The sequence below is a fragment of the Canis aureus genome, chromosome 3 (genome assembly GCF_053574225.1).
Source record: "Canis aureus isolate CA01 chromosome 3, VMU_Caureus_v.1.0, whole genome shotgun sequence".
In the NCBI taxonomy this organism is placed as follows: domain Eukaryota; kingdom Metazoa; phylum Chordata; class Mammalia; order Carnivora; family Canidae; genus Canis; species Canis aureus.
This window is the reverse complement of record NC_135613.1, coordinates 58,147,241-58,262,500: the sequence shown is the minus strand read 5'-3', so window position 1 is coordinate 58,262,500 and position 115,260 is coordinate 58,147,241. Positions and strand designations below refer to the sequence as shown.

Below are 115,260 nucleotides of genomic sequence, written 5' to 3'. Positions count from 1 at the left end.
CGGATTAACTATTGAATGAGTTCTGGGGTCCATACGTAAAGATCTCACCGTGTCCTCGTTAATGGGTTTCCTCCCTGGGAATTGCAAGTGCTGCTCACACCCGTTACTCTGCAGCCGCCCCTGGAATTGCAGGGAAGGGCTCATTATGCCTACACGTTGCACGCTTCATCTTCTACGGAAAACGCTCCACAGGAGCTAATTGCCGATGTGCTGTGGGGGTCACGGCTGTCCTGCGTGCGCCCTGCCCGGGAGTGACTCGGGCTGCGGGCTGCAGGGGGACGCGGCAGGGGCAGGCAGCAGGCATACACGCCGCGGGGGGGCAACAGGTGCAGGTGCAGGACGGGGACCCGGGGCGCCCCCAGCACCCTGTCCCTGGCTCCAGGCATCCGCTTGGGAGGGCTGCCGTCCCCCAGGGCCGCACCTGAGTCCGCAGCACCTGTGCAGCCTTCGACCACCGCCTGACGCCTCTCGGAGGCCCGTCTGTCCAGGTGGGCGGAGCATGTGACCCAGGCTGGCCAATCCGAGTACTCCGTGCCAGGTGCCTCAGTGATTGGGCAGCTGGAGACACGTGACCCGAGCCCGCCAATCCGAGTGCTCCGTGCCCCGTGCCTCAGAGACCAGAGAAGTGTGGACGCCTGACGTGGCCGGCACGCGCGAGGCCTGTCCTGGGCTTTTGTGGACTCTGGAGCGGGCGGTGGTCCGGAGTGTCCGTGTCTTTTGTCTCTGGGAGGAGGTGAGCCTGGCGCAGGAGGTGTCCGGAGGCGCCTCCACGCGGGCGCACCTGGACCGTGGCCGCTGCGCCGGGAGGTTCGTGAGGGCCGCTCGCTCCCGGCCCTGGTTCCCGACGCGGCCCGGGGGGCGCCCGGTGGTGGGGCCCGGCCCTGACGGGGGGTCTCCGTGGCGAGGATCCCCGGTCACGGCGGGCGCTCGCTGTGCGGATGGCCGGGGGCGGCGGGGTGGAGCCGTCCAGCGGGCGGGGTTCTGGGCCGCGGAGCTGTCCTGGGTTGGGGCTCAGCCCGCTGGAGCGTGGAGGGGCTGCACCCGCCCCCCGCGGCCCCCTCAGGCTGGGGTTCCGGCTGCCCGGGGGCCTCGCCCCTCTGTGGGGGGTGGGGGGTGGGGTGCGCTGCCGCCGCTCGCTCCCCCGGGACCCCCGCACTGGGGCGCGTCTGGAAGGCACGTGGGGGGCGAGGGGCAGCCGGGCTCAGCGTGGTCTGAGGTCGCTGCTCATGAGGTCAGGCGCGGGCCACTGGGAACTCGTGTTGCGGGAGGGGGTGGCCGTGGCTGGGGCACGGAGGGGAGGCAGCCAGTTAGGGGCGTGGCTGCCACTTGCGGAGCAGCGCAAACCTGCGCGAGTCTGACAGGAGGCTGCCCTTGGGTGCGGCACCTCCAGGCCCAGCCTGCCCCACGGCCCCACCTCGTGGGCCTCAGGCTGTCCCTGCCACCCGTCCCTTCAGAGCTGGGGCAGCAGAGTGGACACTGAACCCGCCCGCCTCCCACCGCCTGCTGCACCGTAGGTGGCGTTACTACCTGCTCCTTCCTGGCTCTGTGCCCACCTTGCCAGTTAGGGCTTGTGCTGTGTTACTTTTGGCTTTGCTGAGCTGGTCTGTTCATGGGTGTGCAGGCGTGAAGGTCATGAGGCCGGCACGTGGGTTCAGGCCTTTTCGCGAAGACCTCGAGTGCCCTTCCGTTTCTGTGGCTGTTATCTGGAGCGGTGGTCTGCCCCGTGGCGCTGAGGGTCCCCTAGGATCCATACTCCCCTGCCCCAGGCACTGGCTGGGCAGGTGGCCCCCCGCTAGAAACCACCCTTCCCGGCCTTCCTGTGGCCCGGGAAGCGAGGAGCCCCCGGACTAGATTGGAGACAGTAGGGTGTGAGTGGAAGTGCCGTGTGCCCCTCTAGGGGCAGAGCGGTGGCTCCACATTGGGGATGGCAGCACTGGCCACCCTGCCTGGGTCCCTGATGGCCTTGGCCGGTGGGGCCGTCTGTCCTTCCCAGACTCCTGCTGCTTTTGTGAGAGGACACATTATTTTATTTAAGTCTCTGAGTCCCTTTAGCTAACACCTCAACCCCCACCCCGGCCCGTGTCTCTCTTGGGGGCCGTCCTCACATCTGATCTTAATGGTGGCTTCTTGAGTCGGGGGGCTCGTGGCAGCTGCCACACTTTGCAGATAAGGAAACGGAGACCCAGAGAGGGCTGGGTTTTGTCCAAGGTCACAGATGCAGGGAGGACACAAGGACCCAGGTCCCTTGCCTCCCAGTGTGGTGCTCATTCATTGCGCCGGGCTATTGCCTGTAACACTCTGAATCAAGACCATAATGTTGTTATTAAAATATTTACTTGCATGAAAAATTTCTATTACCTGAAACTCATGTATTATAGATGGAATCAGTAGCTTAGGAGGAAATAAACAAGAAGAATCACTTTAATAACAAAAGCTATGCAGATAAATTCCTCATTTCAGCAAGCTCTTGGCGGTCCCAAATAAATATATCATTTTTATCAGGCAAGTGCTCTAGAAATAGCGTCTTCAGGAAATATGTCAAAATAATCTCTCTGGCTGTGCTGCTTTCTGGAGGGAAGAAATACGGTGGTGGCTTCGGCACGGGCTGTCAGAACTGAGGGTAATGAGGGGCTGGACAGGCTGGTCTCTGGGCTTCTTTCCAGCCCGCCAGGCACAGATGAGGGGCGCAGGCCACACTCTCACCTCTTGGCTGCGTGGCATTAGCCAAGTTGCTTGCCGTCTCTCGAGCTTCCATGGGCTAATACCTACCGCTCTCTGGGTATGGAAATTTTTCACCCAGCACAGAGCGCTGCTCACAAATACTTGGAACCTCATTGAATGTTGTTACTACTGTTATTGTTCAAGTTATGGGCAGGGTATAAAGGGTGGACCAGAGAATGGGGCCTGGTGTCCACTGGCTGAGGAGCGCGTGTGCCTATGTGCACGCACTCACACACCCCATCTGCGCCCCTCTCCTGGAAATGCACCGCTATCGCCCAGGGCCTCAGTGGTCCAAGTCCGGAGCCATCTCAGCCCCATGCTCTTCTTTGAGAAGAACCAAGTCACCCATGAGCCCTGGAGCATCAACGTCCTGTTCCTTGAGTCCCCCACCTCCTCTTGTCTCCACTCTCGCTGTTACTGCCTCAGGTCAGGACACCATTGCTTCTGACCTCTGCCCCAGTGTTCCCATGTTTGCCACCAGTTCGAGCTTCCCCCAAGATGAAAGCTGTTCCTCTGCTCGATAACCTCCCATTGCCTGGAGGGTGAAGTCTGATTCCTCACCTGACAACAGAGGCCCTCACTTCTCTGGCCCAGCAACCCTGACACATTCCCTCTTCTGTGCTCCCACACCTGCTTGTACTCTGGTCTTTCTGCAGTGGCCTCTCTTTTCTGTGGGATGTTGGCTCACCCTGCAGGGTGCAGCTCCAGGGTGTCCTTCCAGATGTCATGGACATAGCAATGATTCTCTGCTAAGTCCCTCTCACAGTGTCCTATGCTTACGTCTGTGGCTCCCCACAGGTCCTGCAAGGCACAGTTACCCTCCTGTTAGTCCTATAGTCTGGGGGGGAAGGGGGCCATGGAGCCTATAGCCCTGCTCTCATGGTGCAGCAGCCCTGTTGTCTAGTGAAACCCGGGCTCTGACCAGCTAGGCCAACACCTCCACTTGGGGACAGCTTGGAGTGGGCACACGGAGGAAAGAATCTGGGGAAAGGACATGGAATGCCCCTCTTCCTTATCAGTGGTCTCATACTTCAACCCCAAGGCAAGAAGCAAACTTTCCGTTTTCTCTCCCATTGCATACCCTCACCCTATCCACCTGATTTAGCCAGAGCCCATCCCTGTAGCGACCCCATTCCTGCAGAGCTCTGAGGGTCTGTCTCAGGAAAGGAAGGAAAAGAAAGGTTGCTTTCTGTCTGGTGCTCCTCCATTCTGGTAGGCTTCTGGCATTTTGGAGGTTTAACATCTGACAATTAGCTAAGAATGTGTCCTTTGCATGGTGCCCTTTGTGTACCACTTGCTGTGTGTGTGTGCGTGCATGCATGTGAGCGAGAGATGCAGGTGCATGCACATGAATGTGCACATGCCCACATGCAGGCATGCATGCGTGCACATGTGTATGTATACATGCATGTGTGAGTGCGTGTGTGTGGACTTGTGTTGAAGCGTAGAGTTAGTCATTTTAGCCAAGGGTCCAGGCAATCGCAGAGAGAGCTGATTTCCCTTGATAACAGCAGTGCATCTTGCAAACCAGCCTGCTGGTCTGCTCGCCCCTCACGTCCTCGACGAAGGGAGTTGGCAGCCGACTTCACTTCCTCTATGGGACATGCCCAGCAAAACTGCCCGAGCGCAATGACTGTGCTGTGCCTAACACGCCAGTAATTAACCTTGTAAACTCACTTTTTGAACAGCCCTCATCTATATTTTAAATTAATTAGGGGACCCACAAGGGACTGACTCTGAAGGAGATAATTATGCCTTTTCGTGGGGTTACAGGGAGCTTCACTAGTCAAGAAGCATCTTATTTTCCCCGGAAAATTAAACCAGCGCGCCATTATCACATCATTTCTAAATGAATAAAGGATCGGATCTTAACATCATGGTCTCATTTCAGCAAGAAAGAGGCAAACTGACAAGCTGTTTTGTCACATGCTTGTTTGAGCAGAACATTTTGAGAAATGTCTCTGGGTCCGTTTGGGAAGGGGAGCTCCCGGGTAGGAAAAATGTCTGAGATGACCAAATGTGACAGGGCTGTTTGCCAAGTAATCACCCCACGCCTGAGCCTGGGGAAGAAGCAAATGTGTTTCCATTTTCTGCTCTGGAGCCAGAGGGGCCTTGCTCAGGGTGGGGAAGCAAAGTCTATCTAGCGAAAGATCAAGACAATTCCGCTTGGCCTTTCGTTGCTGCTAGTGAACACAGTGATATGAAATCAGTCGGTTCTGTCTCATGAAATTGTATCCCTCTCAGGATGGCCTTCTGTGTCATGCACCGCTGTCGCCCCAGGATCTGGCCCCCAACTCAGTGGCACCCTGCAGCCTCTGCTGTCCCTGGACCAAGAACTGCTTGGTCCACGAAGGCACAGTTGACCTGAGCCAGGCCAGTCACATTCTTTCCACCAGCAGCTGGGACTTGGGAACCATGCGGAAGCTGAGAGTCTTGACTCACTTGGTGGACACAGTGCTGGTAACCGGCCCCTCCTCCCTGGAAAAGAAGGGGGAGAAGCAGAAACTTGGAGCCAGGCTTTGAAGCTGGGTTCCGATCCTGGCTCTGTGTCTTGGGTCTGATCCCAGTCTCATAACCTTGAGCATGTGACTTTACCTCTTTGACTTCAGTTTCCTCATCTGAAAATGGAAATTTGATAAAGAGAGAGAAAATTGTTATTTGAAACAACTGTCACAAAGCCTCTCTTGCTGGTTGTGAAATTTCTCTCTAGGGTGAATGGACCTTGGCTACCAAATGTTGACGGAGCCTTAGGTTTGAAAACAGTCTTGAGGATGTGGCTGGACATTGGCCAACTAAAGAGGGAGATGGAATGGTAGATTTTCCAGAAGGAGCAGGCTCAGGGGAGGAGGCTGCTGGTGGGTGGGTGAGGAGGAGTTCCAGAACTCGGGGCAACCTGGGCTTCTCCAGTGCTGCTTTTACAGAATATCCAGAAAACTGGAGGCCAGCGGCCTCTGCACAAGGATGATGTGCAGACTCATGAGGCATTCCAAATTAAAAACATCTTTATTTATAAAAACGGATGGATTGCCAACTTGTGCTTTAGGTTAAAGGGCATTCTTTTTATCCTTGACGGTTTGAGATTTCCCCATGGACTGTTGATAGAATGGTCTTGTTTTCATCCTTGAGACTCTGTTTTCAAAACCTTCAAGCCTGGTGAGCTTCTTGGTACTGATAGTTGTGTCTTCCAAATCCATTAAATTCCCTAGTTTTCCTAGGAGGTATTTTCTCCCTCCATCTTCTAGGAGCCCCACTAGTTATCCCATATCTGGTGGGCATCCCAGACTTTTAGTTTGCCTCTTCTTTTTTTCCCTCTCATCTATTCTGTCTCTTTTCATTATGTTTTTTGGGCTATTGAGTTTGACTTTTTAAAAACAGTCTTTTTACATGTTTTAAGAATACTTTTGGCCATATATTTTTAATCTCTAAGAGTTCCTTTGTGTTCTCTGAGTGTTTAAATTTTGTAAAAATCATTTTATTTTATAATAAATGTAATGTCTTCTGGATTCTCCCTGAAGATACCACAATTAGGGTTGTGGTTTTTCTTTTTTTTTTTTTATTTATTTATTTATTTTTTTTTATTGGTGTTCAATTTACTAACATACAGAATAACACCCAGTGCCCGTAACCCATTCACTCCCACCCCCCGCCCTCCTCCCCTTCTACCACCCCTAGTTCGTTTCCCAGAGTTAGCAGTCTTTATGTTCTGTCTCCCTTTCTGATATTTCCCACACATTTCTTCTCCCTTCCCTTATTTTCCCTTTCACTATTATTTATATTCCCCAAATGAATGAGAACATATAATGTTTGTCCTTCTCCGACTGACTTACTTCACTCAGCATAATACCCTCCAGTTCCATCCACGTTGAAGCAAATGGTGGGTATTTGTCATTTCTAATAGCTGAGTAATATTCCATTGTATACATAAACCACATCTTCTTTATCCATTCATCTTTCGTTGGACACCGAGGCTCCTTCCACAGTTTGGCTATCGTGGCCATTGCTGCTAGAAACATCGGGGTGCAGGTGTCCCGGCGTTTCATTGCATTTGTATCTTTGGGGTAAATCCCCAACAGTGCAATTGCTGGGTCGTAGGGCAGGTATATTTTTAACTGTTTGAGGAACCTCCACACAGTTTTCCAGAGTGGCTGCACCAGTTCACATTCCCACCAACAGTGTAAGAGGGTTCCCTTTTCTCCACATCCTCTCCAACATTTGTTGTTTCCTGCCTTGTTAATTTTTCCCATTCTCACTGGTGTGAGGTGGTATCTCATTGTGGTTTTGATTTGTATTTCCCTGATGGCAAGTGATGCAGAGCATTTTCTCATGTGCATGTTGGCCATGTCTATGTCTTCTTCTGTGAGATTTCTGTTCATGTCTTTTGCCCATTTCATGATTGGATTGTTTGTTTCTTTGGTGTTGAGTTTAATAAGTTCTTTATAGATCTTGGAAACTAGCCCTTTATCTGATATGTCATTTGCAAATATCTTCTCCCATTCTGTAGGTTGTCTTTGAGTTTTGTTGACTGTATCCTTTGCTGTGCAAAAGCTTCTTATCTTGATGAAGTCCCAATAGTTCATTTTTGCTTTTGTTTCTTTTGCCTTCGTGGATGTATCTTGCAAGAAGTTACTATGGCCGAGTTCAAAAAGGGTGTTGCCTGTGTTCTTCTCTAGGATTTTGATGGAATCTTGTCTCACATTTAGATCTTTCATCCATTTTGAGTTTATCTTTGTGTATGGTGAAAGAGAGTGGTCTAGTTTCATTCTTCTGCATGTGGATGTCCAATTTTCCCAGCACCATTTATTGAAGAGACTGTCTTTCTTCCAATGGATAGTCTTTCCTCCTTTATCGAATATTAGTTGCCCATAAAGTTCAGGGTCCACTTCTGGATTCTCTATTCTGTTCCACTGATCTATGTGTCTGTTTTTGTGCCAGTACCACATTGTCTTGATGAGCACAGCTTTGTAGTACAACCTGAAATCTGGCATTGTGATGCCCCCAGATATGGTTTTCTTTTTTAAAATTCCCCTGGCTATTCGGGGTCTTTTCTGATTCCACACAAATCTTAAAATAATTTGTTCTAACTCTCTGAAGAAAGTCCATGGTATTTTGATAGGGATTGCATTAAACGTGTATATTGCCCTGGGTAACATTGACATTTTCACAATATTAATTCTGCCAATCCATGAGCATGGAATATTTTTCCATCTCTTTGTGTCTTCCTCAATTTCTTTCAGAAGTGTTCTATAGTTTTGAGGGTATAGATCCTTTACATCTTTGGTGAGGTTTATTCCTAGGTATCTTATGCTTTTGGGTGCCATTGTAAATGGGATTGACTCCTTAATTTCTCTTTCTTCAGTCTCATTGTTAGTGGATAGAAATGCCACTGACTTCTGGGCATTGATTTTGTATCCTGCCACGCTACCGAATTGCTGTATGAGTTCTAGCAATCTTGGGGTGGAGACTTTTGGGTTTTCTATGTAGAGTATCATGTCATCGGCGAAGAGGGAGAGTTTGACTTCTTCTTTGCCAATTTGAATGCCTTTAATGTCTTTTTGTTGTCTGATTGCTGAGGCTAGGACTTCCAGTACTATGTTGAATAGCAGTGGTGAGAGTGGACATCCCTGTCTTGTTCCTGATCTTAGGGGAAAGGCTCCCAGTGCTTCCCCATTGAGAATGATATTTGCTGTGGGCTTTTCATAGATGGCTTTTAAGATGTCGAGGAATGTTCCCTCTATCCCTACACTCTGAAGAGTTTTGATCAGGAATGGATGCTGTATTTTGTCAAATGCTTTCTCTGCATCCAATGAGAGGATCATATGGTTCTTGGTTTTTCTCTTGCTGATATGATGAATCACATTGATTGTTTTACGGGTGTTGAACCAGCCTTGTGTCCCAGGGATAAATCCTACTTGGTCATGGTGAATAATTTTCTTAATGTACTGTTGGATCCTATTGGCCAGTATCTTGTTGAGAATTTTTGCATCCATGTTCATCAGGGATATTGGTCTGTAATTCTCCTTTTTGGCGGGGTCTTTGTCTGGCTTTGGAATTAAGGTGATGCTGGCTTCATAGAACGAATTTGGAAGTACTCCATCTCTTTCTATCTTTCCAAACAGCTTTAGGAGAATAGGTATGGTTTCTTCTTTAAACGTTTGATAAAATTCTCCTGGGAAGCCATCTGGCCCTGGACTCTTGTGTCTTGGGAGGTTTTTGATGACTGCTTCAATTTCCTCCCTGGTTATTGGCCTGTTCAGGTTTTCTATTTCTTCCTGTTCCAGTTTTGGTAGTTTGTGGCTTTCCAGGAATGCGTCCATTTCTTCTAGATTGCCTAATTTATTGGCGTATAGCTGTTCATAATAGGTTTTTAAAATCGTTTGTATTTCCTTGGTGTTGGTAGTGATCTCTCCTTTCTCATTCATGATTTTATTAATTTGAGTCTTCTCTCTCTTCTTTTTAATAAGGCTGGCTAATGGTTTATCTATCTTATTAATTCTTTCAAAGAGCCAACTCCTGGTTCTGTTGATCTGTTCCACAGTTCTTCTGGTCTCGATTTCGTTGAGTTCTGCTCGAATCTTTATTAGCTCCCTTCTTCTCTTGGGTGTAGGATCTATTTGCTGTTTTTTCTCTAGCTCCTTTATGTGTAAGGTTAGCTTTTGTATTTGAGTTCTTTCCAGTTTTTGAATGGATGCTTGTATTGCGATGTATTTCCCCCTTAGGACTGCTTTTGCTGCATCCCAAAGATTTTGAACGGTTGTATCTTCATTCTCATTAGTTTCCATGAATCTTTTTAATTCTTCCTTAATTTCCTGGTTGACCCTTTTATCTTTTAGCAGGATGGTCCTTAACCTCCATGTGTTTGAGGTCCTTCCAAACTTCTTGTTGTGATTTAGTTCTAATTTCAAGGCATTATGGTCCGAGAATATGCAGGGGACAATCCCAATCTTTTGGTATCGGTTCAGACCCGATTTGTGACCCAATATGTGGTCTATTCTGGAGAAAGTTCCATGTGCGCTTGAGAAGAATGTGTATTCAGTTGAGTTTGGATGTAAAGTTCTGTAGATATCTGTGAAATCCATCTGGTCCAGTGTATCATTTAAAGCTCTCGTTTCTTTGGAGATGTTTTGCTTAGAAGACCTATCGAGTATAGAAAGAGCTAGATTGAAGTCACCAAGTATAAGTGTATTATTATCTAAGTATTTCTTCACTTTGGTTAATAATTGATTTATATATTTGGCAGCTCCCACATTTGGAGCATATATATTGAGGATTGTTAAGTCCTCTTGTTGAATAGATCCTTTAAGTATGATATAGTGTCCCTCTTCATCTCTCACTACAGTCTTTGGGGTAAATTTTAGTTTATCTGATATAAGGATGGCTACCCCTGCTTTCTTTTGAGGACCATTCGAATGGTAAATGGTTCTCCAACCTTTTATTTTCAGGCTGTAGGTGTCCTTCTGTCTAAAATGAGTCTCTTGTAGACAGCAAATAGATGGGTCCTGCTTTTTTATCCAGTCTGAAACCCTGCGCCTTTTGATGGGGTCATTAAGCCCGTTCACATTCAGAGTTACTATTGAGAGATATGAGTTTAGTGTCATCATGATATCTATTCAGTCTTTGTTTTTGTGGACTGTTCCACTGAACTTCTTCTTAAAGGGGAATTTTAAGAGTCCCCCTTAAAATTTCTTGCAGAGCTGGTTTGGAGGTCACATATTCTTTTAGTTGCTGCCTCTCTTGGAAGCTCTTTATCTCTCCTTCCATTTTGAATGAGAGCCTTGCTGGATAAAGTATTCTTGGTTGCATGTTCTTTTCATTTAGGACCCTGAATATATCCTGCCAGCCCTTTCTGGCCTGCCAGGTCTCTGTGGAGAGGTCTGCTGTTACCCTAATACTCCTCCCCATAAAAGTCAGGGATTTCTTGTCTCTTGCTGCTTTAAGGATCTTCTCTTTATCTTTGGAATTTGCAAGCTTCACAATTAAATGTCGAGGTGTTGAACGGTTTTTATTGATTTTAGGGGGGGATCTCTCTATTTCCTGGATCTGAATGCCTGTTTCCCTTCCCAGATTAGGAAAGTTTTCAGCTAGAATTTGTTCAAATACATATTTTGGCCCTCTGTCCCTTTCGGCGCCCTCGGGAACCCCAATTAAACGTAGGTTTTTCTTCCTCAGGCTGTCGTTTATTTCCCTTAATCTATCTTCATGGTCTTTTAATTGTTTGTCTCTTTTTTCCTCAGTTTCCCTCTTTGCTGTCAACTTGTCTTCTAGGTCACTCACTCGTTCTTCCACCTTGTTAACCCTCGTCGTTAGGACTTCTAGTTTGGATTGCATCTCATTCAATTGATTTTTAATTTCTGCCTGATTAGCTCTAAATTCTGCAGTCATGAAGTCTCTTGATTCCTTTATACTTTTTTCTAGAGCCACCAGTAGCTGTATAATAGTGCTTCTGAATTGGCTTTCTGACATTGAATTGTAATCCAGATTTTGTAACTCTGTGGGAGAGAGGACTGTTTCTGATTCTTTCTTTTGAGGTGAGGTTTTCCTTCTAGTCATTTTGCTCAGTGCAGAGTGGCCAAAAGCAAGTTGTATTGGGAAAAAGAGAAAAAGAGAGGAGAGAAAGAAGGAAAGAAAAGAGAAAGAGAAAAAAAAAGGGAAGAAAAAGAAAAAAAACGAAAAAAAAAAAAAGAAGAAAAAGAGAAAGAAAAAGAAAGGAGAAAAAAAGGGGTGGGGGAAGGAAACAAATCAAAAAGCAAAACAAAACAAAAACAAAAACAAAAACAAAAACAAACAAACAAAAAAAGAACCACCGGGGAGTATCTTCTGATTCTGTGTTCTTTAAGTCCCTTGGCTTCTCCTGGAAGTTGTCAGTCTAGCTGGTGTTCTGGGGGAGGGGCCTGTTGTGCTGATTTTCAGGTGTTAGCAGTTGGGGGAGCTGCTGTGCCCCTGCCTGGTGCAGGGCTCAGTAGGGGTTGTTTACCCCGTGAGGCCGCAGGAGGAACAGCCCCAGTGGCGGGGCAGCTCTGGAAACCTGGATTCAGCTCCGGCAGGAACTCCGTCTGCAGGGCCTGGAGGCTCCGGGGCGGGGCCGCTGATCTGCTCAGCTGGGGCAGGAGCGTCCTTGCTGTCCTGGGCCCTCCCGGCCTCTGCCTGTCCCGGGGGAGGCGGGATCCTGGGCTGTGTCCCGGCGCCCTGTGCTCCGGGGCCTGCGCTGTTGGATTCGCGCTCCCGGGCCGCGCAGCCCCCTCCGCGGAGCTGCCGCCCGAGCCCCTCCGAGCTGCTCCTGGAACCGCGCAGCCCCCTCTGCACGGAGCCTCTTCCTCTGCCCGAGCCCGGCCGAGCTGCTCCCGGGGCCGCGCAGCCCCCTCCGCGGAGCCGCCGCCCGAGCCCCTCCAGCTGCTCCGGGTCCCGCCGGGTCCCCTGTGCGCGCTGCAGCCCTTAGGGAGCTCGGCGCACTCTCCTGGGCGCGCAGTTGCTGTTACTGTCCCCGGGAGCCCGAGGGCATCCTCGCCCTCCTGGGTCCTGCTCCAACTCCCCGCGAGCCCCTTTCCGCCCGGGAAGGTCGGTGCAGCTCCTGCGTCTCCGGGACGGGGCTCTCCTGTCCTGGGGACACTCGCCCCGGCCTCAGCCCGGCTCCTCGCGGGGCCCCTCCCCCTTGGAGGCCTTTGTTCCTTTATTTCTTTTTCCCCCCGTCTTCCTACCTTGATAGATGCGCGAACTCTTCTCACTGTAGCATTCCAGCTGGTCTCTCTTTAAATCTCAGGCCGAATTCATAGATTTTCAGGATAATTTGAAGGTTTTCTAGGTAGTTTGGTGGAGACAGGTGATTTGGAGACCCTACTCTTCCGCCATCTTGCTCCTCCCCCGGTTGTGGTTTTTCATCTCCCGTCTTCAGAATTATTTCTGATCTCTTAGGGGTCAGCTTTTCTCTTTTATAGTTTGATTCCTTGTATGTTACAATCCCCACCCCCACTTAAGTATCCAGGATTCTGGTTGGCAATTATATTTAGATAATTTGTATTTGTATTTAGAATAAGCTACACACAAGTGCATAGGTGCTTCATGAATATGAGGGGGCTTATTAAATGGTGGGATGGGCTTTAGAATGGTCAGAAGAAGTTGTCTTTAGAGCTGGAGGACCCCTGAACCCCATGTGTGGAGGTCTGTTTTTCTGGGATGGTGTGGCTTTTTCAGTTTGCTACAGATTTTTGGGTATGCCATCTTGTACGAGGTAGAGCTTAAGTCTACTTCCCTGATTGAGCATCAGGTTTAGTGACTTTATTCTAACAAATAGAATATGGCAAACATGACCATGTGCGACTTCCACTGTTAGGTCCAAGAGGCACTGCAGTTTCCTCTCTGTTCTCACTGTTTGGGGAGATCAGCTGCCATGTCATGCAGATGCCCAGGCGGCCTCTGGAGAGTCCAGGTGGTGAGGGAGCCATCCTGGACGCAGACCGCCCGGCCCCAGACAAGTCTTCAGATGACTTAGCTCTGGGTTGTGTCTTGACTGTGCCTTGAGGAGAGCTAAGCCTGAACCACCTGGCTCACCTACTCTTGAATTCCTGATCTGGAGAGGCAGAAAGATAATACATGTTTGTTGTTGTGAGTGGCTCAGCTTTGGGGTAACGTGTACCCATGTAACTAATAGGCTATCTATCCTCCTTGAGATTGACTCTCTGATGTCTGACCTAGATATAGGTACCTGACTGCTAAGTTGTGGTCCAGCAGAGGTGTTCTGTATATGATCACCTTAGCCACCCTGCTTCCAGCTCCATATCTCATTTCCATTTCTGTGTGAAATGCCTTAGTCCCAGCCTTAGAGCTGCGAAGGGCTCACTGCTTCCTGGACCACATCTGTCTCCAGGTTAGCCTCAGGTGCAGTGACCTCCAGATGGCCTCCCCCCACCCCCACATCCACCCATGCCCACAGATTGATTTGCTCCTCTGTTCTGCTGATGACTCTCCTCCTCCGGTCTTGGTGGATATGCATTTGTACCTGGCACGGGCCGTCCACTTTCATCACAGTGGGGTCTCAGTGAGAGAGGACATTATTTCCTGTGATTGATCAACAATTTTTTGCTCCTGTTTTTCTAGAAGAGCCAAAGGTCTATGACTGGAAGCATATCAGGAAGATCTATGCAAAAGTCAAGATGATAAAGTTTCTGGCTCACTTTTATAGCATGGGGAGCTGAGAAGCACACCATGAATCAGGTATGTTTTCATTGCTTCCCCCAAGTTCACAGGTCTCAGTAAGAGTTTGTCCTGATGACCCCAGAGCCCAAGTGGCTCATGATTGTGAGGCCTGATTTCTTTTGCTAAACCTTCTATTTCATACTCATAATTCAGGTGCCTCAGCTGTTGCCATGTGACAAAACCTTTGATGAAGGCTGGGAGTCTTAATGAACCAATAATTAGTTTTAAGAACATAAGTCGACACAAAAGCACAACTATTGCCTTTTTAATTGCTTTTGCTCTCATGTTTTAGCAAACGCATACCCTGTGTCTCATGGAATCATAGTAATTCTGACACCCCTCTGGGGACCCAGAGACCCCAGTCTTGGATGGGGATACTGCAGGGCAGGGACCCTAGGCTTTGCCTGGTCCTCTTGCTAGCCCTGGGCCATGGACAGGAAAACTGATCCACAGACTCATAAGATACTTACAGACACAGGGTCTTCTGGATGAGAACTCTAAAAAGCCAAGGACACACAAGATCCAGAGCTTTCAAGGAGCTGACTTGAGAGAGGAAGCTGGGAAGATGGACTCAATGAGGGAGAACTAGAAGTATCTTTTATTACTCCTTGGAAGAATTCTGTATCTCAGTCTCCAGACTTAGCTGTTAGCTCTGTGGATGGAAGCTCCTTTTCTGTAGTCTTCAGCTTATGTGTGAAGGTTCTGTCCTTGGTGTGGATGACACAGTCAGTGAGCAGTAATCAGATAAAAATAAAGCAGTTCTATTTTTGATAAGCATGTAAAGTGAACAGGTTAGGTACTGTGGCAGAGTGATCAGGGAGACCTTTCTGAGAGGGGACATGGTTGGGAATCTGAAAAGAGCTTGAGAAGGGGATCAGAATTCATTCTTAGAAGTGAGGCTGTGGTAGGGGGAGTTTCACCATTGATATTTCTAAATTGCTTCAGTTTTTCTTTCAAGAATGTTACTTTTGTCATAAGAATTTATTTTTTTATTTTTTAAATATTTTATTTATTTATTCATGAGAGACATACAGAGAGAGGCAGACACACAAGGCAGAGGGAGAAGCAGGCTCCCTGTAGGGAGCCCGATGTGGGACTCTCGACCCCTGGACTGGGACCATGCCCCGAGCCAAAGGCAGATGCCCAACCCCTGAGCCCCCCAGGTGTCCCTGACATAAGAATTTAAAGGAATAATTCTATTTTAGGGGAAAAGGAAGGATCTTATTCCAAAGCCTTGTCTTCATATTTTCTTGTGCTCATTCATTGGGTTTGGCAGATTTCAGGGTTTCTGAGGGATGGCCTCTGCATCTGCCCTGGGCCGGACTGTGACCCAGGAGACTAGAAGATCCAGGCCTGTGCCTTGTGAGCCTGGCAGGCCAGAGGGAGGCCCTGGAGATGCCCTGCAAAGAGTGGCTGCTTAGTAACTGTTGGTTGAATGGATGAATAGATCACATTATACAGAACAATGCTGCAACTGAGCCTGCTCATCCGCTTGTCCTGCGGTCCTTCCTCCCAGGTGTGTACAGACTGCTGTGGCACCTGAATGACAAAAGCTTTTGTCTATTTTAATCAGTGATGTGTTCTCAGCATCTGGAACAGTGCCTGGCACATAGGAGAAACTCAGCAGATACTCGTTGCTTTTAAGCATGTCTACAGTAGGTTGTTGTAGGGTCATATTCTGTCCAGAAAATAGGTTTATGGTCATGCAGCTATGCTTCGACCATGCTGTGGAGAGGCCCCGAGTTTTCATGTCTTCCTCTCTGCAGTAGGAACCATAAGGCACATCCCATACAGGGGCCCTATCTTCGTTTGGTACTCCGTGCATGTGGGTACATGATCCTGATGGCCATTTAGCTTGTTTTCAGCATTTCACCTTCTGGTAAATATATGTGCAAGCTTTTCCAATTATTTCCTTCAATAAATGTGTGCGCATGGAAGTGCTGAATCAGAGAGCATGTGCAATTTAAATCTTGACAGAAAGTGCAGGTTGCACTGTGGAAAGTCAGTGCCTCTTTCCATCCTACCAACACTGGTATTATTACTTTTTCCAGGCTGGCAGGTTCCAGTGACTCTGCATGGTCACGTTATTCTGCATCCATCTGATTTCCAGGGAGGTTACACATCTCTTCATCTGCATGACCCCATGAAAGCCCAGGCCCTGGCTCAGCACGGGAGCTTAATCAAAGAAGCAGACAAGCTACCCAAAGTAATTAAAAAGGAATCAGGCCTTCCTTTTGTCTCTCCAAGAATATTAAAGGGCCCTAATTCATAACTTACAAAAAGGCTCTTCTCAGAAGCTATTTCTCTTCATCCCTCATCCTCCCTACCCCCTTGCAGACAGAAGAGGCTCTAGAGTGCTGGGGTGGTTGCATCCTCAAGTTAATAAGCTGTGTCCTTGTCACATTTTTCCTTTTTCTGTGAATTGCCACTTCATGCCTTCGGCCCTTTTTCCCATTGTGACATTTGTATTTTTCTCTTTGATTTGCACAAAGCTCTCACGTATCTGCTGGGAGCAGATGAAGTAGGGGCATCCCTTGTGGCAGATGAATGACAGAGCCCCATGTCTTGAGCCTGCATCCTCTCCTCAGGGATGCCAGCAATTCTTAGGGCTCTGAAAGAGTCCCTGAAACCTAGAAATTGTCCTCTTTCTGACAATTCTGTGCCTCCACCTCCTCTCCCATCCTCTTTGGGGTACCTTAGGGGCACCTGTTTGTGGTGAGTGGTGGAGTTACCATGGAGACCTAAGCTGCATTGAATCATGTTAGTGGGTTGTGGCCAGCATCTTTTTCTTTTTTCTTTTTTTTTTTTAATGAAACCAACTACACCAGAACAGAAAACATCAGAATGCAACACTAGTAGTAAGTATTATTTCAGTGAGAGATGGATCTACGCATATGCTGAGTCCTGCTGTAAATGTATCTGACTTTGGGTTCTAGACAAATGCTTGCAGTCCAGTGAGTTAGGGCACTGGCATTGGGCTAAGGGTTTGGGGTCTCATTCATGCTTGTTGGGGTGACCTGCAGTTGGCCCTCCTCTCTGTGGCCTTATGGCCATGTCTTTAGCGTGTTACAATGCATCTGTGTCCACTTACCCAGACGGGACCATGTGGAGGCCAGTCCTGCCCACAGCTCATGGGCATGCTGGCATGCCACCTCCTGCGCAGGCCCCTCCCTCTCTTGCTCCAGGTCCCCATTGCCTTGAGCTTGGAGACCTTTCTACCTATTTCCCAGGTGGATCCATCATTTCCTTGTATAGATCACAAGCCTGTTTTACATATGTATGTATGTATGTATGCATTCATTCATTCATTCCTTCATTTTGCTGACCACGTTCCCTCCATCTGTTCCAAGAGGAGGCTTTACACACGTCTTTGCTGTAGAGCCTTGTTACGGACTGAAGGTTTGTGCCCCCACTGGCTTCCTCTGCTCAGGTCTGACCCCCAGTATTAGAGGCAGGACCTTTGAGAGGTGATTAGTTCACGAAGGTGGAGGCCCCGTGATGGGACTGTGCCCGTATGAAAGAGACTCCAGAGAGCTCCCTCCTGCCTCCTGCCATGAGAGGACATAGCGGCTTGACCAACTGTGAGACTGCAAACCTGCGACCTTGATCGTGGTCTTGTAGCCTCCAGAGCTGAGAGGTGAATTTCTGCCATTGGTGAGCTCCCAGTGCAGGCATGTCACAGCAGCCAGGCCGGGACACGTGCTCAGCTCCCTGTTGCTTTGGTCATCTCAGTGCAGTTTTGGGAGGATGAAGGTAAATTCTTGGGTTGAAAGTGGAGACTAGACTTTTAAAAATTAAGTTAAAAGTCACATTACGTAAAATTAACCATTTTAAAGTGAATAATTCAGTGGCATTTAGTGAATTTACAGTGTTGTGCAACCATCACCTCTCTCTGGCTTCAAAACTTTTTCATCCCACTGGACGGAGATCCTGGACCCATTAGGCAGTTCTTCCCTCCTCCAGCTTCCAGCCACCATGAATCTGCTTTTTGTGTCTAGGAATCTAGCTATTACGAATATTTCATGGAAATGGAATCATACAATGTGTGACTTCCTGTGTCTGGCTTCCTTCACTTAGCATGCTTTTTGTTTGTGTGTGTGTGTTTTTAAGATTTTATTTATTTATTTGAGAGAGAGCACACACACGAGCAGGGAAAGGAGTAGAAGGAGAAGAAGACTCCCTGCTGAGCAGGAAGCCCGACACAGGACTTGATTCCAGGACCCTGAGATCATGACCTGAGCCAAAGGCAGATGCTTCATTTACTGAGACACCCAGATGCCCCCACTTTTTAAATCAATGGTGGAGATACTTTAAAAATCATGTGCAGGGCAGCCCAGGTGGCTCAGCAGTTTAGTGCCACCTTCAGCCCAGGGTGTGATCCTGGAGTCCCGGGATCGAGTCCCACATTGGGCTCCCTGTGTGGAGCCTGCTTCTCTCTCTGCCTATGTCTCTGCCTCTCTCTCTCTCTCTGTGTCTCTCATGAATAAATAAATAAAATCTTAAAAAAATAAAAAATAAATATGTCATGAAAAAAATAAATAAAAATCATGTGCAAATATGACTTTTGCATGATTAAATTCAGAGGAACTTTTATATTTATTCCAGTATATTTAAATAAAGTGTAATACTAGTTTCAGCTGTATAGCATAGTGATTCAGTACTTTCACAGATCACTTGACACTCATCACAAATGCCCTCCTTAATCCCCATCACCTGTTCCCCTGTCCTGCCACCACCTCCCTTCTGTGACCATCAGTTTCTTCCCTAGAGTCTGGAGTCTGGTTCTTGGTTTGTCTCTCTCTTTCCCTTTACTCATTTGTTTCTTAAATTCCACATATGATTGAAATCATAGGATATTTGTCTTTCTCCAACTGACTTATTTCACTCAGAATAATCTCTAGCTCTATCCATGTCCTTGCAAATGGCAAGATCTTGTTCTTTTTTTGTGGCTGAATAGTATTCTTTTATATACCCCCTCCCACACACACATCTTTACCCATTCATCAGTCCATGGACACTTGAGCTGTTTCCATAATTTGGCTATTGTTGATAATGCTGCAATAAACATAGGAGTGCATGTATATTTTCAAATTAGTGTTTTCATTTTTTGGGAGGTGTAAATCCATAGTAGTACAGTTGCTGGTTCTGGAGTAGCTCTATTTGTAACTTTTTGAGGACCCTCCATACTGTTCTCTAGATTGGCTGCACCAGCTTCCATTCCCACTAGCAGTGTATGAGGGCTCCCCTTCTCCACATCGTTACCAACACCGTTGCTTCCTATGTTGTTGATTTTAGCTATCCTGACAGATGTGAGGGGATACCTCGTGGTGGTTTTGATCTGCATTTCCCTGATGCCGAGTGAGGTTGAGCATCTTTTCATGTGTCTGTTGGCCATCTGGACGTCTCCTTTGGAGAAATGTTTACTGAAGTGCTCAGCCCATTTAAAAAAAAAAGAGTCATCTTTTTGTTGTTGAGTTGTAAGAGTTCTTTATATAGAATTGGTTATATACTCTGTCTTGGTCTAGGTCCCTGCCCAGCTGTATATGGGAAGGATGAGCTTATCCTGGGCTTATCTGGAGCCCAATGGTCAGGCTGAACTGGGGTGAAGCCAGACGAAGGTTTGCAGTGTGTCCTCCAGCTCTCTGCCTTTGGCTGTTTCACTGAGTATCTTTATTAATTCACTGAGGGTGATTACAGCTACATGTCTGCTTCTCAGCTGGGGAATAGGTGGGAGCCTATGAAGAAATTAGCAGAGAGGGTTTGTTCTTACTCAACAGAACCTCATGACTTAAGGCTTTCATGGTCCAGGGGACGTGGACGTGTGCTGCCCTCCAGGTAGTGGGGAGACCCCTGCTCTTCTGCAAGGGGGCACGTGTGTGGGAGCATCGGAAGTGGGGGGTCTATGAAGCCTGTCTTCAGGGAATAAAGTCAAGGAGACATCTGTGGGCATCTTGTGATGGTCCTGGGGGCCCTGCCTCTGGACAGGGGCCCATACAGCATGAATCTGTGCAGTTCTGGGACCACTTTAATGTTCTCAAATTGATTAGATTGCTACTCCCTCTGCATTTTTTCTCAGTTGTCCTTAGAAAAACCTCCAGTTTTTGTCCTTGGGCTGTGCTTCTCTCTGGGGGATCAGGAAAGGGATAGCTGTGGGCATAGGCCATGGCTCCAGCCTCTGCAGGCCAGGGGCAGGGCAGATTCTGAAAGGGTGCAGCAGGTGTGGAGCCCTGCAGGGGAGCGCGCTCTGGTTCCTTATCACTGGAAGTCAGACTCCCAGGTGACTTAGCTGGGTTGGAACAATGGGTCAGAATTAGGAAGAAAACTAAGTTTAAGGGGTGAGCAGAAGAAATATAGACTCATACATTTGATTTGAAAAGAGTGCACATGCAGGACATAGGGAACAGGCTGAAATGTCTCACAGGAAGGGGACTTGTGTATGGCTGTCAGTCTGACAAGGGCCATCTCAACATAAACAGGATGGAGATAAGGGCTGTTTAGATCAAGGGCTGTCTCAAATGGAGTCGCATGTCCATCGTGTGGGGCCACCACGTGATGAGGTACATAGTCGTGGGCACTAGAGTTTACTGAGCAGGGTGACAGGGACCCTGAAGGCCTAGAGATCAGTTTTGTGAGAGGTGGCTGAAAAAACTGGGAGGCAGGGCTGTGGTCTTTGACTTCACTATGTCAAGGGCCGCCATGAAGATGGACCACTAATTTCCTATTGCTGCTGTAACAGGTGACTGAAAATCTAGTGGGTTGTAACCACATAAACTTGTCTTATATTTCTAGAGGTCAGAGTGTCACTAGGGCAAAATCAGGGTGTCAGCAGAGCTGTGTTGCTTCTGAGGCCTCAGGGGTGAGTTCTGTTCCTTGTCTTTTCTGGCTTCCAGGGGCTTTCATCGGCTTCTGGTCCTATTCTGTCTGGAAAGCAGCATCCTTAACCCTCTGACCTCTGCCTGCATGTTCACATCTCCTCTCACTTACTAGCTTCCCTCTGCCCTTGTAAGGTCCCTTGTGATGACACGGACCCTCCTGGACAATCCAGAACAATATCCCCACCTCAAGGCCCTTAATTTAATCACACCTGCAAAGTCCCTTTTGCTATTGAGGGCAACACTCCCAAGTTCTGAGGGATTAGGCCTTGGGCATCTTTGGGGGTCATTGTTCTGTCTCCCACAAACAACAGAGTGTCTGGTTTGGTTTTGTTTTCCTGTTTGTGGCTACAGAGATACCCTTGGTTATATACTCTGTCTTTGAGCAAGTGCTGGTCTAATAGGTGTAAATCACAGGGAGAGATGTTTTGAAGTGAGATGAAGCCCTGTGTCTCACAGTCTGGACTTTGTACAGCAGGGGAGGTGGGCTCAGGAAGAGAAAAGGTCCTGCTGTCCTGGGGTCACTCAAGTGCAGATGACTTTGCTCAGAATGCTGGTTCAGCAGGATTTTCTGCATTGGGTGGGATGTCAAAGCCAATGGTAGAGATGTTCCCAATTTTAAGACGGTTACTTCTCTACAGAGTGGGTGTATCATTTTACTTGGTTCATGATTGAGATTAGATAAGGCTTGTCTCATGACAGGATGAGACACAATAATGCCCAGAGTAGCATCTCTGTGCGTCCTGCACCCCCTGCAAACACCAGCCAGGCTCGGCGCCCCCAGGTGCAGGCTCAGCACCCCAAGGTGCAGGCCAGGCTGCAGTGCCCTGATGTTAAGCGCCTCCAGGAGCAGCCCTTGGCCAACGACAAAGGGAAGTGGGTGAATAAGGAACCCAGTTTCCTGGCTCTGGTAGTAGCGATGGGGAGCGCTCCAGACCTACTGCCCACAGTGACATCCTGCTGGTGAAAGCACCTGGCACTGGCCCCCTTCCTTTCCCACTTCCTACAGAGCTCCTGATGATAACCACCCAGTAAACCACCTGCTCTCAAACCTTAATCTCAAAATGTGCTTCTAGGGGACTCAGACTATGATAGAACAGGGGACTTGGGGGAAATAAACCCTCTTATGACAAGCAAGAATATGAACTAAGTTAAGTTTCCCTGCAGGCAGTCCTACCACTTCCAACTCAGAAATCTCCACCTGACAGCCCCATGCTTCTGCCCATTCTAGAGTCGGCAGCTGTCTTTCCCAGCAGAGGTCGAGTGCTGCGCTCGGTGCTCCACGGAGAAGAACCTCCCGAGGAGCCACACACCTGGCATTTGTCTGTGTCCTGGGAATGGAATTTTAGTGGTCACAAAGTTGGTTGGGGGGAAAGTGTGATGATCTTGATTTCTGAAGCTGGCTTTATTTCCTGACTCCCAAGTGCCCAGTGAGTGACTTCATTTCTTCCAGGGCAAGTTTCCTTTACCAGTCTGCTTACTGGGACTGCTGGCCTGATCTCAGCCCTTCTCTGAGTCCCCGTCTTGGAGATCCTGAGGTGTTCACCCCCATCATCTGTACCCCTGAGAAGCTGGCTTCCCCAGGTTGTGGGTACCAACCCCAGACCCTCCTGTTCCTTGTCACTCCTGGAGCAGGGGCTCAGCTACACTTGGTCAGCATCACCTTGTCCCTCCACCGCCCTCTCCCAGCAGTGGGGGCCTTCCCACATGGATCAGGGTGAGGATGGTGGCCGGTGGGTCAGTGCTGCCCACATTTATCACCCTTTAGTGCTCACACTCCTGTCTCCACCTCAGAAGCCCAGAGAAAAACTGCCTCAGTGGTCATGCAGTGACCCCAGTTCTCATGCCTAAATGGGCGTGGAGGTATGTCTGTGTATGTGCAGCGGGGTGGTGGACAGCAGAGCAGTGTGCCCTGCCTGTGGTCCCAGGAGTCACCTTCCAGCTCTGGGTGGCTTGAAAGCAGCAGACACTAGCAGTTGGCAGTGACTTCTCTGCATCTCATGCCCCTGAGGTGAGTCCAGTACAAAGAGCACAGGGTCAGAGTAGCACCTGGGGAATGTGCAGTGAGAACCATGTCCTACTGTGCAGAGCTGGCCTGGGGCCCTGGCTCGGGTGTTGGTGGGGAGCACGCCCAGCACAGAGCTGCACAGCCTCCCCCTCAGCCTTCGAAAGTGTGTGGCACACATGGTCCTCAGTTACCCTGCACTCGGGCTGTTGGTACATGCTCAGTGTGGGGCCCGTGGCAGATGGCGAGGTGGGCTCCCCAGTAGGTCTGGAGCGTGGGCTTCGGAGAGCGCTAATGTTTCTCAGATCTCCTCTGCAAAGAGCCAACTGTGGCAACACCGAAGCTCAGGCCAGGAAATGGAAACACACTGCCAGGTGGTGGGCCAGGCTGCTTCTTAATTAAGGAGCCTCCCAGCTTGCAGGCACCGGGTGTGGTTTGTAAATAGTTTGCGCACCTGCTGCGCCCACCCACGTGCTGTGGGAGTGCTCCTGCACTTTGAGCAAGGGCTGTCCAGGCCCCTGCACTCTGCTGGGAGCAGAAGTAGTCTCTGTCTCTGTTGGACATTTACAGTGTGCCAGGCACTTTGTCTGCATGTGTATTTACAACACAGCAACCCTGTCGGCCGGCGCTGCTGTCGAACCCACCTTACAGGGAGGAGCTGGTAAGAGCTCAGATCATGTTGTTAGACAAACCTGAATTCTGAGCCTCATTCGTGGTGGGTGTGGTAGGGCAGTTCTGTGTACCTCATGGTTTATTGAGAAGATTAAAGAAAATTATGTGGACAAAAATATTACAGTCTAGAATTTCCCAATTAGTGATGATTCAGTAAATGTTTGAATGCTTGCCGAGATGGTTAATTTTTTATGTCAACCTGACTAGGCCCTGGTACCCAGATACTTTGCCAAACATTATTCTGAATATTTCTGTGGAGGGTGTGTGTATGTATGTTTTAGATGAAATTAAGACTTAAATCAGTAGACTTTGAAACATTGATTATCCTCCATGAAATGGGTGAGCCTTATCCAATCAGTTGAAGACCCTTATAGGAAAGACTCCCCTGCCCAGAAGGAGGAGGAATTCTGCTCACTGACTGTTTCTGGCTCAAGCTGAAACTCCCATGGGCCTGCAGCCTGCCGGCCTCACTTGCCAGATTTTAGACTTGCCAGCCGTCACAGTCACATGAGTCTGTTCCTTGAAATAAATTTCTCTCTCTGTATGCTTCCTGTTTGTTCTTTTTCTCTGGAGGATCCTGACTAAAACGCCGACGAGGAGGAGGATGTTTTAATAATGTGTGGTTTACCTATATGGACTAGCAGACACTTGTTAAAAAGAACAACTCACATCTGTATCTTCTGATCTAGAAAGATACTTGTTAAAAGACATTTCAGTTTCCTAAGTGCATGACTTCATTTTCAGTGAAAAAGAACACGGAAACATATGTGTTTGCATGTTTACAGGCACAGAGGAAGTGGGAGGGACACGGCATGCCACTGGCCATCACCCTGGGACAGTGACCCGGGCCACAGAGTGCTGCTGACAGGGAGGGAGATTGGCTTCTTTTTGTGCCTCATTGTTTGCTTTTGGCATATGTCATTTTTGTCATTAAAAGACAGCCAAGTGGATAAGCGTAATATGAAAGATTGTTGACTTTGAATCCTTTTCCCAGCTGTGTCTGCAGGTGGTGAGGACAGCGTAGCTGAGTCTGCTTGCACTCCACACCCATCTGGGTTAGGGCCCCTCCTGCCTGGGGGAGCTGACTGGCACTGCCCTGAGCCTGCTCTCATTATAGGGCCTCGGCGACACAGCTCTGGATGAGTGTCCAGGGCCACACGTGGTGTTGGGGGATGCTCCTTCTGCAATTCTGGCCCTGGTTTCTGGGTGAGCTGGGTGGCCCATGGGTGCAGCTAGGGAAGCCAGGACTAAGCTCTTGTTGCTGGAGGGCAACATGCAGCAGTGAGCAGCTACCAGGGGTGAGTCGTGTCCTGGATGGTGAGAGGCTAGACGTGGCTACGTTCCACTCATGATGACTTAACTGGAAGTTCACCCAGTGGAGTGTTCTGGAAGCCTTGAGAGTGGGAAAGTCTGGTTGACATGGCCTGGTGTTTTAACATTCCTAGGGAATGTCAAGCAGCTTGAAGTCCTTGCCTTTGATCCTTGTAAGGTTGGTGGCTCACTGCTGGAACTGACTGTTGGCTTGAGGGACTTAGGTGAGGCAATACAGGTTTGCTCCTTCCACAGAGACTGGTTTCCCGCCCACATCCAATGCAGAGGGATGCCAGAAGGAAGTGAGCCCCCAACCACCTCCCAGGCCTGCCGCTTTGGGGCACTTTAGTCCAAAGGAGGTTCATCTGAAATAATATACAAGTGCGACCTGCAGACAAGGCCCTACCGCAGGGTCACAGTGAGGGAAGGGGCAAACAGAAGGTCCAGCATATACACCACCAAGAACGGGCTGTCCGTGGATCACACATCAGAACCAGCCGAGGATCTGGGGCCTGAGCCCACATGCCTGTGCCTTTTGAACCCTGGTTGAGAAGCCCCGTGACAGCTGTGAGGGTGGGTGTTGGTCCCGGCGCTCATGCCACGTGCCTGAAATGCCAGATGCTTAGCCAGGAGGGGGAGCTGAGGCTAATGGTGGTCACCACATCAGGGGGGCCTGGTATCCTGCAGACCCAGAGACACTGGTTGTGGACAGGTGCCCCCTCCATGTGCCACACCTCATCCAGGTCTTATCTGTTTCTGAGGAGAGATGATAGCAACCACCTCCCTGCAGTGATGGCTTCTGTCCCAGAGAAGACAGCCCTGGGTGGCCGCTAGGGGCCATGGGCAGCTAAGATGCAGCTCCGAACCATTGCCGACCCCAGGGGAGGTCCAGCTGGGCCCCCTCCATCCCTCAGTGTGCAGAGGGCTGCGGCTCATGCGGGCAGGAGCAGGGGCTGGGTGCCAGGAGCCCAGGGCAGTCCTCCCTGGCTCTGCCAGTAAGTGCTTTGAGGCTGCTCAGAAATGCCTCCGTGCCCTCTCCTGTCTGGGCCTTTCTTTCTTTCTTTTTTTTTTTTTTTTAAAGATTTATTTGTCTATTTTATGATAGAGAGAGAGACACAGGAGGAGGGAGAAGCAGGCTTCACGCCGGGAGCCCGATGCGTGACCCGATCCCGGGACTCCAGGTTCGCGCCCTGGGCCAAAGGCAGGCACTAAACCGCTGAGCCACCCAGGGATCCCCTGTCTGGGCCTTTCTAGAGCCCTGAGGGCATGAGGCCACAGGGGCTTCTTTGTTCCCTCGGGTCTCCACTGTCAGGATCCTCTAAGGTAAAGGACGTGGCCCCGGTCATGACATCCAGAGAACAGCTAGTCTCTGTAACAGTTGTAAATTCCAGAAGGATTAGGTGCTCGTTGTAAACATGCAATGGACACAGAAGTCTGCAGAGTGGAGTCCCTTCTCCCCAATCCTGTCCCAGAGGTGGCAACAGCTAATAGTTTGGGGACGTTGTCGTAACTATCTCTGTTGGAGTATCTGTTAAGCTGTGAGGTTTACCGATGGAAGGACTGCAGGTTTAACTAATATAGGACGGGATTGACTCAGAGTTGAGGCTTCTGACTGCTCTTCGCCTGAACACCTACCTCGGCCTCCTCGCCTCCTGGTTCCGAGTGGTGGTGGGCTCAGGTAGAGCGGCAGTCAGGAGTTGTGCTGGGGAAGTGCCTGCCACATCCCTCCACGGGGCTGGACTCACTGGCCGATGGGCTGGAGGCGCTGCCTGCCTAGCAGTTGTTTAGCTTCCAGGCTTAGGGTGGCCTTGGGCGCTGGCAGTCTGCTGTCCACGGCATGCTGTCTGCCCACAACTGTGCCTGTTCACACGGGTCCTTACCATGTTGATGTGGGTGGGTGGACACACGTGTGTGCTTGTGTGTGAGCCTCTGTGTATGTGTGTATGAGCACGTGTGCTGTCTCCGTGTCTGTGTCTTCTGGCCTGTGATGATGCTGACACAACTGCCTGGAGAGGGGCAGAACCTGTCCTGCAGGGAGAGCCAGGCCCCAGAGGGGCTCTTCTGAGGGTGTGAGCTGCAAGCATGGTCCCCGGTGGGTAGTTCTGTCCTACCTGCTCTGGGAGCCGGGCCCTGGACCTTCCTGGCCACCATCACCTGTGTGCCCCATACCCAAACGTGGGGCTGGCATGCCGAGGCCCCTGCTGTCCCTGCTGTCCTGCTGCCTCCAGATACAGCAGGACCCAGATGCTCCATTTACTACTGCTTTTTTAAAAAACAAAACCGTACTGTTCATAGTACTTCTTGTTGTTTTTCCCCACTCAATATTTTGTGCACCTCTCTGCAAATCAGGTTACATAGATGAACCTGCACTGTAATGGATGTTTTGTAGTCCAGAGAACGTGGGGCTGTCAGTTCTGTGTTTCTGCTACAGACACTTCTACCATGAACATTCTTGCTCATGCATCTTTTGGGCTGGCGCTTTTATTTCAGTTGGAGAGATTCCCAGAAGCAGCACTGCTCTTAGGTCAGAGGGACTCCATGTCTTCAACTTGAATAACTCCCACTAGATGGTTTTCCAGAATGGTTGAAATAAATCACGGCTCCACCGACAGGCTTTGTGAGTGCCCCTTTCCGCACACCCTGGCTGGTACTGTGTCTTATCAATCTTGTTACATTTGGAAGCTAAAAAGTAGGATCACATTTTTGGTTTCACTTGCATTTTCCTGAAAATTAATGAGCTTTTGCTTTCCTCCTAAACTCTACTCTGCTGTCTTGTGTTGATGTTGCCTGTGGGTTGGGTCATAGGTAAAGCCAAAACGTGAAGACCTTTCAGAAGGTCAGAGAGCGTGGAGAAGACTGGGTGTATTCTAGATCATTCTCCAAGCCACGCGGGGGCTCTTGGTGCTGTCCCCCATGCACAGACGATAGGATGGGGCTGTCGTACAGAGAAGGGCCACTTAGAGAAGTGGAATTGGGGTCGCCTTCTGCACATCAGAGCCAAGGAGGGACGGGTAGGCTTTTCAGGAGCTGCTGAATTCTTTATTTCTAGAGGGATGCAAGAGACCCCAGAAGACCATCTTTTGTTTCTTCACGCAGGACTGAGTGGTCTTTCCTCAGTGTCTGAGTCTAGTGGGGACACGGTGTGCTTACACATGTGACCGTGCACATACATCTTTGGTGCAAACACGATAGGGGCCGACAAGGTGTAGGGGAGTCTAACTTCGTGTTGTGGGGGGGCCTCCCCTGCAGGACAGTGTAAGATGAGCCTGTGGGATGAGCGGCAGTTGGCCAGACCAAGGGATGTAGTGTTCAAGTGGAGGGCACAGCATGTGTGGCTCCTTGGCTGGGGACATGCTGCTCAGCTCAGATTAGTGGACCGCTTGACCCCAGAGGATGCAAGCCTTCATTGGCCTGAACTCCACCTCCCTGAACTCTCAGCTGGGCTGGCTGAGAGCCTCTGTGCAGGAGTCCTAACAGCCTCGGTGGGGGCCCCAGGAGTGCTGTGGTAGAGAGGAAGCTGAAGTAAGCGTCTCAGGAGGAGGAGTCTATGCTGGGCTGTTGGTAGGCCCCAATGCCACCACAGAATCGTTATGGAAGGCATGAGGGCCTTTGTTTGGGCCTGGAGAAGGCAGTGTGACCATGGGGCCAGGACCCTGGGCAGCCTCCAGAAGCTGGAAGAGGCAAGAGACTGGTTGGCCAAGAGCCCCCAGAGAGCATGGCACTGGTGACACCTTGATTGTGAACCCCAGAGCTGTGAGGGGGCAGCTTACTGGGTGTTAAGCTGCCAGGTTTGTAGTGACCCATGAGTCGCCCCAGGGAACAAGTGCGTCTCCAAAAACAGGGATAAGAGAAGCCAAACCTTGGCTCCCTCTGAGCAGGGACCTCCTGTGGGATGGGCTGTGGCCCGGCTGGGGTCCATGTCCAGGGCAGAGGGGGTGCTGCCAGGAGCCCTGAACCTGGTGATAACAGGTTAACACGACAGCCTCTGCTCATTTGAGAGCCCGGCTACCCCCCCTGGGAGTGGGCTTTGCCAGGCGCTGGGTTTGCAGGGATAGGTGTGTGGGCTTCTGGCCAGTGGGGACGGGGAAGGAAGTGGAGGCAGAGGAGGAGCAGCTTGTGCTTCTTGATTTCAACGCCTTTCCCACAGGCTCCACCTTTCCCAGCCACAAGGTGTTTGTCGCTTTCCTACTCAGATGCTGGTGGAGAGGCTGCAGCAGGTGTAGACCACCTGGGCCACACAGCTGCCAGCTCATGCCCAGTGCTCACCCAGCTCCAGAGCTGCCGGGTGCTAAGCTCAAGCAAGTGCCACAGGAGGTGGGGTGTGTGCCTGCTTCGGGCCACACCTGTAGCCCCCTTGTTTTGGCCTGCCCAGGAAGTAGCCTGCCCAGGAAAACACGTGTTGTTAGTTGTAGGGCTTCTGCCCATGGCAGGGCGAGGGGTGAGCTGAAGTGTGGCCCTCACCAGCCCCACAGCGGGCTCTGCAGCCCCTCCCTCACGTCAGGGTTCTGTCAGAGCCCCGGAGTCCCAAGGAGCAGAGCTGGGAACCTTGGACTGGGAGGAGGATGAGGACATGCCAGCATCTGGCCCCCAGATTTCCTGTAGACACACGCTTTTCTGCCCTCCTATCCTCAGGGCTGGATTGTTCTTCCTCCGAGCACAGGCAAGTCCCTGTCTTCTTGAAGCCTTGGTTCTCCCGTCTGTAAACTGTAACAGGGATTAAAACTATCTCCTGTGTGAGGTTGCTATGGGATTCAGTCTGAAATGGGAAAGGGGACTTTGCTGTCCTTACCCCTTCATGAGGGTGCTACGTGGTCTGGACCAGGCGGAGAGTTCCCTGAGGGCACGCCCAGCATTCTCTCTTCTCTGCACTCCCCAGCAGAAGCCTTAGCACAGGCCCTGGAGCACCATGAGGCTCAGCAAACACAGAGCAAGGGGAGTTTGTGTGTGTGCTCTCTTTCATGACAGTTAACTCTTTCTGTGAGATGTAGTAACTGGACAGCTCGTGTCTCATTTAACCCTATCTACAGCCCCCTAAGTAGCTATCATGGCCCCCCTTTTACAGGGCAGGAAGTGGAAGTTCAGAGAGGTCAAGTAACTTGTTCAGGGTCACATAGCAGGCAAGTGGCAGAGCCAGGACTTGAAATTGAGACCGTGGCTTCAAAGCCCATGCATCTTCCGTGTACCAAGAGACACTTTGCCAGTGTCTCTTGGTCCTGTGCCTGAGGCTGCTGGATTCCAAGTCACTGGTACCAGATGACCAGTCGGGTCTGGGACATCGCACCCCAGCCCAGGAGTGATTCATGATGGGTAAACAGTGGGCACAACTTTGAGTTGGTTTCCCCCTAGAGATGTCACTGGTAGGTCACAAGCACTTGGAGCAGCTTTGCCTTGGGTGCCTTCAGAATCCTTCCCTGGGTGGTTGTGGTATGTGTCATTGCCTCCATGGTGGGGTCTGGGAGATCTCCCCCACGTCTCCTCTAGCCGCCTTGCTGGCCCAGGAGCAGCAGGACAATGCTGGCCCCACTTCACTCTGTGTTCTCAGGGGCCTAGGGTAGATACTGTGGGACATGGAGGGCAAGTCCCCTGCTGTTGGGGGTCTGTAGGCTGGTCGCTCACCTGTTGCTCCTCTTCTAGAGGATTGCCCCCTGCAGAAGGACACCTCCCCCAGGGGCCTGCCCCCCTCCCGGGGCGATCTGCATCCCGTGATCGTGCCCCAGCTCAGTGGAGCTGCACAACGTGGTCCCGGCTCCAGAGCTGTGTGAGCGCTTCTGCAGCTCAGCTTCTTTCCTCGCCCCCTGGCTATACTTCCCTCCCCTCCGCAGGGCTGGGCCCCCAATGATTAAGAGCTTCAGGATGGCTGTTCACCAACATAGGCCCCTGAGCATGAGCCAGCCTCAGGCAGACCCGCTGGTAGGGCAATGGCTGGCTTTGTGAGGTGCCACCTCCCCACGATGGAATGAGGCCCAGGGCCTGGAGAATGGAACACCAGAAGCAGCTATGTGAGGGTTGAAGCCCTGCTTCTCGGGAGGGAGTGACCTGAGAACCTTCTACCCTGTGGCATTCCGGCTGTTGGGCCGGCCCTGGGGAGCCCCTTGTTCTGGGCCCTTCTGCACAGCAGCATAAAGCAGGGGACAGCTTTGCCTGCTGTGGGAGAGTGAGGCTCCATCTTCCTTGGAGCCTCAGTGGTCAGAGCCTTTCAGGGGCAGTGAGCAGGTCTTGCCAAATCCTCCCAGGAGCCCAGGAGTAGGAAGGTTCACTTGGGGGGCCTGTGGTGGCTTCCTGACCTGGCGGAGTCTTGTGGGACTGATCTGCCTGCAGACAGATGGCTGCGGAGGGCAGGGGAACGTGTGGCCGCTGGCCAGTGGATAGCAAACTCCAGACCTGCTCTGGCTCTGGGAGAGCTCTGCATGGGGCCCAGGCTGTCAGAAGCCTGACCTTTCCACTCCCACCATCCCCAGTACACTCTTTAGGGACTCAGGACTCAGATGCTGTGCTGTCTTCAAGAGCAGCCGGTTTCAGGAGCTCGACCTGGAGCCACAGCCAGGCTCGGGCCAGCCCAGGGTTGGAGGGTGGCTGTGAAACCTGGCCGGGGATGGGAACAGGTGCTGGGCCGCCTGTGTCCGGAGGCTCCTGCTCAAACTGCAGCTCCAGCATGCAGCTCCAGGCTCTGCTGGCGGCTGGGTGATGGGGGCAGGGCAGAGATGTGAATGTGTCTCCATGTCTTCACCTCCCATGTCACCCCAGACCCAAGGGCATCAGGGAGGGAGGCTCTGCAGGGGACACACAGAGGAGAGTGTGACTTGGTGACCTTGGGTGGCACTCCACAGTTTAATAAGCCCTTTACCACTGCTTTCTCCTCTTTGACCCTGACTAAGATCTCCAGGGTAAGATGATGATCCTTATTTTATCTCTAAGACCACCATAGGGCAGAAAGTTCCAGAACTTACCCAACTTTCCCTGCAGAAGGGCTTAGCCAAGGTTTGAACTGAGATAAGCCCAGTTCAAAAACCCACGCCAATGTAACTGCCCAGATGGGTGGTTCTCAGACAGGGTCACGCTCCCAGAATCCCTGGAGGGCACAGGAAACATGGATGGCTGGGCCCACAGTGATCTCTGAGTCAGCAGGCCTGGGAAGGGACCAAGAATCTGCTTTTCTGACAGGTTTCCAGGTGATGCCGATACCTTTGAGAGCCCCCAGCCCAGAAACCCTTCCCTGTATTCAGAAAGGGGACTTGTAGGGACCTGCAGGATGCAGCAGCTCTAAGAAGTAAGAGTTCTCTTTGGCCCATGTTGTAGACGAGGAGCTGTGGGCACAGAGGGAAAGTGCACAGGGTCACACACCCTATAGACAGCAGACTCGGGCTTGGTGCCCAGGTGGTGTGGCTCCAGAGTCCACCCTGACCTACAACCTCACTCTGCCTCTGGTGTGGAATCAATGCTGGCCTGGGTCTAGCCTCTGCCCACCACTTACTGGTCTAAAAATGACCTCTGGCCTGTCTGCTGACCTTTGAGCCTCTGTGTCCAGGTTCCTGAAATGGGGAGAGTAGTGGCACCTGCTCCATGGGATTCTCAGGATCATAGATGTTGACTTAAACAGGCCTGGAGGAAGGTGGGCATATAGCAGGTGCTCAGTAAGCATTAAGTAGGGCTGCAGAGGGGCTCAGCCTTCACCCTGGCACACACCGTTGGCCATGGGCACAGGGACGGCCGGGTGACCCCACACCCCATCTTCCAGTCTGGGTCCTGTGTTTCCCTCTCCTCTCCCAAGGGGACCTGGAGTTCTCAGCAGGAGCCTGGGATCCTGTTTCTGGCCAGACTTGGGCCATGGCAGCTTTGGAAGCAAGTTGCATCATGAAATCACAACTCACAGGCAGAACAAAGGAGCCCTGTGTTCTCACTATGAAGGTAAGCAGCGCCCAGTGGTCCTTCTCCCATCCCTGGGCGCAGGCCAGGGGACCAAGCACCAAGCCGTCAGCTGGTGGGCAGCCCCACTTTCTGCGGTTCAGGGTGGAACAGGCTGATCTCAGTACACACCTACTGGCGGCTGTGCCACATTGCACTTGGCTGTGTGTTTCTGGGTTCCTCTTACCGCCCAGTGGGTATTCCTTGGTCCTGATGTGTGGGTGTTACTGAGTTGCATTTCTTGAGGTGCAGTTGAATGTAGATTCTGGAATTCCACAGATATGACATTGGGCCCAAGCCCGGCACGTCTGAGCTGTTTCTCAGCATTTACCACGTGCAGGACACCAGTCTAAGTGCTTTCTTTCTAACACATTCAGCGTCTGTATCAACCATACGAGGTAGGTGCTGTTATTCTGTTTTAGAGAGAAATGAAGCAAAGAGAAGTTAAGTAATGTACACAGGCTCACACAGCCAGCAGAGCTGGAATTTGAACCTCAAGATACTGGCTCTAGATTTTATTTTTTATTATTTGGGGTGGTTCTATGTGCCTCTGTATGATAACTCCCTCAGTGTCACATAACCTCATGAAGCATGAATTATTCCTGTCCTCACTTATAGATGGGAATATTGAGTCTCAGAGACATCAGGCCTTTTCAAGATGACACAGAAGGGAGCAGAGCCTGACTGTAAAGGGCAGGAGGCTGTGTGGGTGGATTGACCATCCCCTCCATCACTAGCTGTGTGAGCCTTGGCCGGGGCATAGCTGTGTCTTACGGGATTGTCTTGGATCGATAACAGCATCCATCGCTCACTCTGAGAGCCTTACTGTAAACACCCCCCTCCTTACTTCAGCTGCTGCAGTAACCCTGATTCCATTGCATAGCCTCAGTTCTATGGTTGAGGTGGGGAGGCTGTGAAACTTGCCTCGGGTCACACGGTTGGAGCTCATCCCCTCCTGTAATGTTGGGCTGGCCCTGCTGTCCACTCTGACACAGAATGTGCTGGGAGTGACACCTTGGCAGTTCTGGGCTGGCCCCTGAGAGTCCATCTCACTTTCCTGGAATCCTGCCACCAAACTACAAGAGGTCCTGGCCATGCTGATAGAGATGAGGTGCCACCTGGCCTGCTGGCCATCTGCCCAGCGTGTGGGAGAGCAGTTCTTACCCGTCCCCCACAGCTAGCTGAGTGCATCTGTTCATGTGTCCCTGCGTGGTCACCCCACACTGGTGGGAAATGACATGTTACCCTGGTTTTGACCCCTGGGTTCTAGCAGTGGGCACTGAACCAGGGCCTCTGCTGGAAGCAGGACAGCAGGAGCTGGAAGGAGGGAGCATCCCTTGTTCACGCCGCATTCCCTGGGACGGGTGCATGGAACCATGTGCACTCGAGGAAGCTGTTGGTGAGTAGCTCCTGGTGAGGCTGGTCTCATTGTGAGTATTTGATATCAAAAGACCAGGGTTCCACTCTGGCTTTGCTGGTGAGGCTTTGTGACTCCTCACCTTGTGGGGCCTGACTTTCCCCATCCACAACTTGAGAATGTCTTCCCTCTTACCTGTGATTGCCATGGGGTTACAGGAAGCCTGTGTCAGTGCCCGAAATGCCATGGGGTCTGGTTAACAAAGCCATTTGGGCTGCTTGTTCACCTCCTCAACTATGGGGAGCCACAGCAGGTTTTAGAGGAGGGGATGCTGTCATCGAAACCACTTGTCACTGTTCAGTTTTCTGTGAGTGACCTGAAAGGTTCATAGCATGTCCTGAGGAAAGAGGCAGGGGCAGGGAGTGGGTGCTGTGAGGGCAGAGTGACAGCAGTCCCCACTGCTGGGGACACTGGCATTTGGTTAAATTCCAGTGGGTCTGCAGTCTGCTGGGAGCGGGGCTGGGTGTCCCGCCTCTCTCTCTGTACACATTTCTGGGTTCATTACAGAAGGATGGTTCAGGTACCTCCCCTGCACCTCGTTGTCCCAGAGTGGACGTCCAGGTCACCCAGAGGGCACCTGGCTTTCCAGCCCTACTCCGGGCAGTTGTAACTGAGGCCTCCAGGCACAGATGGAGGCAGGCACAGCCCATGAATGCCCTGCAGCCACACGCTGGGAGGTTGGATGTGGGCTGGTTGGAGCGGGCGCCAGGGCCAGCCCCACCTCGCAGAGGATGAGGCGTCCACACATTTGTGCACGCTGGACCCTGTGGTGGGGAGTGGCTGCTGTCAGATCCTAAAATTGGGGCTGCTTGTTACTGCAGCATGATGGGTGGGACCTGCCTGCTACAGAGGGCAGGTCTGGAGGCAGCCAGCCGAGATGGGCGAGTATGCTCTAAGGTGGAAGAAGGAAGCAGGAAGGTGGGATGAAGAGGGCATGGCAGCTGCTGGGCTGCGGGGCTGAGAGGAAGCTGACCAGGGAACTCCAGAAGTAGCTGTCGGGTGAAGTGCCGCTCACCCCGAGGGCAGCCGGGCATCAGGACGGGTTAGTAAGGGATGCCTGGGGCTGTCAGAAGAGTCTGCACGGAGGGTGTCTGGAGGCTCCTGGAGGAGGGCAGGGTTGGGCGACCTCCTTCTGGAGAGCCCACGACAGGCTGGAGGGCTCAGCCCTGAGCTGGCCCAGAGTGATGTGCTTGGGAATTCATTCATTCATAATTCATCTGTTCCTTCAATAAACAGGCTGCCTGGTCTCCTGCCCACTGTCTATGCCCCCAGAGGAGACTGTTTCTCCAACCTTCTCTCCCAGGACGTCTGCTGGGACCTCCTGACACTACTCACAGGCTTGCCTGGTGGCTGCGTTCTGTGTTTAGCCGATGGGTTGCACCTCCTCCCCCATCTCTGCTTGCCCCTGCGTGTCAGCCTTGTCCTGTCTGTCCCTGTGTGGTCACTGATCCTTCCCTTGAGGATGAAGGTATTCTCAGGTAAAAGCCACCTTGAGAGGAATCTGGGAGGACCAGGCCCGTGGAAGCTGCAGTTTCAGGCAGCAGGGCTCAAGGTGTCCTCGCTGTTTGCAGGTGTGACCTTCATGGTCCCCGCATTGACTGTTCTAGCTGCTGCCACAAATCCAATTTCAAATAATAACATTTATTTGAATATCATGGTCTCCATCTCTGACTTCTGTCCCCATAACTCCTTCATGCTTGCATTGACAGCATCTCCGTTCCCCAGGATGGCCTTAAAACGGAGTCAAGTTCTATCACATCTTCTTCCCAGGGGTGGTAAATGCAGCAGAACAGAAACCTTCGTAGAGAACTTTTTTTCATTTTTATTGTGGAAAAATGTCTGCAAAATTTCCATGATACAGGGTGCTTGTTATTAGCCAGGAATCTTTATTATGAGGATTTTCCCCCGTAGCAAAGTAGGCACCAGCAGGAGTGTTTTCTGAGATTGGTGAACCCTGAGGTCAGGAGATCGAGGGGAGATGTGTCACTGGAGTTTGTCTCCGGTGGAGCATGGCGAGGGGCATTCCTTTGGCAGCATCTCAGAGCCACCCTGCCAGGTGGCTTGCATTCCCGTCTTGGAGCCATGGCCTGCTTGGTCACCATCCCTACACCCCCAGGCTCTCCCTTTCCTTCTACTGTGTTGGGATGTCCAGGTGGGGAGCTGGGGTCCTCTGCTGGGCTGTCACTGACCCTTCCCTGCCCCATGGAGGGGCCGGTGGTCACAGTGCACAGTGGCCCTTTCCTGGGTCCCCAAGGGCACCTTCCCTCCTGGAGGCCTTGGAGAGCAGTGCTCCTGGATTTTTTTTTTTTAAGATTTTATTTATTCACTAATGAGACATACACACACACACACACACAGAGACAGAGAGAGAGAGAGAGAGAGAGAGGCAGAGACACAGGCAAAGGGAGAATCATATTCCATGAATCAAGCCTGACGTGGGACTTGATGCCGGGTCTCCAGGATCAGGGCCTGGGCTGAAGGCAGGCACTAAACTGCTGAGCCACTCAGACTGCCCCTCTTGGATGTTTTACATCCAAATTAAATTTGTGCTGATTTAATTAGAACACATAATGACTTCATCATTCCCACTACTGGGTCCTGAGCAAATGGCTTCTCTCTGGACACCGCTGTCCTCACTGCCGGCCGACAAGCAGCAGACTGGGCCTTCCCTGGTCAGCCTGTTGGCTGAGCGGTCTTGGAGTTGGAGGGCAGAACTGGAATCCCGTGTCTGTCCTGGCACAAAAGGGAGACTGAGGGCCAGAGAGGGGCAGCACACTGCTGGGAGCCACATACACGGGGCATCTTGGGACTTGGTGAATGAGCCTCTGCCGGCTACCACAAGACCCAGGGGGTCAGCCCAAGGCCCCAGAAACTGTAACAGCACCACCCCTCTGGAGCTGGATGGGGCCTGTGCCAGATGGAGTCATAGCCTACCAAACACGCCGCATCCTAATGCCCCAAACTGTGACCTCACTCTGCAGAAGGGACTTTGTGGGTGTGATTGAATTAGGTTCTGTGGGGAGATTGTCCTGGATTGTTCGGATGGGCACCAGGTGCTCCTGAGGACCCTCCTAAGTGGGTGAGTGGGCAGGAGGGTTTGTGTCAGAGGAGGTGTGACGAGGGAAGCAGAGGTGTGTGCTCACATGTGCATGTGTGCGTTTGCATATATATGCTTGCATGTGTTTGCTCATGTGTGCCTGTGTGCTCACACGTGCCTATGTATACAGGTGTGCTCATACACGTCCCTGTGTGTATGAGAGCAGGAGGGAGGGAAGCAGAGGTGGAGCTTCTCCTCTGCTGCTTTGAAGGTGGAGAAGGGCCCTAGAGCCAAGGGCAAGGTGCTGCTGGACCCTTGATCTTGCCCAGGCCGTCCAGAAGGGATGCATTTTAGAACCCATGTCTCCAGAGCTGAGAGAGAATAAGTTGGTTCTGCTTCCAGGTGCTGAGCGTGTGGTGACTTGTTTCTGCAGCTGCAGGAAGTCAGTCCCCATGGGTCACGGTGCTGACAGTGGCCTCAGGCTGACAGGGTGGTGGTGAGGATGGGGGCTGCGACTTCAGGCTGCCGCCACACACGGTGCTTTTCCTGGTGCCTGGAAGACAGGCTCGTGCACTTTTTTGGGTATCCAAATCAATCAATAAGTTAAAGAATAAAAACAGCTAAAGAAAAAAAAAATCAAGTGTATCTTTTGGCACAAAATGGGACTTGTAAAATCTCCAAGCAAAAGTTTTCATTCAAATGCCACCGTTTGGTCTGAATATTTAAAAATATCCTTCCACTGTTCGTATCCAGTTTCAGTCTCTTGGAAGGAAAACCAGATAACAAAATTAAACAAACAACTGCCTTCCTTGGCATTTGACAGCTCTCGCTGGCTCGTCATCACAGGCAGACCTGGTGCGGTTCTTTCCATCGTGGACAGAATTTCCGTGAGCATGGAGGGATGTGTTCTTGAGATCTGCCCAGGCCTAGACCTGATGGAAGCCTCGCCTCGCCTCGCCTTGCCTCCAGTGTGGGAGTCCACGCTTACTCACCATGGTACCCGGCGCAGTGGGTGGTGTGTCACCCATGCTCAGTGCATGCTCTGGAAAGGGTGTCTGGTGGTGTCACAGTGCCTCAGCCAGTGGATCCGACCAGCCAGGAACGACATATATTTTCCTGGAGACAGGAGTGCCTTCCTTTGTTGAGGAGTAGATGCTCTCAGTGATATTCCTGGGATTGCTGTTCTCTGGTTCGTCTGAGCAGCGGAGGTTCTGTGTGTTCAGAAGGGGTGTGGAAGATGATCTTGGGCTGATGGTGAGCCAGGGAGAGAGGGCGGGAGCACCCACTGCATGAGCATCCACTGCATGAGCTCCTGCATAGGCCTGATCCAGGACTTGTGCAGGGTGCCTGCAGTCCCATGGCTCAGGGGTCATTATTGAGCACCTCCTGCATGCTTGACCTAGGCATTGCCTTCAAGGGCTTCCTTGACTAGAGAAAAAAGCTGACCTTGAACAAGCCAGGCTGTGGGACCGGCTTACATAGGACTGTGGGGCCACAGAGAAGGGAGCCTGGTTCCTGACACTGTGATTCTTGGGGAGGACAGGGAGGAGCTGGACACTGTGACATTCCAGTGGCTTCCGTGGCACAGGCTGGGATGCTGCTGTGGGCCTTTCCCGCCATGTGGACCCTGAGTCTTCTGCTCCTGAGAGGATGACCCGCAGGCTGGCAGGACCAAGACCAAGAGGTCGGTCTGGGGCTCCGGGGTAGGCCCTGGGGACTGTGGACACCAGCACGGTGCTGGGGCAGACGCCTGGCAGCACTGAGTGCCTTCCCTCATTTCCCTCCCTGCTTGGGGCCAGTGTCCCCCCACACAACCAGGATGCCCGTCAGATCATTGCTGTGGGGAGGGCTGTGGCATTTGTGGACGCTGCTCACCTTGGCAGGGCTGAATCCTTGAGCCAATGAGGCCACATTCTCTCTGGTTTCCATGCCATCCCTCCCTGACCTGAGCATGTTCCTGGGGTCTAGGAGGTGTACATGGCCCTGTCGCTCTGTCTGCATGTTGGTGAGCTCCTGCATTAGGGCTGCAGGAACACTCATCATGTCACAGCTGAACAAACACTCCTGAGAGCATCATGGTCAGAGGGCTAACTTCCCATGGTCTCCAGACTCCTGGGACCTTCCTGTGCAGGAGGAGCAGGGAGGCTACACATCGTGGATGGTGGGGGTGCTGGATCAAGTCCTTCTCAGGTGGCATCTTTATAACACACAGAGCTGTCCCAGCCCCTGTTGCATGCAGGGCAAATTCTAGGTCCTTTGTCTTCACAGTGAAGACCCCTTTCTTCTGGGACAACCTCTTCTCCATGTCCCCTGCTGACCACTGCCTATTCCTGCACCCTGGGGTGTCCCCCAAGAGCTGTGTGCTGTAGAGCTGCTCCACGTGTGCCCTGCTTGGAACAGCCCCCAAACTTTAATTTGCACAGGAAACCCCTAATGATTCTCTGCCAGCGCTGTCCCCAGGGCCAGTCTGTCTTAGCGCTGCTTGTCTGTCCCCAGTGAGAACGCGTCGCATCCAGGAATTTACCTTGTAGCCATCCCTCGATGCCCTGATCCCTCCCGTCTCGTTCTCACATGCTCTGTTCTGGCACAGGGATGCTTGGTGGATTCTCCCCTCCCCAAGCTCAGAATTAGAAGAGGGGGACAGGGTGGGATGGGTAACCTCCGACGTCCCTGATGGTGGACTCAACAGAGTTGGGGGCTGGCAAGTCCCTGCTCCCCTCTAGGCCAGACCTTGGGATTGCCTGCCTAAGAGGAATGGTTTTCTCAAGCGGACCAGTCCTTGCAGATGACAGCGTCCATGACTTGGAGAGGGTCAGAGCCTGGTGGAGAAGGCTGTGGGGGACGAGAAGATGACCATGGTGAGTGGTTCATGATGCGATGGAGGGAAACAGAGGCCCCTGTAGAGACACGCAGTTGGGGCCGAGGAGGTTCATTTGAAGTATAGAGGGTGGAGATCTTCCCGGTCAAGGAAGCTCAACTCGAGTCATCAGGGAGGGCTTCCTGGAGAGGTGACCCTAAAGCAGAGTCTCAAAGAATCCATAGTCAGTGAGAGTTATGCGAAGGGAGGAGGTGGTGTGGGTGTGATATTTGAAGAAATAGCTTACCTGCAGATTTTGAGGCAGTGTGGTGTGTGGAGAACTTACATGTCCTGCTGTGGAGCCTGAGATGCTTGCTGGAGGGCAGCTGCAGAGGGGTTGGCAAGGTACGAGGGGATCCCGTCAGGTGGTAGTCCAGGGAACATGCTGGGAAATTCCATCTGCAGGAAATATGGCACCCAGTGCGACCTGAGGTACCCCCAGCCGTTGCCGAGAAAACAGGCAGGACCACCATGGACCTGAAGGCCTGGGCCTTGTTTGTGACCTGGGGCTGTCCTGAGCCCCTGGGGGACTGAGGGTGGGAAGGCGGGGGCCTGTGAGCCGATGCCCGGAGCTGTGTGTGTAGTTCTACGCGGGTTACACAGAGGGAGCCTCTGAGCCATGGCTTCAGACCCAGAGTCAAGGCAGGAGCACAGACACCGACCCCAAGCCCCCATCAGGCCGCAATGTGAGGATGTGCTGTGTGGGTGTGCTTCGATCACCGGCTCCATAGCCAGAGTCCTAAGTGCCCCCTGGAGCTGATGTTCCATGGCAGCCATGCAGTGTGGTCTAAAAGTCAGAGCACATGATGGAAAATCCTCTGTTCACTGAGGTTCCCATCCATCTGAACGTGACTGTAGTTTTCACACGAGGTAGAAGCCACAGTAGTCCCCAGCTCCTTGTCTCCGGCAAGTGTCCAGGGCTCCTGCCTTAGCATCCATCTTGTTCACTTGCACCTGTCACACCTGCAGGATGGGTGCCCAGTGGGGCCATCCCTCGATGGTCCCTAGATGTGAGTCACCAGCTCCGTGGCCTCTGGGAGGGCGAGGTTTGCCTGGATTGGGAAGACCTCTGGAGAGGAGTAGTTTCCGACCAGGAGCCCACAAAAGCTTCACAGGCTGTTGGGTGTCCAAAGTTATTTGCAAAATGGGGGGTGTGGGGGGCGTGTTCCTGTTTCAAGGGTGCAAGCTCACAGCTTTCTTCAGAGGGTCTGAGGGCCTGTGGTGCTTTGGGATGGGGAGCAGAGAACAGATGTGGAACCCAGCCATCCCTGGAATAGATCCTGCCCACATCCCTTCCCTCGTCTGCTGGAAAGCCATAGTCAGCTGCGAGGTGGGCTGGCCTGAGCCGGGTGAGGGAGGCCTGTGTATGGTGCCCACTGTTCTGTACCCAGAACCGTGCTTGGCTTGTAGAGCGTCCTTGAGTGACCAAGTGGGCCCGAAGGTTCAGGTGGTGGCGAGGGAGTAGATTTCGGGGATGGTGGGTGGGCTGTGCTCCTGCTCCGGAGGTGCCAGGCCTGCTTTGATCACATAACAATGGTGATGGTGAGCTGGGCCCACTGGGGGCCCTACCACACAAACACTCCCACAGATCTTCTCAGACTGTGGGAGAAAGCCAGGCCCCGGGATGGATCTGGAAGGACAAGTAAGAGGCCATTGTGGGGGTGCTGACCAGTGATATGCCGTAGGTCTTTCCTCTTGAGGTCAGCTCTTTCCTGGAGCTCCAGGGAAGCACCTCCTCCACATGTCCTTTCCCCACTCTGTGGGCACCCGAGTGGATGAGGCAGGCAGGCAGGTGTGTCTCTGAGGGATGGGGCCACATGGGAGGTGGTGACAGCGAGCATTACCCTGGCTCTGCTAAGCTCCCTAGGGCAGGATGTCCCCAAAGAGCTGCAGCTGGAGTGTGCTGCTGGGGGCCCCTGGGTCCCTGGGAGGAGGGAGGAGTGCAGACACACTGTGTGCTCTCCTTGTGGGTGGTCCCTATGCGGTGACTGCCTGGCCTGCATCACTCTCCGTCCCAGAGACACCACTCTATCAGCCAGAGACCAAGGACATGCAGGAGTCAGAGTGGCTGCAAGGGGAGGCGGTGGGGGAAGCAGCATGGGGAGGTGGTCAGGAGCCCCATATATGGCAGAAGAGGCAAGGGACAGATGTTCCTGCGAGGAAGGACTTGGCCCTGCTGGCACCTTGAGTTTAGCTTCTGAAACCTCATTTTGGACTTCTGACCTCCAGAGCTGGGAGAGAATGAATGTGCACTGCTTTAAGCTGCTGAGTTGGTGGCCCTTTGTCACAGCAGCCCAGGGAGACCAGCACAGAAGTGGTCAGGGGCGGGAAGCTTTCTCTAGAAGGAAACCTCATTTCAGTAAAGAGGGAGGCAGCTGCCCGTGCTCGGTCACCACCAGAGTGGCTTCAGCCAGGTCGGGAACATACTGGTTAATCGTGGAGGGAACAGGCCCAGTGGAGGGAAGTGGTCCAAAGCCGCGCCTCTGCCAAGATAAAAGCCAGGATCTGACCTGGGATGTGCTGAACCTCCAGGAGCTGCCAGATAGTTCATCCAGAGGCTTGGTCAGCAAACAGGTTTGCAAGTAACAGGCCCAGGTGGTGATAGACCTCTAGGCGGGGTGGTAGGCAGAATGATGGTTCCCACAGGGGTCCACATGCTGACCCCCGAGGTCATGACTATTTTAGGGTACATGGTGAAGGGGAATCAGGTTTTCATGGACTTAAAGCTGTGAACTCGCTGACCTGAGGATGGGGAGATTGTCCTTGATTGTCCGTGGGCCCAGGTCACAGGCAAAAGGGGGAGGTGGAGAGCCCCAGAGAAAGATGTCACTGTGACGACAGATGCTTCAGTGCTGCCTTTGAGCTAGACAGGGAAGGCACAGGGCAGATTTCACAGCCTATGGAGCCTGGAAAGGACAAGGAAGCTTCCAGATGGCAGGCCTCCCTGAGGTCATGGCACTGGGGTTGAGCCCTGAATGGCACCCAGGAGCTAGCTCTGCAGGGTCTGAGGGAGGAGCCATCCGGAGAACAGTGAAGGAAGGACCTGGAAGGATGGCCCCAGGACCAGATAGGGTCAATGTGCAGAGGCTGGCTCCTCACAGTGTGGTCCAGATGCCACCCCCATCAGCATTGGCTGGGGGACAGTTCAACACACATACCCTTGTCTCATCTAGACTTGCTCAGTTAGAGCCCCAGTGGTGAGTCCAGGGATCTGCTCTCGGCAAACACTTGTTCTCACAGTAATCACACAGAAAAGCAAACATCTAGTGTAAAAGTTTCAGGTTTCTGAACTGCCTCGTCACCCTCCCTGGCTTTCGATGTGTGTGTCCGCACAACCAGGACACAGCCACAATACTGGGGGGTTAGGGACGGTGCGCCTGATCCCGGGAGCCAGTGCCCCTTACTGTGTCCACAACATGCTTTGCTCCAGCGCTGTGTGCTGCATGGAGCTCTCCCCATCCCCACAGCTCCCTCAGTCCGACAACTCTTCAGCCTTCCCCTGAGGTTGCCAAAGGTTATAGGACGTGTGCTGGGGTCCATCTGTGCCACCCCAAGACGAAGGTCCGTTTATGCATTGTTGGCAGGAGTAGTGCACATGCTTCCATTTGTCCCACTGCTGGAGGTGGTGACTCCGGTCCCCATTAGGATGGCATCTGTCACGCTTCTGTGGTGAGGCCATGCTTCAAAGGGTGCAACTATTTCATTCCTCATCACATTTTCATTTTTATTTATATATCTATACGAACTCATGCTTTCCCGTCTTATTCGATAGATTCTAACCCGTCATTGCCAGCATTCAATTTCATACTTACGTTATTGTATTTGATGGGGCGGGGGGGAGCTCTGTGTCCCGTGGCCCCTCCTGACTTGTCCCCATCATCCTACCAACACTTCCTTGCTTCAGATTCACCTAACCTCGCCAGGCCTGGGATCAACCCTTTCTCCGCAGGGCCCTTTCTTCTCATAGTGGAAGTGGTATTTAGAAGCCAATATGAAGGTACTAGATGTGTTCACGGCTGTTAGGGTGTCACTGCCTTCAGGTTTTCTGAAAGGACAGAGCTGAGAAATGTATGGAGGATATCATATCACGTTATATTACGTATTATCATCATCTCTGTATAAGCATGTGCGTCATATGTGTGAGCATATGTGGTGTGTTCTAGATATTGTAAATCACGCTTATACATGCACACACATGTAGACACACACTATGCTTACACTCTTGTGTCTGTCTCTAGATACCAGAGGCCACACATTCACATTGACACATCTGTTCAGGTTCAACATGGGGTTCCACTGATGACACACTTGGTGCATTTGTCTCCTAGGGCTGCTGTGACAGAGTCCTGTGCACGGGGTGTGAGCAGCAGAAGCAGTCATTAGCATCCCCTGCTTCTGGAGCCTAAGGCCAGGGCAGCAGGGCAGGTTGTGGCTGAGGCTGGGAGGGACAGGCTGGGAAGGACAGGCTAGCAGGGACAGGCCAGCAGTGTTCAGCCCCCCTTGGCATGTAGATGCTCAGCCAGTGTCTGCCTTCAAGCTCTCTGTGTTCAGGTGTCTCCTCCCAAGGACATCAGTCACACCGACCCAGGGACCTACCCGCTCTGCAGCAATCCTCTTTCCAAGTAAGGTCACGTTCGGAAGGGCTAGGGTTCAGGGCTTCAGCATATCAATTTGGGGGTGACACATAGAACCATAACACCTGGCTTCTGCTGCTCTTCCTGTTTGTTTGATCAGTCCTCCTGAACGGTACCGACCTTCTGTCTCAGCTGCCACCTTGTCCCCCCCACGGGACTCTCTTAACTCTCCTGGCTCTGGATTCTACACCATGAGTAGATGCCATGTGCTCTACTCGGGCTCGGATGGGGATGGCCTCTGGGGTGGCATCCTCCTCCTCCTGCTCGGGCACTGACACCATGTCACTCTGCTCCCTGCCAGGGGGACACCCTGTGTGTGGCAGTGTTACCGCTCCTGGCCCCTGGTCCCTGCCACCCTGCATTCTGAATGTGCAGGGAGGACACAGGAAGAGGCAGAGGACAGAAGGAGATGGAATGTGAGTTTCAACAAACTGTCCCATGATTCGAGTGCACTAAAGCCTGTGATCCCTGGTCCTACAGTCAATAAGTGGGGATGTCAGGATGGGGCTGGAGGCCCCAGGGCCAGCTCTTCGAGGGTCTCATAGGCCTCAATGAGGATGCTCTATATTATTGTGTTTTTAAAAGATTTGACAAAAATAGGTTTGTCTGGGGCAGAAATGCCATCATGAATGATATAAGTTAGCTCCAGTCTCTTCAGAGAAGAACAGGAGTCATCCTGAACAAATCACTGGCCTCCCTGTGGGGCTCCCTCCCCATAGCGCTGAGCTTGCTGTCACCCCCAAAGTAACAAGAGCCTCCTTCCCTCGTCCCAGCCTCGCTTCCTGCCACTGCCTCCACACCTCATGTTTGTGTCTGGCTTGCCCAGGATGTGTGGCCTCCATCTGGCTCTTCTGCTTTCCTTCCGTGTACTGGGAAGCCAGCGCAGGGTTTCAGAAGATGGACACCACTGGCTTTGTGCTTTAGATAGATCCGTCCAGTTACTTCATAGGAAATGGGTTTGAAAACGCCAAGAACAAAAGCAGGCTGGTTGGAGGCTGCCACGTTACCTCCAAGGGGCAGAGGAGCTGGCGGGCTCCCCCGTGGCTGGGGCACAGGGAGGGGAGCAGAGTGGGGCTGGCGAAGCCTGGTGCATGGAGGTGTGGGATGTGAGCAAAGAGCAGGTGTGGGGAGGGGGCTCCTAGGGGTCCGTTTGAGTCTAGTTAGCAGGAGGCTCTCACCCCACAGAACGACGTCCAGCAGGCTGGTGAACACACCAGCTTGCAGTGTAGGGGTGGGGTCAGGGCCATGGTACAAATCTGGAAGCCACCAGCGTTACCTGTGATGTGTGACCTCGGATTGAGATGCTGGGGTGGGGACCAGGGTCTGGGGTTGGTGAGCACTGTCCACATGGGCTGGCGACAGGCTGCAGGCCATTACTTGTGAACACCCATCAGATAGCACCTTGCAGGATGGGAGGAGAACACGGACACCCTGGCATGTACCTGTCCCCAGAAGTAACTGCTCTGTGGGACCACCACCAGGCCAATGGCAAGGACCCCTGAGTTGAGGAATGGAGTCCGTGCCTGGTGGATGGCGGGTTCAAGTTCTGACTCAGCCCTGGACTTTAGAAGCTCGGTGCTCTCCAACACGGCGACTCCACAGCCCTGTGTTCATGGCTGCCCTGCAAGTGCAGGGCACTTCAGGGTTACAGGTCGTGCCAGGCCCTGACCCATCCAGTCCTCACACGTGCCCTTGGAGGGCCAGAGACGTCTGCAACCGATTCCATGGCCAGGGAAACAGCTCCATGCTGGATTGCTGGGGCAGAGTGGAGGCAGGACCTTGCTGCCAAAGCCACAACCCTCTGACCTGTCCAGATTGCGCTGTCCCCACCACCGGCCATGGATGCTTGCCCCCAGCCTCGGCTCCCCTGCTGTGGATGCTGTGCTCTTGCTGATGAGCCAGCATGCTCCACTCTTTCCTACACCCCTGCTGCCCTCAGCCCCTTCTCCTGGCCAGAACCTGACCCTCTAGTTCTGCCTGCCAGATTCACAGCTCTGGGCTCCCCTGGGTGCTCCCTGCATGCTCTGCCTTTCCACCTGCCCCTTTCTAGGGAGGCCTCCCTGATTGCAGCCTCCCTGAACCGCCATGTGCCTTTGAGCACAATAGTCTGCCAAGTGCTCTGCTTGTGACAGTCCCTCTTACCTGTCTTGTCTGCAGTGACTCTCATCTCGGGGTCTCCAGGCTCCAATTTATCCTCTTTCCTTGATTAAAAGACCTGGCTCTGCTTTCTCTGAACCATAGAAGCAGATCAGTCCAATGTGGGTGTTGAGTCACAGACTCTTGCAGACCCTAGAGGTCATGTGCTTCGGCCTGCTGTCTGCTGTAGGCACTCTCTTGGCCCCGCTGGCCACCAGGTGTGCACGGAGGCTGTCTGTCACACATCAATTTGTAGGAAGTCCACAGACCTCTGGTCCTCGAGGGGACGTGTGTGCATGATCCGAGTCTCAGTGCTGACCTGACACGTGCCCCTGTTACCCCCAGACCCTGCCCATCCCCAGAGCATTTGGAGGCCAGCTTCCCGGTCCTGGCAGAAGCCTTTGAGGGGACGTAGGGGTGGGTCTGCTGGAAGGCACAGCTCTGAGCTGGGAAACACTTATGCCCAGCCAGTGTGGCTACATAGTCACCAGACCACGTCATTCAGAAATCCTGCTCCTTAAAGGCTCCCTGTGTAGCAACCCAGAAAATGCTGATCCACCACATGAGATTGTGTTTTATTTTTCTAGACAGGAAACGTGTTCTTCAGTCACATAGTAACTGTCCTTGACATAATAATGAGGGAATGCAAATTTAAAGCAACCTGGGGGGCAGCCCCGGTGGCCCAGCAGTTTAGTGCTGCCTTCAGCCCAGGGTGGGATCCTGGAGACCTGGGATGGAATCCCATGTCGGGCTCCCTGCATGGAGCCTGCTTCTCCCTCTGCCTCTCTCTCTCTCTCTCTCTCTCTCTCATGAATAAATAAATGGCATCTTTAAAAAAAAATAAAGCAGCCTGGGATACAGAGAAACCGTTGTTGTCTGGGGGGTGGCCGCACAGGAATAGCGGGACTCACTGTGGACTGGCTGGGCCGTGTCTTCATTGAATTAACTGCTGACAAGGACTGGAATTTACCAAATTAAATTTTAGTGAGTGATTTCTGTTCATATAAATGGCAAAGATTAAACCTCTGTGCCTGTGGTAGGGGGGTGTGGTTGGGCTGACACTTCCAGGGCTGTGCCGCAGGGTCAGGCAGAGCCAAGGTGCCTGCCGCGCACTGGAGAAAACCGTCCACACATGGGAATCTGGAGACCCCGGCTCTGGATCAGGAAGGCTGCTGCTTGACCCCCAGCCTTTCCTCTCTCTGTCGAGGACGCGTCACCTATAGCCTACCTGGCCTCAGTTTCCCCATCTGTAAAATGGGCATGACTGGGGCCATTCACTGATGAGCAGTGGATGGAGTCTGTGAAACATCTGGTTACTGCCTCAGTCTGTGTGGGTGTCAGCCGCTCTGCAGCCCCTGCCTGAGGAAGTGGAGTGAGAACAAGCCAGGAAGAACAGTAATTATAATAGATGAGAAATAAGAAAGGAAGCTGTCCTCTGATGCCCTACTCCTCGCCAGGGCTGGAGATGGAGCCCGCCGCATGACACAGACTGCACTCGACTCCAGCGCACCTCTGGAAATACACTCCCCTGGACTCAGCCAAATAGCTACTTAATCCAGTGGGTTAGTGGTCAGTTGGGCTGGTGAATGACAGCCAACCAGTTGCTGTGACGCTAAAGCCATAGATGGAAACAGAACATTTGGCAGCTCTGCCCTTGGTGAGATTGAGGAAGAAACAGTGATAAGAAACAGTGTTTTCTGACCTGTGAGCTGCACCTGTGCGCTAGACAAGACCTGATGAGGAGCATCCACCCTCCCCACATTCATGGACGCTTCCTTCGTCCCTGAGCTCTGGGTCTGCCACGTGCCTTCCTTGGGATGTGGACAGATCCACGCAAGCAAGGACTCAATGTGCGACTGTGCAGCTGGCTGCTGTGCCCTCACCCTGACATGCTTCCCCTCTGTCCCAGGTCAGAGACAAACGGAGTGGACCAGCCAGCTTGGTGGCAAGGAACTCATTCTAGGGAAACCCCCAGTCTGAGGCAGAGTGGTCGGGCCCAGCCCAGGCAGCCCCAGCTTACCTGCGGGTAGGTGGACAGAATGGCTGAGATCTTTGTGGCCAGTTGTTACACAGCAAGAACTGACTGGTACAGGGTGCTCTCATAGCCACCGGCTCATCCAGTCTGCAGAAAAAGCTCCATGATATGGATAGTTTAAGTGATTGTACTTCTCTCTTCCACATGAGAAAACTAAGGGTCGGGGAGAAGAAATGACTTCTCAAGGTTATAAGCTGGTCAGAGAGAGAGAGAGAGCTCAGTGCAAGGTCACATGCTCTCTTCTCTGTAAGTCAGTAGCTTCTCTTGGGAGCCCTGGGGGTGGGGAGCCCTGGATTCCAAGGGTAGGGAGAGGCGTTTCTCCACCTCCCATTTTCACCAAAGCCAATCCATCAGCAGGGCTGGCCCAGCTCAGTGGCCTCCCTGGGAGCAGCCCATGATTGGCCTGTGGCTCGCACCATGGCGTTTCCTGTGATCTGGGTTTGTGCCAGAATGTCGCTGGGCAGAGGCAGAAGGCAGTTTGTTGTGTACACATTTAACAGGCAGTAGTGCCAGCAACTAAATGGGGCATCACTCCTGACAGTGTCGTCAGCTCCTAATCAGCGTAATTCATCTTGTTGAAATGATGTCATATCCCAGTGGGCATGGGCCTTCAGAAATACCAGATCCAACTTGCGCAAGGCCAGAGGGGTCTTCCACTGATTCTGACTCTGGAATCTCAGTTAGGATTGTTGATGCCCACTTCAGAAAATGGGAGGGAGTGCGTATAAGACACACGGTGGGCATGCCACGGGGCGTCTGGTATGACTTGTCCTTCATTGTCATGGGGCTGAGCCAGCCGTGTCAGACATCTTGCCCCTAGAGCAGCCAAGCAGGGGTGCTGGCCGGAACAATGCCCTCCCCGGGCTTTCTGCTGCTTTGTCATTGCTGTCTCTTGAACAAAAGCCCTGTGGAGTGTACAGAGGCACCTTCCAATGCAGTGCTCCCACTTCCTGCAGATAAGGTAGGAGGAACCCTGGTACTGAGCTGGTGCTTAGTGGAGGAACCTTCCAGTGGGTGCTGGGAGTGGCAGCATCACGTTTGGTAAAACCAGAAATGTGGGCCTCGCCCCAACCCCTCTGCTTCCTGACCTGCGTATCAGCCACTAAGGTGCACTGTCTGCACCCATGGACCAGTACCCTACGGAACACATGTTTCTCCTGCCTCCTCCATGTTGACCTCTGCACAGGGGCCAACTTAGAGTACTTAGGTCAGAAACTAAGGGTCATGACCCTCCTCTACGTTCAGTTGTTGGCACTTAGACTAAAGTCCAAACTCCTGCCCCCCGGCCTGTGTATGAATGGAGCTCAGCCAGGGAAATAGACTGTGCTGGAGGGATGTTAACAAGACTTTCATGCAAGGAGTGTGCGGGGAGCCTGAATCACTGAAGGGCAGCGGGGAGGTAAGGTAACCCAAGAGTAGCGGTGGCAGGGACCCACGATGGTGCTGGTTGCCAGAGTCCAAGATCTAGGGCCACCCATGGGCCCAAGGCAGAGCCCCGGAGCAGATCCCACCCATAGCAGAGCCCAAGCAGAAGCACCTTTTTCTTCCTTTCTCTCACCTTCTGACTTCTCCAGCTGGAAGTCTGCTCTAGGTATCTGTTCTGGAGAGGAATGTATGTGGGCCACGGGTCATGCAAGCACGTGCTGTCACAGGAAGAGGGTAAACCCACTAGATCTGGTGTTCAATAGCCGGCCACACAGTGAACCCAAAACTCAAGTGGAAACAACAGGCCCGTCCCTTGGCGTGCGCCGTAGCACCTGGGCCCCGAGCTTGCCCTGCTCAGTGTGTTGGGGCCACCCTGGTTCCCGGCACTTGGCATCCTGCTGAGTGGACCATGGCTGGGGCATCTATGGTTTCGTAAGTTGTTGGTGGGCTGCCCCCGGGAGGCCTGTGCCCGTGGACATGTGGCCACAGGTTCAGAGAGTTGGGCCCTGTCTCCACACCTGCCTGGCGCTTTGTGTCTGAACCCTGCGCAGGAGGCCAGGGGCTCTGTTGTGCCAGTGGCTGCTTTCTTTGATTGCAGCAGGATTGGGCAGCTAGAGGTCTCATACCAGGAGAAACTGCCTTTCACAACCTCTGCAATTTGTAGCAGATCCTCATGTGTTCCTGGTTCTGCGGTCTTTATTGGCCACATGTCTGCAAATGCTGTGTCTTACGATGCCTTCTCTCTTCCTGGGACTCTCTCCTTGGCACCCGATTTCCTCTCCGAGTTGGGTCAGGTCTCAATTATTTCTTTGTATCTTCCCTTTATCTGTTTCGCTATTTTCATTCTTCTCTCCTTTTACTGAGTCATACCCTCAAGTAACATTCTCAGGGAAGACTCAAGGAGGTCAAGATTTCTGGGGCCCCATTTGCAAGCAGCTCTGCTCTTCGAAGGCCTGATTTACAGTACTCACCCTGTAAAAGGTCAGCTCTGGTTTCATGTCTGCTTCCCCGTGGGCTGTGGGACTTGGTCTTGCTCTCCTATGAATCTTCAGCCCTTGGGACGAAAGGATGGGGGTGGAACATGGGAACGTTGCTCCTAGACCCCGCAGTCTCCCTGTGTTTCTGAACGCATGGTGCTGGCTGTGCCCAGGGTGATCCCAGGCTCTGCGGTGTGAGTCAGGCTCTGGGTAGGGGGCAGGCCGGTGGAGGAGGACTCTCCCCAGGGAGCACCAAGAAGACTATGACTCATGCCTCCCTCTACATGGGCTAACTGACACCATTGTGTCCAGTCGCTGAGGATGGCGGGGATGTGCAGACACAGAACCAGCCGATGAGGTACAGTGCGCTGAGGGGGACAAGCCCTGGGTTTGAGTTCCAGCGTGGTCACTTAACATCTGTGTATCCCTGGGTGAGTCAGTGAACCTCTCCAGGCCCTTACTTTGGCCCACTGAGTCAGTCTTGTGAAAACCACGCACTTGATGAGTCTTTGTGCAGGGAGACAGGCGAGCTGGTGGTAATATTCTGGGGAGTTTGCATGTGCTGCACAAGGTCATATCTGTTTCACTGTCATCTCATGGAGACCTTCCAGTGATCTCGGACAATATTGTAATGTCCCTGCCAGGGGAACAAACCAGGACCCATCAAGGTTGAGGGTGTGACCAAGGCCCACTGCAGAGCCTCAAAGCCCTGTCTCCAGGGTTGTGGACTGCCCTCCCTGGCCCACGAGCTTCTCTCCCAAGGAATGGAGATAAGCAGCTGCTTGTCTGGAAACCCCTGGGCATTAGGCACTTCCTAGCTTCTCGTTTTTTCATGCAGATGGTTTGCTGCTGGCTACATGCCATCTTCATTCCCAGTGCTGAATTCCATGCCAAAGGGCAACATCTTAGGGAAATAATTTAGCCTCCCTGGGCCTTGGATGCCTTAATAATTTTCGTGGCCTCCTTTCTTTGGGCTCACCAGAGTAATTACAGGGCCTCCCTGAGACCACAGAGTTCAGCTTCGGGGTCATAGAGCCTCCAGCAGGATGAAGGGCTGCTTAGACACGGTGGCTCAGAGCTGGTGGAAAGCACACAACAGCCTGGTCCACTCATTTCCCCTTTCATGTGGGGACACTGAGGCTCCGAGCAGGCAGTGGCTTATCTAAAGTCACCAGCCACAGAGGTCAGACCAGAACTTGCCCAGCATAAATGGCCACCTTGTCACTGGATGGTTATCTGGGAATCTTTGATCAGGGTCATGGTGTAAAATCCCTGGAGCTGTGACTTCTGCTCTGCAGTCCTCATGGTTTAAGGCGGGGTGGGCACACATTTTCTGTAAAGGGCCAGAGTGAATAACATAGGCTTTGCTAGCTGTAAGGTCTGTGCTGCCACTGCTCATCTCTACTCTTGAAGTCCAAAAGAAGCCACAGAGAATATAAATAAATGGGCATGGCTTTTTTCAATAAAACTATTTACAAAGACAGGTGGTGGGCCAGATTTGTTCTGTGGGCCATGGTTTGCCTACCCCTCATGTAAAGATTAGATTTGTCCAGGATCTGGCCTATTGTCCACGGGGCATCTGAAAAGTCCTCCTTTTGCCAAAAACCGCCAACATGATTGTCAGGGTAAGGGGGTCTCTGTCACGGAGACCAGAATCCATCTGTGAAGTGCCTGGCTGTGCCCCTGGATGTTTCCTTTATGGAGAGAACCTCCAACACATTACTTCTGTGAATGCCTGTGGCCGGTGAGAAGAGATTTGGCGTGAGGAACCGCAGGATGTGGCTCCCCTTTCTGCACACAGGGTCCCCTTGGTGCTCCCAGAGCCTCTGTGCTTCTCCTCTGAGATGTCATCACGCTCTCTGGGACTGTCCCATTTTCCTGTTTGTCTGCACTGCTGGGCTGGGAGTCCTTGAAGACAGAATCCATGCCTGTCTGATGCTGTGTCCCTGAACCCCACTCGGGCCCCTACAGCATCCATGCCCAGTAAACGGTTGTTGAGTACATGGATGAAAGAGTGAACAAATGGATTAGGGAGTTCTGGCTGGGGGTATTAGGAGTCTAGGGGGGCACTGGTGCAGAGGGGACACCAGGGGATGTAAAATTAGCAGGTCTGCTGGCCGAAAGCTCCTCCACCCAAAGCACCTGCTCCCCAGGGTGTGGAGGGCAGTTGAGGCTCCACTGCATCTTGACGCATCATGGCCAGGGACTAGGAGATGGATCCTGGCCTGACACCCACCCACCCCCATCCCAGTGCTTCTAGAAGGAGCCGCACAGCCAAGGAACACAACTAGAATGGGAATTATAGCCTACATGGGTTCGATTGTGTCCTCCAAGTAGTATGTGTACTGGAATCCCAACCCCCAGTATTTCAGCACATGACCTGATTTGTTAAGAGGATCTTGACAGAGGGAATCCAGTTAAAATGAGGCCATCAGGGTGGGGCCTAATCCAATATGACCAGTCTCCATACAACAGCTGTGTGCCAGCCTAGGGAGGGGCCTGGAGCAGACTCTTCCCCTCCATCCTGCATACCAGAGACACAGAGATGCCCTCCTGCTGCCTGTGCCAGCCAGTCTGTGATGTTGTCATGCAGCCTCAGCAAACTCCTGCAGGGCCCTGGGTTTTGAAGCAGCAACACAGCTGCCAGCATCCTTTACCTGCTGTGGAGCCCGCAAAGTCAGGGCCATCGCCTGGGCCAGGACCCAGATGGTGTGTCCTTTCCCTCCTGCTCCCCATTCCCTTTCTTTTGGGTTGGGCGGTGTGATACAAACTGTCCAACATGGCATGTGGCTGCTTAGATATACATTAGTTAAAAAAAAAAAAAAAAACGAACACCTGGACTTCAGCCCCTCGCATGCAGCAGGCTCTGGGTGATGATGCCGACCTGGCCACCCAAAGCTGATTGCCGAGAAAGGCTGTGTTTGCCTGCTGCCTGTCCATGTGGGACACCCTGCTTGGCTCGGGCTGCGCAGTCACACTGCGGCTGTCATGGGGCAGTGTTCTCTCCTGGCGTCCATGTTGCTCACAGGACCCATGGCCAGACACGTGTTTCCATCTGTTTTCTATTTTTAGGGGTTACTTTGTAAGATTTTACTTTGTTTTATCATTTTCTGTATAATTACTTAAAATATTCACATGGTGCCAACACAAAAACAATAAAGCCAGGTTTATTCGAGGAAACTGACCCGCCACCTCGGGTGCGTGTTCAGCTGTTCTGTGGCTTATCCTTCCGTTGGAAAGAGCAAGCAGTTATATAGTCATCCCCTCCCTTATGTAAGCCGTGTATACTTGTTCTGCCCATGTTTTTAGTTTTTAGCTTAACCCCTCCACTCTCCCAGACACCATGCTGCCTCAGCCGACAGGCAGGCCCCTCCTGGCTGTGCCGCGTGTAGTGAGACTGCTCCTCCTTGCAGACCTTCCGTTGGAATCGAACTCAGTGACCTGTGGTTACAGCTGGGCTCTGGATCCAGGCCAGGGTAGTTTGCTCTGCTCTTGAAGACACTTGGTGGGAAAGGGTTTTTGAGGCTCTGCTGACACAACAGCCCGGTGATCCCTACCTTGCAGGAGCCCCTGCTGCTCGCTGTTGGGTGCCTTGTCCTGGACCTGCCTGGACGGGTGAGCCCCAGGGCTGGGACTGCTCAGGATGACAAGCACAGGACAGACTCGGGCTGTGTGAGCAGACAGAGGAATGGGCTCTGGAAGCGCCTTCTTGTTGATTAAAAGCCTCTCTTCTCGACCCAGGGAGCCTGTTATTCTGCTTCTTTCCCCACCCACTGGCGGAGGCTTGGGTTTGGTGTGTATTTCACTCACAAAAATATTAATTGCACTGGGTTCTTAGGCCATGATGCTCTATGAATCCTGCCTTTCCTGAGCTAATGGGGTGGCATAAATAACTCCAGGGTAAGCACTTGGCCTGGCAGCCCCCACGTCAGGCTGGAGTTAATCAGTCCTCTGCTGATGCATTGCTGGAGGCTCTGGGGTCGGGTCAAGGGTTATGCCCATCTGGGGCTAATTACCTCCACACACCGGCTGCTGCAGAGAGCCTAGTGCTCTCTGGTCAGAGGAAGGCAGCCCTGGGAGTTTAGGGCTCTGACCTGATGTCCCCATTGGCCCACAGATAGATGGAAGTTCACCCAGCTCCCAGAGTGAGCTGGGCAGCCCCAACCCTTCCTCTGGGGCCCCAGGGGTGTCCTGGGAGACGCTGGGGTAAGGGCAGGAGTCCTGTCTGTGGGCCACCTGCGCATGTCCCCAGCAGCGGCTCACCTCCCATCTCTCACCTGTGCGGCCTACTCCTGACCCCTATCTCTTGCTTGCTCTGATTCTTGGTTTCCTCATTTATAGGATTGGGGATGGGAAGGGGGAAGATGATGATCCTGTATGGCCCAGTATAGGACTCAAGGCATAACCATGAGTTAGCCTTAGACCAGGGCCTGGCCCATTGAAAGTGCTCCCATCTGTGGGGACTTTATCTGTCCTCGTGCTTGGGGAGCCCCATGGTGCCCTGGCCTTCCACCCAGTATGCCAGGAGGGGCTTTAGAATCATCCGGTCTGCCAGTTCCGCTAGGGGTTCTCCAGATCCCAGCATAGGCAGGGTTCAACCCTCAGCTCCTCAGACACTCTCAGATGGTAGGCCACTGCCTTCCTGCATTGCTGCAGGCAGTGGACCAAACCTGTTAGGCTGGGTCATCTCTCAAGCTGCCTGCTGAGCCCTCTGCACTAGGGACTTTGGAGACCGTGGAGAGAGGGTCTAAGTGCCAAGGGGTGCAGGACTTCCTCACTAGTGCATTAGACACCACAGTCTACAAGCCCTGCTACCCCTCTGTGAGACCCTCTGGGCCTGTCCAGAGCCCAGGGAGACCAGCTGGTCGGAGCCCTCCCCATGTCACAGAGGAAGCTGTGGCAGTTTGCAAAGGGGAGGCAGTTTGCACAAAGGCACACAGGGCAGTGGAACCTTCCTGTGGCTGCCCAGCTTATTCAGCCTCCCTGGCCCTAGAGTGACATGCTCCCAGCGCTGACCCTTAGCCTAGCAGCCTCTCTCAGCAAAGGCTGTGCCTCCCCAGCCTCAGATAGCTGAGCCCAGGCCACCTTCTGGGGGCAGGGGTAGCAGGGCCCCAGGGGCCCCAGGGGCCCTTTATTCCCAGGCTCCGAGTGGGAGCAGGAAGCCTGAGGCTCTAACACATATTTATTTTCAGAAGTCATTGAGATAAATCCAACTCCCAGAGATCTGGGTTCAATTCATTAAGCCTAGATGATTAATTACAAGGCAATTAAATATCTGATTAAATTAATCCTAAGGTGTTTAAACATTGTTTTGCAAAGAATGTTTGCTCATTAATTAGAATGGCTAAATGCAGAATTAAGTAGGTATGGGGGCTGTGGGTCGGACAAGGGATGGGGGCTCCCTCGGAGGAGGAGGCTCTTCCGTGGAGTCTCCCGCTCTGTGTCCTCATTTGCAAATCTGCACAGAGCGGATGGAGTCTTCAGGGAGCCTGGGCAGGGCAGGGCAGGGTGAGGAAACAGGAGATCCTGCCCCACTCTGTCACATAAATGTGAGATTCCAAACACAGGGAAATGAGGTACATTGTTGTTGGGACAGAACAGAAGGGGCAGGGCTCTGGGATTTCAGAGGGAAGGAATACAGTTTACAGGAAGAGGCACAGATCAAATGTTTGCTAACAGGTGTTTCCTGGGCCGTCCAGAAATGATGAGATGCAGGGGACTCTGATCAAACAGGCCTTCTGGGCTCTTCTCACCCCTCATTCCTCATTCACGGCATGATGTAGCTATCAGAATAGAGCTCTTCCTGAATTTTTCTAAAATTTTAGGCAGTTTGAGGAAGGTCAAAGTTTCATTCTGAGTTTTATGAGCTTTGATTGCTTTCAACTCAAAATTATCTACATGCCAAAGTAGCCTATCTTGGGGCAATTCATTCTGAATCCCAGTGGTGATCCAGACAAAGCAGAGGGTAGAGGACACTGAGTCAAGGACGGAGCTGGCTCCAGTGGTGGTGGGATGGGAGCCTGGCCAGGGTGCATTAACTGGATGGGAAGTGAGGACACTGAGTGCAGAGAGTGCTCATAAACTTTGTTGGGGGGCCCAGGGCCAGAGATAGCAGGGTGGTTGGAGGGAGGTAGGGTCAGGGAATGACAGGATGTTTGAGAACAGGAATCATGGGGCGTGTTTATGGTATTGGCAGAGATTTTCTAGGGCGTGAGACCTTGGTGGGCAGGTGCACTAGCTGGCTCCTTTCCACAGGTTGCATTTCTTCTGCTTTCAGGGTGTTGGGACCTCTCACTGCTCTGGTCAGCACTCATCCTGGGATGGGGTTGCCTGTGGGACTCCCTGGGTGGGCAGCTTGGAGCCCCATCTGCTGGGGGTGGGGAAGCTGCAGGTATAGCTACTCCAGCCACTGGGGGCCCATCGGAGGAGCACTGGCAAGGGGGATGGAAGTACCGGGTTCCCCCCGCTTCTGCACTTGCTGGCTGTGGGACCCTGGGCTACTCACTTCTCAGACTCTGGCAGCGTGCCCACTTCCCCTCAGGGAGGAGCATCTCTGCACCAGGTGTTTTGTGAACTAGCCTCTCAGCTTTGTCCACAGCCCCACCTTCTGGGCTGATGTTCCTGCTCTTCCCCTTCATTCTCCAGGGCTCCCTCCGTTCCTCCCTCTTAATCCTATCCCCTGCAGCCTCCCCCTACTCAGAGTGGGGTCAGCTGGCCTTCTCTCCCACTGGCAGCTCCCTCACCTCGCAGGGCAGACTCAGCCCCTCCCCTCAAGGGCGGTCTCTTTGAACCCCTGGGGCCTCCAGGCAGTCAGAGTCCCAGGCCCTCTTGGCTGCTCCTGAGCACCCATGGGCAGTGCCACCAGACTTTGCACCATGCCTCTACAATGGCATGTCCCTTACCTTCTGTGCCCACCCACCCATCGCTCTGCTCAGCATTTGGGTCATGGAGAGGATGGTGTTGATTTGCTTTGTGAGAATTAAAACAAAGCAGGGTGGGGGCAGTGAGGGATTCCCAGCCCCCTAACCAGCCTGACAGCCCCACATCGTTTACTCACCCAGAAGCTTCAAATTACTTAAAGCAAATGCACACTTACTTCCTGCGGTTGTAGGTGTTTGAATTCTCTAGTTCAAGCTTGAAAGGAGAGGAGATTTCTTGCAGGAAGACAGCGTGATGTGGTGAAAAGAACTTGGGGTCTAGAAACACACTGGAGTTCACTATGGAATTTTTGCCCTGCCGTTTCTTTTTTTTTTTTAATTTTATTTATTTATGATAGTCACACACAGGGGGGGGGGCGGGGGGAGAGGCAGAGACACAGGCAGAGGGAGAAGCAGGCTCCATGCACCGGGAGCCCGATGTGGGATTCGATCCCGGGACTCCAGGATCGCGCCCTGGGCCAAAGGCAGGCGCCAAACCGCTGCGCCACCCTGGGATCCCTGCCCTGCCGTTTCTTAGCTGCATGTGTTGTAGGCAACGTGTCCATTCATCCATCTGTAAAATGGGGGCGTTAGCAGTAGCCTGTCAGCCTGCCCCATAGGTCAGACATGATTTCAAGCAAGGTATCTGCAGGGACGTTTTGGAAACCTGCATCCTAGGGATGGTGGGACAGGGAGGTGACTCAGCTCACCCCAGGCTGCCCTCATAGCTGCAGGAATGGCACTTCCTGGGATCCATCCTGTGCTCTGCTTGGGTCCCAGGGAGCACTGAATGTTCTGGCTAATTGGAGCAGAACAAAAGTCTCCCCCAGTGCAGCAAAAAGAAAGCAGCTGGAGAGGATGGGGGTGGGTGCTGCAGATTCCTGAGGAGGGTTGGTGGCTGTTGGTGGGGGAGCCAATAGGAAGCCAATAGGGAGTCTCCAATATAGGAGCTGGGATATTGCTAAGATGAGGGGTTATCTGGGTGCAGAGAGTGACATTTTCCTTTGCCACTTGTACTTGGGCCTCGGTCAAATTTTAGTCCTAAGTGCCTAGTTCTCCTTTCAAAGAGAGATCATTTGCAGTTAATTCTCTGGTCTTTGCAAGTGTGTTTTTTTTTTCTTTTTTTTTTTTTTTTTTTTAATTTAAAGGTCACTCTCAGAGATGCCTGGTACTCCCTGTTTCACCACTGCCATTGGAACCAGGTGTCCTGAAGTGCTTAGAGGCAGAAGGAATTCTATCTGGAAACACCTTTCATCTGCCTGTGTTTGCTGGCATTGTGGAGGAAATTTTCAGTGCCCTTCAGAGTTCTTCCAGCTGCCCTGAGCATCAGGTTGACATGAGATAGACCGGAGAAAGTCAGACAAAAGTTTACATACACACATACCTCCTGAATACATGGGAGAGACCCAGAAAGATGGGGTAACTCCTTGAAATGGCTGAAGCTGTCACCTTAAATACCATCTTCAGCTGAAAATGAAAGAGTAGGGAGTGAGGAGTCAGCTATGGGAGGTTGCCAGGAAAGCATAGTTAACAAGGTTGAGGCCATCATGCAGATTTAAGTCTGTACCTCCTCCACCGATAAGGGGTCTTAGGGTTTATAGTCACCCCCTCTTCCCAGCACAGTGAGAGGGACACCCTAACAAATGGAGATTCCCTTATGCATGGAAATGTGTCTTACAGAAGGACAATTCCTCTTTCAGAACTCCTCTTGGGTCTGCATTTTCTTACAAATCACTGGCTTAAAATAATATTCCAGAGAGACATCCTCTGGGGAGGCAGAGTTTGCTCCCCTGCACTGGTCTTCACACAACCATGAGCCTTCAGCTTTTGTGAACCAAAACCCACCTTACGAAAGGGAGGACTCGATCCAACAACATAGGAGTGGGAAGTGGGAGACCTGGGTTGGGGCCCAAGCTCTGTACCTGGTGAGAAATTTGCATGATTCAGTCAACACCAAGAACAAAGTAGTTGTAAAATCATCCCCATAGCTACCTGAAAAATAAGGTGGTAACATTTAACCATGAAGTAAAACTTAAGAATGAAAGGACTCTTCACTAGGATAAAGCAAAAGTAGAAAATCAGCACTGGTAATATAGCTTCAGAATTAGGACCAAAAATAAATTCCTGTTATCGCTGCACTGATGATTAATGAATGATAATGAATGAACATCCTGTCGGGCTCCTAAAAAGATTTAAGGTAGTTCAGCTTGATCTTGTTTGGACATTCTAGTTAATTCAGTCAGAGAAGATAGATAAACTGGGGGGGAAAGACAATACACGAATCTTGGTGTGGTTAGTGGAAACAGAAGAATAAGCAAAAATTGAGAGTTTAAGAGGGAAGATGAATGCAAAGTGTACTATACATGTTGATCTTCCTGAGCACGAGCAATAGCTGGCAAGTATAATGAAAAAGTCCATTTGTAGCAGAAACAGGTGATCGACTTACTTAGGAATAAACATAATATACGCCTGACCTCTGTAAAGAAAATTGCAGATCCTGCAGGGTGGGGACAAGGTGAGAAACAATATATCCCACAATGAGTGCATGTCCTATGGGGAAAGTGTGTCAGTAGCTTCATTTGCAAACACAGCCTCCCTCGAATCAATCCCAAGCATATTTTTCTGAACTCTGTGGATTCTGGAGAAGCAAACAGATGAGGATTTCAAAGAATATTTGAAAAATAAAAAGAGTAAGTTAGAAGGCCTCACCTTTTCGACATTAGAACACTTTATAAAATAATAATTAAAAAATAAATTAAAAATGAATGATGTGGAGAAACTGGATAGCATGGAGGAATTTTAATTTAGACAGCCCCCATGCCAAAACAGACAGCTGATGCCTCAAAGAGACAAACCTCTTTTTTAAAAAATAGAGAAGTTAGCACATAATGAAATATTTATCATTCTTATGAAGAAAGACCTCTCTCTGCTTTGAAGCAATACAAGAAACCACAGAGGGAAACAGGGACAGTTGACAGCAAGAACAAAGCAAACATTCCTGTATGCAGAGAAAGCAGGGACTTGAAACGCTGTGGAGAGGAAGGTGGTGGCACTAGCTGGGGTGTGTGTGTGTGGGGTGGTGTTAATAACCAGGCCAAACAGGCATGCATTATAGTTCACGAGGGAGAAAATGATCATCCCGTAGCAGGTAGGCACCCTGCTCACAGGGGCTGCTCCCTCAGGGGAACTCCAGGGTACACAGCACTGGGAGAGCCAGTAACCCTGCTGCTGATCAGGGTGGTCTCGGGGTGCTGCGTGCTCCCTGCTAAACCGGCAGAAAGCACCCCCCAGGACTTGCGCATGTCACAGGCCACCACGGCAAGGTTGAGGTCAGGGCATGGGATGTGGGGCTCTGGTGAACTCAGTTCCTCTCAGGGGTCAATGTCACCACTCTGTAAGCAATTGCTATGCAGTTTGGGCAGAAATACCCGTCCTCTGGCCTAATCAGTGTACCTCTGCAAGGAAAAAATTATCCCCCCGGAGATGTGCAGTGTGGCATTCGTCATACTGACAACTTGGCGGTAACTGATACACCCAGTAATGGGGGATTGTTTAGTATTAGGGGCATCTCTGTGTGTTATCTTGTGCAGCTATTAAACTTGATTATAGGGGTGCTTGAGTGGCTCAATCGGTTGAGCTTCTGACTCTTGGTTTCCACTCAGGTCGTGAACTCAGAGTTCTGGGATCAAGCCCTGTGTTGGGCTCCCTGCTCAGCAGGGAGTCTGCTGCTTCCTCTCCCTCTGCACCCCCCCTCGTGTGTACATGCGCTCTCTGTCTCAAATAAGTAAATCTTTTAAAAAGTTTGATTATAAAACCTATGTGGAAACATAAAAAATGTTTATTAAGTGTTGTTAAATGGACAGACCCCCCCATGCAAAATTACACACATACTACACTTGCAATGAGGAAAAAAAATGCATCTCTATGGACAAGGGCAGAAGGAAGTAGATACAAATGAGAGTAGCTTTGTTAGGGTGTTACTGTTGTTTCCCTTTTAAGCACTGGTGGATATCCCCCAAGGCTGGTGGGGTCTTCCCACCCACAGGCCCTTCCCCGGGCCCCCCGGGCACCAGTTCCTCAAGGATGGGCCCTGCCTTCTTTCTCTAACACAAGTGTGTGTCTACACCCCACCCCGGATGTGCACAGCCAGGCCAGCAGCTTCCTGGGAGCCCCAGAGTCCCCTGTGCTCCCAGCAGCTGCGAGGCCTGCAGATCCCACCACCTCTGTAGGATCTCACTATCCCCCGAGTCATTGCTGCAGTTCCCAGTGTGGCCAGCTCAGCCACAGGGCCAGAGTGGTCAACCCTAGAACCAGCAAGGAGCCCCCTGGGAGCCAGGAGCCGACCACCCACGGCTGTCTTGTGGGTTAGGCTAGCCCTGAGAGCGGGGCCCTACCTGAGAAGAGCACCAGGCCGCCAGCCCCAGGCCTGCAGGTGCCAGGGGCTCCAGGCTGGGCTCTGAGACCTCCATGCCCCTACCATTCCAAGAGCCTCCTGAGTGTGTGCGTGCATGAACCGGTGTCCCCTTCTCCTTTTCATGCCACATTGCTTGTCTCCTCTGTCCTGGCTTCTGTGGGGCCTGCCCATAGGCCTCAACCATTAACTCAGAGCTTGTGGTCCCCGCCCCTCCCTCTCCAAGACTGTGTCTAGGGCCTGAGAGCCTCTTGGTATGAATCATATGGATAAAGGAATAACCACCAGGTGGACAGCACTTTACAGTGTACAGGATGCTTCCATGCATACTTGTCTGTGCCCTTTATTCCCACAGGACAGTCTCTGCTCCCAGCTGATCTTAATGCTGAGACTGACCCCCTCCCTGCTTTCCACAGAAAATATAACACCACTGATGATGTCGTGAATTTTGTAGGGTTCCTGAAGATTCCAGGAACTCAGGGAGAGACTGCACAGAGCAGGGCATGGTGGCACTTTGCTGGCCACGCCGTGGGAGCCGGTCTCCTGGCGGTGGACCTCCTCAGCCTGGGTGTGGGTGGGAGCCTCCTTGCTGGGGGAGTTCTCTCTTGGGGGCCTGAGTGGAAACTGGCCTGCCCTGTGACGCCAAACAGCTGCATTTCCCCCTTGCAGGATGGGGGCGGGGATGGGGACATGGGGACTCAGACCACAAGTACGCATGTTCCTGGGCCTCCCTGAGGGTCTGCAGCACCTGGTGGGGAGGCAGGAGAATCTTCCAGATGACTGGGCAGCTGTCCCCTCTGGGCAGGCACCACCCTGCCTCTGGCCTGGCAGGTGCCTCTGGGTGGCACAGCTCTGGGGAAGGCTGTGCCCCTTCTGCCCTGGTCACCCCATCTGGAAAGCCCCCTGAGCTCTGCAGTTAGGCCTTCCCAGCAGTTTCCGCCCCCAGGCATCACCTATGTGGCTTCCCCATCAGATACTCCCCCTCCTGTTTCTCTAGTTGTGGAGCCTTCCTGCATCACAGCCCTGCATCCTCAGCAGTTGCACTGGCTGGGGTCCCTGCCCTAGCACAGGTGGTGTGGGGTGGGCCGGCCCTTCCTGGGGAGGATCATGGCCCCGTTCAGGGACCACCACTCCTTGGAGCTGTGTCCTGTACTGGGGGAGGTGGGGTGACTACTGCCGTATTTCTCAGGAAGTCCCAGGAACCTGGGGCCCAGGGAAGGGGAATTGAAGGTCCTGGGCTCCAGACCAGCATGGGTCAGGTGTTTAGGAACCCCAGAAACCCAGGAGAGCGACTGTGTTAGAACTCGGGACCTGGGCCAAGAGTGGACGTGGGGTCTTGCCTTGGCATAGAGACTCCCCACCTGCTCCTCCTTGGTTGGACCCCTCCTTCCGTGCTCTGCTCACGTTACATCTTATTCCTCGTCTGCCCATATAAACACGTGCACATCTGGTCCCCACCTCTCACTCACATGGTCCTTTCATGCCCAGCTGTATTGAGGCACAGTACACCCCACACTTTGGCAGTGTACAGTTTGGTCGGCCTGACGTACACATGCCCACGAAGCCATCAGCACAGTTGGGATGGTGAACACACCTGTCACCCTGGAAGCTTCCTCCTGCCTCCTCTCCACCCTGAGCCACCTACGGACCTGCTTTCATCTGCTGCAGACCAGTTAGCGTTTCCGAGAGTTTTGTAAGCAGAATCCTCCTCCTTTCCCCCTCTGGCTTCTTCGGTCTGGTGTGAACACTCTCCGTGCTGCAGGGTCACTAGAGCTTCCCTCCTGTCCTATGCACTCCCCTGTGGTAGCACACTTGGTGTATTTCCAGTTCTGGGCAATTACAGATGAAGCTGCTGTGAACATGTGCTCGCAAGTCATTGTAAAGACATGGTTTTGCATTTTTCTTGGGTATGTACTGAGAGGTAGAGCCTCCCGATTTTTATGGCAGGTATGTGTTTAGCTTTCAGTTGGACTGAAATTTTTATTGAGATAATTATTAGCTCACCTGCAGCTTTAAAAAATAACAGAGATCCTGTGCGTCTTTCCCCATTTTCCTGCAGCGATAACATTTTGTAACATCACAATGGGGGTAGTGACATTGATACAACCCACGCATCCTGTTCCAGTCCTCCCCGGGGTGACTCATGTAACTGTTACTAATATGTATGTGGGTCTTCAGTTATGATACACAGTGTATCACATGTGTAGACTCTCCCCATAGCTGTGTCTGCATGGTTCCAAGCACACATACCTCCCTGCTGTCCCTGCCCCTTTCATAACCCCAAGCAATCACTCATTTGTTTCAATTTCTAAAATTTTGTCATTTCAGAATGTTATTCAAGTGGTTCTGTACAGTCTGTTCCCTCCTGGCCCGGGCTCCCTCCCTCGGCTCCCCGGAGAGCCTTCCAGGTGCTGTGCACGTGTCCGTGCTCAGCTCCGGCTTATGGCTGAGTGGTGTCCTGTGCCGGCTGTGCCTAACCGTGTATCTGTCCAGGACATCCGGCTTGATCCAGCGTTTGACTCTTAGGAATCATGCTTCTGGGGACCCCTGGGTGGTGCAGTGGTTTAGCGCCTGCCTTTGGCCCAGGGCGCGATCCTGGAGACCCGGGATCGAATCCCACGTCGGGCTCCCGGTGCATGGAGTCTGCTTCTCCCTCTGCCTGTGTCTCTGCCTCTCTCTCTTTCTCTCTCTGTGTGACTATCATAAATAAATAAAAATTAAAAAAAAAAAAGGAATCATGCTTCCACAAACAAGTCTGCACAGTTTTTTCTGTTGGACGTAGCTTTGGTTTCTCTGTGACGCAAGTCCAGGCACGCAGTTGCTGAGTAGTATAACACCTTCATGTTGCCTTTTCCTAGAGGTGCTCCCCACTTTACATTCCCACTGCAACTCGTGCGTGATCTGGACTCCCTACCTCCGCACCAGCATGTGGTGCCGTCCCTGTGTTCTGTTTCTGCCAAGCTGACACCATGCAGTGGAGTCTCGCGGTGATTTTACTTTGCACCATCCTGGCGACTGATGACGCCGAGCATGTTTTCACGTGCTTACTTCCCACGTATACATTGTCTTTGGTGAAATGTCTAGTTACATATTTTGCTTATTTTCTGATGGGATTACTCATTGATTTGGGCTATTGGCTTTTGGCTATATGGTTTTCTCCCTTTTTTTTTTCCTAAAAACTTTATGGTTTTGAATTTTAATTGATTCTCTGGTGCATTTCAAGTTAATTTTTGTATGAGGCATGAAGTGTCAGGAGAGGTTCAGTTTCTGCCTGTGAACATCCTTCCTCCACTGAATTGTCCGCATGCCCCTGTCAGATATTGGTGGTGCACTTTTGTGGGCTTGTTTCTGTGTTCTCCGTTCTGTTCCATTGATCTGTGTGTCTCTCCCCATTGCAGGCACCATAGTCATGGCCTTAATTACTGTGGCAGTGGTATGGAACAGTAGTGATCCTCCCACTCGGTTCCTCTCTGCCAAGATTGCTTTAATTACACTGGGGTCTGTGACTCTCCATATAAATTTTAGAATAAGCTTGTCTACAGCCATAAAAACCTTACTGGTGTTTTGACAGAAATTTCATTAAACCCATAGATCAATTTGGGGCTCATTTAACTACATTAGATCTTCCAACCCATGAATACAGCTCATCTCTCCACTTATTTGGGCCTTTCCAATGCCTTCCATCGGCATTTTGTGATTTTTAGCATGCCGATCCTGTGCACGTTTTGTTAAACGTGTAACTAAGGGTTTCATGGTCTCCGAGGTGGTTGTAAATGGCTTTGTGTTTTTAATTTCAGTTCTGGCATATTTATCATTAGTGTATAGAAATGAAATAGATTTTTGTGAGTTGATCTTATATCCTGAGAATGCGCTGAGCTCATGTATTAGTTCTAGGAGTATTTTGTTGATTTCCTGAGATCTTATGCATAGATAATTGTGTCATCTGCAAACAGAGACAGTCTATTCTTCATTTTCAGCCCATTTGCCATTTATATATATATATGTATTTTCCTGCCTAGTGCAGTAGCTGGAACTTCCAGGACTCCATCAAACAAGCCATGGGGATGCTCTTGCCTTGTTCCTCGTCGTAGGGAGAAAGTGTCATATTTTTAACCATTAAATATAATGTGAGCTGTTGCTTTTTTTATAGCTGCTTTTTATCAATGAGGTAATTCCTTCCTATGTCTAACTGCCTGTTTTGTTTTGTTTTGTTTTTTTAAATCACGAATGACTTGAATTTTGTCAAGTGCTTTCTCTGCATTCATTGATAGGATCATCGGATTTTTCTTCAATTTGTTGATACAGTGGATCACATTGATTGTTCTGAATATTCAACTAACCCTGCATACCTGGAATAAATTCCTCTTGGTCATGACATAGAATATCTCTTATACTCCATTGAATTCACCTTGATAATGTTTTGTTGAGCATTTTTTCATCTTAATTCATGAGCGATATTAGTCTGTAGTTTTCTTTCTTTGTATTCTGTGTGGCTTTGGTATCAGGGAAATACTGCCCTTATGAAATAAGCTGGAAATGCTTCCTCCTTTTCTGTTTTCCAAAAGATATTGTGGAAAATCAGAGTTAGCTTTTTCTCCAGCTTTACTGATGAATAATTGATGAAAAATGTATGTATTGACTGTGAACAGTGTGGTGTTTTGCTGAATGTACGTGCTGTGAAATGCTCACCAAGTCAGGCCATCATTGTGTCCATCACTGACAGTTGTTTATGTGGTGAGAACGTTCTCTCCTGGCGGATTCCAAGTGTGCATTATATCATTGTTCGCTAACATCACCATGCTGTAGGTTAGATTTCCAGAACTCCATCTCACATAACTAAAGCTTTGTCCTCTTACCCAGCATCTGCCTATTTACCCCTAGTCCCTGGTGGCCACGCTTCTGCTCTCTGCTTCTGTGAGTTAACTTTTAGATTCCACATGTAGGTGAGATCATGCTGTATTTATCATTCTGTGCCTGCTGGTTTCATTTGTCATAATTTCCTACAGGGTCACATGTTGTCCGAAATGTCAGGATTTCCCTCTTTTTGAAGGCTGAGTAATATTCCACTATGTGTATACACCACATTTTCCTTATCTATTCATCTGTTGGTGGACACTTGTGGATGATCCCACATCTTGGCTGTTGTGCATAATGCTGCAGTGGACATGTGGATGCAGGTATCTTGAAGATACCACTCCTTTGGGTAAATACCCAGAAGTGAGGTTGCTGGATTATATGGTAGTTCGATTTTTCTTTTTTTTGAGGAGCCTCCATACTGTTCTCCAGAGCAGCTGTACCAGCTTGCATTCCCATCAACTGTGCACAAGGATTTCCTCTTCTCCACATCCTTGCCAACACCTGCTATTTCCTGTGCTGTTGATTTTCGCCATCCTGACAGGTATGAGGGGGTACCTCATGGTGGTTCTGATCTGTTTTTCCCCAATGCCAAGTGACGTTGAATATCTGTTCATGTGCCTGTTAGCCATCTAGATGTGTTTTATATATATATATTTATATATATATTTTAACATTTGGTAGAATTATCCCAAATGACCATCTGGGCCTTGAGGATTTCTTTCAGGGGAACTTTTAATTATGAATTCAGTTTCTTTCATGATTATGGGGCTGTTTAGACTATATCTTTAATCTTGGTTAGATTTTGTTTAAGTTTTCTAAAAATCGGTCCATTTCTTGTTTGTTGTATTAGGAATTGTAATATTCTTTTATTATCCTTTTCATGGCTACACAAGCTATGGAGAGAATATTCCCTATTTAATTTCTGATACTGGACAAAAAGTCAGTAAAATTTACAAACCTCTGACAAAATTGACGAAAATTACAAGAAAGAACCAGATTTTTGTTTCATTGATTATTTTTATATTATTTTCTTACTTTCTTTGATTTCTACTCTGATTTTTGGTTTTCTTGCTTTTCTCTGCTCTGGGTTTATTTTGCTCTCTTTTCCAGTTTCTTGCAGCAGGGACTTAGATAACTAGCTGGAGAGTGTCCTCATTTCTAGTGTATTTAGTGCTTAAACATTTCCTCTTTAGCCCTGCTTTAAAATCATTGGTTCTCAGCATGACAAGTAATTTCTGATTGTGTGCCAGATGTGTCTTTTATATTAGGAGATATCGGTGGCCTCTATTTAACTTTTTTATTTGGGAGGGAGTCTCCCTGTTACTTCTGGAGGCAGTGGTTCTAATGACAGCCTAGTATGAAGAGCTCTTATGGTGTCACTTTGGTCGTCTTGGTTCATCTGGAGCAACCATGGCTTCCACTGGCTCCTGTTGGTTCTGCCAGGCCCCTGGAGATAAAGAGGCTTCCTGGCGGAGCCCTTGCTGTGCTGGGGGCTCCTCTGCCAATGCCACTGGCCACTCCGGGATCTCCTGGCAAGAGCGGGGGTCTGGGGCTCGGTGTAGGGGAGAGAGCATCTGTCCTAACCATTCACTGTGAGCAGGGCTCCTGCTGACACCCCTGTGGGTGGGGCTGCCATTGCTTGCCTGCACGGAGTCTCCTGCAAGGCACCTCCATGTCCATTCTTGCTGTTCCTCCCAGACCCCCAGCTCTGTTCCCACATGAACTTTGTCTTCAGCTGAGACGAGGGAAGATGTGATTTATGCCCATGTGTTGCTTTCAGCCACAGCTGAGAACACAGCTGGTCTCAGGTCCTGGGCAAAGGACCAGCAGGGGCTTTGGGTGTGAGCCAGGTAGGCCTTTCAGAGAGGGTCAGTGCCTGGGGGTGATGGAGCTTCCAAGTTCGCTAGAGTTCTAGAGCATAGGTATGTATTCCGGCAGCCTATACTGCCCTGATGCTTCCACAGGTGCATGTGGAGGCCGAGAAAATTAGGGCCATTCAAGTTTAACATTGGCACAAGTACAGCCATTGTAGCTTCGGCAGCCATCTCAGGCCACTGTGACCAGGCCACTGTGACCAGGTAGTGAACTCTACCTTACCCCGGCTATAGAAAAAAACACAAAGCATGCCCTTATTGGAATAAGGAAGCAAGAGCTTGTGAGACCTCTTTACTGGAGATTCTCACACCCCCACCCTTAGTGAAAAACCCCACCTTACCCCTAGACCAGCCCTTAAAAACCCAGCTGTAACCCACCTCGGGGTCCAAATCCCTGCTCTGCTATGTCAGGTATACTTGGACCCAAGCTCGAGCTTGCTAATAAGACCCAGCTGTAACTCACCTCGGGGTCCAAGTCCCTGCTCCGCTGTATCGGGTATACTTGGACCCAAGCTTGAGCTTGTTAATAAACCCTCACGTACTTGCATCGGTGTTGGCTCCTTGGTGGTTTTCTCGGATTCGCAATCTTGGCACAACAGTGCACAGGCTGGTGGTCCACTTGGACCTCTGCCTCATCTCTTTTCCTTTCTGCTTCAGCCTGTGCATTTGCTTCTTCCTCCACTTGGCTCTCAAGGTGCAGAGGTTTCTAAGGAGATGGCTCTAAGGCTGAGCTGAACTTCATCACTTGATTCAGAACCCTGGGGTGGCCTCTAGGGCTGCAGACCCTCCACTGTCTGTTCATCTCTGACCACGTTCTTTCTCCAGCTCGTGCCTCAACCTCATGACCTCCACGCGTTTCCTGGCCCAGGCCTCAGGGCCTTTCACTCCTTCATGACTTGGATCTAAGACCCCTTTCCTCTCCTTCCTGGTCATTTCCTGCTTCTTCATTCAGTTTCCAGAGCTGGAGTTCCTGGATTTAAATCTCAGCATCTCCACCAGGAGGATATATTCGTTTCTCCCCCACCTCATCCCCATTCTGCGTCCTCCCTTATTTCTTGTAGAAATTGAATTCCCTTTCAGATTTCTTCTGGCCACAAGGCTGCCCCATGGAAGCCGCATGTCTCCAACTCCTCCTGCCATGCCTTTCCCCCTCCCACCGCAGACTCTGCTGCACGTATCCCTGGAGCTGTGAGAGGCAGGGAGACAGGTGGGGAGACCCAGCGTTCCTGACTGGTCCCATGGCACAGAACAGGCTGCGGATCCTGGGCAACCTGCCTGGTGCACGGGGAGTGAGCCTGGGAGCAGATGATAGGCAGGGCTGACCTTGCAAGTCCTGTTGGCCACAGGAAGGCTCCCTTAGTGATCCTGATAGTTTTGAGGAGAAGGGTCTGTTTGAGAAGGTCTGGCTGCTGTGTGGGGATGCACTAGGCTGCTAAAAGTGTAGCTGGCAGGGGTGGTGAGGATGAAGGGCAGAGCAGCAGTCCCGAGTGTGAGTTGGGGGAGCAGCTCCTGGAGCCCCACCCACGCCTTCAGCAGGACAGGAATGCCGGTGTGCAGCACAGGGCATTTGCCAGGACAGAGAGGAAGGCGAGGTTTGGGAAGAAAGATCCTGAGGGCAGTTTTGTGACGTCAGGCAGACAGATGGGTACACAAGGGCAGGGCCCAGAAAGATTGGAGATGCTTGAAAAGGATTTATGAGCCTGACGGTGGGGCCTGGAGTCCTGTGTGAACCCCATCACCCAGGGAGAGTGCGTAGTCAGAACACAGAGCTGCAGAGCATAGGTGCTGGATCCAGGCATGGGATGAGCACCAGAGATGCACACCCATCAGAGGAAAAGCAGGAGAAATGTAAACTGTCATCCTGGAGAGGGAAAGCCTGTTTATGTGAGTCGTGAAGGAGAAAGGTTACAATTCCCACATTCTGTAATAAGGAAGAAGATACCCTCCTGGACAACGGGACACAGAGCCTGACAGAACCAGGCCAGTGCACCCAGCTGGTGTGACCCATGCTCCTGAGAACCAGGTCCAGGGAAGTCAGCAAGGAGGGCTCCACACCCATCAGTCTGGCAAACCTTAAATGCAAGAACTACAAGCACAGTGGAGCAAAAGGGACACTTGTATCCTGTTGGGGAAGTGTGTTCGGAGGAGAGTTTGGGAGAACGAGTCACAACTCTAACCAGCAACAGAACCTATTGTAGACACAAGCTCGCGAGCCCACATCAGGTGCCCTGAAACAAGGGAAGGTTATGAAGTATTTCTACAGAATGGGTTAGAATGGACGTGGAAGTAATCCAAGTCTACAGGCGCACTGGTCAGAGGATGCCCGGTTTGTGAGGGGTAGTGATGGTGGGGGCGGGCAATCTCTCTAGAAACCCCTGTGTGGTCTGAAGCACACTAACAAGAATGCTGTCTTGCCTTAACTGTGGATAAAACAAACTATCAGACAGAAAAGGAGAAATCCAGAGTTGGCCTGCGCAGAAAGAAGGCTGTGGCTGTCTCGTCTCTTTTCCGCTGGCTGTGGAGCAGGCCCTCTGCACCTGGGTGGCAGGTCCAGGCTCTCCGTCGGGGGCAGCCAGGAGAGCTGCCTCGAGGGGGAGGCCCACACCTGGGAAAGCACTCTGACCTCCTGCTCAGAAGCCCCCATTCATTCACATAGCCTGGCAGCATATTTTCAAATAAATCACAAGCACAACAGTTACATTCTCCAAACCACGCTGGAAAAAGGATTATGGTATTTACTATGGGGACAGGAAGATTGATTCTCACCCAGAAGATCTGCCAGGTTCTTGATTTAGGGAGCTGGTGATCAGCATGGGTTAGCCCTGATTTATATTGGCTTATTCTCCCCACGGCCCCCTCTCCGGGGTCCAGGGACGCTTGGTGGGATGGCCCGGAGTGAGTACTATCCCACTGGGTCCCTATGAGATGGTGCACCCAGGCCATGGGCACAGGCAGAGATCACTTCCCACCACCACCTTCCACTGCACCCCTGATCCTGACCCTGCCTGGTGGCTCCTGGCACCCCTGGGTAAAGTCCGACTTCTTGCCTGGAATTACCAGACCTCCTGGTGGGGCCTCTGCCACCAGTTGGTCCTGCTTGTGGCCCTGGCACTTGTCCCCATACATGACTGGTTCTCTCTGCCCTTGGGCAGCTCATGGTCCAGTGCTGGACACTGACCTGTGGCCAGTCCCGAGAGACAGGTGGGCTGAGGCACATGGAGGAGGCAACGTTCATTCCTCTTCCTGCCTGCCATCTGTGCACCCACGATGTCCTCAGGTCACCTTCTGGTCCTCGCGCCTCACTCACCATCCACGTGCTCTTTCTGCATTTCCTTAGAGCCCACGTGGGGCCCCAGGACTCATGGCAGCCCAGGCACTGTGCACCAACCTGACCGGGACTAGCACTTGCCCTTGAGAAGGAATGTCTAGCTGACCAGGTGCTTCCTTAGGGGTCACTGAAGGATCAGTGGGTAGTGTAGGACAGTGGGGTTTGGAACTTGGCTGTGGACCAGATGGACTTGGGACTGCACCCCAGTAGCTGGCAGCAGGCCCCATGCAGACCTCTTGTTTTCTCTTGAAGCCAGCACTTCCAGGGCCACCTCCTGGCCTGAGCAGATTCCATTCGGTCCGGTTCTTACCCACCCTCATCCGGGGGGCCCCCCAGCCCTGCCTCCAGCCCTCTATTGTGTTTCTCTCGGCCCGCCTTCCACAGTGGATGTTGCCTGGATCCGCCTGTGCCCCAGCCACAACAGAGGTGCCATGGAACACAGAGGAGAGGCTAATACACGTGTGTCCCAGCTCCGCCACACTCTGGCAGGGGAGCTCAGAGTCCCAGCTGCCAGACACAGAGGTTTGCGTTCGGGTGGATGTGATTTCATGGTTTTCTCCAAAACAACCATGAGTGTTTGTGTAACTAAAAAGCACATCATGGTGATTTTCCTAAAATAAAGGAAGAGTTTATTCCATCATGATGAAGGTAAGATTCTTGGGAGCAATTGTGAGGTGTTGTGACATTTCCTGTATGAGAGTCAGGAGGCCTCCCGTTAGCATTGCCAGCTGATGGCTCCCCAGGTCCGGCCTGCATGCCCTTCGTAGCTGGGAATTTGCTTCCTCCCACCAGCGCCATCTGGCAGCTGACAGTGTGTCCACTTCCTCGGACCCCACCCTCGGCCACTCCCCCCGCCCCTGGCCACTCTTCCTGGGATGGCACCCCACGGCCCTGGACACTGGGGTATAGGCACTAGTCCTATCTTCCCTGGGTGAGGCTCAGCCCACCCCCTAGCCCACACCTGCAGGTGCTACTCACCTTGTCTGGACAGCAGCAGAGTCTCCTGATGGTGACGCAGGGAGGATCAGGGAAGATGCAACCTGACACCCACCCCTGCCCACCATGGGTGGCCTCTGCTGGTGTGGGGAAGCAGGCCAACTGGCCAACGACCAGTTTGTAAATTATTTTTTTAAATTTGAGTTTTGCTACAGCCATTCTTCCTTGTTCTCTCCCATCGGAGGTTGAGGGGCTTGTGGGTGTTGAGTCTGGCACCCAGCTGCCCTGGAGTGGAGTAGCACCTCCTAGGTCTCAGAGCTCTGTGGGCTCAGCTGCTCCAGCCTGGCCAGAAGCCCTGTGCCACTTGCCACAGCCAGGTGGATGTGGTTGTGGACCTGCGAGTACATGGAGGAAGTCACTGCGGGCACAGGGAGCAGACCCAGCAGAGGGTGTAGGACAGGTGTCTCCTCCAGAAGAAGATCCAGCAAGAGGCAGGAGACAACTTAACAAAAATAAATAAATGAGAACATAGGTAAGAGCTCCTTTGGAGATCCCACAGGAGCAAGGTAACACCGTCCTAAAACTTAAAAAAAAAAAAGTGTGGTTTTTTAATTTCAAAATATATACACAAATTGGAACACTGTCTTTGTTGAGAATTATAGTGATAACAGCTTGCAAGATCAGGTGTGGAAGTATTGAAAACAGCCTAAATACACGAAGGTGGAAATCAGGGGGAAAGATGGGAGGAGGGAGGGGGAGGCTCAGGCCCGTGTGTCCGTGTGTGAGGAGAGGTAAGGAACCCTCATCCTGGTTGGGCCACAGAGAGGCTCATGTGAGGGGAGGGGAGGAATGGGTCCTTCCCTGGAGAAGCTGGATGAAGCGAGGACAACACCGTACAATAGTGATATGGTGGGAGAGGAAGCTTGTTCTGTGAGGCGCTAGATCTGCTCATCTCTGAGGATATCACCACCAGGACGAAGCCACCAGGAGAAGCTTGTGATGACACGATGGCAGAAGGCCTGGACCCAGGGTCAACCACAGGAGGGGCAGCCCTTCGGCTGCATGGTACTTGTGGTGGGGGGTTTACTCACCTGCCACACATTTGTGCTCCGGAGGCCACTGCTTGCAACACTCCCCATAGCCCATGGTGCACACTGTCACTGTGCCCAGTTCACCCGCGGGGCTGAGGCTGCAGAGTTGGAAGCCAGGCCCGGCCACCCCCGAGGACCACACCTGATGGCGGAGCCAGTCCCGCATCTGTGGCCTTTGGGGGATGTGACCTATTTTAGCATTCTTAGCAGTTTTCAAAATATCACTGTTTTTTTTCCAGCAGAACATGGCTTACCTGTGACGGAGCCGCTACCCCCTCCCCACCCCCTACCCCACCTGCAGACCTGCCTGCTCGTGGACACAGTGACTTGGCTCAGACTCAGGCCTGCCACTCCTGGTGGCCAGAATCGGGGATGTCTCCTGCATATGGAGTTCACAGGCACCACCAGCTGCGTCTACCTGCCTGCAACATCTTCGAGGTGATAGATGCTCAGTGGGATTAAAATAATCTGGTTCGTATGATTGGCATCAAGGTAATTAAAAAGTAATTAAATTAACCAAAAGTAAAACATAATTAAGGTTAAAAGGATAGAAGTGGGGCTCGGCCTCAGGGACGCATTTGGCTGGCCTGGCTTCCTGCGTGCCCACTCTCAGTGACCATTTGTGTCAGGGTGTGAGTGTGCTGCCCATGTGACGGTGCCTTCAGGGCCAGGGGGCATGGGATGAGGATGCCTAACAAGTGTCAAGTTATCTTCACATCCAGTGCTCAGGAACTGGAAAGGCACCAAGTATCTGATGTTGATAAGGAAGTCAGGCCCGCTGGGCAGGTAGTCCCTGCCCTGACTCCATCTTCATTCCCCAGGGGCCCTCAGACACCCCCCCCCCCCCCGCAGTTAGCATGTGCATAATCTGTGCAGGCCCCAGGCTAAGCCCCTGCCAGGGCACCTGCAGGGGCGGGGTGGGGCTGGACCTCGTGCACCGCTGCCTTCCCCTTCCCCTGGGGGTGCAGGAAAAATCTGTCCCCAAGCTGGGGTGACCAGGAGCCACAGCGGCAGCAGAACCAGCCAGGGAGCTCTAAAAATCCACATGTGCTGTTACCAACCCCCCCAAAAGCCCCAGAGCAGACTCTCTGGGTGGGGAGTTGTTATTATATTAAACTCCCATGGGGATCCCTGGGTGGCTCAGCAGTTTAGAGCCTGCCTTCTGCCCAGGGCATGATCCTGGGGTCCTGGGATTTAGTCCCACATCAGGCTCCCCGCATGGAGCCTGCTTCTCCCTCTGCCTGTGTCTCTGCCTGTCTCTCATGAATAAATAAATGAAATCTTAAAAAAAAAAAAAAAAAAAACCTCCCAAGGGACTCCAGTGTGTGTCCAGAGTCGGGGCCAGGGGAGCCCAATCTGAGTCCCCTCTGCCTCCCCTCAGGGCTGAGGGTCCCGAAGGCTGCCTTCTGCCAGGAGCATGTGGATGGTACAGGTGCTGCTTGGGCCTCTCGCGGGCCTGCACTCCCCCTGCCAGTTCTGCCCCAGCGTCTGGAGCAGCTCTCCACCCACTCCGCGCCCCCATCCATGCCTGCCCGAGCCAGGCCTGTGCCCCTTCTCACCCGTCCCTTGCTCAGTCTATGCTTGCTCCCCTATGCTGTGGCTTCCCCCCACCTGCTGGGCCCTGGTGGGAGGGTCTCTCTCTCTGGGCGGCCCGGGAGTGCGCTTGGCCACACTGGCTGGGCAGGCTTCTGGGGTGGGGGCTGTGGCTGCCGGTCGTCATGGGATAGGCAGCGCCCCCAGGGAGGCTGCACACTCACCTGCCCCGTGGGCACAGAATGCAGAAGAATGCTATCGCCTGCTGGAAAGCCGCCTGGTGTCCCCTGCTACTGGGTGAGGCGGGATGGCTGCAGGTGCATGGGAGCGGGGTGAGAATCTGCATATCCCCATGCACCGGCCACGTGCGGTGCGGGGAATTCCCATGCACAAACACTGTAGGCAAAACTGAGAACATCATGTGTGATTCCATTTAGAGAAGATTCTCGACCACGCAAATAAATGGAGGGGGACAGAAAACAGAAGAGGGGGTGCCTGGGGATGCGGGGCTGTGGGCGGCCATGGAGGGGCCCAGGGAGGCTCCTGGTAGTGGTGACACTTCTGTGGGGACACATGCACCAGAGCTCACTGAGCCGCGAGGTTCAGCGCAAGCCCGTTACAACTCAATAAAGCTGTAAGGAAATCTGTGAGACTTGTGACCCTGGCTTGCTCCTCCCCTGTCAGGGTGACCATGGGCAAGTTAGTTCAGCACACTGTGCCTCGGTTTCTCCATCTATAAAATAGGAATAACACTGCTCGCCTCCAGTAGTTGTGCAAACTAGTAAGACCGTGATCAAAGCTTTGGGCCTGCCATTTCTTTTCCAGCCCTGTTTGTGCGCCCGGGAGGGGTGGTCTGTGTGCATCTGGGGAGAGGTGAGACCCTGATGGGCGTGTGTGGGGAGGGCAGGCATGAAGCCCCCTCCATCCACCTGTCCCCCTTCTCTGCCAGTCCGTGTGGGGACTGGTTTGCTTTTTTTAACAGTCACTAACCTGGTATGTCTACTGACTCATTCGGTTCTTTATCATTTCCAATAACACAGCGCATTTTGGAAATCATATTGTCCCGGTGCCTTCATGGCTTCTGCAAATCAAATTTATTTTGCCATTGAAAATGTCAAAAGGGGGGATCCCTGGGTGGCTCAGTGGTTTAGCATCTGCCTTCGGCCCAGGATGTGATCCTGGAGTCCTAGGATCGAGTCCCACATCAGGCTCCCTGCATGGAGCCTGCTTCTCCCTCTGCCTATGTCTCTGCCTCTCTCTGTCTCTGTGTCTCTCATGAATAAATAAATAAAATCTTAAAAAAATATATCAAAAGGATTCAGCCAAAGGACACCTGAAATCTGTGGGGTGGAGAGGCGCTAAGGCTGGCTCTTGGGACACGAGGGCAGCTGAAGCTCCCTGTCTGAGTCGATTCCCTATAGTGGGGAGGAGTCGGGGCATCCCCTGGAGAAGAGCGGCTCCAGACCTTCTGGCAGGTTTCCACGGGATGAGGAGGGTCGCATGGCATCACCGCACAGCTGGGGCCCTGTCTCTGCTGCCCTGTGCAGGGGTGGGGATAGGAGGGGCATCAGTGTTCTTGCCCTTGGAGGCATTGCAGATGAGAGCGACCCAGGGCCTCCAGCTCTGGGGATGGCACTGTAGCCAAGTTGGTGTCCAGTGACACGGGGAGAGTGTCTGCAGGGTGCGCTGTGGGATCTGACCACTCTGCCCCTCACCAGCTGTGCAGGCCTGGGAGTCTGGTCTGCAAAGTGGGTATCTGGCACCTCACAGCTTAGCCCCCACTCCAGGCCCTTGGTTATGTATGTCAGGTACGAATCTGAATGTAGACCTAACCAGGGGTCGGGCATGTTTGTGAATAGGTCATAGGTGTACAAGGACACACGTCTCAGGTGCTGGGGGGATAGTTTCCCAGGATTTCCAAGGTGGGAGTATCCGCATAATGAGGATGAAGCTCTGAAATCCCCCCTTAGCAGCGAGTCAGGTTGGGCTTGTCCTGGTTGGTGCAGCCTGGCCCATCACCCCGGGGACACCACACAGATGGGCCAGGTCCTGACTCCCGGTAATCTGCTACCCTGTGGGCTGTGGGCACAGCAGGGGCCAGCCCCATGGGACAGACATGATGGACTGGACCCTCAGGAGGGCTTCCTGGAGGGGCTAGACTGGTGTTGTGCAGGCGAAGGGCAGGTGCAGGCAGGGCTCCTGGTGGAGGCAGGAGTGGAGGCCAGAGCTGGGTGACAGGGACCACTGAAGGTCAGATGAAGATGCAAGCTCCATCCTGGAAGGATACCAATAAATCTTTCAAGGGGCTCAGTGTGTAGTCACACCAGGCCAATATGTCTCCAGCGGATGGAGGCCCAGCGAGTCAGCCAAGGGCAAAGGCATGTGGCATACCCAGGGTAAATGGGCACGAGCCTCCCAGGGCCATGTCCACGGTGGGACCCTCGGGACAGCAGGTGTGGTCCATCTGGGAAGCTCCCAGCTGACAGTGTGCCAAGGCCACGGCCCCGAAGAAATGAGACCCTGCGTGTAGAAGACTGGCGGCCAAGCGCTGCTCATCTTCCCTTGCTCCCTGTTCCCTGTCTGGAGACTTGGGACCCACGTGCTGTGGCGTGGTGGTGTGTCCTCAAGGCCCCCACGACTGAGTGCCACACTAACCGTCCTGGAGAAAGTCCAAAAGGGAAGGCAGCGGCGATTCCATGGCATTTCAGTTCTGGGAAGAAGCCAGTTTCCAAGTGTGTTCCTGCAAGTCTAGGAGAGCAGGAGGTGCCCTGGTGGGACTGACTGTGTGCACGGGGTTGTGCGAACCCCCGAGACTGAGTGTGTGCCTCATCAGAGAGCATGCTGGGTATTTATCTTCAGTCGGGTCGCCTTTTGCCCAAAGTCAGAATTTTGCCATCATTTAAGTTAATGTTTTGGGGCTGGGAGAAGCCTACCTGGTCTACCCGGCACCTCTTGGGCGGTTTCTGATGGTTGCAGGGCCCATCGGGGCTCATCCCGTGGCTGGCAGCTTGGGTTCCACAGTGCTGGGCTTGCAGACGCCGCGCCGAGAGCCACAGTGTGTGCGATGATGTGGGGCAAGGACCTGGACCTGTCACGGGCGGCGAATCCGCTCCGTGCTTGCCCACTACTCTGCAGTCCCTGCCTGGGTCTCCATCGGCCGCCTTTGGGGGCTGGGAGGAGGTGGGCCCCGGAGCTGCATCTCCCGCCCCACCCCATATGCAGCTCTGGGTCTGGCTTCCCCTCTCCTTCCCGGGGCCCTAAGGCATCCCCCATCCAAGGAGCCCTTACGGGCAGGCCTGGCGGGGTGTGGGCTCCCGAGGGGGCGTCCCCACCATCTCTTCAGCTCCAGCAGATACTCCAAGGACCCATTTTGTGAATTCAGCTCATTCAACCAGCAGTAGTTCTGGCTCTGACTGCAATCAGACAGAGGTCACCTCCCATAACCCTGTGCATGCTCGCCAGAGAGTGCCGGAAACACGGGTAGCTTGACCAGGGCAGTGCGTTCGCTTGTTGCAAAGGAGGGGAGGGCCTGCTTCCAGGAACCACGAGGAGTCCCGTTGAGAGGGTCCAGGCCTGTCTCCGGGGGTGGGGCAGTGTTCAGGAGGTGGAGGAGTGATGCTGTGGTCTGGTATCCTAACCCTTAGCCCCAAAATAGATCAAGCAAAACCCTAAAACATTACAGGGAAAGCTGACAAGTCAGCAGGTGTAACGATTGAACGTCTCCCTCGAGCGTGTTCCAGAACGTGTGCAGTTGTATGCGTGTGTAAATATACACTTGAACCGTGCACATGGAGAATGATGTGGGAACCCAGGGAGGTCTCCATGCGTCCCAAGGAGACTTTGTTACCTGCAGCTCTCGCCCAGCGGGAGGGAAGTGGTAATCAGCAGCCAAGTGTGGGTCAGGTGTGTGATGAAAACCAAAAAGCACACTTAAATCATCCGTGGGTTAGAAAAGTAAATCATGGGATCCCTGGGTGGCGCAGCGGTTTGGCGCCTGCCTTTGACCCAGGGCGCGATCCTGGAGACCCGGGATCGAATCCCATGTCGGGCTCCTGGTGCATGGAGCCTGCTTCTCTCTCTGCCTCTCTCTCTCTCTCTCTCTATATATATATATAACTATCATAAATAAATTTTGAAAAATTTAAAAAAAGAAAAAAAAAAGAAAAGTAAATCATAACAGATGCTAACAAGTGTTTCAATTGGAAGATGAGGGGGCACCATGTACTCAGGCTTGTCTGACATACTTGGTTCTGAGGGGGGTCATTTATAGTCTCGGACGTGTTTGTTAGGAATTTAGCACAGCTGCCCGAGACCCGTGACCCAAGCAGGCGATGCAGGAGCTGGGAAGACAGTAAGAGAAACAGGAAGGGGGGAAGGCGATGATAGAAGCAGATTGACAACCAAGCAGGTAACAGAAGGGATGGCAAGTTACAGGGAAGAGAGCCCCAGAACAAGCCTGTCCTAAGCCGACCCTGAAGAGCGACCAAGGAGGGGAGGTGTTCAGAGCAGAGAGGGATCCGGGGCGTGAACACTCCTCTGTGTCCTGCTTCCAGACGTGGGATAACTCCCCAGCAGATGACAGATGAGGACTTGTCCTCATGGGAACAGTCTCGTTACTCGGTTTTGAGAGATGGGTTCCAACCCAGTGGTGTCTGTGTCGTTGTGACTCCTGGCGCCAGGGGCATTCACCCGGATGAGAGATGCTCAGAAATCATGGGAGGATGTGCTTCCGGGAAAGTTGCAGGAGGAAGCCCAGCAGGGGACTGCTGGCCACTCGTCAGCTGTGCCCTGAGAGTAGGGCCCTTACCCCGCTGATCCCAAATGTCCCTGTCCTGCAGCTGGAGACCTTCAGTGCTGACCTCCTGGAACCCCAGATGCCAGGAGGTGGCCTAGCCCTGAGGACAGGTGGTGCTCAGTAAGCACGGAAGGAAATGGGAGGCAGGGGGACAGGTGTTGGTATCAGGAGTGGACGCATGGAGTGCAGGGGGCGTCGGTGTGGAAAGAAGTCACATGCGCCCAGCCCAGCCCGGGGGGAGGCTCTTGGGCTGCGGCCTGCTGAATGAAGGGGGTGCCATCTGGCGGGGGGGGGGGGCGAGTGTGGGTCTGCGGCGGGGGGGAAGGAAGTCAGTTCTGACCTGCCGCTGTGCCCTGGGTCTTCCCACCACCTCAGTCTCCCCCTTCCCCATACTTTAATCACTCCTACTTCCCCAGTTGTGTGGCGTGGGGGCCATGTGCATGTGTGCGTGTGTACAGATGTGTGTACGTGCTGGAAGCAGGGGAGCAGCTTCTCACAAATCCATGCTGTGGCTGCAAACAAGAGCATGCTGGAGGCATGTTGATCTAAGTCGGCCGGTCAGAACAGCTGTGTCCCCACCCAGATGGGACTCGGCGCGCGGCTCTCAACTGGCCTTCTCCAGCCACGCTGGCTGTCACCCGGTGGGCCTCGCTGCTCCAGAAAGCTCTGGCGGGTGCCGCTGCCGAGTGCCCTTCCCTGCCACCTTCCTTCTGAGCATGAGGCCCTCTGAGGATGCAGACAACTGCAGTCCTCATGAGTCTTAATAAAATGTGCTGTACCCGGTTAATATCCTGTCGGTGAGACCTGACTGCTTCCTCCTGTTACAGTAACATTCCTTTAAAACTAATTTCTAGAAAAACATAGGGGCTGTCGGATGACTTGGGGTTGCTAAGCTTGCTGACCTACATTTCCAGGCTGCGTTTACCCCACGTTCCCACTGGAACCCTCCTGGGCCCAGGCCCCCTCCTCCTTTTCCATCGCGCTGGGTCGGAAAGGGCTGACCTGAGTGGGCTGGCGTGCATGAGGGGCTTGGTAGTCACGGGAGGTGGGGGGACAGGTCAGCAGAAGCCAGTGGGGCTGTGCTGTGAGCTGGGATCAAGCACGGGCTGGGCAGCAGGTCGCTGAGGGAGAAGAGCCAGCATATGTCACTGGAAAGGCAATGGGGATGGGATCTCAAAGGATGAGAACCAGCTTCCAGATGGGAGCAGGAGGGGCTGTCCCAGGCAAGAGGGTGGTGTGGCCTGAGGCAGAGGTGCAGGGAGCCCGGCGGGGGGAGGCCCAGTGGGGGTGCCCCTGGCTGCCCAGCGTCTGCCTACAAGTCTTCTCCCTGTGCACCCACCGGCCATGGGGCTTCGGCTGCCGCTGAGAATGAGATCTGCCACCGCCTGCGTGCCTGTCACCCCCACGGCCACTGTCCCGTCCTGGCTGAGTTGGAGGAGCTCTGCACGCCTGCCGGGGCTGTGGAAAGGAAGGGAGGAGCGCCAGCCGTCCAGGGCTGCGGGGTGTGGTTTGCCCCGGCCTCTGCCCAAGCAGGGAGAAGGGTCTCGTCTGGTCAAAAGAAGCATCTGTTGCCTGTTTGCTGTATGTACTCAGGCTTCAGAAGAAGAATATATTTAGGGTTTCTCATGTGAACTGCCGCCTGCCCTGGTGTCGCCTTACGGCCTGGCACCTAAGCTCATGCGTGGGGGCTGGTGGGCTACATGGCCCTCCTCCCTCACCCTTTGCAGGCAGGCATGGGCGCGTCCTCTCAGTCGTGGTGGAGGAGCAAGGGAAAGGGGCATGTGCATCGTGCCCTGTCCTCTTCTGGACACAGTGCATCTCCAGGCCCACGCTCAGTGGGGCACATAGACCCCTGTTGAGGGAGGGGACTGCAGAGGGCATGGGTCAGGGGCTGAGAAGCAGGGCAGGGAGGCGACTGGCGTGGCCTCCACCTCCATCTTGAGCTCTGGCGTCGTGGGCACCCCCGCCGTCCTCCTCTGTCAGCAGGCTGTTTGTCCTCCTCTCGGGGCGCATGCACCTGTCTCCCCCGCTCCAGACCCAGCATCTCCGGTCAGGGATGAATCATCCCCTTGGGAGGAAAGGAAGATGTCACCTTTGTGTGAGGAAAGGAATCCGAGGCTCTAGCTGGGCTGGTGGGTGCCGGGTCTGCTTGGCTTGTCTCCATTGGCAAACCTGGGCCTCGCAGGATCAGGGCTGCGTAGCTCCCTGGGACCCACGGCTGCCTGCCTCACCCCTGAAGTTTAATTAAAATGAAGATGAAGTGCTTTCCGTGACGGGTCACGCTCTGTGGCAGTTGCTGTGCCAGGGACCCTGGCAGGGCCTCTGATGTTGGGAAGGCTTCGCCAGCTTCTGCTCTGGCAGCAGCTTCCTCCAGGAGCCTCATTATAATTCCTTTGGTAATTAAAACAACAGATGTTATAATTAAAAGGCTCCTCATTAAATCACAAATAACTGAAGCTGGAGGTGTGTCCCCCTGAACAGTGTCCTGCAGTCCCCTTTGGAGGGAAGGAAAAGCTAGCGGGGAAGGGTGGGGGGCGCAGGGGGCTGCCAGGTGGGGGCGCTGGCGAGGTGCTGACAGGTGTGTGTGTGGAGGGCTGCTCCCCGAGGGTCCTCAGCACCTTGCAGGGTGCAGCAGGAGAGCAGTTGGCCCCTGGAGGGCTCCGTGGGGCCGGGATGGAGGACTGTCCTGCAGGAGGAGCTGGTACTGCCTTGTCTCACTCATTCTTTTGTTCCCAGGGGCCGTGTGCACAGATCAGTCCTAAGACAAATGAGTCATGGAGAGCTTGCAGGAGACAGCACCTGGAAAGGGCTCAGGGCACTTGGTTCTCCCCCTGGTGGGCTGCTCACTCCCTCACTGTCCCTGAGCAAGCTCTGTCTGAGACACAGCACCCTGCTGAGAAAGGGGCAAGGTGACACCCACCCAAGCCACTGAGGTGCAAGATGTATCCCTCTGACTCGCTCCTGGGGCCGAGGTGTCTGGGGTGTGAGCCACGGGGCTGTTCATCTCTGAAAGACCCCTCACCCAGGCCCTACCATAGCAGGGCTGCGGCTGCAGCTCCCTGGGCCCTGTCACTGGGCACGGGATGAGCTACCAGGGCCTTGCCTGGGTGCGTGTGGTGTGCGTGCTTGTGGGGGGGTGCTGTGGCTGGAACAGGAGGCAATGCCTCCACCTGCAGCTCCCACCCTGGCCACCTGCCCAGTGAGGCTCTCAGTGCTCTGGGCAGTGATAATGGGCTTTTGCTGAGAGACGCCCCCAATGGCATCCTTCGCCGCAGGAGAGCAGGGGTGAGGTACTGCCAGCCTTGCCAAGGGACATGGCCTCCAATTCCTCCTCCTCTCAGCCTTTGTCCACAGGCGGCTGTGGCTCAGCCTGTCCCTTACCTAAGGGCCACCATACCCTGAGCAGGTTGCTTTGAGCATTAATGATAAGCCAGTGAAGGCAGATGTTCCTGTAGTACTTACCACGTGACAGGAACTTTCTAGAACTTCACCTACGTCGATTCATTCAATCTCCACAACAGCCCTTGGGGAGGGGCTGGGAGAGTAAATGGATGGGCTGCGTTTAGGACTTGACGACTGGGGCAGGGGTGGGATCTGGACCCACCCAGCACCATCTTGAGCTGTCTCAGGCATCTCTCAGGGCCACCTGAGGGCAGTGCAGGGTGGCAGGGGCAGGGGGAGCCAGCATTCCTCCTCCAGGTGGCCTGATCCAAGCCAGCGTGTCCAGGTCAGTTGGAGGGGGAGGGAGTGGCTGGAAGGAAACCAAAGCCATAGCCTCAAGCATCAGGAGCAGGACAGGGGAGAAGGAGCTACATCAGAGCTCCTTGTCCCACTTACTCAGTGTTATGTCACCAGCCTGGCACTCAAAGCACTCAGTAAATACTGGTTTCATGGATGGATGGGTAGGTGGATGGAAGGAAGGAAAGAAGGGTGGAGAGAAGGAGAAGGATGGAAGGATGGATGGATGGACAGACAGGAGGATGGAAGGATGGATGGAGGAACAGAGCAATGGTTGGGTCCCACAGCAACCGTTTATTGAGGACCTACCACGTGCCAGACACTGTGCATCTTTCTCATCTATTTCTTACATCAACCCTGCATCAGCTTTATTATTCTCATTTTTCACAGAAAACTGCAGTTAAGTGACTTGTGCTCAAGCTCCCAGAGAGACAGGCAGCGTTTGAACCCTGAGAGGAGGGTCTCCAAGACTGTCCTCCTCACTGTGCCCCACAGCGCTTGCAGGACCAGAGCTAAGGCCAGTTACCTGTTCAGATGAATTCTTGACTTCCTTGTATGTCCCCACAGAGCAGCTGACCAGCATCCTTCTGCCCTCCAAGGTGATGAGTACTGGGAACACAGAGACTATCATGACCATGGCCTCTGTCCTAGAAGGGTCTGGAGTTGTTACTGGCCGCCCAGTGCAGAGCTCTGGGCTTGGGGGATGTCCAGGGGACAGGGGAACCCAGAAGAGGGGCTGGCTGATTCCACCGGGCACCTCCAGGGCACTGTGGTATTTGGACTGTGTTCTGAAGTCAGGGCAGGAGCTAGGCAAGTAAAGGAAAGTGGGGAAAGGTCACTCTAGGCAGAAGGAATGGCATTTGCAAAATCAGAGGCAGGAAGCAGACTTTGAGGGTGGGGGTGGGGTGGCAGGGACAGAAGATGAAACGGGAGAAGGGGAAGTTGAGGCCAAGCTATAAAGGGCTTTGAAGGTCAGGCCACAAAGCAGGGAGCTACCAGAGGTTTGGAGCTGGGGGATGCTGTGCTCAGCTGTGTGGTGGGGAAGCTCAGTTGGCAGTACAGGGTGAGGCCGGCCAGAGGTGGGGCCACGTGGCAGGCACAGCTGGGTGACTCCGGTTGTTCTTGTGAACCACAAAATCACAGCAGACTGGGATGAGATGACCCTTGGAGACCATCTCTAACTTTCTGGTTGCATTGATGATGAACCCAAGGCCCAGAGAGGGCCAGGAACTGGTTCAAGGTCGCACAGCAAGTGAGTGGCTGACCAGTAGTTGGTGGTAGCTGGGAGGAGATGTCTGTGTTTCATGACTCCTGGGTGGTGAGCGGAAACCAAGTCGTGGCTCCATGAATTGTGGAATCCCAGCACGTCCGAGAGGTTTGTGTAAAATGATGCTTGTAATAAATTTTTCCCCCTCGAGGACCATGAAGTACAAAAGGAGGGGGCGAGCGCTTGGCAAGTGCTCTGATTAAAGCCAAATACAGACGTTTTCAACAATAAAAGGCTGCTGACGCCACAGAGGAAAGAATGATGCTGGGAGAGTGGGGCCCCCCAGGCGGTGGAGCCAGAGGCTGAGCTGGAGGCGCAGGTGCACCCCCCCCCCCACTGCCCTGAGTCAGCACCCCTGCTGCTTCTGCCGGACAGGAGAGGGTGGCTGCGTCATTCACGCTGCCCTCAAGGAGATGCATCTGCATGACTTGTATGGAAGTGCAGCTCCGAATTACCTTGCCATGGCCCGACTTTGGTTTTGCTTCTTCCGAGTGGCTTCAATCACTGTGCCACTTAGAAATAAACAACTGAAACTTATAAAAGTCTAGAATCGTAGAAAAGAATTATAGCCTGAACCCCAAACCCTTTCCCCCCAAACCTGCCCCCAGACCAAACCCCGCAGTCCCTTTGGGCTCTGAGAGGGATGGGTTCAGTCCCTTCCTCAGCTGGCTACGCCCCTGGACAGCCCCTGCCCACTGCCCCTGAGAGCAGAGCAGGGAGACACACCCGGTGTCCCCAAGGCTCAGGTCTCCCCTGGATATGCAGCTGGGACCCGGGGGGGAAGGGAGACCAGGCCCCACCTGCTTCCATCCTATAGGTGCACGGTCTTCCAGAGTGCGCGAGGTCCTGGGGAAGCAGGAGCTGTGACAACGTGGAGTGGAACCCAGTCACCAGGCCACCAGTGTCACCAGTGAGGGCAACACGCCCTCCTCAGCCTTCTCCCGAGGTTCTGACCACAGACATGCCTGTTCCATTGCGGGCACCTGGGAGGAAGGGGGCCAAATGCTGTCGCCCCAGAGGTCCTTGCCGCGATTGCCAGAGTGCGGCTCAAGTGCGTGACTGTCTACAGAAGGGACCTTCCTTAGCTTCAAAACAGGATGGCGCCTCCCCGTGTCCCAGCCTGGGCCGAGGAGGCGCCTTCCTTCCGGAATGTTCTTCCCCTGACCTCCTATCCCGGGGATCCTCCCAAGAAGGGCCCCCAGCTGTGCTTGGAAGCTGCATGTGTGTGTGTCCCCTTGAAGGACGTTACCCTCCTGACCCTGTGGTCCCAGTGCAAAAAGCTGGCCCCAAGTACCTGCCCTGAGGTCTCGCCCACCTGCACCCCAGTGGAAGTGTCCTGTGGCCACACGCAAGGCAGGGGAGCTGCCCTGCTGGTGGTCTGGCAGTTGTCACCAGGGAAAGATCCTGTTTGTCTGCTTTGAAGGAATAACAGGAAGGTGCCTCGGAAGCAGGAAGGAAGGGCCGAGTGACTGGCACTGTCCAGCGTGGTGAGGCAGAGCCCCACGGAGATGCCGGGGGGTTGCTGGATCTGAGGGCGCTCTGAGCTCTTGCACACCCTACTGGCTCCCGCTCACGGCCCTGGGGCCCGGGGAAGGCTGCCCATGCTGGGAGTGGTGGTAGTACGCCCTTCCCATGAAGGACCGTGTCTGCTCCTGGTGAGGAGTGGTTCTGCTTCCCATGTGGCCCTGGGCGGAAGAGGTGACCGTGCGGGGGGCTGTCAGAGACCAGACGGGACCCGAAGCACAGCAGCAGCTGATAGACTCAAGAGCTTGGAGACAAGGGTGCAGACCCCCGTGGCTCGGGATCCCCTGCAGGCTGTGCCCCGGGTGTGCCTGTGTCCAGGGTGGGGAGACGGCCTGATCTGAGGCCACGGTTGGCTTGTAGTGAGTGGCCGGTGGCGGGTCCTCCGCCGGCATGCATGCTGCTCTGAGGCCAGACGGGGGTCAGCGCCCCTGTCTCACCTCAGGAAGGTCCGGGAGCCCGGGGGGGAGGCCCAGGTAGTGGCTGTGGCCCCCAGCCCCCATGGCCCACCTGCCACCTGTGTGCCTGTGACCAAGGAGGAGGAGAGCTCAGAAGAGCCGTTAGCACCCTGCCGGCCTCCTCGCCCCCCACCAGACCGGCCCCTCTGCTTGGCTGTGTCTCCCCACAGGCAGTGGGGGAGCCTGGAGGTGTCTGGCCCCCCTCTCCTAGGGCAGCTGTGGTCTGTGTGGGAGGCTTGTGACCTGTGGGACAAGAACAGTCCCGTGGCTGTGGCCCTGATTCGGAGCCACTGTGCGCTGAGCTCTGAGGAAGCAGCTCCAGAAGCCTGGGGGCCCCCGCGGGACTTCCTGGAGGAGGCAATGTTAGCACTGACTAGTGAGACTCTGCAGGCTCTGAGGCCAGAACCCAGTCCCATCGAGAGTCACCTAAAAACCTGGCAAAACTATCCAGAGCCTTTTCTGTATGTTGCTTCACTTCAGACACATATTTTGATAGTTTGCACATAAGATGAATCAGAAACATATGCATTAATTTCCCCTTAAAATGATACACTTGCTGTACTTGGCAGAACACAGCGTGGGATCTGAGGAATGTTGGGCAGCCGCAGACTTGCGTGGGCTCCAGGACCGGGAGGTCACAGGGGCTGGAGCGCTGAGCACCAGCCCCTGTGTGGCGGGGGGCCCCAGGTACGAGGTGAGGGGCACAGAACAGCCACCTGCTGCCCTGTACAGACGCCCCCAGAGGGATTGGCTGAAAACAGCAGCGGGTGTGACCTGTCATGGTGGCCGTGGGGCTCGGCTGGGCTGTCTGGAGCTGGGGTCCTGGTCACCGGAAGCTTCTAGGGTGGTGTACTCACTCAGCTTGCAGGCTGGACCTGACTGTTGGCAGGAGGCACCTGCTGCCGGTCCCTGTGGGTGTTGCCCCGGGGCTGTGGGAGGGTCCTCGGGGCATGGCCGCTGCTCCCCGTGGAGAGAGCGTGAAGCCAGGAAGGGGAAGCCGTATCTTTTATGACCTAGTTGCTCGCAACTGCTTCTGCGTGTCCTGTTGGCTGCACGGGGCATCCCATGACATAGGTACACATGTGCACACCAGTCAGGGGTCACCGCAGACTGTCCCAGAGGTGGGAGGTTCTGTTCCAAGGTAACACACTGTCGAGCCGGTGGTCACAGAGGCAGTCAGCTACGCAGAGGCCCTCTGGGAGGCCTTTTGGGAGGTGGTGTCTGGAAAGCACTTGTCCCCAAGCCTGGCACAGTGTGGTGACAGATCGGCACCAGCTGCCACTACTGGAGTGTCCTCACGACCTGGCGAGCCCACCACCCAGCCCTTGCTCTGGGTCACACCATATATGTCAGAGACTATCTCGTTAAGTCTCTGATGCACCCTCAGGTCCAGTGTCCATTCCCGCCATAGCACCCGGGCCATGCCACAGCCAACAGCCCCTGTCCTGGGATACAACCCAGTTTGTGTCTTCAGGGTGGGCACAGACACAGGTGGGCCAGGAGACTTGGGGTGGGAAGGGTGCCAACTCAGCTGGCTGCTTCTGTTTCCTGGTGAACTAGGAAGCAGACCTCAGTGGGGACGGCCAGCTTGGGGGCAGGTACATCCCTGTGTCTGAGTGTCCTTCCTTGGGGACAGGGCCCATGAGACCTGGGCCAGCATGTAGGTACCACCTGAGGGTTGGCTACTGCTGCTCCTCTGCTCCATGGCAGCTGCGGCCAGGATGTGAGGAGGTCGTGGGGCTCAGGGGAAGGCCATGCTGGGGGGGCCGCTGGGCACCTGCAAGGACTCACCAGCTGAGAGTGCCAAGCAGCTAGAAGCCACCCATACAAACCACAGATTGTGGATGGGGAAGCCGAGGCCCAGCATGGGAGGGGACTTGTCCCTACCACCCCAAAGAGTCTGGTTGGACTGGGTCAAGGACCCAGGGCTCCTGACTTCTGTGGCCTTAGACTCATCCTACCACTGTACTTTGCCCTTTCTCCTGCATTTACATCCAGGGCTGTTTTCACAGAGCTCTGATGGCCACAGAACTTCTCCTTTGGTTGATACCTCACCTGGGGGTGTCTCAGTCTGGGCCTCAGAAGCCTCCATAGAAGTTTGGGTCACTGTGTCCTTCCTTAGATGCAAGCACAGCCTAGGAGCTGGGCTCTGTGCTAAGTGTGGGGTGTTCCAAAAGGGATGGGGTGCAGTGGGCCCCTCCCAGAGCAGAGGGCATGAAGCAGGCATATGCAAAGGGTTAAGTAAAGACACAGAAGTGAGGGCAGGGACAGAACACATGTGAGGTGTGGTGGGAGCCCAGGGTGGGGTGGATGTGCTGTCTGCACAGAATGGGGGAAGGCTTGTCCAGGGCGTGACACCTGAGTCTTCAAGAGGAATGGACCAGCCTTGTGAGATCTGTGGCTTGGCCAAGTCCACGGTGCCTTGCCTCAGTTTCCCTGGCTATAAACACAATAATAATAGCATAGTCCTCATGGTGCTATTATGAGGATTAGGATCCACATTTGCAGCACTGCACATAGGGCTGGCCCACCGTAACCCCCAACAGATGATGATTGTTGGTGTTACTGGGGTAGCCACGGAGGTCCCCAGAGGGCCAATACCTCGGATCACTTCACAGGTGGAGGGGAGCCATTGGAAGCTCTGGGGTGGCGTGGCAGGCATGCTTGAAGGGAGAGCAGGGCCGGGGCCTCAAGGACAAAGAAGTCATATCTGGAGGTGCCCACTCCCAATCGTAGCTGGCCGGAGAGGAAACGGGGTCTTTCAGCAGGTGGTGAGCTCCCAGTCACCGAAGGCGTGCAGGGCGATGGTGAACAGTCAGCTGGAAGATATGTGGAATGGGTGTGTGGGTGTGGGTGGGTGGGGGGCGCATATCATCCTCCCTGAATCTGGGCCACATGAGACCTTCCGTTCCCAAGCTCTGTTGTTCTCTAGAGGCCCAGGGCTGGACACCAAGCAGCTAGGTCAGGCGGGGCTTGCACTTCAGGGCCACCTCATGCCACAGCCAGGCTCCCAGGGCCTCACAGGCAGGGGTGTGGGGATGCGGTGCTGGGCCAGCTGCAGCCCCGGGAAGCCAGGGGCAGGTGGTAATCACAGTGCGGACGAGCCGCCTGTAACAGTGCCAGCCCCGCGCCCCGACCTGCTGATAGGCCGTGTTTCCCTGCTTTGCCTGGAGAAGGCAACATTGGTCAGGAGGCCCCGGCCTGGATCTAACTGAACACTTGCGCCGACTGCACTGGCTCGTTACGTAGAAGGCCATGTCCTTCGCTGTTGCCTGGGAAATTGCAGCCAGCTTGGGCCTCGGTGACGGTGATGGTGATGGTGATGGATGGATGGAGGGGAGGATGACGGACAGGAGGCTGGGATGGGAATGGAGTCTTTTTCCCCTCGGAAAATCCAGTCTGACAAGCCAGATAGCACCTTCCTCTCAAGACAGCTGTACATCCCTGGGAAGGAGCACGTTGGCCACGTTTACCAGGATGCGCTTGCAGGACTGCAGCCTTGATGCAGGAGGCTTTCCGTATGTTCATCTCAGGAATGAGCTAATGTGCGTGCTCCTCTCTTCTCCTCCCTCCCGCTGCAGGCGTGAGGTCCTAGTATGATGGGCTCAAGAGGGATCCTGCTGCTTCTGAGGGTGCGAGTGGGGTGCTGGGAGCAGGGAATGAGGCTCGGGGTCTCAGGCCTGCAGTTCTGGACTCTCTTCTGCCATGGACAGAACCTGAGTGTCCCTCTCCATAGCCCGTGCACATCGCTGACGGTGAGCCTGGGACTGCCCACCTTCACGACTCAGGTGTGGGCCCGCGGGGCACAGACGACCCGTGCACGCTCGTCTGTGTGCTCCCAGAGTTGCCCCACTGCCTGGGGCTCAACACTGGGGATGGAAGTAGGAAACGGGTGGAGGGCACACAAGCCACGCATGCTGCCCAGTGCTCAGAGGTAGCAGTAAGGACTGGCACAAGGGCAGCAGGCAGAGAAGGGGGCAGAAGATGCTCCGTGGAAGGCATGGTGTGGCCTGGACACAGGGAGCATCTTTCTGGAGTGCAAGTGGACATGGCTGGGCGTGAAGCTAGGGCTGCACCACAAACAGCCTCAGAGTTTAGCACCTGTGGGTATCTGTGGAGATAGTACAGCAGGGAGTAATGGATTTGTGGGTTGGGGACAGAGTTGGATGGTGGTTCCAGCTAGGGAGCCCCAAAAGAGGCACTGGCAGCTACTGCCCGGGGAGGGGGCAGTTCTGCTGAGGTTCTGAACCTGCTGTGACAAGAGGGTGAGACCAGGACACTGATGGAGGAATACATGAGTGGTTGGGCAGGGGTTGGAGGAGGGGTGTCCAGGGCAGTGTTCCAGTGTCAGGTAGCTGAGGGGATGGTGGGGAATGCGGCCATGCTGGTCTGCTGTCTGGGGAGGCTCCAGGCACAGGTGCTCAGGGCAGGAGGAACTAGGAGGCAAGTGTTCAGGAGGCAGATGCAGGTGCTCAGGACACAGGTGCAGGGGCACAGGGGCTCAGGGGGCAGATGCGGGTACTTAGGGTGCAGGTTCACAGGGGCTCAAGGACGTGGGTGCTCAGGGGGCAGGTGGTTAGAGCACAGGTGCAGGTGCACAGGGGCTCAGGGGGCAGGTGTGCCTGGCAGTGGAGGCAGAGAGTAGGAGGCAGGGAGGACCCACCTGGAAGGAGCAGGAGGGCAGAGCAAAGAAAAAGCCTCTGAGAAAGCCCGTTGCAAGCTCTGGAGCGAGCCTGATGAAAGGCTGCCCAGTGCTTCCACACATTCTTGGTTCTAAGTAGCAGGAGAAGGGAGGCCTGAGTTTTAATAGTAATTTATTTCAATGTAAGCTTTTAGACCTCAACTTACCATTGTCGTTGACAACACCCAGATTAATCTGCTGCACAGTGTCTTGTGGCGGCTGCGAACCCCAGAAGGATAAAGGGAATTGATACACATAAAGAACTGAACTTCAATTAATGCAAGCCTGCGCTAATCTTCCAGCACCTAACCCGGAAACATTCCCATTTATTACACTTTTGTCGTCCCCAGCTCTCAAGGGGAAACGTGCCTATATTTATTTATTCTTCCAGCCTCTGACTCGTCATCAAAGGGCATTTTGGGAGAAGGGGACCAGCTGGCCCTTGCCCCTGCCTCTAGTGGTCCAGTTTGATTTCTAAGGAAGGGACTGCCTGTTCCAGGATTTGCCGGGAGTTTCTTGGGCGTCTTCCGTGATGCTTCGGCAGCTGGGTGTTGGTTTAGCTCCTGGTGGAAGGGTGGTGTGTGGCACTGAGGCTGGTCAGTGGCTGCTGGTCCCCAGGCCCAGTTCCTGACTCCCCGGGGGGGCGAGGGCTGCGTAGGGTGTCCCACCTTCCTGTGGAGGTGGGGCCCTCATCCCAGAGCCTAATCCTGGTGAGGCAGACAGACTTCACCCCAGTGCGTGGGAAGAAGACGGCAGGCATAGGGATGAGCAGCCTCCCCGCCCGCCCTCCCCGCCCCTGCCACAGTCCGCTGCCTATTTGCGGACCTCCTTGAGCTCGCCCACCCTGAGCCTGGGCGCCAGCAGTCCCTTTGGTCAGCCGCACCCTGTCCCCACCTGCCACCAAACTCCTCCTGCTTTGTTTGCACAGATGGGCTCCACCTCTGTTCTGGGGTGCCCTCTGTGCTCCCTCCTGCAGCTGCTCATGGGGGCCAGCGGCCTGAGGACAGAAGTTGCTGTGCGTTCAGAGTCCCATCACGGGGGCGGGGGGGTCCTGGGGACCCACTCTGTTCAAGCAGGGCCTCATGTTTCTAGCACATTGGTGGGTGTTGCCCCTGAGGAACTGTGCCCAGAGGGGCAGCCCTTTTTCATCTGTGCCCCCACCCTGCGAGTCTCCTTATTCCAGCCCACACGAAGACGGCCTCTCAGCCAGGCTGTTTCTGGGAGCAGGACAGCCTCCAAGACCAGGGTCGGCCTGCCTGCCCAGCCAGAGGCAGTGCCTCTCGGACCTGCACATTAGAAGCCCCTGTAGAACTGGGGTCTCCCCAGCCACGTGCGGTGGGCAGGAGCAAAGCCCCTTCTGGCTCAGCCAGAGGTGGGGAAGCATCAGGAAGCTAACCCCCCATGGCTCTCGGTCACCTGCCCTGCCCCCCACGTGGGCCGGAGGTCCTCCTGGTCTGCCACTGCCCGGGAGCTGGCCTAGCCCAGACGCTGGCACCCAGTAGGTGCTCAGCATATGCGTTAGTCAGGCTTCTCCAGGAAAACAGGACCTGTCGGATGCAGATCTATCTAGAAGGAGCTGTGTTCCAAAGCACCGGCCGATGTGATTACAGAGACGGGCAAGCCCACCTGTGTGGCACGGCCCAAGCCTGGCGGGATGAAGGGCATGGAGGCGGCAGGGAGATCTCCTCGCTCGTCGGGGGCTCAGTCTCTGTTCTATCCTGGTCCTTACGGATTGTGGGAGGCCCGTCCACTTGACCCCTCACCCCATCCAGAACCGCCCTCTTGGAAACACCCGGAACAATGAGAGTTTGACCCATAGCTGAGCTCCCCACCATCAGTCCACATGTGCTGCATGAGGAAAAAGATGCACAGCCTCCCCAGAGTCCTGCCTGTGAAGTGGGGCCCATCCCCTCTTCTTGAGGTCGTTGGAAGGAATACACGGGGTGTCGGGTGAGCAGGCAGCTAGTGGGCCCCTAGCCCACACTGGGCACTTGGCAGATGGCCCCCCACCCATCACAAGCCCCCAGAGAATAGAAGCTGGGTGTCGGGGTGTGGTCAAGTGCGGCTCTGCCACTGGGAGCACACGTTGCCTTCTGCAGCCCCAGGGGCGGGCGGAGGGTAACCCCCCAGGCACCTGCCCTCTGTGCCTAAACCATTCAGGTGCCCCTGCCTCAGCCAGGCTGGAGGGCACACCGTCTGCATGTCTTGCCGCCCCCAGAGCTGGGCCCCGAACACAGCCTTATGCAGAGAATGCAGGGATCAGCATGATGATTAGGGGCTGAGGAACAGCAGGTCAAGTGCAAGTTGTGATGATTTATGAATGAAGAAAGAATAGTATTTTTTGTTTTAATTTGCATATATCGTATTTTCAACCAACTGCTAAGTAGTTAGGATATAAATATCTGTTGTTTGGACCTTGTTTAATCAAGGGAGCTGTTGGGTGTTTCTCTTGGCCTCGGAGTGCTTGCTGTGAGGAAATCGCTGTCCCAGTCTCCAGGAGCTGTGAACATCCTGGAACCTCTGGGGTTTAAGGGCTACCCCTGGGGGGCTGTCAACTTCCAGTCCCTTCTGGCCTTCGGTGAGGCAGACAGAGGGACCCCAAGAACCCAGGGAAGCCCCCCAGCAGAGATGGAGGCCTGCACTTGCTGGAGTGAAGCCAGGTGGGAGCCGGTATGAGAAACGGCTGTTTCAGGAGTCTGTGTGGATCCGTGCAGAGGCAGGTTCTGCTCCAACGGCGCTTCCCAAACTGTCAGGAGTGCGGGAGCCACCCAGGAACCAAGCAGATCCCAGGGCCTGAGGCCTGCCCAACATGCTGATGGGTGTGCGTGCCCCCCACTCAGCACCCCTTCCACGTTCACAGATGCCCCATGGGTTCAGGGGAAGCGCTAGCCCTGGATGGTTCAGGTATCCCAGTCCAGCTTCAGAGGCTTCCAGCCTAGAGCCTCCCACTCCACAGGGTCTCACCCCTCCTTTAGAGTCCAAGATGCTGACAGAAGCCAGTGACAGGGAGAGGTGAGGAGGGCAGAGAGCACCAGGCAGATGGGGCTCAACCACTGTGCGGTCAGACGTGGCATGGGGAACCCCTGGACCTGGACTGGCCATCCTAGGAAGGCCCTGAGTGGACAGAGAGCACACACACCCTCCCCTCTGCAGACCTCAGGCCCATCCCCAGGACCCCAGCTGGCCCCATGACTACCACGCCCCATTGGGGTCCAAGAGTGCCAAGGCTGTCAGCGTGCTGGGCACCATCAGGCCGTACCTGTGGCCTGTACAATAACCCGCTGTCTCGCCAGCCAAGATGGGCTTATGCAGGAATAGCAGAGGAATCGCACCACTGATGGGAACAGAGGACGGTCCGCAGAGAGCAGCACAGGAGCTCTTCTCTGGGGCATGGGGGGCTGTTGTTCCTTTAAGGTCCGCTGGGCTAGACCGAGGACTGGAAGGGTGGTGGTTTCTCACCAGCTGGGCTGTTGCTAGGCAGGCAGGGCGTCCTCCTCCGCCCAGCTGGGGTGGGCGGAGAGGCCAGAGCTGGGCTCCTCACTTCTCTGTAGTGAGGTTTCCGCTAATCAGTCATACCCTCTAACGTGGGTTCTGTGCCCTGCCCCAGGAGTTGGGGCATGCTCTCACCAGAAGCTGGGCAGGCAGCAGGTGCCGCTGTCGAGTCTGCTCTGGCTGGGAGGGAGAGGTATGGGGGGAGGGTCTGGCTCCCACCGGCCAGGTCGGGGCTCCAGCTTGCTTCCTACAGGGTGGCACGACCCACCAGGCGCCCCGGGCCGCTCTCCTCCTGAGGGCTGCTGTCACGGGCCCCTCTGACTGTCCATGCCTGCCACCCATGCTCTGGAGTCCCCGGTGGGACTGTGCCCAGGGAGAGGGACAGAGAAGGCCAACAGGCTCACTGTGGGTTTCGACATCAGAATGACCTGGGTTCCATCCTGGCCCCACGTGCCACCAGCTGTGTCCGTGGATTGAACTGTGGCTCCCGTCTCCCAGCCCCCACTGCTGAGCATGCTGTCACGCTCCTCGTGGAGGCACCTTGCAGCCACCCCCAGCTGTCCACGCCCAGCTGCTCCCTTTCCCACTGATGTGGGGTCGGCTGTAGGTTTAGGTTTGCTAACAGGCAAGGTCTGTGTTTGTGAGTCTTGACTTGGAACCTGCTCTTCTGCCGTGAGGGGCATGTGTTCCCGAAAGTACTGGACTTGGGAGAATGAGCAGGCTCCTGGAGCAGACCAGCCCAGCCTGGAGCCGAGCACATGGGGGAAGCAGTGCTTGTCGTCTCTGGAGTTCGAGGAGTGTTTGTTACGCAGCATGATCATCTTGGTAGCAGGCTGATGGCCCACAGGAGCATTGGCAGGATGCTTATGTTAATCCCTGTGGGATGCGGTCTCCTCATCTCTGAGCACCTGGCACTGGTCCTTGCCCTGCGGCCCTGGTATGAGGGTTTCTGGGTATGACTTGAGCAAAGACAGGGATGGTGCCTGGTCCGCACAATGTGCTCAGGGAGTGGCAATTTTAAAATGAAGTCATCTGTAGGAGCTGGATTCAACCACAGGTACCGGGTGCCCACCCTGGCTGGCTCAGGGCCAGGCCGTGGAGGATGGATTTCAAGTCCTCTTCCTGCTACAGGATTTCTGTCCTTCCAACAGCCTTTGGGCCAATCTCTGGGCCAGACCGGGGCCTCGGGGCAGAGGTGGAGTCTGAAACCTCCTTCCCTATGTCCTGGACCTCACTGCAGCAACGGAACCTAGGTCCTCCCTCCTTGGCCCTGGGTCAGCTTGCTTTTTTATCAATTTTTCGGCAATGAAAGCTGCTTTGCTGTGGTCATCTCCAGGACACTAGTCACAGGAGGGCTCCTGATGCACCTGAAGGGGAGGTTGTTGGAGATTCGGGGTGCAGTTCCTCTGCTGCCCCAGGGTATCCTTCGCCCGCACCGTCTCCAGGGCCTGGGCTCTACTCGCCACGTGTCCTGTGGCGATGAGCCCCTGGAAGCCCTGCTGCAGTGTGTGTGTTCAGTTCATGAGCTGCCATGCCGTGGTGGGCAACGTGCTCTCAAAACACTGCATTGGGGCCCCAAATGCCGATCCTTTGAAGGCCTGGAAGCAGAGAGAGTTTTGATCAAACTTCTGGACCCCCAGCTGGTCTGGGGATGGCTGAGGCCCCGGGCTGGACCAAGGGTCAGGGGTGAGGCCTGGGTGATGTCCTGGAGGCCGGGGGGAGCTGAATGATGGTGCGAGTGCCCCATGGGCGGCGAGAGCACGGGAATCAGCCCCTCTGCACCACAGACAATGTCGTAGTGCACGATGAAGATCATCTCCCCTGCTCAGACCCTGATGTTAATTGGTACTTACTTTAGGAGATTCACATAAAACAAAAGTGTATGAAGAATAAAAAGGCAAAAAAAAAAAATGTACCCTGAGTTATCATTACCCAGAAAGACCCACTGTTAACGTTTTGGCGAGCATGACTTGGGCGGATTTTTCTTTGGATGTGTGAACCCCCTTTCGAGAAGGATGGGTTTTATTTAGTGAGAGGCCCCCAGGGCACTGGCCCTGAGCCCCCGGGTAGGTTTAGATACAGGTGGGGTGGCCTAGGTCTGGATCTGGGGCTTGGGCAGCAGACGACGACTGGGTCACCGTGTTGCATGAGGTGGGAAGGTGCTCAGAGGTCATTGGGCCAGTTGGGAGCTGGAGAGGGCAATGGGCTGAAAGTAGAAAACATGAGCTGTGCCCAGTGGGACTGGAGGCTGGACAGCTGGCCGTGGGAGTGGCCGAGACACCGGGACGGGACTTCAGGAGTTTCCGTGGGCCTCCCCAGGCCTGGTGAATAGTCAAGAGTAAATTTAAAAATACATAAATAATAAAAGTAAATAATAAAAATCCTTCAAGCTGTGGGTGCTGCGGAAGTGCCCCCCACACCCCGTGGCTTCAAGGCTGGAGCTGACCTGAGCCAGGACCACGGCTGGGAAGACAGCAGAGCCCACCCCGGGGAAGAGAGGGTTTGTGTCCCCCAGATGGTCACTGGTCCAGGTGAGAGGATGCTTCTCGGGCCCACAGTCAGTTGCAGAGAACGTCAGGTTAACTGGTCTGCCGTCTTGATTTTACAGAAGGGGAGACTGAGTCCCATGGTCACACGGTTTGCAAGAACACAGTAAGAGCTAAAGATGTGCTGTGTGTCTAAGACACATTTTAAGCCTAAACTATAGCAGCAGCCATGAGAGGGGGCATCTCCCTGCTGCTGTTTCTCGGCTGTGACCTGGGAGGGCAGGAGGGGCTGTGCCCCGAGGTCTGCGGCCAGGGCCTGTACGGGAAGGCACCACGGGGTCAGGCCCCAGCCAGCCTCTGCCGCACGCCTGTCTATTGCGGGGTCTGTCCCAGCTGTGAGCCTGGAGGACATTCTGGCCGGACTGCATAAATGAACAATTCAGTGAAAGTGGGTAATTTCCATGGCAACCTTGCCCGCACGTGAGGGGCCGCGGCCTCCCAGGGCTGGGTACGTCCCGATATAGAGGCGGACTTGTCAGCTGCACAGAGTACACGGGGATTGCGTGTCATTCGTGGGGTGGCAGGGAAGTAGATCGGTGGCTGGGCCGGATCTGCAGAGCCTGCTCAGTGTGGTGCGGGGCTTGTGGAGGGGTCGCGCCCGCCTGTAGTGTGGGGAGGGCTGCCTGTCCCCATGTGGGGCGGCCCCAGGAGCCCCCAAATCTAGGGTAAAGACCATGTGAAACCACCTGTCACTCCCCAGGCGCTGAGCTGCAGAGCCCTGACCTCATCCCTTCAGGGTGAGAAGGGGAGACTGAGGCCCAAGCCACCTCTCAGCTGTTTCTCTGGCTCTGCTGGCCGGGGACAAAGCCTGGACGCAGACCCCAGGCCTCTGGGCTGTGGCCCTGCCCACCCTGCATGCGGGAGCTAGGGTCCAAAGGGGGGACACGGCCAAGCCTCCCATTTGAACCACTCACTCACACGCATGGGGCTGGGGGGGAGCGGTCGTGTTTGGGGCGCAGCCTGGGAGGCTCTGGGGACTCTGGGCACACCTGAGGCAGAGGCAAGGCATTAGCCTGGGGTGAGTGTGGGACTCTGACCTGAGTCAAGGTCAAGGTCAAGGCCAGGGTGGGCCTGTCCTGGAGGAGCCCGGAAGCTGGAGCCGGGGCTGTGCCCACATCTGGAGAGGGTGCGGCTCAGTCAGGCTGGGACCTCCAGGACCCTGCCGCCTTCAGGGTCACCCACTTCCCATGCCTGCAAGTGTGGGAAGGAGGCGAGGCCTCCCCCAGCAGCGCCTGGGGCCCCACTCTGTGGACTGAGGGGCTGCCGAGCTCCTGGGTGGTGCTGGGTTTACGGTGACCCAGCTGGGGTTGGGGCTTGGCTCTGCGAACTCATGGTCAGCCCACCAGAGACGTAGATGCCAGGTGAAAACAGAGAAACAAGACATGACAGCCCCTGGAGAGTTACAAGTGGTGGGTGTGGGGTGAGCATGCCGAGTCCCAGACACAGCTGCCATGTGTGGAGGGGACAGGGAGCAGGGCACCTCCTCCCTGGCACCTTGGATGTCCCAGGGGCAGCCCGGAGGGGGGTGGGGGGATGGGATCTGAGGGCGGCAGGCCGGGCTGTTCTGGGGTGTTGCCGGCAGCATCCCACGTAAATTCCCACGGTGGGTCCTCTCTCTACGGAGGCCTGAGGACGGAGAGCGGACACCCTGGTCCTGCGGGGCCTTGCCTGTTGTCCTTCCCGCCTCGCCCCAATGGGCCCCCTTGCTGTGCGACTCCGTGGGTCCTGCACCCACCCCACCCCCGCCACACCTGGGTCTACCTGCCCCCGCTGTAGGGGGATCTGCCCGTGGGGTATGTCCCGTGGGAGCAGCAGGCTCGGGTGGACCCCAGGCCCTGGCGGGACCTGGAGCAGGAGGAACAAGGTGGCTGGAGAAACCGCATCTGCTGCCTTAGCTCTGCAGGACGTCCCACAAAGGAGGCAGGAAAGAGGAGTCTGCATGACAAGTGGCCGCGCTGTGCTTCTGACCAGGGACGCTGAGCCCAGAGCCCACACCCGCTGCTCCAGGTCACGGGGCTCCAGGTAGGACAGCCAGTCGGCCAGGCCTGGTCACCCTGCCGAGGCATAGCACAGCCACAGGTGGGGTCTCCATGCCTGGACAGGGCCGCCCATCCTCCAGATGGCTGGAGGACACACGAGCTCAGCTCCCAAAGCCCAGTCGGCTCGGGGAAACTGAGGCAGCATGGCCCCTTGCCCTGAAGTCATGAGTCAGGCTCCGTGGAGCAGGCTCGGGCTGGCTGGGCTGGGCACACAGGGGTCCCCACATCTCCAGCTAAGGCACTCCTGGACCAGGGAGGCCAGGGCAAGGCCGATGCCCGGGCTGGGCCTGCAGACGGGGAGCGCCTCGCCCTCTGATCACAGCACCTCACCCCAGGGGGTGTTTCCTAGCCCATTATCACCCGCCTGCTTGGCTGGGTCTCCATTTGTCACGGCAAACATTGGCCATATGGTAATGGTCCCGTAAAACATGCCCTGTTGGGTCTTAATGTCTGTTTAATGACACCTGCTACGAGGGCTCCCATAATGGAACTCATGATGGCAGATGGGGGGCTCTCAGGCAGGGTGGAGCACTCCCTGACGGCAGGCGGCCCCTCCGGGTGGTGCTGAGCCACCGGGCTTACCCCCAGGACTGGCTCACATAAGCTGCCCAGGCCCCCCTTGTCCTGCTGGGTCCCCGGGGGGGCAGGGAGCAGAGGTGACTCCTGGGGGACACCAGGGCATCAGACCTGGTTTCTGTTTCCTTTATCATTATGATGTGTGCTCAGAATGAACACCGGGCACTATGTTGCCCATTCGGGGCAGGCAGGACAGCGGAGGCTGCAGGGGTGAGAGACGGCGGGTGGGAGGGGAGTGGGAGATGGCCCTGACTGCCCCCTTGCCTCTGCTGCGCCTTCCACTCTGGCCTCAACCTTCACCCCGGGTGGGGAGCAGAGGCGGTTTGGGAAGGTGGGTAGAGATGTTGCCTGCCATCCACAGCAGGCCTCAGTCCGTCTCCTAAGTCCTCGTGTGCTTACTGCCCCGCTCGCTGCAAACTGGGCCAATGAGGAAGTGCTTGTGGGCAGCATTTCCCAAGGTAGGTGGCATTTCCCAAAGTGGGCGGCACCCACAGCTTGCACCTGCTTGCTCTTCTGCGATGCGCCCTTGTCAGGATGTGGAGTCTTGTGGCCGACACGATGTAGCTGGATATGGCCCTGCAGGACTTGAACCACCAGCCGTGTGAGGGAGCCCTCATGAACAGAAGGACCACTCTCGACCTCCAGGCACAGGGGTGGTGCGTTGCAGATGCAAATGGAAATTTCCAGGATGAGCAGAATGCCGCCCCTGCGCTGGACCGATTGGCCGTGCAACCAGAGATGGGCATGAAGGTCTGCCCCATGCGGGCGCTTTCCCACAGCAGCACACGTGGGAGTCTGCCTGACGGCCAGGGAGGAAGGACGCTGGCTGAGGAGGGGATGGCATGTGGAGCAAGGTGTCTCGTGGACGCAGGGACACAGAGCTCCACACGCCTTCTGTAGGGGCGCTCAGCACCACCGGTGGAGCACAGCATCTTCCTAAGGTACGATTAATTCCTCCCATCAGCAGGGAAGTTAACACATTTTTATATTGACGCCAACAAGAATATATCACAGTAAAAAAGCAAACATTATGTGATTTTTATTTTTAAAGGATTGAATTGGAAAAATCCAGATACATCTGTGTCTTCCTTGATGAAGGAGGGCTTTGCTGAAATGTCCGTGGAGGGCAGCTACGGTCCTCGGGCCTTGTGGGCGGGAGCTTCGAGGGGCTCTCGGAGCTGAGGGGTCACTCCTGGAAGGTTGTTGTGGGGGGGGGCATGCTGCGAGCAGACCCACCGTGGGACAGTCTGTCTGGACCCCCATGCAGGATGTGGTTTGGCCAAGACTGAAGCCCAGAGGCTTGCCTGGCACTGGCTGAAAGGGCCAGTGTGGAGGCTCCACGGGATGGGAGGGCGGCATGGTGGGGTGGGGAGGTCCCAGTGGGGCTGAAGTAAGCAAGGGCTGGCTGGAAGCAGGTGGAGCAGGGCTCAGACTGCTGCCCCGGGAACGCATCCAAGGTCCAAGGTCCCTGCAGTTCTGTGTTTTCATCTCCTCGATGGGTGGATATTCCATGTGAGTGTTTCTGGTGCGAAGGCCAACAAGCAGCATCTCCTAGAAACTCTGACCTTCCACTCGGGAAGGAACACCCTTGCCAGAATTTCCACCTGCTCTCACTCACAGGAACTGGGGTGCATGGGGCCAGGAGAGCCTGGAAGGCAAGCGTCCGTCAAGGTGCATGGTGGCCCCACCACAGTCAAGGTCCTCTCAGAGCAAGGAGGAGGGGTGGATATTGGGTCGGTGCCTGGCTGCGTCGGCCGCGCTGCGGGTCCGCTTGCATTGTTGTCCCAGCTGCCTTGTGATGTGATGACGGTGTGCGTAGTTTGATGGATGAGGGATGAGGGGCAGGCAAGCCAGGCCATTCCTTTTTTTGAAGATGATGTGATAGGTGGAGGAGCTGTATCTCCCGTGAGACCGTGGGCGGCCTGAGCCAGGACCACGCATGTGTCTTTTCCCCGTGTTGCTGGGTCTCCGTCACTTGGGACACAGTGCTACCTGGTGTGAGGCCCAATGGAAGGTGTCGTTGACAGCCCATTGAGGTCCTGTGCTTGTCCTCCATGTCCGAGGAAACACACCCGGAAGCCTCTGCATCCATGCCGGCCTGGGTTTGCTAGGAGGATGAGGCCGGCCGACCGCCAGGTGTACCTAACAAGGTTGGAATTGTTTCAAGGAGAGTTTTTAACAAGTTGTGACTATATGTCAACAAGTCCCATTGCTGCAGAGTTGATGTGGCCGATGCAAAGCCATCGTGATCCCCTGAATCATCCCTGTCTGTTTACAGGAGCACTCCATCCCCCATCTTCCAGAAGGACACACAGAATGCGCTTTACAGGGAAATGTATTTGATATTGACATATGGTAAGACTGTCTTGCATTCTGTGTCCTCACTGGCTTGGGGGCTATGTGACAAAGAAGAAGCCAGACTTGTCATTCCTATAGATTTTTATTTTTTTAAAACACCCACAGGTAATTTCTCTCAAGCATAAACATGCGCATTTGCAGAATGATGATGTTCTGTCCACGCAGTCTGCTCTAGGACCAGAAACATGGCCGGTGCCTTGGGGTGTGATTGTTTGCTGACAGACCCATCTCTCTCACTCAAAGAAGTAGGATATGTCTTGTTCTAATGTACAGTCACCCTGCACTTGTCCCCCCCATCACCCCTGCTACAGCTGAGCACAGGGTCCCGAGTGTTTCATGCATGACCTTCTAGAAGAAAGACTGAATCGCCCTGATGGGGAAGTCTTTGTCGTGCACAATTGTCTGTATGACAGTCGGGGCTTACAGAGTAAGAGTAGAGGACTTGAGTGACCAGGGTTGTAGCAGGCAGCGAATGCCACAGCTGTGCCGCATAACAAAACACCCCAAAACTCACTGGCTTAAAGTAGAAAGTACTTCTCCCAACCGTGGATCTGCAGGTTGATGACACTACGGCTCATCTAGGTGAATCTAATTCAGGCCACAGGTCAGCTGGGTGTGGCTGACTGCAGAGTAGACTCGGGTCTTATGTTTCTCCCAGGGCCACGTCTGAAGTGACAGCCTCTAGCTGGTGTGTAATCTCCTTGGGGGTCCCAGGAATACGAATGAGAGCAGCAAATTGAGCTGCACAAGGACTTTGCAAGCCTCTGGCTGCATCATATCTACTAACATCTCATGGGCCCAGACAGGGCACATGGCCCACCCAGAAGTCAGGGCCAGGGAGGGCCGTGGGCCGTGGGGAGGGTGAGTGAGTGAAACCTATGACCAAGCAGTGAAGAGTGGGAAGCAAGGGTTCAGTCTGTCCTGGAGGAAGCCAGCGGGTAGGGCGGGCGGAGCAGATAAGCGGAGGGAAGAAAGCGAGCTTGGGAGCAGGTAGGGTGTGAGTAGAGAGAGAAGGGAGAGAATCTGCGTATCTCCCAGGTCACCCCGGACGTCTCCCAGGTTGTCTCAGTCCTGTGAAAGGTGGGAATCATGCAGCACACGCAGAGTGTGCCCAGGGGACATGGCCCCCTGGCTCCAAGATCCTCTGCGGGGAGGTGACTGCAGCGTGCACCTTGTCTGTAGAAGAGCCGTGGTTTCTAGTCTCCCCGCAGTTAGTGGGTCTCTTGGAGCCTCTGTCCCTCACCAGCCTGCTCAGTCCTCCCCTGCTGACCCCTGGCCTCTGCCCCTGGGGCCCCACTTTGCTGACAAGCCTCTCCCCGGTTCACCAACGACTTCCTCCACGCCAAACCCAGTGGGCACCCGCCAGACTCCCCCATTAGTGTATGGTACCGGCAGCCACTCCTTCTGGAGAGTTCCCTTCCCCACGATTCTCATTTGCATGTCCCTCCTGCCTCCTGGAACATTTCTTCTCAGTGCCTTTTCCTGGCGCATTCAAATGCTGCAGGAGGAGAATGTTGGCGGCAGGGATAGAGAGAAGCAGTTGGCAGTAAGTGGTCCAGACTCTTTTGCCTTAGAAGTGACTGGAGCCTCCTGCTAACAGCGTCTGCCGTGACGTGGGATTGGGTGGTTGGCGAGCTTGTCGGAGACCTGCCGTGTGTGGGCAGTGACCCGCGCCCGCCTCTAGCCCTCTCCACTGCCTTCTGGGCTCCTGGGGGCAGGCCTGCAGCTCGGGCACCTGGTCCTCCCATGGAGCCCACGCAGGGTCCGGCAGGTGGCAGGTATGCAGAGGGGAGGTTCACAGCCCTCACCCACAAGTTCCAAGGCCTGTGTCTCCCACTCCACCGACCTTCAACCTGCCTTTCTGCTCCCCGCTGCCCCCCACTAGCCTGAGCGAGCTGCCTGTGTGTCTGAGCACCTGCCTTCCCTCTGCCTGCCCCTTCATCATGCACCGTTCAGCTGGAATGCCCCTTCCTCCGGGCAGCCCTCGCTGATTCCCTTGTAGGAAGCATCTAGCAGTCCTTGCTCTGTGCCTCTCTTCTGGAGTGTTTATTACTGTGCTGCTTGCACTACCACTTACCCACCTCCCCCTGACTGTGGGTTCCTTGCTGTGGGGGAATTAAAGCTTTGCTTTCCCCCCGCAATTAGCCAATGATTCGAGTGGAGTAGGTCCTCAATATATAGTCGACTAATCATCAAATTAGGGTAAGAGTGGCAGTCTAGGAAGAAACCTGGTATGTTCTTAAGAGCTCCCATCTCAAGCTCATGGCTTTGGAAGAGAAGGGGGTGCGATCAGGTTTTATTGAATCTGTCTGCTCTTTGCAGAGTTGTCTTGTGGTCTCTCTCATTGGGCCAATTACATTTATGAAGATGAATTATGATAGGCGAGCACCCGCTTGCATGGAGTGCTGTGTGCTAACTATGTAATTAGCGGCCAGCATCTAGGAAGGGAGTTGGTTGGATATTTCCATCAGAAAAGAAACACATTATGATCCATAAAAAACAATGAGCAATGATAATTTCATTTTTATTGGTCATTTTAAAACATTAACTGATAATTTCCCCCACTCTTAATAGGCACATGCTTGCCTCTTTCAAAATACATCCATAAACTTGTGGCAAAACAAAAACAAAAACACAAAAACAACTAACCAGTCATGTAATTGTTCAGCTTCCTCCCATGGTGAAGCCCAAAGGAAAGACTTCCAAAGGCAAAAGTGTGGGGTTCATGGAGGGCACTGGCCCCGGCGTATGGGTCACCCGGTTCAGCAGGACTCATGGTGAGAATGAACACTGACCACTGTGCGACAGGATGGGCCCTTATAACCGGTATCCTGTCCTTTCCATAGATAACCAAGAAGAGGCTTGAGGTCCTGTCCGGGGACCTGGACCTCAGGGTAGGGCCAAAGGTAGACACACATGAGCAATAAGTGGTAAGTGTATGAGTGAATGACCCTGGGCAGATGGAGGGATGGATAGACGGACAGATGGATGGACGGATTCAGTTGAACCGGGTGGGCCTTCCCACATCCTGCTGAGACCATGCATCTGTCTGCCCCTGGTCCCATCTCAGGTCACACCAACCAGGGGCTGCTGGGAAGGTGGCCCTCCCAGTTCAGGAAGGAAGACACATGCAGGTGTTTCCAACACCACCTTCGGGAAGTATTTCAGTCATCCCAGGCGGAAATCAGATCCTCCGTGTGAAATTCATTCTCCTTCTCTTTGTACTCCTCTTGGCCAATCAACCCCATTCTCTGGCCCCTCCCTGACCTCTGGCCCCTACGTCCACCCTCCCATTGCGTGGTATGTGCAAGGCCAGACACCAGCACAGATGGGAACAAAGACTGGACTCTGGAGGGAGGGGCCCATGCACCAGCCTCGGGATGTACTTCTCTCCAAAGACATGATCCACCCTTTTGCTTGTGCTGTGAAGCCGGGCAGCCTATGAGTGTATGCGTGTGTATGAGTGTGATTGTGTATGCAGGTGATCATGTATGTATCTGTATGCAAGTGCATGTGAACATGTGTGCACATGTGTATGTATGTGTGTGCACGAAAGCCTTGAGCATGTGTGTGAGCAAGGATGAGAGCATGTGTATACATGTGACCATGAGTGTGATATGTGAGTGTCTGAAAATGTGTGTGTGTGTGCATGGGAACATGTGGGCATTGTAACCACACATGTTAGCATGTGTATACATGCAACCATGAGTGTGCAGGTATGTGTGTGCATGTGTGTATGAGTGTATAAGCATGAATATGTATGTGAGCATACTTATATGTGACCATGGGTGTGCATGTATGTGTGGGTATGTGTGAGTGTACATGTGCTCATGTGTACATATGAATGAGCATGTGTATACACGTGTGTGAGCATGTGTACAAGTATATGTGAACACATGTGTGTGCATGATGTGTGCATTTGCACATGAGCTTGGATGCACTGTGTGTGCACATACATGTGACTAAACATCTATGTGTTCCCGCGTCTCCAGATGTGCCCTGTGTGGAGGGAGCGGGACAAGAGGTGGGACGCGCTGCAGGGCCTGCCGGTCCACCTGAGCGTGGGCAGGGCTGGGTGACGGCCAGCAGGCGGGTGGGCCACCGCAGTCTGTGTTTGCTCCCAGCCACGCCCTGAGTACATGGTGTCTCCGTGAGCTGCGCGTGTCTGCTATGAGCTCTGCAGCGCCCTGGGCTTCTCTGGGCCTGAGTCACAGGCTGTGCCTCTCACGTTCCCATCGTGGCCTCTGCTCTGCCAGTGCCTGTGGCTCCCCATGAGCACTGGGTCACTGCCCGCTCTGCCGGGGCAGTTCTCCATCTGCCCCTTCTCCATTTCCTGCATCCCGCTTGGCTTTCTTTGGCTCTTGAGCACTTCCTGCCGGCACTGCTCTCTGACACAGCTTTTCCTGGAGGCTCCTGTGGGGCCGAGAACACATCAGAGCTCCCCATCCCACAGGCCTAGGTGCTCCCCCATTTCTGTCCTCCCGGGACCATCGTGGTCCTGGACCCAGAAGGATGGGACATCCTTGTCATCCTTGTCAGTATCCTGGAGTCACGTATGCTGGCGTGGCTCCTGCCATTAAGTGTGTTGGGGATTTTCCCGAGTGGGAAGAAATGAGGGGCCTCATTGCGTGGATTCTAGGTCATCCTTTATTCCTTTAATCAGTGAGTGGATTGTTTTTCTGTATTTGTGTGATTTTTCTCTCTCGTTGCTCATTTGCTCATTAATGTGTTTGAATATTCATTCCACAAACGTTTAAGGAGTACCTCATGAAGCCAGTGGGTCAGAGCTGTTGGCCCAGGAGTAGGTTCCAATCCCAATGCCACCACCCACCCAGCCTCTCAGAAGCCCACTTGCTCATCTGTTAGATGAGCCTCGGAGGCGGCTCCAAGGAATCCTGAGCAATCGCATCTTAAAGCCCTGTAGCTCTCAGCTGCCCTTAGGGCATTAGAATCCTCATCATTAAACCAAGCGTCAGGCACCTGCACCGCAGAGGCTCCCGGTCCAGCAAAGGCAGGTACAGGGGGCCCGCGGTGGTAAGCAGCACCTGGTGTGGACGGAGGACACGCTTACCGGTTCTGCCTGGGAGAGCAGAGGAGGCTGAGCGGGGAGGCGGCTGCTTCTAGGCTGGCCGTCTAAGATGGTGAAAATGTTAAGAGTCAGCAAGGGGCAGGAAGGGCGTCCCAGGAGGGTGGAAGAGCATGCATGGCCAACCGTCTAGAGTGGCCGAGCAGATTGAGGATGGCGGCCGTGAAGAGGACAGTTGTGTGGCCAGATTACAGATAGCCTTAGAGAGCCTCGAATGCCAAGCCAAGTGGGGCACCTGGGTGTCATTCTATTGGCTGTGGTGAGTGATTCCAGCGTCTTGAATAAGGGAGCAGTGGGATCCAATCTGTGCCAAGGGTACAAGTTGCCATTATAAAAATAAATACGTTTACCCGAGACTAAGAAAATTGGCAGGAATAAGCGGCCAGGTTTTCAATGCTCTGCCTGTGTGTTTGCTTCCTGCCACAGGAAAAGGGGCCAGGAGGGGTGATGTCACGGGAGCTTGGGAGGCCTCATGTCCAGAGCAGGCAGCCAAGTCAGGCTTCGCAGGGACGGCGAGGTGGGGAGGTGGGGCAGGTGGCATTTGGCCCCGTGGGAGGCTTCCTCTGTCCTCACAGCTCCAGTGGCTCCTAGAGACCCCGAGGACTCACAGGGGAAGCAGAGGGAAGGAGGGAGCCACAGGCCCTGTGACATGGGGACAAACTGCCTGCTTCCCCAAGGTGCGGCATCCCTGTGAGTGGGGGAACACACTGGTTGGTCCAGTGAGGAGTTGGTGGGACCGTATGACTGTTTGGGGTGCACCGCGGGGCATGCAGCAGGTGCTCACTAAGGGGAGCTGGGGGGCGGGGGGCTTCGGAGCCCAAAGAGGCTGGGCACACCTGCCCCTGCCTCCTGCCACCCCTGCCCCTGCAGCCCTTCTCACCAGTGGGCTCTGCCCCAGGCTGGCCGCACAGGGTGTGGGAAGCACGACTCCCGCCCTGGAGGGTTCACGCGGCTTCCACCGCTCCTCCCCCAAGAGGGTAACACATGCATCCTACATTGTTTCTTCCAGGACCTTTGAAATTTTCTCTGTAAGTGGTAAAACACATCAATGAATCTCTCCATGAATATTTATTGAAATGGTGGTTTTAATACAAAGCCGTTTTAGTGAAACTCCCAGGAAATGCATTTTGTGCAGCCATTGATCTTAAAATATTTACTATGAATATGCTCATCTTGGAAATATTACACACTGCTTTTTATTATTTGTTCTGGATGAAATTGCAGGGACTTGGCCCACACGGATTTTACAAGCTGAGCAATGCTGGCAAGATGATCTTCTGGATGGCGTTCGGCTTTCTTTCCTCCTGGCCCTGGATGTCTTGGTTTCTGCCGCTGCTCCTGACATCTCGGGGGTTCACGGGCGGCTGGGGAAGGGGGCTAAAGGCACAGCTCTAACAGGTGGGCTCTGCGAGCAGACACCTGGAGAAGCAGGGACACTCGAGCAAGACGGTGCTTGGGGGTCACCTTGCCGGACGCCTCGACTCACCCACGAAGGTGCCTCTCAGATCGGGGCCACTGGATCAGGAAACTTGAGAAGATTAAGAAGTCCCGAGGTCCACGAAGATGCGGAGAAAGTGGCGTTTCGTATGTCCTGGTGAGGATGTGAATTACTACAGGCTTTTTGGAGATGAGGCCACCGGTGTCCATCAAGATTAGAACACCAGCTACCCTTGAGCCCGCGTTTACCTTTGGGGGTCCATCCCACAGACATAGAAGCGCTCGTATACAGATGTGTGTGCAGAGCAGTGCTTGTTCCAACAGGCCAGTGTGGCCCCAGCTAGAATGGGCCTGTGGACCCAGCCATGGGGAATCACGAGTACAGTGCCCCCTGCCTTGTGGACCAGCCACCTGAGTACCTCTGACGGCCCACCTACCTCTAGCATGCACCTCTGAACTGTGGATTTCTGTGCACATGGATGAATATTGTAAGCTTAGGGTAAACAAACAGAAAACAGATTTGAAATAGATGAGATAAAGCACTGAGTATTTTTCCCTGTGCCAGTGGGGTGGATGTGCCCCGCATTGGAGATCCTTGCTGGGGCATGTCATGCCACTTTCCTGAAGTGCATCATCTAGCGGAGAATAAAAAGGCAGAAAAGTGTGTGCATCGTAGGATCATGTTATTGCAAAAACACACAGCGGCCTTCAAATTCTCCTGTGTCTGTCTGTAGACTGTGGATACAGCTTTATGGCTGCAGATATGCAGGTATGGATGCACACTCACGCCTTCGTGTGCCTACACGGGTGCACAGCCCTTTGTGGATAGGTAGTATCAGTCCCCATTCCCGGAGCCCTGGCGGAGGCTGGACGCGAAAGTGGGAAAGGGAGAGGGACTGGAGAAATAAGATAATGAACAGATAAATACAAACCGAGAAAATATGCAGGATGTGATGCCAAATAGGCGAGAAAGTAAACCCCGTGTGTTGCATGAGTTCACAGAGAAGAGGACGCCAGCAGATGAAAGGCACCAGCCAATGACCAGGACACGTAGGGGTTCTGACTTGGTGCGGGGCATGATTCTGTGTTGGGTTTAGGTCATCCTGGTGATGTGAGGACTCAAAGCCACCGCATGAAGGCTTCCTCCCCGCAGGAGGCCTGCACGTCCGAGGGCCGATGACATTCAGTGACACTGCTCAGTGACCTCCCGGATCCAGACAGGCCAGAGGTATCCCAACAAGGTGCTCCTGTGGGAGGGTAGCAGAGAGGCTCCCGGAGCAGAACATGGCTGTGTACACAGCAGGCGGCTCCCCTGTGGCTCTTTTGCCATCAAGAGTCTGTACCACACGGTCACTCATGTCAGATCGGAGGGTGCGCTGGCCTCGGGTGCAGCAAACCTCCTCTGGGTGCCGTGCAGCAGAGCTCAGTCTGCGGACTGGGACGGAGGTGGAGAGGGGTCCCAGCACAAGGTCTCCAGGGGCGGCTGCTGTGATCGGAGGAGCTTGTCCACGCCCTCAGGGGTGGGGCCCAGCCTGACCCCTGACCCCAGAGTCAGGGACCATCCCACTGTCCTTGGCTACTGGGCCATTTGAGGGGAACATTGATTTCTAACCCCATCCTCCTCCGGTACACACGACAATTTGTCCCGGGAGTGAGAGGCTATCAAGGCAAGGGAGAGCACTTGGACAGTTCCCCTGAAGCTCGCACTGCCCGCCGGGCCTGTGAAGATCGACCGTGACGCCACAGCAGTTGGGCAGTAGGGCCAGCATCGAGTGACGCCATGACAAAAGCGAGGAGCCGTTGAGCTTTCTCTGTTTGAACATTTCATTAGACTCTGTCAGTCAGAGGCGACCGGCTAGCAGGAGGGTGACAGCGAAGTTCTCCCGCGTGGAGCCAAGCCCGTAATTATCTGATGGAGGTTAATGTGGCCTCAGGAGACGGGGGCCCTGGGGGTGATGGGGACAGTGGGTCGTGCTGAGAGCCGTTTCTGTGGGTGAGCCCATGGAGCGGGTCGTCTCACCCCCGGGATGTCTGGACAGTTTCCTGGCCTTGCGCGTCCCCTCCCAGGCTGAATGTGGGAAGCAGGACACAGTTGGAGGGTGGGGCCTGCAGGAAGCAAGCCCTGCACTCAAGCATTGCAGCAGGTGCCTGGCTGCCCTGGCAGAGAAGTTTGGGGGCCGAGGGTTCTGAAGGTCACAGTGTGCAGGGTGGGGGTGGGGTAGGTGGGGAGCAACCTTGGGTGGAGTGTGGTTCCCAAAGGGGCCACCTTCTGGCACCCGTGCCCCTGCGTGACCCCTCCTCTGGGTGCCAGCCGGACCTGGTGACGTGTTTCTAGTGAACGTAGGCAACAGAGTGGTGGGCCTCATGGGGTTGGATCACCAAGCCTGGCCTCCAAGTCACACACACACCCTGCATCCTTCTCCCCGCCACTCTGTCAGAGCTAGCTGTGTGGGTGAGGGCCTTACAGGGAGGTCTGTCTGTGAGAGACCCATGAAAGCCCTGCCAGGGATTCCTGACACACACCAAGTCTGAGTCTGTGAATGTTTGCTTGAAGCCGTGGGTTCACGTTGTGGCTGTTTTGGGGTGACTTGCTGCATGGTGATGGGTCACTAATGGTGAAGTTTGCTGCTGGGGTGGGGGCTGCAGGGGCCTGGGGGACAGATGTCATGCATTCCCTACCATCGCCCCCTCTCCTGGGCAGTGGGGCCGGGAGAGAAGCCTGGTCCTCCCCGGCCAGGCCAGCATGTGTGCGTGGTCTGGGAGCCACACAGCATCCTTCCCACTCCTCGTTACGTATCTAAACACGCTTGCCCTCCGCTGCCCTCAGGAGAAAGAGGGCGTCTCCGTGTCATACCTCGGGGCCTCTGACAGAAGGAGGTTTCTGTTTAGAAGAAAAAGCATTGCTGTAGGTTTGACGTTCCGCTTCAGGTACCAAGCGGTGGAACCGGGGGCAAAGGTTGGGTGATGCCGTTAGACCATCTTCACGAACATCCACCAACCAGGCTTTGGAAGAAAACCCTGCTGCTTTGTCTCCCGTTGTGCAAACAGGAGCAGGTGGTCTCGGGTTGGAACGAGGCTCCGGAGAGCTTGGGGGCAGCAGGTGTCTGTCCCCGCTCTGCCCGCAGCACTGACCCTGACACACAGGTGCAGAAATTCAGCAGGTGTCTTTAGCCATGTCCCCCCAACTCCAAACAGGAAGCACGAGGCAACATTTTCCAGGAAGTGGCTGTTTTCCTAGAATACTAGAAAAGCCAGATGGTTTAGGATTTCCACACATCCCTACTTCTTTCCCCTGGCATTTGCTGCACCTCCTACATACGAGTCCTGGGCCAGGAGCCGAGACTAGAAAGGTCAGTACAGGGCACAGCACCATCCCTGTCCCCACTGCCTTAAAATCCAGAGGAGTAGACGTGTAAATACAGCTTTTCAAGTGAATTGAAAAATGGTGATTATCAAATTTAGAACACAAAATACAGAAGGATACACAAAGAGTATTTTAGGAGTATTTTATGTCTTTCCATGCACTGTCCATTTTCGGGAAGTCCTGACAGAGACTGGCCTCTTGAGTGAAAGCCTGGCTGTTACAACGTGACTGGTCAGGCCAGTGTCTGGAGCAGGTGCAGGGGTGTGTTCATCTGCCAGGTGGTTGGACGTCCCAGCCAGATGAGGTCATAGACAGTTCTTCTCTCAAACTTCTCAGGTTGTTTTTGTTTTCAGTGAGGAGCTTGGGATTGAGGGGGAGAGGATGCTTGCCCGAGGTCACACAGCACCTGCTGGCACGTGAGGCTCGTCGGTCACCTGATCTGATTTGCCTGTTCAGGGATCGGGTTCTCACTGCAGCTGGTGAGGCAAGCACTTGCTCAGCGTTTCCCTCCCCTGAATTATACCCACACAGTGACACGGCTGTGCTGGACAGCTGTGGATAGCAACGGGACAGACTCTGAGCGGTGGCACACAGACAGGATGGTCAGAGGCCATGAGCGCCCAGCAGGCGCCTGGCTTGTGCCTCGGAAAGGCAGGCAGGTCCCACCAGGAGTGGGTGGAACCAGGGAGCAGAAGGTGGCCTTGGGGTGATTGAGGGGTCGTTGGCTGAGGCCCCAGGACAGTCGGCCCTGCACCATCCTCCTCTCTGTAATGAGGGCAGAGCCACCCAAACCCTGATGAGGACCAGCCTCATGAAAGAGGCCATGAAGTCAACGGAGAGAGGAGCTCACACCCAAGGAAACAGAGTCAGTGGAGCACTAAGTGTGTTTAGTATCTGCGAGTAGATGTGAAGAGGCACCACGCATGAAGCCAGTGCAGACTGCGGTCAGCATCAACCAGGAGTTCGAAGAATTTAAAAGAAAACCCACATATGGAAACGGACAGGTTAAAGGGAGCTGTATGCAGTGAAGAGCAAATGATAACTTTTGAGGATCAAAGTGCAGAATGGCCCCAGGACCCGGCGTGGGGGGATGGAGACAGCATGTGTGGGAAAGGGCCGCCACAAGGGACGGATGGAGCTGAGCCCTGGAGTCCCAGTGCCAGGGAGTGAGGAATTGGAGCTGTGGGCTTGGAGGTAATGTGTCACGTGGCAGCGGAAACCAGCCAGGGGACGCTGGTGTGGTGTGATCTCAAGCCCCCGCTGGATCTACAGTGCAGGTGGGACGGGGGAGGGTGGGGCGGGGGGGTGGAGGCAGCAGGAAGGAAGGCAGCCGCTGCTCTGCTGCCATCCAGGGGTGTGCCTGCCTGTGAGGTGGGTGTGAGTCACATCAGCTGGGTGTGGGGCTTGGTCTATGGGGACAAGATCACAGAGGGACCTGATGCCAAAGTGCAGGTGACCGGGCACCTGTCTCATGGTCAGGAGGGCTGGCACGTGATGCTGAGGGTCACCTGCCTGTCCTGCTGGTGGACACACCTGGGGGTCGGGCCCCCTGCGGTCTGGGATGCTGGGACGGAGGATGAATGCCCCGGGCACGTCACAGTCCCTCTCACTGCTCCTTCTGGGCAGGTCTTCAAGTACTGGCGGCGCGCTGATAAAATGGCCCTGGGCGCTGAGCTCAGGCGCCCACCAAGTGTATCCTGGCACAGAACTAGCAGGGAGATTAATGGGGTCGCTTGCAGATGAGCTGGGTGTGCACACTTGCCCACC

The 115,260-nt window shown here is 53.9% G+C and overlaps 2 long non-coding RNA genes across 11 annotated transcripts; one reads left to right on the top strand and one right to left on the bottom strand.

Annotated features, from left to right (window-relative positions):
- Nucleotides 1–586: 586 nt before the first annotated feature.
- On the top strand, nt 587–77,389 carry LOC144311103 (uncharacterized). Of its 7 annotated transcripts, none has more exons than XR_013376663.1 (7): nt 587–733; nt 13,810–13,926; nt 32,537–32,673; nt 32,950–33,068; nt 33,977–34,069; nt 71,179–71,364; nt 71,691–77,389. It is a non-coding gene; the product is annotated as an uncharacterized LOC144311103 (long non-coding RNA). The 7 variants fall into 7 exon arrangements; XR_013376660.1 differs by having other exon boundaries at nt 33,941–34,069; XR_013376662.1 differs by lacking the exons at nt 71,179–71,364; nt 71,691–77,389 and adding exons at nt 31,930–32,035; nt 35,324–37,760 and having other exon boundaries at nt 33,941–34,069.
- Nucleotides 77,390–80,314: 2,925 nt separating this feature from the next.
- Nucleotides 80,315–87,016, bottom strand: LOC144311104 (uncharacterized). 4 transcript variants are annotated; one of them, XR_013376668.1, is made up of 6 exons: nt 86,736–87,016; nt 85,195–85,277; nt 84,393–84,681; nt 83,549–83,688; nt 82,270–83,321; nt 80,315–82,051 (listed from the first exon to the last, which is right to left on the bottom strand). It is a non-coding gene; the product is annotated as an uncharacterized LOC144311104 (long non-coding RNA). The 4 variants fall into 4 exon arrangements; XR_013376667.1 differs by having other exon boundaries at nt 80,315–83,321; nt 85,195–85,474; XR_013376669.1 differs by having other exon boundaries at nt 80,315–83,321; nt 85,195–85,292.
- Nucleotides 87,017–115,260: the final 28,244 nt, after the last annotated feature.